Source organism: Xiphophorus couchianus, chromosome 23 (assembly GCF_001444195.1).
Source record: "Xiphophorus couchianus chromosome 23, X_couchianus-1.0, whole genome shotgun sequence".
In the NCBI taxonomy this organism is placed as follows: Eukaryota; Metazoa; Chordata; class Actinopteri; order Cyprinodontiformes; family Poeciliidae; genus Xiphophorus; species Xiphophorus couchianus.
The window spans coordinates 1-140000 of record NC_040250.1 but is presented as its reverse complement, the minus strand read 5'-3'; the positions used below and the strand labels follow the sequence as shown (position 1 = coordinate 140000).

General features: G+C 45.0%; 5 protein-coding genes and 5 long non-coding RNA genes across 22 annotated transcripts in view; 4 read left to right on the top strand and 6 right to left on the bottom strand.

Annotated features, from left to right (window-relative positions):
- tbc1d2 (TBC1 domain family, member 2) overlaps positions 1 to 895 on the bottom strand; it is a 17386-nt gene extending 16491 nt beyond the window's left edge. For 2 of the 3 annotated variants that reach the window (XM_028008627.1, XM_028008628.1), the window contains exon 1: positions 505 to 894. Coding sequence is in view for 1 of the 3 variants with exons in the window: in XM_028008626.1 (XP_027864427.1) it covers positions 505 to 555 (51 nt within the window). In the remaining 2 variants the exon portion in view is untranslated. Of the gene's footprint in view, positions 1 to 504 lie in introns of all 3 variants that reach the window. The other variant, XM_028008626.1, reaches the window with a different exon arrangement.
- Positions 896 to 50433: 49538 nt separating this feature from the next.
- On the bottom strand, positions 50434 to 52242 carry neurog1 (neurogenin 1). The gene is made up of 2 exons (XM_028008860.1): positions 51582 to 52242; positions 50434 to 51505 (listed from the first exon to the last, which is right to left on the bottom strand). The coding sequence occupies exon 2, from the start codon at positions 51481 to 51483 to the stop codon at positions 50893 to 50895; it is 591 nt and encodes a 196-aa protein (XP_027864661.1). The 5' UTR covers positions 51484 to 51505; positions 51582 to 52242; the 3' UTR covers positions 50434 to 50892.
- LOC114139154 (uncharacterized) lies at positions 51987 to 52669 on the top strand. Its single transcript, XR_003594393.1, has 2 exons — positions 51987 to 52069; positions 52236 to 52669. It is a non-coding gene; the product is annotated as an uncharacterized LOC114139154 (long non-coding RNA).
- Positions 52670 to 61149: 8480 nt separating this feature from the next.
- Positions 61150 to 63264, bottom strand: LOC114139151 (polyadenylate-binding protein-interacting protein 2). 2 transcript variants are annotated; one of them, XM_028008862.1, is made up of 4 exons: positions 63195 to 63264; positions 62793 to 63039; positions 61813 to 62007; positions 61150 to 61737 (listed from the first exon to the last, which is right to left on the bottom strand). In XM_028008862.1, the coding sequence occupies exons 2-4, from the start codon at positions 62928 to 62930 to the stop codon at positions 61672 to 61674; spliced, it is 399 nt and encodes a 132-aa protein (XP_027864663.1). In that variant the 5' UTR covers positions 62931 to 63039; positions 63195 to 63264; the 3' UTR covers positions 61150 to 61671. The 2 variants fall into 2 exon arrangements, with proteins under 2 accessions (XP_027864663.1, XP_027864662.1); XM_028008861.1 differs by having other exon boundaries at positions 62793 to 62934; positions 63101 to 63240.
- Positions 63265 to 63696: 432 nt separating this feature from the next.
- Positions 63697 to 91299, top strand: matr3l1.2 (matrin 3-like 1.2). 4 transcript variants are annotated; one of them, XM_028008856.1, is made up of 22 exons: positions 63697 to 63887; positions 66173 to 66865; positions 67260 to 67321; positions 74098 to 74124; positions 74206 to 74288; positions 74359 to 74399; positions 74471 to 74587; positions 74664 to 74789; positions 74860 to 75036; positions 78116 to 78240; positions 78307 to 78583; positions 80590 to 80715; positions 80795 to 80885; positions 80976 to 80992; positions 81081 to 81203; positions 83184 to 83312; positions 83768 to 83896; positions 83967 to 84097; positions 88101 to 88380; positions 89373 to 89478; positions 89551 to 89666; positions 91104 to 91299. In XM_028008856.1, the coding sequence occupies exons 2-22, from the start codon at positions 66233 to 66235 to the stop codon at positions 91164 to 91166; spliced, it is 2979 nt and encodes a 992-aa protein (XP_027864657.1). In that variant the 5' UTR covers positions 63697 to 63887; positions 66173 to 66232; the 3' UTR covers positions 91167 to 91299. The 4 variants fall into 4 exon arrangements, with proteins under 4 accessions (XP_027864657.1, XP_027864658.1, XP_027864659.1 ...); XM_028008857.1 differs by having other exon boundaries at positions 66170 to 66865; XM_028008858.1 differs by having other exon boundaries at positions 63750 to 63887; positions 80590 to 80706.
- On the top strand, positions 75043 to 76151 carry LOC114139153 (uncharacterized). The gene is made up of 2 exons (XR_003594392.1): positions 75043 to 75709; positions 75842 to 76151. It is a non-coding gene; the product is annotated as an uncharacterized LOC114139153 (long non-coding RNA).
- On the bottom strand, positions 76585 to 78109 carry LOC114139152 (uncharacterized). The gene is made up of 2 exons (XR_003594391.1): positions 77372 to 78109; positions 76585 to 76753 (listed from the first exon to the last, which is right to left on the bottom strand). It is a non-coding gene; the product is annotated as an uncharacterized LOC114139152 (long non-coding RNA).
- Positions 91290 to 102173, bottom strand: LOC114139147 (matrin-3-like). Of its 5 annotated transcripts, XM_028008853.1 has the most exons (20): positions 101991 to 102173; positions 100122 to 100675; positions 99133 to 100002; positions 98942 to 99003; positions 98824 to 98862; positions 97333 to 97409; positions 97229 to 97260; positions 97017 to 97139; positions 96817 to 96942; positions 95934 to 96050; positions 95703 to 95827; positions 95377 to 95630; positions 95143 to 95245; positions 94950 to 95065; positions 94840 to 94880; positions 92828 to 92894; positions 92229 to 92761; positions 91717 to 91768; positions 91471 to 91592; positions 91290 to 91397 (listed from the first exon to the last, which is right to left on the bottom strand). In XM_028008853.1, exons 2-20 carry the CDS (start codon positions 100407 to 100409, stop codon positions 91365 to 91367), a joined length of 3180 nt encoding a protein of 1059 aa, XP_027864654.1. In that variant the 5' UTR covers positions 100410 to 100675; positions 101991 to 102173; the 3' UTR covers positions 91290 to 91364. The 5 variants fall into 5 exon arrangements, with proteins under 5 accessions (XP_027864654.1, XP_027864652.1, XP_027864655.1 ...); XM_028008851.1 differs by having other exon boundaries at positions 94840 to 95065; XM_028008854.1 differs by lacking the exon at positions 94840 to 94880 and having other exon boundaries at positions 92828 to 92896; positions 94992 to 95065.
- Positions 102174 to 107224: 5051 nt separating this feature from the next.
- Positions 107225 to 108030, top strand: LOC114139738 (uncharacterized). The gene is made up of 2 exons (XR_003594499.1): positions 107225 to 107588; positions 107721 to 108030. It is a non-coding gene; the product is annotated as an uncharacterized LOC114139738 (long non-coding RNA).
- Positions 108031 to 108457: 427 nt separating this feature from the next.
- Positions 108458 to 135457, bottom strand: LOC114139737 (uncharacterized). 3 transcript variants are annotated; one of them, XR_003594496.1, is made up of 7 exons: positions 135306 to 135457; positions 134611 to 134698; positions 134385 to 134470; positions 115836 to 116026; positions 115546 to 115670; positions 109251 to 109534; positions 108458 to 108632 (listed from the first exon to the last, which is right to left on the bottom strand). It is a non-coding gene; the product is annotated as an uncharacterized LOC114139737 (long non-coding RNA). The 3 variants fall into 3 exon arrangements; XR_003594497.1 differs by lacking the exon at positions 135306 to 135457 and adding an exon at positions 134910 to 135080; XR_003594498.1 differs by lacking the exons at positions 134385 to 134470; positions 134611 to 134698; positions 135306 to 135457 and adding an exon at positions 123282 to 123406.
- Between the last annotated feature and the right edge of the window lie 4543 nt (positions 135458 to 140000).

Sequence of the window (140000 nt, the reverse complement as noted above, 5' to 3'; positions counted from 1 at the left end):
AATTAGCAATATCTAGAACTTTTTTTAAAATCTAGATTGCATTTCTAGTTCAAATATCTTGAATTAATATTCTGACTAGTCAGAGTGACGTCACAGATAAGAGGAACAATTATTCGGCCAAAACGTCACAGATTTATGTAGCATTTGAAAATTTTAATTAAAAAGATGTTTCATTTTGAGCTTGTTAGTGACCGCAGTTTTCTTTTCAAAACCATTTTTAAGTGCAATGTTTGTGTCTTGCAGAGAATAAAAAGGAAATTCTTTGTAGATTTCTGCAGCAGTTTTCACCTTCATGAAGTTCCTGTTTGTTTACATGGAGTTTTTTATTCAGATATCTAAAAATTTTATTTTGACAAGTCTTAGTGATCAGGAACGTTATTTCAGAAACCTCTAAAGAAATTTTGAACCATGCATGTAATATGTTTATTTCCTCCTGATCAGAATGTAAAAGCAGAAATCTTAAATTATTTAGGATGATCAGAATGTGGTTGAGTCCAAACTTACCTTCACATATCTTGAAGTGATCACTGTTTTTATGTTCTGACGGCCTGCCATAACCCCCTCCTGTTCAAAAACCCAGAGCGACGCAACTGCTCCAGTTATTAATATTTAACTCCAAGCCTGATGATGTTGTTGCGGAAAGCGCCTCCACTACATGCGATCAGGCCGCAGGGCTCCAATCGTGGCACCGGCAACCACCACGGGCTGAAACCGGTTCTGATCCAGTTCAGGTTCAGGTCCAGGAAGCGGCAGGAGGAGAGAGGGGGAAGCCACCAACAATCCACCGCCAAGTCCCGAACAACTCAGGATCTCGGTGAAGAACCCCACGCCCACGACGCGTGCCTGACCACACGCGATCCTGAAACAATTACTCCCCGCTTGAGGGACAGGAAGTCCGCGCCACGAAGGTCATACACACCTGGTTCCGCCCACCACTCACCTTAAAGGTGAAACTGCACCAACATGCCACATAAGTTTCTGGGTCGCGACCAAAACCTGAGTTTGGGACGAGTACACTTGGTTTTACACTTAACCAAGTGTACAAACTCTTAATCAATTAGATCTGTTAAGTGTAAAAACTGATTTTTAATGCCGAAAATCATGAAATGTTACAAGTCATACAAATGGATCAGACAGAGTTACATTCTCCGGGCCACACCTAGCAAACCTTATGGACGGAACCAAGTGAAGCAGATTGTAGCGAGTTTAGTTTTTCTTCTCCGCAATCCCAAACAGTAATTCATCAGCTTCAGTCTGAATGACTGGACAGTCACACACAACCTGTGTGTGTGCAAATAAAAGGAAAACACAAAATCCATAAAAGTTCGCACAATATGAGTAGTATGTTTATGCAATACATTATTGTCGTATCTCCTGTTTAAGGAGAATAATTCAGCGCGGACCAACTGTGTCTTGACGTTATTATCCACTTTACTGAACAGCCTTCCCAGACGTAACACGTCCAACCCCGTGATCCCCCACACACAATCCTATTGGTCTACTGTACTTTCTGTAACGTAACCTGCGTAAAGCATTAACCCTTAATGCACTGTATTCAGACACACCACATCTCCCCCTTTCTTTTTTAAAAGTCCATCTAAACCTGTGGAAGAAAGCAGGGTTAAAACGAATCCTGTTAAACACATACTTCTGGTACTCTATTACTTTCTTAACTTCTTAAATAATGTTTCCAAATACAACATTTTCAAACTTATTTTCTGTAGTACATATTTCCCCTGTAACTGGTACATTGTAAAACAACCTTTTCAGCACCTCATGAACATTAACAAAATCTCTCTTTCTTTTATTTTTATAAGTTCAGTCTAGTGGGCTGTTTAATCACTCTCCCAGACCTGTTTCTGGGAGTAGAAACCCCCGGAGAGGGCACAGGAAACCCCAAAGCAGGTGGTGCATGATCCTGCTCTAGGACCGGCAGTGGCTCCTGTTGCTGCTGTCCACCCTCGTCTTGTGCTGGAGACTGGAGTGGTATAAGATGCAGGCGGTTTCGTCTTACCACCCCAAGTGGCGCATCCACAAGGTATGATCTCGGCGAGGTGTGACTCTGGATCACTGTCCCTGATGTTTTTGTGTCAGTTATCCACACCTCCTGACCTGGTGACAGGCTACTGAGTGGCTTTGCACGATGACGCCTGTTGAAGTTTGTAGCATCTGACATCCTCTTCTCCCTTTCTTTCTGAAACAGCGAGCTGCAATCAGGCAGCGCAGGTTGTAGCTCAGAGGGATGTGTCGGCACCGTGGTGCGGAGACGTCGACCCATGAGCAACTGTGCCGGGCTGTATCCGTTCTGAAGAGGAGTGGCTCTGTATGCAAGAAGAGCCATGTACGGGTCGGTTGCCTTCTTCAGAAGACTTTTCATGGTCTGTACAGCTCGCTCAGCCTCGCCATTGCTACGTGGGAATTTGGGGCTACTGGTAAGGTGTTTGAACCCATATGCTGTGGCGAAGGAAGCGAAAGCCTGGCCGGAAAATTGAGGCCCATTGTCAGACATGAGACTCTCTGGGATACCGTGCCTGGCAAACATTGACTTTAGATGGTTAATAACATCCTTGCATTTTGTGTGTGTCAGCAGGGCAAGTTCGACATATCTGGAGAGGTAATCAACAACAAGAAGATAGGTTTTCCTCCCCAGCTCAAAGAGGTCAGCCCCCAGCTTTTGCCACGGGCACTCAGGGCAGTCTGACGGCATGAGTGGCTCACTGTGATTGCGGCGCTCTTGCAGACACGTTCTACATCTGAGCACCATCTCCATGATTTGTTGTCCGAGCCCAGGCCACCACACGGTCTGACGGGCATGTGCTTTACACTTCACGACCCCTTGATGGCCCTCGTGCAGCCTGTCCAGCACGTCATTCCGCATTGCTGCTGGAATGACCAGACGCGTGTCCTTCAGCAACAGTCCATCTTGTACTGTGAGTGTGGCCTGCTCGGGCCAAAAGTGTTTTAGGAGCGGTTCCTGCTTTGCGTGCTCTGGCCATCCGTCTGCACACATTTTCATGATGCGAGAGCATACACTGTCAGCCTCCAGCTGTGCCTTGAGTGTGTCCATAAACGTGGGACTGACAGGTAAATTGTTGACAATGCAGTCCACGTAAATGTTCGTGCTCTCCATCAGTTCAGTGTCATTTGCGGTCATTTGTTTCTGTACCGGTGACCGTGACAATGTGTCGGCAGTCCAGAGTGACTTCCCCGGAACATGCACAATGTCATAGGAGTAGCGCATGAGCCTCATTCGAAAACGCTGTATCCTTGGTGGCAACAGGTCGAGTGCTTGTGCGCCCAGTAAGCAAAGGAGTGGTTTATGGTCAGTCTCTAGGCAGAAGTGCTTTCCTAACAGGAAGTCCCGGAAGCGCTCACATGCCCAGGTTAGACCCAGGGCCTCCTTTTCGACTTGCGCGTAGCGTTGCTCGGTGGGTGAAAGTGAGCGGGATGCGTAAGCTACTGGCCTCCACTCACTGTCCCATTTCTGGAGGAGTACGCCCCCCAGTCCATACGATGCAGCGTCTGCCGATACTTTGGTGTCCCTGCTCGTGTCATACATGGCCAGGACTGGTGGAGAGGTTAGTGTCTCTTTCAGCGCCCTGAAAGCCGCCGCCTGGTCCACACCCCACAGCCAGCAGTTTTTCTTTGAGAGGAGGTCACGGAGAGCTTTGTCTTTCTCTGCCAGCTGGGGTATGAATTTTCCCACCTGGTTTACCATTCCTAGGAAGCTCCTCAACTCGCTCACGTTCATAGGCTCTTTCATGTCCCTGATAGCCTTTATCTTCTCCGGATCGGGCCTGATACCTGACGTGGTGATGACGTGCCCGAGGAAGACCACCTCACTCCTGGAGAGCTCGCACTTGTCTGTGTTCAAAGTTACCCCTGCTTGCTCGAGCTTTTTCAGCAGGGCATGTAGACGAACGTCGTGCTGATCTTGGTCTTTTCCACACACCAGCAGGTCATCGATGTGGCAGACTACCCCGTCCAGTCCGTCTATGACCTCTGCCATAACACGCTGGAAGTGCTCGGGCGCAGAGTTGATCCCAAACGGAAGACGCTGGAAATGGTACCGTCCGAAAGGTGTTATAAAAGTTGTGAGTTTCGCTGACTCCTCTGCTAAGGGAATCTGCCAGAAACCCATGTTCGCGTCTAGTTTACTGAAGACTCTGGCTCCAGCTAGCATCCCTAGACTCTGATCGACTGATGGCAGGACGTACTTCTCGCGGCACACATACTGGTTCAAGCCTGTGAAGTCCACACACAGGCGTAGTCGCTGGCTGTTCTTCTTTGGGACGACGACGATGCCAGCGCACCAATCTGTAGGCTCTTCAACGCGCCTGATGACCCCCATCTCTTCCATCCGCTGGAGCTCCTCCTTCACCTTTTCCATCAGAGGCAGAGGGATTCTCCGTGGTGTCTTTAAAGAGAATGGTATAGCATTTGGCTTGAGCTTGATATGGTAAGGTCGTTGAATGTCGCCTAGGCCCTTGCAAAGTTTTGGGTAGGTTGTTTTTAAAGAGTCCATAGTGACACTGTCGACTCGAATAAGTATGCCCAAGGCAATAATGGCTGGTAACCCGAGCAAAGGTGTGCCCAGGTTTTTGACCACATAAACCTTCTCCTCCGTCTGCTTGGCTTTGTAAGTCAGCTGCATTTTTGTATAGCCTACTACCTCCAGCTGTATCTTTCCTGGACCCAGCAAGGGTTTCTCTGGCTCATGGAGAACAGGCCTTTGTGCCCCAGGGTACAAGTCTTTCAGGTCACTTTCAGAAATGGCAGTTATATCTGCGCCAGTGTGAAGTTTGAACTTCAGCAGTTTCCCTTTTATCTCCACATCCACCTCCCACTTATTGGTTTTGGATGTCACAGAACCCAGGAAGAAACTTTTCCTCTCTTCTTCCTCAATGCACGCTACTACAGCCTTGTTTCTACAGACGCGCTGGTAGTGGCCTTTTTTTCCGCAGCCCCGGCATTTTGCGTCGTTGGCGGGGCATTCCGCTCTGGCGTGAGAAGGACCTCCACATTTGAAACACTGAGCGCTGCGCTGCATGTCTTTGTCTCTGCCTTGCGTGTGTTGGCGTGCACGTGCACCACTGTTTTTCAGGTTTGAATATTTCTGTCCCTTCTTTATCAGTCCGTCTATGGAGCTACCCTCCATCTGCATCACACTGCTAGCATCACTCCTAAGTGTGCTCTGTTGCTTTTTTACTTCTTCCGACTGTCTGGCCATATCTATGGCTTTTTGCAAAGTCAAATTTCCCTCCATCTGCAGTCGTTCGGAAAGTCTGGTGTCTGCAAGCCCCACTACAATCCTATCTCGTATGAGTTCATCATGCAAGTCCCCGTATTGACAGTGCTCTGCTAGAGCATGCAGGGCAGTGACAAATGCTTCGACAGTCTCATTTGGCTCTTGTTTTCGCATATTGAAGCATTCGCGTTCAAACACAATGTTCTTTTTCACAACAAAAAAATCCTCGAATCCTTTTTTTACTTTGTCATACTCTTCCTTGTCAGCATCACTCAGCTTTAGCCCTCTCAATACATCGTCGGCTTCATCCCCCATACAATATATCAGAGTGTTAACCTGATTCTCCTCAGAGTTCGAGGCCAAGTTGCTTGCTTGCCGAAATCTCTCGAACCTCCGGATCCATTTTGTCCATTCGAGCGGTTTGCCGAAATCGAAGGGCTCCGGTGGCTGGATGTTAAATGTAGCAGTGGGTGCGCTAGCCGCCATGCTCACTTCCCTTTGCTGCACGTTAACGTTTTCCTCACGTTGTTCTGTCATAACGTCCACCAATGTCTCTCCCTCCGTCTCTGTCGCCGTGGGCCGAGTTCTGTTTCAATTTTACTTTCCCGTCATAAACACAGCACTTCTGACACCATGTCGTATCTCCTGTTTAAGGAGAATAATTCAGCGCGGACCAACTGTGTCTTGACGTTATTATCCACTTTACTGAACAGCCTTCCCAGACGTAACACGTCCAACCCCGTGATCCCCCACACACAATCCTATTGGTCTACTGTACTTTCTGTAACGTAACCTGCGTAAAGCATTAACCCTTAATGCACTGTATTCAGACACACCACAATTATCATGTACGATATAACGTTATAACGTGATAGCGCTCTAATTTCTGTCCTTGCTGATGGAAATACACTTCTGCAGTAAATAAATTGATTTTCAATTAATTTTCCCCCACAGAGTTAAGAATATATAAACACGTTTTCACTGAGGCTCTTTAAATGTGTATATATTAGAAATTTTAAATCGACATTTGTGACTGTAGCCAAAATAGACCAGAGTGTATTTGCTTATTGTGAGGAAACGCATCAATTAAGAGGACACACAAGTCTGACACAAAAGCCGTGGCATACGTCAAAGAAGCAAGAAGTTGCCGTTAATAAGCTGCAGCAGGTCGTGGAGGCCCGTTGCTGCAGGTCGCTGGCTGGTCCGGCACCCCCTGCTGCTGGGCCGTGGTACCGCCCCAGGTGCCGGTAGCAGGTCACGGCAGCCCGTGGCAGCTTACGGCAGCTGTCACCGGAAGTGCCGAGATAGCTGCCGGTGCCACGTTTGGAGCCTGCTGTCTCTACTTGGATGAGGAGCTAGTGTGTGTATGTTGTGTGTGGTTGACAGCAGTCCTCCGGTCAGAAGGGGGCGCCACTGAGAGACGCAGAGAGTGAGTGGAGCAGCGGTAGTTCGCACAAAGTCTGCGAAGCTGTTAAATTGACCTTTGACCTCCTCAGTGCCGCCGCGGCTCATGTTCACACCGGCAAGTGAGGGAGTTCACCCCGACGTCGAGACCTGCTTCGGCCCCGGAGACTTCCGGCAAGATGGCGATGTGGGCCCACTTCTGACCTCCATCCGTTCAGCCCTCAACCAGCTACAGAAACTGGCCCTTTACTCATCACTTCATCCTCAAGGTGGACCGAACATCCACGCTCTAAAGTAAGGAGAAAAAATAAGAGTTTTATAAAAGATGTTGGCCGATAATGAGAAAGATTTCCCTAGTCTGAAGAATGCTAACGCTGCTAAGCTTAACATTTTTTTAATTAAACAAACAGTATACAAAGACTCGTTGAGGTATAAGAACATTGCAACATAGGTAGAAAAAATAAACAAAAACATGGAGCTAAGACTAAAGACAAGCACATAAACAGGCAAATGAATAATAATAGAGCAAGATTTTAAAACAAAAGAAAAGTAGAGATACTGGCAGTTACTTTTTTGCAGAAACAGATTTCAAATGTTTCAATGAGGTATAATACAATTTAAATTGGTTAAGAAAAACATCCAAACAAGGTGTAAAACCTCTGCATTTACAGCAGCTTATATAATATTTAACAAGCAAGAAGACAATATTTACCATGTCAGATATTTGACTATCAAACCATCAACATAGTATAATATGTGGGTGATGGTTATCTCTGGGATGGCTTCAGTTTTAAGGGACAACCAGTTTTTATTGTCTCTCCATAGTTTAAAAGAAAAAGGACAGAAAAAAAAGATGATTAATGATTCTTCTGGACATTCACTAAAGATATAACATGTTGAATCAAATTTAAATCTTTTGTGCAAAAATTCAGCCACTGGGTAAAAATTGTGAGATTTTGAAGTGAGTTTCTTTAACCTTTGGTGAAATCGGCCATTTTACATACTTGGAGAACAAATTCTTTATAACAGACAGATTGGTTGTTATCAAGATATTATTATTGTAATCATTAAATAATTTAGATTTGAAGGCCGTCACAAGCAGAACATTATTGTTTCTATCAGTCTCACTATATTCTCCAGTTTTCAGTTTGGGTAAAGATGAAATAACATTTGAATATCTGAAGGTGTTTTGGATGAGATGGATCAGAGCTACAGGAATAGCTTTACATACTTTTAGATATTCATTACAAGTACAGTTCAGATCAAATTTATTGGTAAAATCTCTATAATTTAACAAAACACCATTAAGTACTATCCATACTATCCAATAAGTCAGTTACAAATAAAATACCTTTTTCATACCAGTTAGTTTTAAAAATAGATTTTCTATTTATTAATATTGATCTGTTATTCCACACAACGGATCCATGTGGGGTGCTGCTAAGCTAAACATGCATAACTACGCTGCTGCTGCTGAAACACTGATGGAGACGTCAAAAACTGCTTCCGGTACAAAAACCGCAACTGAATGCAACTCCAACCAAACTCCCACCTGCTAAAAACAAGCCAGTGAGACTGAGGTCTCCTTAGCTGCCGTTTTAGCAGCCAGTAAAAGTGGATATCAGGCTGATGACTTTGGAAAACAGCTAAAAGAAAATTCTGACATGTTTGCCCGCATTACTCTCCAAGTGGAGCAGAACACACTCTGCGTCCTAAATGTAAATCTGCAGTGGAAAACCTTCAGCAGACGTTCGCTGCAATGAATAAAGAAAACGCAGCTTTGAAAGAAAAACTCCTGGAGGCTGAAAGATACAAGAACCTGAAGCTGTCGGAAAGCAAGAAGGAGAAAACCTCAGAGAAAAGACAGAACATCAGGAGCAGGCAGGAGATGTAACGATACAATCCACCGATTGGGAAGAAAAGGTCAGGTCATCCTGCAGTTCACCAGGAGGCGCCACTAGGAGGCGCCATCGAGACCCAGTCTGGAAAGTAAAGGATTCAGAGGTGTGCAAAGAACAAGGTCTGCATTTGCTCCAGATTTTATTAAGGAAGACCGGCTGGCAAGAGAAGAACTGTGGCCCAAGATTACCAAAGCCAGATCCCAGGGTCAGGTGACCTTTCACAGAGGTCACATGGCAGTGATCGACGGCAAGGTGATCAAAGCTTCATCTCCTTTCTGAGAGATAATCTGTAGTCCCTTCTGAGACTACAGATTATTCTCTGTTTATTACATCCTCATTATTATTACAGGGTTTAAAAAGTCAGCTCTGTTTTTCCTTTTAATATGGAGTTATCTCTCCAAGCTTGTCAGAGTAAAACTCTTGTCTGCGCTCCTGAGGTTATTTCTGTCTTCGCTCAAATGAAAAAGGAGCAGATTTAAGTTTAGTGAAGGCTAAATGAAGGCAGGTTGATTTCTGTAAAGGGGATTCTTAGACTTCCCAGGTTCTTGTCTTTAGTTCATTCTGTCTTAAAACTTTCAATAATAAGGTTTGTGTGTTTAAAACTGATCTTTTCTTTTGTTTTCATTTTATGTCTTTAAAATCTAATCTCAAGTTTTTGTCGCTAAATGTAAGGGGCCTGAGAGAAAATGTTAAAAGGAAGGCAACGTTTATGTTTAAGAATCCACATTTTATTCTTCTTTAGAAACTCATTCAACTGACTGATGAAACATTTTGGTCAAAAATAATGTGGGGATCAGATCATTTATCCACATGGTTCATAAAAACCAGCAGGTTTATTACTGAATAACTTTCCAGGGAAAATAATTCATACAAAACATGACGGTGAGGCCATTGGTCTCTTTCCGTATTACATATTGAGGACTCATTAATAATCCTAGATAATATTTATGGTTACTGTAACATTTCCAAAAATAAAGAGCTTCTTACAGTTATTGAAGTAAATATCGAACAACTTAAACACAGATTTAATACTTGTCGTGACTATTTGTCCAAAACTCAATTTCAAAGACCAAAAAACTTAAGACTTAAAGGTGATCAAAGCAAAGGGTGAATTTAACTCAAATAGTCACTGATGCACCGTGGATTGTGGCTTACGCAGCCAAAAGATCAAAACAGTCAAACTGCAGTTCTTGGTTTTATTCCACTGTTCAGAGAAAACAAGTCACAGGCTGGTAAAACCATCTGACCGCCACCTGCATAATGAGCCATTAAAATCTACCTGTTTATACTGTGAAACATTATAAACAGGTCCCAAACGTCCCAAACTGAAATTAATTAACTAATTAAGTGAATTACTAACCAAAGAACTTATTTTAAATAACAAATTATTTTTATTTTTTGCTTATTTTCTAGTTGATTTATAATTAGAATTTTTGTTGAGACTAAATAATCTAAATTCTAAGATTTAACTGAAAATGTAGAAATGGCTCCTACACTCCTAAATATGTTTTATTGGGTGGGATTGGAATCTGGTTATGGACGAAGCTCTTGATACCCAAACAAATTCACTAATGTCCATCCAAACCAGAGTGTCTGATTTCTGTGCCAGTTTGGGTCTTATTGACTTATGGAGAGACAAACATATTAAAATAAAACATTTTTCTTGGTTTAAATCAGACGCTTCAAGCAGATCTAGAATAGATTTTTGGTTAGGAACAGATGATATTCTCACACTAACATCAGACTGTAATATGTCTCCAACTCCTCTCACAGATCACTGCAGCAGGGTGACGAGACAAGATGGCGCCAGTGTGTACGGCAGGCCGTCTGTCCTTACCTTACCTATGTGTGTTAATGTTTGTATTAGCGCTTGTTTGCCAAAGTTTTTATACCAGCGCTCTACTGATCTATGACCGCCGAACTCTTTTGGATCTTCGATCCTCAGCAGAGACGAAATTTCTTTATGGAAATCCGAAAACTTTGCCTCCGGTTTTCATGGGAGTACCGGATTACCTCCTCTGCATACTGGCCACACCTTTCCGGAGAAAACGCCATCGCGTCCGGGGGAGACGCAGCGGTAGGCTGGTGAGGTTGAAGTTCAGCTTATCACGGACTGCCACAACTGGAACGAATCTTTTTTGGTCCCCTCTGGATTCTGCTTATACCTGGTTGGTGCCGCTGGCTGGCTCAGAAGGACGGGTTTTTCAGCAACGGCCCCGCTACCGTATTCAGAGACGCTCTAGACAGCAGGGAGTGAACTCGACGAACCTCCAGGCTCTACGTCGGGGTGTTTACAGCGCTAAAGACCAGAACCGACCGGCCCCTGTCAGGATCGGCTTGGTAAATGCCAGATCACTTTCAAATAAAACTTATATTCTTAAGGACTTCTTCACTTCAAATCGACTGGACTTCCTGTGTGTAACAGAGACTTGGCTGAGTGTTGGGGAGTCCACTGTATTCTCTGAACTTTTACCGCCAGACTGTGTTTACTTGAATTGTCCCCGAAAGTCTGGTCGTGGAGGAGGAATAGCAACCTTTTTCCGGAATGTATACAAATGTAAGCCGCTGCCCGCGTCTTTCTCCTCCCCTAACTCCAGCTTTGAATTGAGTATGTTTGAGTTAGGTCGCTCGTACCCAATGCTGTGTGCTGTTATTTACAGACCCCCTGGATATAATAAGGACTTTTTGAATGATTTTTCTGAACTGTTGGCATATGTTTTGCCTCTATATGATCAAGTTCTTATTGTTGGAGATTTTAATATTCATGTTTGCTGCCCGGACAAACAGATGGTAAAAGATTTTTTAAATTTGATTGATTCTTTTAATTTCACTCAGTGGGTATTTGAGCCCACACATGAAGGTGGTCATGTATTAGACCTTGTTCTATCTTTTGGGTTGTCAATTTCCCACTTGATGGTTGGTGATGCTGTGTTTTCAGATCATAAACCGGTGTTGTTCAATATTGATATGCCTAGTAACTTTGTAAAACCCTGTGTTTCTGCACGGTGCCATCGCGTAATAAGCCAGCAAACGGCTATTCGTTTTTCTGAGTTATTTGAATCAAAAATTTCTATGCCATCATTTAATGATGTGGAGACCCTTACCGCTTGGCTCTATTCTACATGTCAATCGGCTCTAGATGAAGTGGCTCCAATGAAACCCAGGAAATGGAGGACTAAAATGGAACCATGGCTCAATGATAGAACTCGTGCTGCTCGACATGAATGCAGAAAATTTGAGCGAAAGTGGAAAAAAGACAAGTTATAGGTGTCGTTCCAGCTGTTGAAGGATTCCTGGCATCGATATCAGCTAATAGTGAAAGACACCAAACGGGAGCACTTGTCAAATATAATTTTACTTAATCGTCACAAGCCTCGCTTATTATTTTATATTGTTGATAGCGTTTTGAATGTTCCGCATTATACGGGCTTTGAGCCATCTCTGGAGGTATGTGAGAAATTTCGCGTTTTTTTCGAGGACAAAGTGGCTGGTGTTAGGGCCAATATTATGTGTTCAGCTTCTGACCCTTCAGTTGCTGTCAAATGCTCCACTGCTTTGTCTCAGTTTGAACCTGTTACTTTGTCTTTAATACATGAGACTGTAGGTCATCTTAAGGCCTCAGGTTCTGCAGCTGACATTTTACCCCCACGACTTTTTAAAGAGGTTCTTCCTGTTTTAGGGATTTCTATTACGGCTATTATAAATAGTAGCCTGATCACTGGTGTGGTTCCAAAACCTTTTAAACAGGCATTAGTTCAACCGCTGATCAAAAAACCTGGCTTAGACCCTTTTCTGTTATCTAATTTTAGGCCTATTTCAAAGCTTCCATTTATGTCTAAAATTTTAGAGAAAGTTGTTTATAATCAATTAAAGGCCTATCTCGATGTAAATAATATTCTTGAGGATTTTCAGTCCGGTTTTAAAACTTTATACAGCACCGAATCTGCATTGTTGAGGGTGTTTAATGATATCCTTTTGGCTACTGATGCTGGAGATCCAGTGATTTTAGTTCTTTTAGATTTGACTGCAGCCTTTGACACGGTGGACCATGATGTTTTACTTTCCCGTTTAGAGCATTATGTAGGTCTCAAAGGCACAGTCTTAGTGTGGCTTAGGTCGTATTTGACGGATAGGTCTTTCTGTGTTGACATAGATGATTTTAGATCATCGTCTGCTCCTTTATTGTGTGGAGTACCGCAGGGCTCGATACTTGGACCTCTTTTGTTTTCTTTATATTTGCTTCCCCTTGGGTCAATATTTAGGAAACATAATATTGCTTTTCATTGCTATGCGGATGATACACAAATTTATGTGCCCCTCAATCGTAAGGGAGTCAATACAGTACCAATTTTAATGGAGTGCCTTGATGACATAAAAACTTGGATGGCTCTGAATTTTTTGAATTTTAATGAAAGAAAGACGGAAGTTATTATTTTTGACCCTGGTACTACCTGCAAGTCCACTCCTGTGGATTTGGGTCCGCTATCACATTACGTAAAGCCATTTGTTACAAATTTGGGCTTTGTAATGGACGCAAATTTTAAGTTGGATAAACAAATCAGTGCCGTTGTGAAAACGAGCTTTTTCCATTTGAGGCGGCTTGCTAAGATTAGGAATATTGTACCAGTGGATTATTTTGAAATATGAATCCATGCTTTTATCACAACACGACTGGATTACTGTAACTCCTTATATGTGGGTGTCAGCCAGTCTTCTTTGTCCCGTCTTCAGCTGGTCCAGAATGCGGCTGCTCGGCTCTTAACTGGATCGCGGAAGAGAGAACATGTTACCCCGATTTTATATTCTCTGCACTGGCTGCCGGTACATTTCAGAGTGCATTTTAAGATTCTTTTATTTGTATTTAAATCTTTAAATGGCCTTGCTCCCTCCTATCTCTCTGAGCTGCTACATATACACTGTCCTCCTCGAGCTCTTAGATTAGCGAGCCAAATGAACCTGGAGGTGCCGAGGACTTCCAGGAGGCAGAGAGGAGACAGGGCGTTTGCTGTTGCAGCTCCCAAACTTTGGAATTCTTTACCTATGTTGGTAAAACAGGCCCCCTCTTTAGCAATTTTTAAATCTGCTCTTAAGACTTACCTTTTTCGGTTGGCCTTTGATTCGGTTTGAGATGCTGCTTTTCTGTATTTATCTGGGTATGTTTATGTATTATATAGAGTGTTTTATGTCACTGCATTGTTGGTTTTGATGTGTTTTAATTTTGATTTTTATTTGTTTAATCTTGTGATTGTACAGCACTTTGGTCAGTGGTACTGTTTTAAAGTGCTATATAAATAAACTTGCCTTGCCATTAATTTATTAATTACTCCTATTAATTACAGTTTGAGACATGGAGGGTATTGGAAATTCAACGCAAATCTCTTAAAATATGAGATGTATTGCAGGGAAATCAAAAAACTAGTGAAAAAGATTCAATAATAACCTACACAAAAAATGGGAATACCTAAAATATAAGATACGGGCTTATTCTATCTCTTTTAGCAAAACCCTCAAAAGAAACAACGGCCTGGAAGAAGTAAGATTGGTTAAAGAGTTAAACCTATTATGTGTTAAACAAATGTCGACTGATGCTGACAAAAATAACCTCCTGACCTACAAGCTAAATTAGACTCAATCTACGAAAGAAAGGAGCTTTTATCAGATCCAGAAGAAAATGGAGAAAAAACCGGTTCATTCTTCTGCTGACTGGAAAAGAGAAAGCAAGTAAAAAACCACATTCAGTCCCTTATTATTAACATGTATGTTAATGTACAGACCAAACTCTGGTTCAGTCTCCAGTCGCAATAGGTCTATAATTATCAGAGCTGCCAATTTTATCAGCTTTGTTTTTAATCACAGAAAGTAGAAGAAAATTCATCAAGGATTCAGGAATAAAACCAGTGAAACACAAGGCAAGAAGAGGGATGACCCTTGGACTGGCAAATTTGAGATGTTCAGCTGAAATAAGATCCATAACTATAGATTTATTTACAGACAGTTCTTTAATTGCTTGATAGACCTGGTGTGTTTTGATAGTTTCTACAGTACTAACCTTGTCAACCTGGAAGGGTTCACTGTAGGTGTACACTGTAGGTGAATAACTTGCTGTAGTGGTGTTGCCAAAAATTCACAATCATCTTCACCCCAGAAACACCATCGACAGTGAAAGGGAGGGAGGATTTACTGTTATTGATAGTTTTAACCTCTTTCCAAAAGGTTTTTGTATCCTTACCTAAAAGATTTTTTGCCAAGGAATCAGCCCTCATGGTTTGCTCATTCTGTCTAATGAAGCATAATGCATATTTGTATTTTGCATTAGACAACTTTTTATGTTCAAATATAGGGCCCTGCCTTGGTTTACCTGCTAGAGGCCAAGAAGTGGAAGCTACTCGCGCTTCACTCTGGAATTTAGACACACATGTTCCAACCTTTAATCTTTACATTACTTTTATTAAAAGGCAGGCTAGCTCCCAGTAGCGCTTCAATGATGTCAGAATATAATCCAGTTACATTGGTTCTATGTTCAATATTAGAGCAGTTACAGTCTGTACAAGCAGCTGCCTCTCTTGATAAGTTAATGGTAGATAACAATTGATCAGTTGGGCAAAGTAACAGACTATTTGTTCAGTAGATAAAGAAGACCAGGCTATACGTGTCTGATTTTGAATACTGTTCACTTTTACAGTTGTGGGTACATGATCAAATCTAATCTACACCTCAAAGGGGATGTGATCAACAGTGAACACATTGTTTAAGATATTAATGTATACCAAAGCAGCATGAGCATCTGCTGTAGTGATACAACGGTCCAACCACTCTGGCAACAATGTGCATCACTTCCTGCAAACAATCCACTACAACAATCACACCCTCAAGTTGCTGCTCCCTCGTTTCTCACAGATATATCAGCTGGCTAAAGCTATCCAAGATAGCATAGCTGTAAGCAGAATCCCAGCGCCTGTGAACATGGAGATCCCATCACCTACATCGAATGGAAGGCTTCATTCGTCTCACTGCTGGACTGCAACAGTATATCTGATAAACTGCATCTACTAAAAAGATACATCACTGGTCCTGCTCTTAAATGTCTTGAGGGCGTATTTTATTGCAGTGATGAAGATGCATACAGAGATGCAATGAAGAGACTTGACCAGCACTATGGTCAGCCTTTCATTGTTCAGAAGGCATTTAGAGACAAACTGTCAAAATGGCCAAGAATTCATTCAAAGGATGCAGAAGGTTTACGAGCATTTTCTGATTTTCTCACCACCTGTCTCCAAGCAACACCACAGGGAAAGGGCTTGGAGATTTTTAGTGACTGTGAGGAAAACCAGAAGTTGCTGCAAAAGGTTCCAGAATGACTTGCAACACGGTGGAATCGCCAAGTCACAGTTGCTCTCATGGAATGTAAAGATTTTCCCTCCGTCAAGGATTTTGCTGAGTTTATGGCACTTGAGGCGGAAATAGCAGGCAATCCTGTGACTGCTTCATATGCCCTCCATTCATGCAGCTCTTCTTCAGAAAATAGATACACAAAGATAATTAAACCAAACAAATCTACGGCTCAAGTCTTAACAACACATGCTACAGTACATGCACATGAAACAACTTTAAAGGTCACAAGGTTAAAGGTCACCTGTATGTTCTGTAAAGATGAAAGGCATCAGTTGTCAAAGTGCCCAAGCTTTATGGAAATGTCATCAGATGACAAACGTTCATTTGTGAAGGAAAACAAGCTGTGCTACTAAAGGTGGACCACAATGCCAAAGACTCGTCATCGCCACACATGTGACACCCCACCTGTCTGCACAATGACCATCACAAGGCAAGTGAAATACCTGAGAGCTCCACACACATCACAGAAAGTGATTCTACAGCAGCCACAGCTCTGAGTGGCACAGAGGTGGGTCAGTCAGGAAGCACCTCCATGATTGTTCCTGTGTGGGTTTCTGCTGCCGAGAGTCCAGCTAAAGACAGTTAGTTTAGGTTTTATTGGACCAAATTACAAGCAGACCCTCAACCAGTTAATCTGAAATTAACCACAATGCTGGGAGTTCAAACAACGGTCAAAGGTCAGAGAGTAGCAGGGCTACGTGTGAGAGGTAATAAATCAGATTTTCACATTGAGCTTCTGTCCTCTTACACAAAGGATTTCATCCCATTTAATCATGACAACGTACCTACAAATGAAATGGCAAAGAAATGGAATCATAAGCCGGACATTGAGGATAAATGACCTCCTCTTATGAGTTGCAATGCTGGACTCATTGCATTTAATTGTGCCAGAGCTTTAGCTCCAAAACAGGTTCTACTGGGAAAGGAGAATGAGCCTTTTGCTATCCAGACGGATCCAAGGCGGAGCATTGTTGGTAGCCCCACATCAGAGTCAAATGAAACTGAAACAATTTTATGCCACAGAGTTATGGTAAAGGAACGGTCTTCAGTGTTAAGGATGGAAAGTTAAAGGATGAAAGAGTCTCACAAAAGGATACAAGTTTTCAGGACAAACATAAGGTAAAAACCGACCGGCGGTCAGGAAGACGGACACTGATGAGATCCTCCAACTCAGAGGCTGCAGGAAGAACCGCGATGGTCTGCAGTTCACCAACATCTGAAAACACATTGGGAATGAATTCTGACACTATTACGTTATTTGCAACACCCTGGCTAACATTAGCTCATGTATATTCGGCACTATTACAAGTTTTATAGAAGTTTAATACAAAAATCATGGTTAGCTCACCTGCACCGTCTGAACCACCTGCTTTCCTCCCTGCAAGGTGGAGATCAGCTGTCCTCCTCCTCTTCCTCCTCCTCCTCTTCCTCACCACATCACAGTTTTCCTCCCACCGCGCATTTTCTTGAAGTCCCAGAAAAATCACAATTGGCTATAAAACAATAGCTCAGCTCTCTCTTCTTCTTTTGTCCCAGAAAAACAACATCTGGCGTTAGGTCGCGTAACGAAGCACATCACATGGCGCCTGGAGGCGGAGCGCTACAACCCCCACCACCAGGGGGCGGCACCGTGCTACAGAGCCGAGCCGGCCGGTGGAAACGCGGTCACTCCGAAATAGAGCCGGTGGAAAAGGGGCCGTTAGATTTTTTTTTTTGTTAGTCCGCCCTCCTTCTGGTTGTTTGTCTCCTCTCTGCCTTTGTGGTCGCAGGCCAACAATTGTCCATTTATTTTGTTTGTTTTTGCTGCGCTTCGTCTTCGGGTCACTTCCCTCACATTCCATGTTGCTGTTAATCTTAATCTTATCTTTCTTGTAAGGTTAAATCAAATATACATTATTCTAAATATTTATACAGGTAGCAACAAGCACCGTTGCCATGGTTACTGCTCCAGGTGGCAGCAGACTTTTGGGTATTTATGCTAACTGTAATTAGTTAGCTAAATGTTTAGCTAATATGCTAATCCAATTGATGATAATGGGAAGTGGACTATCAAAATAAAAGCTGGGCTTGAGACACTAACTCAAAGTAGAAAACGATTGAAAAATGTAAAAATTTTAATTTCATGTGATTTAAAACATTTTTAACAAATACAAAAATGACAAGGCCCTGCGACAGACTGGCGACCTGTCCAGGGTGTACCCCGCCTCTCGCCCGGAACGTAGCTGGAGTTGGGCACCAGCAACCCTCCCGACCCCATTAGGGACAAGGGTGAACAGAAAATGGATGGATGGATGGATGGACAAAAATGACAAGTGTGGTGTGCAAAAGTATTCAGCCCCTTTAATGACTAGAGTCCAGCTGTGTGTAATCTGATCTAATCTGATCTAATCTGATCTAATCTCAGCAGGATCCTGCTCCTCTGATGCCTCAGAGGTTCAGCATCATCACAGCGATCAGCGTCATGAACCGCCATGTTTTCATCAGTCTGATTTAAAATCAACCTTTAAACTCTGACCTGGAGCTCTGGTTGGATTTGACCTTTGACCTAAACATCCAGAGGTTTTCCTTCCTCTAATCCTCCTCCGTGCCCCGGGCCGGCCCGACCTGCAGGGACCGGATCCAGTAGATTTAAAGCAGGGGTGTCAAACTCCAGTCCTCAAGAGCCGGTGTCCTGCAACGTTTAGATGAGCCTCTGCTGCACCACCTGAACAGAATAATTAGGTCATTAAGGCTCTGGAGACCTGATCTACACAAGGAGGAGCTAATTAAGCCGTTTCATTCCAGTGTTTTGTACCTGTGGCTCATCTAAAAACTGCAGGACAGCGACTGGAGGACTGGAGTTTGACACCTGTGATTTAAAGAATCTGCATCTCTAGAGACTCACTGGACCCGGTCCGGTCCGGTCCGATGGGAGGGTTAAAGCTCCTCAGCGCTGAGTTTCTAAACTCCTGCAGCTTGTTGGGCTCAGACCACGGTTCTGTTCAGACCCGCGGGTCTTTGGTTCTGGTTCTCCCTCCTTCCAGCCAGTAAAGTCCAGATCGCTCCTGCCATCTCATCTGCTGGAACTGCAGCAGGACGGGGAACAGAACCCAGTTTGACTTCTTCATGTTGAACGACTAAAGTTTGATGGAGGACTGATGTTGTGGAGCGGCCTAGTCAAATCCAGACCGGGTTCTGATGAATACCAGTGAGCTTAGCTGTGTGATGAGCAGCTGGACGTCCCCACGGTGTCCTCGGAGTGAGACGTCTGCAGGGACAGGACGTCTTCAGCCTGTCAGACAGGACTCTGGGACAAACACAGCGCTGATTATTCCTCCCATCTGTCCCCGTCTCACCGGCCGTCAGGACCCAGCAGCCACTGAGGGGGGAGTAACGGGGGGGTGAAGGGGCCCCGGGCCCCGATTGTGTCCCTGCAGCAAAGGACTCTTCTATAGCTTTTTGATTGGCTTTCAGTCCCCACCCGCTGACGGGGGCGGGGGGTCTAACTGTGGAGATTTACTGGGGGGGGTAAACTGGGACAGATGGGGCTGATTGTTGCTCCATACGCACATTAAGAAGGAGACATCTGCAGAGAGACAGAGACACTCTAAACCTGGACAGGAGGGACATGGGGACATCCTGTTGACTGGGTCAGAACCAGAACCTTTACACTGGGCCTGCTGGTCCTCACAATCACAGCAGCATAAAAACAGTGAGCACACACAGTCGTGTTTTTGTGTTTTCTGGGGATTTTCCGCAGCATCGCCCTAAATGGACCCCTAACCCTCCGAAGATTCATTCGTAACCCAGAAGCACCAAGAATCGTCGCTCAGCCACAGACTGTAGACATAAAAACCTGCTTCACACACACACACACACACGCCAACATCCTGCAGAAGCTGTGTTCGCATGTTTGTTACCATGGCAACAGGATGCTGCCTCCTGATTGGCTGGCATCAAGTTGTCCTTTAAACCAGCAGACTGGGGAAGTTCTGCTTGTTCCGGTCCAATTGGTCCCGGACGGTCCAATTCCAGCTCCAGGATCCCATGGAGAATTGCTTTGAGTCTTGTAGGGGTCAAAGGTCACATGAGGAATTTTGGTTCTGATGAGTCTTAACAGACGGATCAGAACTTCTGAGCTGTTTTCAGGATTTATTTTGTTTATTTTCTTCAGAATCACAGCTGGTTCTGGAGCTTCTGTCTGGGTTCTACTGGACCGAGCCGTGAAGCAAGGTTCTGTTCAGCTGGTTCTGGTAGAACCGGGCTCAGGTTGCATTCTGTGGGAGCATAGAGGCGGGCATCTTCGTTTGTCATCTGATTTCTGATCAAAGACAAGAATAATTTAGTATTAGATGGAAAATAATAAACTTCCTGCTTCCAGAAGGTATCACAGTGATGTCACAGTGATGTCACAGTGATGTCACAGCTCCATTAAAAGTGAAGGTTCTCCTAATCTTCGAACCCGAGACATTCTGCTGCTGATTTTCTTCAAAAACATCTCATTCATTGTGATTCTGAAATTATATATATATAAGCTTAGTAAAGCGTATATATATATATTTATATTTAGTTTATAAACTAAATACATTGTTTATAAACTATGTATTTAGTTTACTAGTTAAATATTTAGTTTGTAAACTAAATATTTTGTTTGGCACTAAATACTTAGTTTGATTTGAAATTGTGACATTTATAAATGAACAACTAGCACAGTGAAAATATAATTTCTATTTTGTCTCTTGAGTCAGATTAAATAACAAAATTATTGTAAATTGTTTCTCTGTGTAACTTTCCAAACAGAACCCATATGGTTCTGGTTCTGATGCTGCGGTCCGACCAGCCTTTAGAAACTTCATAAAGAATCCCATCTAGAACCAGTTAAGGTGTTCAGTAACTAGGATCAGTCAGTGGGTCCAGTTAGTGGATGGGAATCAGAACCTCTCTGGACTCCAGAACCGCACGGCGCCGACTCGGCTCTAAGGTCCACCTTTTATTTGGCGTTTGTTTACCTTCCTGAGCTGGAGATCAACAGCTCGGTCTGAATGGGCCCCACCCCCCCGAACAGCTCAGGACGGTGATTAAGAGCCCAACGGGCCACCTCAGGCTCAAAGGCACAAAGGAAGCCGCTCCACTTATCCAATAAAACCAGAATCCTGGACAATCGGAGCGGGCGGAGTCCTGCTGACATCACACTTCAGTGATCAGCTGGAGCACAAAGAGGAGCACTCAGACCCCCCATTCACAGGGGAGGGGGGCGGCTGGTTAACTCCTCAACCAGGAGGAGGAGGAGGAGATGAAGACAACGGCTCTGCTGACTGAAGAGGAGGAAGACATTCCTGAGGAAGAGGAGGAGGAGATGAAGGCCTTGAGAAACCTTTATGTCTCCTCCTGGTTCCAAACTCTGATCAGATCCACCGGAATGTTCTTCCTTTAGGTCCAACCTGACAGGAAGTGGATCAGATCATCTTCCTGTCATCACTGCAGAATATGAGTTCAGATTGTTTTCCTCCTGATGGTCCGGTCGACCCGGTTCTACTGGAACCAGAACTCCATCATCTGCTCCACCTCCAGCTGCTGTGGTTGAGTCAAACCAACCTGTTCCCCTCCTGGCCTGTGGGGGCGCTGCACCAAGAACCACTGAAGGAAACGACACAAAAACCTCTGAAGACACTGAGAGCAACTTCCTTCTTCAGCAGATGGAAACGAAAACAGAGAAGTGTCAGATTTTAGCGGTTGTAGGATTTCTTCATTGATTTTTTTTATTTTTAGTTTTTTATTATTAAACAAACAGTATACAAAGACTCGTTGAGGTATAAGAACATTGCAACATAGGTAGAAAAAATAAACAAAAACATGGAGCTAAGACTAAAGACAAGCACATAAACAGGCAAATGAATAATAATAGAGCAAGATTTTAAAACAAAAGAAAAGTAGAGATACTGGCAGTTACTTTTTTGCAGAAACAGATTTCAAATGTTTCAATGAGGTATAATACAGTTTAAACTGGTTAAGAAAAACATCCAAACAAGGTGTAAAACCTCTGCATTTACAGCAGCTTATATAATATTTAACAAGCAAGAAGACAATATTTACCATGTCAGATATTTGACTATCAAACCATCAACATAGTATAATATGTGGGTGATGGTTATCTCTGGGATGGCTTCAGTTTTAAGGGACAACCAGTTTTTATTGTCTCTCCATAGTTTAAAAGAAAAAGGACAGAAAAAAAAGATGATTAATGATTCTTCTGGACATTCACTAAAGATATAACATGTTGAATCAAATTTAAATCTTTTGTGCAAAAATTCAGCCACTGGGTAAAAATTGTGAGATTTTGAAGTGAGTTTCTTTAACCTTTGGTGAAATCGGCCATTTTACATACTTGGAGAACAAATTCTTTATAACAGACAGATTGGTTGTTATCAAGATATTATTATTGTAATCATTAAATAATTTAGATTTGAAGGCCGTCACAAGCAGAACATTATTGTTTCTATCAGTCTCACTATATTCTCCAGTTTTCAGTTTGGGTAAAGATGAAATAACATTTGAATATCTGAAGGTGTTTTGGATGAGATGGATCAGAGCTACAGGAATAGCTTTACATACTTTTAGATATTCATTACAAGTACAGTTCAGATCAAATTTGTTGGTAAAATCTCTATGATTTAACAAAACACCATTAAGTACTATCCATACTATCCAATAAGTCAGTTACAAATAAAATACCTTTTTCATACCAGTTAGTTTTAAAAATAGATTTTCTATTTATTAATATTGATCTGTTATTCCACACTATGGATCCATGTGGGGTAAAATTGTGGGTAAATATCATTTTCCTAAAATGTTTGTGAAAATTAGACAGTGCAATATTAATCTTGGTTAATTCAAAATCACATTTAAGCAAGAAATCCAAGCCACCGAGTTTATTAAATATAGATTTAGGGATATGAAACCACACTGAGTTGGAATGAGACAAATAGTTTTTCAGCCAATTTATTCTAAATGAACCAATCAGAGCCTCAAACTCCAAGGCTCTAATTCCTCCTTTATCATAATCTTTAATAAGATGAGATCGTCTTAAATAGTGAGTTTTGTTCCTCCAGATAAATTGAAAGATTATTGAATTAGCTTTCTTAATATTCTTGTCAGAGGTAAAAGCAGAATGGCATGGATAAATTAACTTGGACACTCCTTCAGCTTTGGACAGAAGAGTTGGTCCAGAACCAGTCAGATCTCTAGTGAACCAAAGACTCAAGGATCTCTTCATGCCATCCAAGCATCTTCCAATGTTTTCCTCCTCTCTTCTAATAGTATTTTTTGAAATCAGTATTCCCAGATATTTAACTTCAGACTTAACTGTAATGGAAGCAGCAGACTCTCAGAGCTGGACTGGATCGGCAGAAGTTCACATTTATCAATATTGAGACGAACCAGATTAAAATAGATTTTAGCTCAATGTCTACCATAGTTTTATCTCTTAGAAAAATTGTTGTATCATCAGCAAACTGACTTATCTTGAATTCCTTATCAAAAATTTTGATACCGTGCAAATTAGAATTGTTCATAATTAGTAAGGTAGCATTTGAGTTGTTAATATAAATAATTTAGGTGAAATTGGGCAGCCCTGCCTGATTCCTCTTGACATAGAGAAACTAGGGGTCAAACTCGTTCCCAGGGAAACTGAGCTACTTATGTCAGTATACAATAGACTAATTATGTTACAAAATTTTTCCCCAAAGCCAAAATATTTTAGTGTTTTTATTATAAAGCAGTGTTCCAGTGAGTCAAATGCCTTAAAGAAATCCAGGAATAAAATAAAACTGTCACTATCAATAAAGCTACGATAATCAATCATATCAAAAATCAGTCTAGTGTGATGATGGATATTTCTTTCTTTTAAAAACGCTGATTGGCATTCATTAATAATTGTTCCTAATCCACTGTTTAAGCGATTGGCATAAACAAGAGCTAAAATTTTATAATCTGTACATAAAAGAGTGATGGGTCTCCACTTGTTTAGTGATAAAGGATCTTTGTTTTGGGGATCAGAGTAATCAGACCTCGTTTTATGGTGGGAGAGAGATTATTGTTTGAAATGCATCCAGCAGGGCCTCAATAATAGTTTTGGTAAATCTTTCCAAAAGAAAGTATAAAATTCAGTGGTTAACCCATCGAGGCCTGGAGATTTACTCTTTGTTGCTTCATCAAGTTCTTCCATTATTAATTCATCTTCCATAAGGTCTTTAAAATCAAGATTAATTGTTTCAACAGATTCCTGAATTTCATCAGAAAAATACTGGCAATTGGATTCTGAATACTTAGAACAGTAAAGATCCCTATAAAAATGTCTCATGTATTAAATCCAGGTCTTCAGTGATGCTGCCATTAATAATTAGTTTCTGAATCTTCTTTTTGGACTGTCTCTGCTTCTCAAGATTAAAAAAATATGAAGATTTTTTTCACCATCTTCAATCCATCGAGCCCTGGAGCCAATGAAAGCCCCCCTTACTTTATCTAGAAAAACATCATCTAGTTGAGATTTAAAGCATCAGGCTGACTCAGATCTTCAGACGTCAAAACTGATTTTGAACATAGAGAATTATTAATTTGGGATTGTTTCTGTCTCCTGAGCTTTGAAGCACTTTTGCCTGCCTTTATTGCTGTTGTCCTAACATTAAATTTAAACCACTCCCACTTATTTAAGGGCAACAGATCTATTACTGAAATATCTTCAATGAGGTCCAGGACTTCTGGACAGAAAGTTTTGTTATTCAGCAGATTACTATTAAACTTCCAAGCTATGTTTGAAGGTGGTTTAGATTTATTCAGAAAGAGAAACAAGGTAACTGAACAATGATCTGTTAGAGGAGCTGCTGAGATTTCACAACTTGAAATATTATTGACCAGATTATGAGGGATTAACCAGTAATCCAGCCCAGAGCTCTGGCCGTTTCCAGAAGGGTTGAACCAGGAGTATTGTCTGATATTAGGATTTCTAATTCTCCAGCAGTCTGTCAAATTTGTAGTAGAGATTAAATTTACAAAAATACCATCATAAATATGGTGCTGCCCCCTAGAGGGCAGGCGATCAATGGATCCATCTGGAGTTACATTAAAATCTCCTCCTAAGATAACCTGATCAGTGGAATATTTTATTTTCCATTGTTTTATCTTCACTCCGAGGTCAGTAAAAAATATACTATTCATGGCTTTATTATTATATCCATATAGACCAAAATGATCTTATTTCCATCAATCTCCACTATTAGTTACCCAGTGGCCATTTGATTCACTGATATGCTCCAACAAAGAACCTGGGAATTTATAAAACATAATCATAACCCAGCTGAATGCGACGAACCATGACTAAAATTAATCTGATCACCCATTGAAGTTTCCAGAATTTGGCCTCCTCACTTGATGAGTGAGTTTCCTGCAGAAAAAAACAATTAGCCTTTTGCTCCTTGCAATAAAGAAAAGTAGCCTTACGTTTGACTTTATTTTTTAAACCCCTAGTATTAAGTGAAAGTAAAGATAACATGAAATAAACACAGTAGTTGTGCAAAAACTAAACTCAGGACCGATGAGCAGGAATGAGAGAACAGCCAATAACAGCTATATGAAATAGTGCAATAGCCCTTTAAACAAATACAGACATAATATACCATACCAGTGGGAGTAAAGGAACATGGCGGTGTAATTAGTCAGGGTCCACTCTTCGATTATCGATCAGGGCGAAACCTTCCTTCAGGTCTGCTGTTTGCCTCTCTCTGCTCCCTGAACCAGGGGCCACAGTTTGGCCCTGGGATCCTGGCTCCCTGAACCAGGGGCCACAGTTTGGCCCTGGGATCCTGGCTCCCTGAACCAGGGGCCACAGTTTGGCCCTGGGAGCCTGTCCTCCTTAGAAAAGTCCTCCTTGGAGCTGATGTGCATTTCTTTACAACCTTTAGCCTCTTTGGATTTCCTCCAGACCTCATCCCGCAGGGTTCGCATCCCGAACTGAATGATGAGGCTCTGGGTCGGTTGTTGGCCGAAGCGGCTCCAGCTTTGTTCCCCAATCTGTGAACGGTGTCGACTGTATCTCGCAGCCGATCCACGGAGACAGGAATGATCCTAGTGAGGATCCCGATGATGGATTCCCGTACGTCCTCGTCGTCTTTCTCGGGCAGTCTGGTCCGGTCCAGTCCGGTCACCCTCAGGGTCCAGCGTCTCTTGTAACGAGCCTGGTCTTCACAGGATCCTCAGCGCTGCGTTTTCTTTTTTGAGAAGGTTAACCGTAGCTTGGAGCTCTGATATGCCTTTCTTATTTACCTCAATGGCGACAGGATTAGCTTCTATGCGTTTGTCAATGCTTTTTAAAATTTCAGTCTGATTGTCCATCTTTGTGTTAAGTTCTCCTATCGCACGGAGGATGGCGTTCGCTGTGTCCTCGTTACATTCAGACTCTTGTAGCTTCATTTTCTTCTTGCTTTTGTTTTTAATAGGTGTGTGATCCCAGTTCACCTTCTGTTCTTTACCCGAAGGATCAGACGTGGCCCCGACCAACTCAATGTCTTCAATAATATCTTCGTCTCAAGCCTCTTGGAGAGCCGACCGGTTGTAGTCTGACATGCTGACCTCCGTAGATAAATTCCCAGACGGCAAAAATGAATAAGAAGGCTGAAATGGTTTCAAAACGTTGTTAAACTAAGAATAAAAAAACCTACGATGTTTTAAAACAGGGGCTAAAGCACAAAATTTGGATTAAATCTAGGCTAAACAATAACTGTATACTAGAGCCTGCAAAAACAACAGCTCTCACTCCGCCATCTTGGGACCTCCCATTTCTTCTTCTTCTTCTTCTTGGCTTTTATTGGCGGTTGGCAACAAACGTACCCTCCCATTTCTTCATTGATCTACATTACTAGTCTGGACATTGCCTGTTAGCCGCTAATGCTAGCGGCCTGTTAGCCGCTAATGCTAGCGGCGCTCCTGTCCACTAAACCAGGCTGTTCCAACGCGGGATGAGCAGGAATCACAAAATGATCTCAGCGCCTTTATTTCTTACCCGATTTCTATAAATATGGCTTAAATTAAAGCAGAGAAATTTGCTGATGTTTGTAAGTTTTCTCCCTGGATATAAATCTATAAACAGTTTGGTTTCTGTCAAGATGCAAGAGAAGACTAAGCAAATTCCTCCATCGTATTTGATTATGTTTAAACAAACGAGTTTTGTCATTTATTACAGGTTTAAAAATCACAGCAGCTGCAGAGCGCCATGGCAACGGGGCAATAAGCTGATAAAAAGTTTTAAAATAACTTAAACCATTTATATTCTGCTTTTCCTTGCTTAGTGTCGGCAAGCAAACCCGTTGATATGACAACCGACACAACATCTTCGTTAACCCGTGTAACAGTGTTTATGTTTAGGTTGTAGAATCCCACTTGCTTTATATGTATCAGTGCAATGGGGAAACAGCGCCCCCTCTCTGTGTGGCTGGCTATATGTTGCTGGCTCCTGCACTCAGTGCCAGTCTGTGAAAGCTGCACCAGAGGTGGGTTGCATTCTTCAGCACCAGTGTTGGATAGTAACGGATTACATGTAACGACGTTACGTAATTTAATTACAAAAAAAGAGTAACTGTAATTCGGTACAGTTACAATGAGAAAATATGTAATTCAGTTACAGTTACTTCCGAAAATATTAAGAATTACAAATTTAGTTACATTTTTAAAAAAATATGAACAAAAACCTTTGCGATATATGTAATGATATTTTTATTGCTTTGCGCCCTATATCGCCTTTTCCCGCTACGGCTCCTTGTCTCTATCATATTTTCCGCCGCAATGCCACTGATGGTCCATCCTGTGCTGGTGGAGCCTCCTGGAGGAACAGCAAGCAGCGGACGGTTCCATTTCAGCTCAAGCAGCGCATCAAAAATGACAGCCTTCCAGCACTGGAAATATAAGGAGCATTTCATTTACATATGTGAAAATGGCTCAAATTTAACTGTGCAGTGCAAGAAGAGTTTGCCGGCTATCAAGAACTTGTCCACGTCGAAGCAATCTATGTCAAACCTGAGGAAACATTTAGAGGTAAGTGCAACTCACTGATAGACGAAGCGTATTGTTTTACGAATATTTGACTGTTTGGTGTTGATGCATGACAAACGTTGGAATCTATTCTTTCCCATGAGACATTGTATGCAATGTGCTAGTGTTATGGTTTTCATGATGAACATAAAGTAAACTAGAAAATTCCTGAAGAAATTTAACTGGGGCCTGCCAAAGTGTGCCCGTCGGTTTGGCTCAGCCCTGACAAAAGAGATGAAATGAGAAGAAAGCTGCTGCAGGAAGCTGTTGCAGTAGAACAACAACAACAACAGGGTCCAGTTGAAATGACAAATGATGACACTGCAAGATCTGATGACTCTGATGAGTTTTTTGTGTTTGAAAATGACACATCTAGTGCATCTGACCGTACAGCTTATGATGAAGTCAGGAAGTACTTGGAGGATTCAGATAACAGCATTAAATCACTTCAAGCATTTCCCATCATTAAGCATCTTTTTATCAAGTACAATACCACATTGCCATCCAGTGCTCCAGTAGAGCGCCTCTTTAGTCTAGGTGGCAAAATTTTGACTCTATCTCGAAACAGAATGACTGATAGCCACATGGAGCAGGTCCTACTGCTCCGTTACAACAAACAGATTTCAGATTGACTTCATTCTTGACACTAAATAGTGGTGTCCCAAGTTATAATGCTGCTACACTCAGGTGTATTTTGTTTCAATTGCATTTGTTTAATTGCATTGAGTGTTTAAATGCAAATGTTAAGTGACGTAACTCTTGGCACTACGTTGTAGTGTCAAGAGTTGTTTTGCTTGTCTAACACAGTGATTGTGTGATTTTGGAAAACTATTGTTTTTCCCGTTTTGATTTTGAATGATATGTTGCAAACGCTTCTATTTTTGTCAACATTCCATTGACTGTTAAATGTTCAGTGACTAACTTGACTACCCATCGTGCATCTTAATTCTTGATGCACTGTATTGTGCCGTGTTTAATTTTACAAGCAAGGGTGTGCAAAGAAAAAATCAAGAAAAATAAAATGTGATGTAAAAGTCTTACTTTGCTTATTTATTACTAAACTAGAGCACTTCATTGTTATTGCACATGTATGAAGTAATGAAATGCAGTTTGGCATCTAATCAAGTGCAACGTGTGCAGATTGTACAGCATGCAGTATTTAGAGATAAAATGCAGTTATTCACAGCTAGGGTAAGGAAAGATGGTTGATAGATATGTGCAGCAGAATAAATAAATTACCCCTAGGGAAATGCATGTATGTGCAGAGCCACTGTAGATAGGGCTATACAGGTGCGAATTGAAGAGGAACAATGTACAAATGTTGGGATGGTACAGTAAGGTATGGATAGAGGGGAAGGAAAGACTGGTCTTTGGGAAGAGTTCAATAAGGTGACCACTGTAGGAAAGAAGTGGTTTCTGAACCTGCTTGTGTTAGTCTGCAAACTGCGTAAATGGTAGAGCCTGGGGGAGGAGCAGAAAAGAGTATGGCCCGATGAGAGGAGTCTGAGAAAATCTTACATGCCTGGTGCTGGCATCTCTTCTTGTGGACCTCCTGTGATTGCCTGTCAGCAATTCCCTCTCAGCTTAGTGCTCTTTTAAGGTTCCCATTCAGTTCTCAAAAATTAAATGTTGAACATGGGTCAATACTCATTAAAACCTCAAAGTAATCAAAAAGTAATCAAAAGTAATTAGTTACATTACTTTTTAAAAGTAATCGAAAAAGTTACACTACAATTACATTTTAAACAAGGTAACTTGTAACTGTAACAGGTTACATTTTTAAAGTAACTTACCCAACACTGTTCAGCACACAGTAGAAAAGTGTTAGCAACATAATAAGACATCATTTTTACTAACTTAGACAGATAGTATGTAATGACTATTTACTAGATGTGTGCCTGGCTCCAATTTTTGTACTTTCAGTTTTGTTAATATTATTAAACACTTCATGTGCTAAGTTAAAAGCTAACATAACGCTCTGTTGTAGTGTGCTGAGGGAAGCTGAGTTGAGCTGATTTGAACCCCGATATGTTCTCATTCAGGAAATAAACTGCCTGATCACCCAGAAACTCGTCTTCATTAAAAATCTACACAACACTGAGTCGAGGGGTTACTTGGACCGGCCTGGTGCAGTGGAGTGAAGCAGAACCCGGTTACACCTGCAGAGCAGAAAGTAATAAATGACCAGAATGTCCTGCACTGTAGCTAACTTCCTGCTTTTGAAACGGTCTCTAGTCAGGTTGCATTCAGACAGGTTTTCTACCGTTTGAGTTCCAGGACCGAGGTTTATAGGCTGATCAGAGTTCGGTTTTTAAGTCTGTTTGGAATTCAACGGATAAGAGTCTGATTCAGGAACCTAATCCTGGGTTGGTCTGAATGCAGCCTAAGATTCTGTGACATCTTCACTCTGACTTTGGCTGTTGTTTCACTGGAACACAAATCTGTCATCAGCAAAGAAATGAAAGTTCCCACCATGTTTCTGGACAACAGGGAGAAAGAAGGGAAGTCTCAACACTTAGTAAAGCGTTAAATTAAAAGGCTGTTTTACAGTTTTTAGTGGAATCTGCAGAGATTGTCTGAAGCTCAAATCTTAAAGGGATCCAGAACTAGTTGAACATGTTGGCCTAAATATGTTTTAATTTCTTATTAACTAAAAAATTGCTGTCTGTGATACGCCAAAACTCAAAAATGTACATATTTTGTTATGTTTTTCACCCATGGAGGTCGCTGTTTTTTTACCGATGGGTTGATGACGCCATCAGGTCCAATCTGTACTGGAGTCTACAGAGGAAACACAGCAAGGCTAACTTTACCCCAGCAGTTGTTAATCATATTGGGTTGGACTGCTGTCATTTTAGATAACGTCACACTGTGTCACTATCGGCTGTGATAAAAAATAAAAATTGAGGCGAATCTGGATAATTTCCCACAAGAGACAAAGGAGAGCGCAGTGCGAGAGCCGGAGTGGAACCACAACGAAGGACCTGATCTGGACCCTGGACATTTCTCCACAGCACTTTGAGCCATTTATACCAGCAGAACCAATGAAGGCTCTAACAGGTGATCGTTACCTTAACTAGCTAAAAATAAATGCCGTGCTGAGACAAACACAGCTGGACGCTCTTTGAGATGCTATCAGGAGCTATACTGCCTGGGTACTGACGTCACCGATCCGACCGGGCCCACGGAGGTCCGGGTCGGTGGTAAAGTCTGGTGTCGCTGTTACACAGCGTCTCAAACCGGACAGAGCACTACAGATGCTGGGAGAAACGTCAAAGGCAAGCAGCGCTAACGGAGCTATTACTGATGGAAATGCTAACAGAGGTATTACTACTAGAAATGCTAACGGAGCTATTACTGCTAGAAAAGCTAACAGGGCTATTACTGCTGGAAATGCTAACTGTCATGATTTGGGTGGTGAGGCAGAGGCAGCAGACCCAGGGTAAGATGAATAAGAAGGTTTAATAATGAAAACAAGTCCAGAAATCCAAAAACATACCAAGTCCAGGCAGCACAAAGGAGCGGATGCAGAAGCTCGCAGGTAGTGACAACAGGTACTGGACAAACACGACGCGACAAGCGACGAGGACCCAACAAGGAACAAAGAACACAGGTGGGGTTAAATACACAGAGGGTAATCAAAGAGACAAGAAACACCTGGAAACAATCAAGGGGAGACAGGACAACACGGAGACTCAGAGAGACAGAAACTCAAAATAAACACAGATAAGGGACAGATCCCGACACTAACTGAGCTATTACTGCTGGAAATGCTAACGGAGCTATTACTACTAGAAATGCTAAAGGAGCTATTACTACTAGAAATGCTAACTGAGCTATTACTACTAGAAATGCTAACTGAGCTATTACTACTAGAAATGCTAACGGAGCTATTACTACTAGAAATGCTAACGGAGCTATTACTACTAGAAATGCTAACAGAGCTATTACTACTAGAAATGCTAAAGGAGCTATTACTACTAGAAATGCTAACTGAGCTATTACTACTAGAAATGCTAACTGAGCTATTACTACTAGAAATGCTAACAGAGCTATTACTACTAGAAATGCTAAAGGAGCTATTACTACTAGAAATGCTAACTGAGCTATTACTACTAGAAATGCTAACTGAGCTATTACTACTAGAAATGCTAACGGAGCTATTACTACTAGAAATGCTAACTGAGCTATTACTACTAGAAATGCTAACGGAGCTATTACTACTAGAAATGCTAACTGAGCTATTACTGCTGGAAATGCTAACAGAGACTTTACTGCTGGAAATGCTAGCGGAGCCGTTACTGCTGGAAATGCTAACAGAGACTTTACTGCTGGAAATGCTAGCGGAGCCGTAACTGCTGGAAATGCTAACAGAGCTATTACTACTAGAAATGCTAACGGAGCTATTACTACTAGAAATGCTAACGAAGCTATTACTGCTAGAAATGCTAACAGAGACTTTACTGCTGGAAATGCTAGCGGAGCCGTTACTGCTGGAAATGCTAACAGAGACTTTACTGCTGGAAATGCTAGCGGAGCCGTAACTGCTGGAAATGCTAACAGAGACTTTACTGCTGGAAATGCTAGCGGAGCCGTAACTGCTGGAAATGCTAACAGAGCTATTACTACTAGAAATGCTAACGGAGCTATTACTACTAGAAATGCTAACTGAGCTATTACTACTAGAAATGCTAACTGAGCTATTACTACTAGAAATGCTAACTGAGCTATTACTACTAGAAATGCTAACGGAGCTATTACTACTAGAAATGCTAACGGAGCTATTACTGCTAGAAATGCTAACGGAGCTAGCTCACCGGTACTGAATGTGAAACCACCGTCAGTAACAGCTGTTGCTGAACCGGACACAGAGCTACAGAACCACTTACCGGACCACACAGTGACCAGGTGAGTCTCATTCATTGTTTCATTATGAACCTGAAGGCAGCAGCTGCTACGGCCAACTCTTCCTCTTCCTCTGTTTGCTCCTCATCTTCATCACCTCTTGTTATTTCTAGTTCTGATCGGTTTCGATTCGCTCCGGTTCAAATTAAAAAGACTTAACAACGTTACTCATCACTGTTTGGCTGGAGGAGCCAGGCAGTTGGACCGTTACACATCATTTACCCAGAATGCATTGCAGCGTGAACAACATGGCAACATTCCTGTGAAAATATTTTATTAAAATTTATAAAAACTAAATAACCTACAGTATTATTACTGTGTTGTTTTTACATCTAAGATAAATATTTTCCAAATAAGGCCTGTTTTGCAACTAATCTTAGATCCCTATAAATATTGACATCAACCAAGCTGGAGCCGGTCCTGGTACCAGCAAGAGGAGGAGAACCCACCAGAACCCGACTTTGTTCTGACTGAACAATGGACCTTACCAAGCTCCACCCACAACCGACCTAGAAAATCCCAGGTGGCCTCAAGTCTCCCAAACTAAGCCTGGCGGCGCGTTGTTTCTCTGTAAACATGGCGTCTTCCACTCGGACTGATTCTCTCCAGTGTATTTCTGACTCCATTAGTGCATCATTTCTACAGGAGTTTCACAATATATCAGCTGCTACAATACAGAGGAACTAACAAGTTCATGTCATCTTTTTGGATGAGATCAAGGTGTTTGAGCCTCGCGACGCCTCCAACATTGTTCATGTCACGGCAAAATGCTTTTGCTCCATGAGGAAAACGGCAGATCCACACACCCTCTACATCAGTATAGCTGTGGACAAGATCACTGATGTCTGTTGGTCTTGCCAGGCTGGGTAAGTCGGGCATTCATCGTTTTGAAACCAGTGGGTGATTCCTGTGGTTTGTTGAAATGTTTGAGTGTGCCTAGACCTGATACACTGTACTTGGTGCTAACGTGGCTAACATGAGCAACAGTTTAGTCCAAAGCCTTTTCTGCTAAAATAAAATCTTTAGTGTATGTCAGATACAGACACATTGCATATTGATATGTTTAGCTAACGTAAGACTGTGTAGCAGACAGGCTTCAAGGTGTACAAGTTGTATCAGTTCTGCCATTATGCTGTACTTGGCTAACGGGAAGCTAAGTGTGTTTGTGAGACAACTGCGCTACTACGTAGAATGGGCATCAGCCAATGAAACGCGGCCGTGTGGTAAGGTCCATGGTCCTGAAAACCCGATGATGAGCAGCTTCACATTTATCTTCTGAAGATGATCATTGTTGTTTGACTCTGTCTGAACTTTGACCTCATGCTGTTGATGAGGAGGATGAAGACTGAAGGCGTGTCCACTACCAGCTGCATGGCAGCGTGAAGCTCCGCCCCTTCCTGTTGGAGACAAAGGATGAAAGGCGGAGTCGTGCTGTGAGGCAGCAGCTCCAGGTGAGCCCAGCAACCTGACGGAGCCGCTCCCCTAACCGTCCCCTGGCCCCCAGCGAGCCCATGTGAAGCCAGGGCCCGGGGGGGGGCTCCTTTCTGTTGTTTTTAACCTGAACACTTAATCTCAGCTTTGGAGCATAAACACAATGGAGCCGGTGTGAAGGTGGCACTTCAGAGGGCGACGCTAACTAGCAGTTTGAGCTGTGTAGGATCCGGTTACATATCTGGGCTGAATGGGGTCGCCTTCATTCACTTCGAGTTTCAGGCCCAATTAGTGACGGAGGAGGAAAGCTGCAGAGGACAAAAGGACGGCTCCTGTTCTGCTCCAGGTTCAGGTTAGGGGACAACATCCAGATCCTCCATATGGACATACAGTTCCAGAGACATCAGAACCTCTAAGGCTGTTTTCCTCCTGATTATCTTGGTTCTATTAGAACCAGAACTCCATCATCTGCTCCACCTCCAGCTGCTGTGGTTCTGAGTCAAACCAACCTGTTCCCCTCCTGGCCTGTGGGGGCGCTGCACCAAGAACTACTGAAGGAAACGACACAAAAACCTCTGACGACACTGAGGACTGCAGTTGGACTGAGAAGCAGAATGAACTGTGCTGGTGGAAATGATGCAGCCTTAGACTGTAGTTTTTAGTTCTGGTTTTTCTTTCTGCTCTTAAATCCAGGTTCGTTGTTCTTCTGACCAACGCCCGGAGAACGCCTTAAGAACACCTGGAGAACGCCTTAAGAACACCTGGAGAACACCTGGAGAACGCCCGGAGAACACCTGGAGAACGCCTTAAGAACACCTGGAGAACCCCTGGAGAATGCCCGGTGAATGCCTGGAGAACGCCTTAAGAACACCTGGAGAACCCCTGGAGAATGCCTTGAGAACACCTGGAGAACACCTTAAGAACACCTGGAGAACGCCTTAAGAACACCTGGAGAACCCCTGGAGAATGCCCGGTGAATGCCTGGAGAACGCCTTAAGAACACCTGGAGAACCCTGGAGAACCCTGGAGACGTTGTCACCAGCCAACGGCTCTAATTTTTTCTGGAGATTTTTTATTAAAGCAGGTTTTAACAGAAAAATCCTAAATTCTGCCCAGAAGCCAGTTTTCACCATCAGTCCAATCTCCTCACATTCCCCCCGACCCCAGTGGCTTTCTAGCCCCGCCCTCCATCACCCCCCACCCCAACCTGCTGCCGTCACTGGATCCATAATTGCAGCCGACTTCCAGCTCCCAGTGGAACTAATGTGATAAAATCTGAGAAAGAGACACTTTGGACAAAGAGACAGAGATGTCGCCGGGGGCAGGAAGGGGCCTCAGGTTGGGGGTGGGGGGTTCTGCTGTGGGGGTGGGGTTCAGGCAAAGCAACAACTTCACTTTCTGAGCTTTGGGACCTAACAGGATTTTCCAAGGAGCTTTGCCAGATCTCCTGCCTGCTCATTCAGAGTCGGCCTTTTGGCTGCCAGGCGGCACACGTCGCCTCCCCCACGTCGGACCCACCCATCACTTAGCCGCAGCTCACAGGGCTGAGCCCCCCCACAGGTGTCAGAGGTGAGCCCCCTGGGTGACAGCAGGTCCTGATCTGAGCAGGTCTGTCCTGCAGCAGCAGGATCTACTGAGCATTGGAGAGATTTAGAGTCAGAACTGAGGCAACACCAAGACAATGAAATCAGAGGCTAAAAGATGGAGTCAGAAAGGCCACGAAGAGTTTAAGGCAGGCAGAAAACCTTCAGCTTCCCTTATGATCAACAGTTTGAGCATTTGAGAGGAAGTCTGGCTGGAAGAGGACAGGAGGAAGATGTGGACAGAGTCCAACCATGAAACCAGGAACTAGATTCATTGGACAAACCTTAGTGCAAAACAGCTAAACAGCATAATTATTAACTATTAGCATTTTTTTTTATCCCTCTACAACACTGTCTACACTTTCAAAGTTTAAGATGGCAGGAAGCTGAAGAAGACCTGCAGGCTTCTTTCGAGGCTACGGATCGGGATGCTCTGTGCCAGCCATATGGAGAGACATCAGTGCCACCTCACAGTGATGTGATTATCCTGTTTTTATCTGCAAAGCAACAGGAAATCAACTTTTCCATCCATGCCAGTGAGTCTGTTGCAGATCAATAAAGTCTTTCCTCTGTCAAGAAAACTGGCATGGGGTTGTGAGATCTTTCCAGGTACACGCAGAAAAAGGGCAAAAAGGCCTGAGAGAAATAAAGCAATCTTGTGATTTGATTAAAATAATAGTTAAGTGGAATATGTATGAATACAATCGGTATAAGGTGTATAAGTAATCACTAAATAACTTTCTAAAATGTATTCCTGAATGATGAGTTGTAATGGTAACAACAATGTAATGATTATGTTAATGATTATGATACGTACAGAATGTGATTAATTCTTAATGAATATCAAAAGCTATGATAATTTGAAAAAGTGATTCAAATGTTTTTAATACAAGTTGAATGTGTTTAATGATTTGTAACAGATGATAGTGAGTTATAGAAAAGAGAGGAAGTTATAATGTCGAAGTCAGCAGGATGGGTGAGGCCTAGGCCCTGCTGCCAGGATATGTCGCAAGTTGGGGAGAGAAGGGACTTTTTCAGTACACTCAGCAAACAGGTTGGGGGCCGGCGGGACTTTCCACCAAAGTCAGCAGTTGGTCAGGAAGTCACGTAGACCAAAGCGCTCCAGACACACATATGGGAAGGGAAAGTATAAAGGCGCACTGAAAAGAGGAAGAAGGGGTTCTTAGTCCGCGGCGTTGGAGAGGAGACTACACGGAGAAGCAGATTAAGATACAGCAGAGGTCCGCAGCTCGGAACCACGGGAAGGTCAAGACTTCGCGCCGCCAAGAAGGGACAAGACACCGATTGCCCCATCCCTGGTTCTTGATTTGACAGTCGGCCCTGCCTCCACCCAACGATCTCTAACTCTGCAACAGACTTGGAGGAAAGACAAAGGTCCCGGAGGGATAAAGAGCTGGGTTTTCGAAGGATTTGGACCCGTTCTGCTTTGCATCTATTCTAAGGAGGATTTCAGTAAATAGGTGGCTTCATAATTTCCTTTAGTGAGAGTAAATAATGACCCTGGGACTTACATCCAAGTCACTAAAATTAATCTAGCCGGTTCCAAGAGCGAGTTATATGTTAGGAAGCGAGCTACCGTTAACAGAAGTGGTTATTGGAATTATGCAGCTGTGAGGGCTACTCAGCTGATTGTTTCTTAACTGTAAAGGGTTGTAACTTCTGGATCGGAGGTAGTTAGAGCTAGACGAATCGCTTTCGCCACCAGTTTGAACAGATTATCTCTTATAGATCTCTTTTAGGGTAATACCCAGGTCTTAGAGATTTTCCGGACCTGTTAGACAGAGAACTGGTCAGTAGTCAGTCCAGGAGAAGTTGTGAGGAGTGGGTGGGGCTAGCTATTGCGTAATAACAGACACCTCCCAGCAGCAGGAGGCGCTGTGTCTCCCAATCACTGCAGAGACTTCAGCTCATGTTTCAAGCCGTGTGGCTTTTCATTCTGCTGGAGCTGGTCCAGAATCAGAACGAGGTTCAGAACCAGGACGCCTTGTGGTCGGGACAGGAAGACACAGAGGTTCTGGTTGACATGGTGTCTCTTTCTGGGTCGGGCTATGGGGGAGCCTCCTCCGGGTTTGAGTCCTCTGGTTCTGGCCCAGCTGGTCCTCTGAAGGAAAGCCGATCCTCCAGCAGTAGCTGCAGGTCAGAGAAGCGTGACTGCTGCCAGTTGTCAGGTTGACCTCTGACCCCTGAAGGGAGGAGGAGCTTCCTCTACAGTTTACGGCCAGCACTCAGAGCAGGTTTTGTTTCAGGCTCAGAGGCACTTCAGCAGTTAATGACCCGTCAGAACCGACCCGTTTACGTTACACAGTGTAAGAAACTCCTGGGGCTCCGATCCGGTTCCACAGCTGACTGACTCCGCCTCCAAAACACGCAGCGTTCAGGTACCTGAAGCCCTGACCTCTGACCTCTACAAGGGGAAATGCTTTCAAACAGCCGCCGTCTCCCTGAGGACCAGGGAGGCAACAGGGGGGGCTAACATGGAGGTCGACCTCCATGTTAGCCCCTGACCTCCACACCACTTTGTAGCTGCAGCCTTTTAAAGCAGAGAAGAAGAAAGGAGCCAGATGTGATGCTACGTGATGAGTTCACTGTCTCTGTCGACAGTGGGACGTTCCTACGTCAGCCCTGCTGGGTGGAGGCAGTGTCGACCTGGTGGAGTCGACTGGATGATGTTCTTCAGGTTTTTCCTGCTGCAACAGTTCTGCTGATCTAGAATATGAATAAATAAATTAAACTTGTTATAAATTAATTCCTGCAGCACTGATCTGAATGTTTTCAGGACTTTATTTTGAAAGGCCAGTCCTTTCTGTTTCCTCTGCAGGTGAAACTTTAATACACTTCTTTGGTAAATTTGCTTTGTTTTCAATAAATCTCATCAATTCCCAGCTGATGATGTCACTTCCTGTTTGGAGGAAGAAAGTTTCTCTGATGTTCTGGTTCTGGAAGCAGATGAACCAAAAAGATTTCTGGGTCCTAAAACCCTTCTGTTAAACTCCTGAGTGCATTAAGTCGGGACATTCTTCAGGTCCAGTTCTTAAAGGGCCGGTATGTTTTAATGTTCTGGACTAATGACCTAGCCCCGCCTTCGAGGCGCAGCTCCTCCTCCACCTAGCTCCTTCAGACTAGCCAGCAGCAATTAGCAAACAGCTGCTGAGCTCGTTACAGGAGCTGCTGCTCAGAACAACGCTGGTAAAAACCTTAAAGGGTTAAAGAGGAGCCATGTTGTGATGACTTCCTGGAGGCGGAGCTTCAGGAAGAGCAGGACGTTTTAAAGAGACAGAGGCCCGATTTCAAGATGTTAAATCAGGGGGACAGGTGTCTCTGTAGGACAGTGAGACATTCTGGTTCTGAATATGGTTAACCGAGAAAACCTGTAGAAGCGGATCAGCGACGATCTGGATCTCAGTGCTGTTCATTAATAAAGCATTAATAAAGTTTTCAGTGTCACAGAATAAATGAGATCAGAAGGTGCCCATCCCCCCACCCCCACCTCTTTCTGGCCCCGCCCCCGCATCTTTCTGGTCCCGCCCCCACCTCTTTCTGGCCCCGCCCCCGCATCTTTCTGGCCCCGCCCACATATCTTTCTGGTCCCGTCCCGCATTTTTCTGGCCCCGCCCACATATCTTTCTGGTCCCGTCCCGCATTTTTCTGGCCCCGCCCACATATCTTTCTGGCCCCGTCCCCACATCTTTCTGGTCCCGCCCCCATATCTTTCTGGCCCCGCCCACATATCTTTCTGGTCCCGTCCCGCATTTTTCTGGCCCCGCCCACATATCTTTCTGGCCCCGTCCCCACATCTTTCTGGTCCCGCCCCCGCATCTTTCTGGCCCCGCCCACATATCTTTCTGGCCCCGTCCCCACATCTTTCTGGTCCCGCCCCCATATCTTTCTGGCCCCGCCCACATATCTTTCTGGTCCCGTCCCGCATTTTTCTGGCCCCGCCCACATATCTTTCTGGCCCCGTCCCCACCTCTTTCTGGCCCCGCCCCCGCATCTTTCTGGTCCCGCCCCCACCTCTTTCTGGTCCCGCCCCGCATCTTTCTGGCCCCGCCCCCATATCTTTCTGGCCCCGCCTCCACATCTTTATGTTCAGCTGAAAACAACTTTTCCTGCCATCGCTGACCTTCTTTTGTGTTTTAGTGAATGACTCCATGTTTCCTCCAGAAACAAAGTGCTCAGGTTTCATTTTCAGGTTTCCTGATGGAGAAACGACCTGAATGATTCACTAAAGGTCAAAGGTCAATGATTTTCAGGACAGGTTCCTGTTTGATGAAGGCAGAGAAACTTTAAATCTTCAGCTTCTGTTAAAACGAGCGAGTGTTGGGACTGAGACAACCGAAACCGGAATAAATCTGGAACCAGAGCAGAGGACGGGTTCTGGACGGGTTCTGGACCAGACCAAGTTAATGATGCCACTCCCATCGTCATGGTTACCAGCTGGCGCTGATGATTGGTTCAGGAAAATCAATGAGAAGAAAAAACTCTGCGGACTGAAACTGTCGTCACACACACACACCCACACACACACCCACACCCCCTCACACCCACACACACACACACCCACACACACCCGCCCCCCCGCACACACACACACACACACATACACGTGTGTGTGTGTGTGTGTGTGTGTGTGTGGGGTATTCAGGGCTTAGGGGTCCCGACTGTGTGAGGATTAATCTCTCATCGTCTTTCAGCCTGTTGATCTGTTGTTAGCTCACGTGCACAGCATCCACAGACAGTGTGCACGTGAGCCAAACACACACACACACACACACACAGACCAGAGCTCTCCCAGGTTTCTGTTAAATATTTCAGGCCAAAACAACATTTTTAAAACCTGAAATCATCAAAAATGTTGGCGATTTTTTTTATTTACTCAGAAATAAACTGAATATGATATATTTTAATGGAACGAAAAAATGATCCGACTTTTTTTTAGGAATGTTTTAGTCATTATAGATCCAAAACATTTTCCTTCTTAAATGAATATTAAACTCGGTTATTAGCTCATTATTTCATCTTTTCTAATTACAGGATTTCTATTTTAATAAAATAAATAGTATTAGTCGACAGGTGGGCGGGTCTTAATTAGCAGGAAGTGAAAGAGAAACCAGAAGAAATGTTGCAAATAGATTTTAATTTGAGACGCAGTTTGGTCCTAATATGTTTTCAGCTTCCTAAAATAATCCCAGTCATTTTTTCAAAAAGATCAATTAGGGAACAACAATCACTTTTGGCAAAAAATAACTGAGGAAGTTATTTTAGGAAGGTGAGAATATTAAAAAGCTCTCGGTCTGCGTCCATCGCTGGCTGCTCACATGGGCCACAACTGGCCCCCAAACCGCCCTTTGAGAACCACGGACTAAATCTGAAATGACCAAAAATATTTAAAATATTTTTACACGTTAGATTTTACATGAAGGATGAAATACTGCTGACATGAAATGATCTGCAGGTCTCCATGGCAACCAAAGGAATTTGCTTGGTTGCCATGAAACAGATGGAAAATATACCAGAACCAGAGACAGAAGCAGCAGGTTCTGGTTCTGGTTCTGCATGCAGTGAGATGCAGGTAAAGCCTCTGCTCAGGAATCCTGAACCCGTCTGAGTGTCGAATCTGACTTCACCCCCCTGGTCTATCCCACTGTTGTTCCCGGTGGCGTTCCCGACGGCGTTCCAGTGACATTCCAGTGGCGTTCCTGACGGCATTCCCAACGGCGTTCCAGTGGCGTTCCCAGTGACGTTCCTGACGGCATTCCCGACAGCGTTCCCTGTGGTGTTCCCGACGGCGTTCCAGTGGCGTTCCCAGTGGCGTTCCTTGTGGCGTTTCCAGTGGTGTTCCCGGTGGCGTTCCCAGTGGCGTTCCTTGTGCCGTTCCCAGTGGCGTTCCCAGTGGCGTTCCCGACGGCGTTCCAGTGGCGTTCCTGATGGCATTCCCAACGGCGTCCCAGTGACGTTCCTGGCGGCGTTCCCGACAGCGTTCCCTGTGGTGTTCCCGACGGCGTTCCAGTGGCGTTCCCAGTGGCGTTCCCAGTGGCGTTCCCAGTGACGTTCCAGTAACGTTCCCAGTGGCGTTCCCAGTGGCGTTCCCAGTGACGTTCCAGTGGCGTTCCTGATGGCGTTCCAGCGGCCCTCTTGGAGAGCTCTCGGTCCTGAAAGGAGAAGGAAAACAGCGTTCCCGCAGTGAAAAGCCATTAAAAGAATATTTTCTCTGGGTTCTGTTCGGACCCGGCCGGCCCCCCGCTGGAGAGAGCGGCTCAATGGGCTCTAAAGGAGGGCCTAATTAATCTAAGTACGGCCCCAAAGGGCCCACTTGGAGGTTTTCTCTCCCTTTATCTGGGCGGGGGGCGGGGGGCAGATAAAGAAAGGCAGTAAGAAAGGAGCGAGGGGATCAGGCCTCCATCTTTTCTGGGTGGGGGACGTTGACCCCCCCGCTCCCCTCAGCACAAACCAGCAGCACATTTTCCCATTTTCACATGTTTCTGCAGCAGCGGGGCCCGGTGGGGGCCGGCCGGGGCCGGAGGGCCGCTGCTGTCAGGTGCAGGGGTGGCTGCGGCTCAACAATGGCAGCAGAAGGCTTTGGATGAATGCTGCGGGTGAATCAGTAATGGAGCTAAAGGCCAGGCGCCTGGGGGGAATCCGCCGGCGCATAAAGGGGCTTTAAGAGCTTCATTCATTCGCCCAAAGAGATTTGAATTGCCCCCTTCACAATCACTTGAAAGGATGAGCTCAGGGTGTTCCGAAACAAAGTGGAAATCACTCTGCCTTTCAGCGCCTCTAATAAGCTTTTAACTATTTTACATCACGCCGCTTCGCCACGCCGCCATTGTGGCCGGCCGCCCGGCTACCGCCTGATTTATACTTTACTTCACGCTGAATTTCTCCACAAGCTGAAAGAGAAATCTCTGCGAAAGCTTCATTATGACGGCCAGAGCGGTTCTGTACTCAGCAGAACCGGGCCGGGCCTGCAGAGCCCGGACGGTTCTGACCCACAGCTCCTGGTTCTGGAGGACCGGCTGGTTCTGGTCCAGAGCAGAGCAGAAGATAAATGAATGGAGAAAAATTCAAGATGGCCGCCACGGTCGTCTAGGAAAGTGTATTTTTATACTAAGCTAATGTTCATCACAGAGTAATGCTTTCAGTGTAAAATCCTTCATTACTGGACCCGTTCAAATCATATTTACTGATCATTTTTTATTTTCAAAAAGGCCACCATGGCTGTAATGGAGAATGTTTGCAGTAAAATCAGCAGTAGCACAGATAGCTAAAAAGTTAGCTTCACTACCCGCTAATTCACTAAACGAAAATCTTAGTCAGGCTAACATTAACTGCTACACAGTGACGTCAGTCTGACGTCAGGTTTTTCAGTAAGGAGTAATCTAACGCGTTACTCTTTCAAGTCCAGTAATCAGATTAAAGTTACTTATCGAAACCACTTTGCGTTACTATTTTCTGTTGTAATTTAATTTGATTTCCTCTATGAATCTTGATTAGCGACCGCCGTTTCCGTGCGACAGTATCCGCAGCGACACAAACAAACGATGGAGAGAGATGCACATTTTGTTGCTGGAAAAACAGGAACTATTTTGAGTTTCTGTCGCCAAGTCCGATTATTATAAGCACCTTTGGGCTTGTTTTTTCTAAAGTCGCTTGCTAATTTAATGAGTCGCGGTTTTGGGCTTGGAAATAAGCAGACAGAAACCCCAGAATGTGTCCGACGTCCAGGTAGTTTTAGTCCGACTCTCCTTGTCCATCATTTCCCAGATGATCCGTCCCGCTGCATCTTTGTTAATGTCAAGTTAATATATAGCCTGTGAACGACGTCGCGCTTCGCTCCAGAAAACATGGAGACTAAGATGAGCAGCGCAATAAACGTGAGAACAGCCACGAATGATCGAGTCCGTAATGCTGTGCAACTAAACGCCATTATAATCATTAATATTAAGATAAGTGTCACAAATCTGTGCAGGAGCCATCTGAGTTGTGGAGTCGTGGGAGGTTCGCTGCGCTGCGACAGCAAACACAGGGCCGTAACGCAGAACCTGGAGGCTGGGGCAGGGAGGGGGGAAATCAAATCCTACTTAGTTTTCCAGATAATAGTGCAACACAGAAAAACAGGCTAAAATGACTAAAGTTGTTTTGTACTGTTGTAACCGTTAAACAGGCTCCCCTTCAGTTCAACCTTAGAAATGGAGACATTGTTGATGTTACTGTTATGAAATAACTTGAAACTAAATATTGGCAAAGCTCAACGTCATTTTCACAGCGTTGTTGTTAGCAGCTGCTGAAAGTAACTAAAAAAGTTACTTTTAGTGTAACTGAGTTACTTTCCAAATCAAGTAATCCGCGGACAAGAAGGCGCTCCAGAGGGTTGTTAGGGCAGCAGAGAGAACCATAGGCTGCCCCCTCCCCACTATGGAACAGATTTACACTTCCAGGCTCCACAAGAAAGTTTTGGACATTTTAAATGACTCTTCACACCCTGGCCATGGTCTCTTCCAGCTGCTGCCATCAGGCAAGAGATACAGAGCAATAAAAACCAGGACAAATCGCCTAAAACACAGTTTTTACCCGATGGCAACCATGGCACTAAATTCAAAGGCATAAGAACTTCTGCTCTTGACACCACTTTGTTAGACTTAGACTGACTTTATTGTCGTTTTGCATGCAGGGTGAATACAGAGCGAAATTTGGTTGCATACGGCTCAGGACAATATTTTGAGGTTCCAATGTTGTGAGGTTACTCCAGAATAAAATAAAAGACAGTATAAAATATGAATATAAATATGAATATAAAATATAAAGTGCAGGACTGACAGTAAAATGAAAGTTACTTAGTTATGTACATGTTAAAAATGTCAATTCTGTTGCGACACCTCTAGGCGCTGCAACCATCTTCTGATGTCTATTTATTCTCATTTTGTACTATTTATTTCTTTATCTTTGTATATTATGTATATACACATAACCTGCATCTTAACTCGAGTCGAGCAAATCTCAATCTGGTTGTAATCTGTTGATGACAATGACAAATAAATCTTATCTTATCTTATCTTATCTAAGTTACTTTTTCAAGGAGTAATCAGTAATCCGATTAAAGTTACTTTTCAAAGTAACTATGTCATCACTGCTGCTAAACATGTGAAAACATTAGCATAAGCTAATGCTAACCATGAATTCATTTGTCTCTTCTTCTCCTTTCTGCTCTGAGACTCGCTAACAGTAAAATCCCAACTTTCTGATTTTGCTGCATTTTATCACTTTAAAATCAAATCAAATCTAATTTTATTTGTACAGCAGAAAAACATTTCAAAGAGCTTTACATCAAAAAACACAGAAATATAAAGTCATCAATGTTTCAACAGCAGCGCCTCCCAGTCTGGATTTAATAACTCAGGGTTTCAGCAGTTTTGCAGTTTTCTGAAACTTTATTCCAGATTTGTGGAGCATAGAAGCTGAAAGCTGCTTCTCCCTGTGGATCCACAGCAGGGTTGGTTTCCATGGCAACGTGCTGCTCTGCAAACACCGGGCAGGGATGGGAGGAAATTCTGGTACTGCTGGTTCTGAGTGGCCCAACAGAACCTGGAGGAATGTCTTGGGGGAGGTTTTGTTTTGGTTCTGGTTTTGGTTCTAGTTTTGGTTCTGATTCTGGTTTTGGTTCTGGTTTTGGTTCTGGTTTTGGTTCTGGTTTTGGTTTTGTTTTGGTTCTGGATCTGTTTCTAGTTCTAGTTCTGGTTCTGGTTTTGGTTTTGGTTCTGGTCCTGGTCCTTGTTCTTCACAGCATTGGATCACATTATGTGTGCCGTGGCTCTTGTCGTCATGGAGACGGTTTATTGCTCTTGAAATTGCTCCAGTCTTTTCGGAGCGGCCTAGGTCAGAGGTCGACCCGGGACACGGCGGGCTGACCCTAACCCTGAAGCCGTGCAGCAGCGGGTTGGGGAGGGGCAGCCAGAAGCCCCTCGGCCTCCGGATGACTCGGCGCTGCAACGAGGACAGTAATGGTGGAAGACTGGGGGGTTGAAAGGCAGCGTTGACCTCTGACCCCGATAACAACCCTTCATCCTCCTCCTCCTACCTCGGTGAGGAGGAGGAAGAGGATGAAGCAACAAAGTCCTCAGATCAGAGAATCCTCAGCTGATGGATTTCAATGGCACCTCATTATTGCCGTACAGGTTATCCCCGACCAATCCAAGTCCACCTCTCTGCAGCAAACAGGAAGGGCGGGACGGACCTCTGTCAGTCTCAGACCTTATTTAGAAATGGGACCATTGCACTCCAGAAGTGAAGGGGGCGCTATTTCCTATATTATCCACGGTCTCCCGTTTTTATTTTCTTTAAAATCTGTGATATATTTTCACCTTTAGGAAGGATTTTCACTCTCAGCATTTATTTGAACTTTTCTCTTTTATTTACTTCAGTGCAGCTCACAGATTTTAACAGATTCTGTAGCTTTCTGTGAACTTCTAAATCTGCTCCTTAGTGGCATCTTTTCGGGCCTGATACTGCCTCTAGTGGCGTGGGGTGGTAACACAGCTAATATAATTACATTACTAAATCAGAATAGCACAAAATCTTTATTATTTATTATTAATATCAACATTACTGGAACCGTAAAAGATAAATAATATTCTAAAACATTATATTTTTCCATTTTCTTAAGGAAGTAGAGCTAATTAAATGACATAAACAAAACTTTTATACATTATAAATAATATCTATATTTCTCCATCAATTATAGGAGGAACAAAAGAAATAATAAGACATGAAAAACAACATGATCAACTATAATAAAAATACCATTTACAATATATACATAAGAAATTTAACTGAGCAAAAGTCAATAACAAACAAATGAATTAGGTGTAACAGAAGAATAACCAGGATTGTTAAACAGATACAAGCAATAATTCACAGTTTTATTTTTACGGTGCCATGTATATTATTCTGAGACTTTTTGTTGGTAGAGTTTTATATTTAGGAAAAAATCTGGTTAAACTATTTAGTCTTCCAAGGTGGAAATTTTTCCTTGACTCTAAAACGATAAAATAAAACTCTTTCATAGAATCACAATATCAACAATTTTGCATCAAGTAAAACACTTAGCAGGCTACAGGTAAATGTTATCATTTAGTTTGGCTAAGAATAATTATTGCTCTGTCAATAAATGATTTCTAATCGATGTTCTTAGTTACCAGTTAACTAAGAATTGATGTTCTTAGTTAATTGATCTCAAACATCAATTAACTTTAGACTCTAAGGAATATTTAACACTTCAAGACATAAAACACCAATCAAAGCAAGACAATGAATGAATGAATGAATTCTCTGGAGATAAAGCTAAAGTTAAAAAAAATAATCCGCTGAATGAGACTGAAAACTTTTAACTTCCAGGTTTTGGTAGAAAGAGAAAAACGATAAATTAAAAAATGGAAATTATTGATCTGATTTTCATTTATCATTAATTTATTTGTCGATTATGCAGATTTTGTTAGCGGTGACCCATCAACCCATGGTACCAGAACCAGAACCAGTCTGAACTGCAGGACTCAGTAGGACCAGCTTACAGGTGCACCATGAACAGAGGAGTGGGGGTCAAAGGTTATCTGGAGGAGCAGGACCTCCATCTGTTTACCTGAACAGCAGCAGGTTCAGGTTCCTGATCTGTATCTGGGGGTCGTTAGCATCGTTAGCATCGTTAGCATCACTGGAGCTGCTCGGTCATGGCTGCTGATGCTCTTCCTCCATATTGGGCCCGTGATGCCTTCAGGGTCCATCATTGAGCTGCTGATGACATCATCATCATCATCAGCTGTATTGATCAGGCTTAGCTCCGCTGAGCCCAGGTTGGGATGAGATCGTGAGCGGATGGATGGAAACCGACTGTCCTCTGTTGGTCTGACTGGTTCCACTGGTTTTGGACCAGTTTACCAACAGAGTCACAGAGGTGAATTTATTGGGCCTGACGGTTCTGTTTGCAGTTTGAACATAAATGATTCATCATGATTGCCATTTATTAGACAGTATTACAAATATAAAGAAAGACTTTAGTCTCAAACTGGATGATCCCATCAGCAAAGTTACACAATAAAAAACTGACAAGAATAATTTGGCTGTTTATTTTTAGTCCTAATTTTACCAAGTTATTTATTCATTTATAAATGTGACTGTTCAAAACTAAGCTTCAAATTCATACTTAGGTCCCAACTAAATGTTTAAACATAAGTTAAATATTTAGACGTACAAGTTAGGAAGTTAGCATGCTAACTAAATATTTAGCTTGCTATCTAAAACTGAAACTCAGATTAAGCTAAAAACTTCCCGTTTCCTGACAGATTACTGAACTTTAACATGTCAGATTATCACCAATAACTGAGATCACATCGTTTCTGTTTGAATAAAATACAGCAGTACTGACCTTCATCCCTGATCAGAGCCATGTCGAAGCTGTGTGTGTGTGTGTGTGTGTGTGTGTGTGTGTGTGTGTGTGTGTGTGTTGCTTCATTGCTCTCCTGATTGACACTTTCCTGTGATTTTCTGTTCTGCCCCTGTGGCCTCTTAAACTACCCCCCTTTGCCCCAGGCATGACAATGTTGCCCCCTCTGCTCCTCTTCATCTCCTCTTCATCTCCTCTTCTACCTGTCATGAGGCGTTCAGGCAGCGTCAGAAATTCCTGCGGATCTTTGGGCCCTGAGCTCTGACAGCAGTGTCCCAAAGTGAGAAATGGTCATGATGCGTTCACTGACCTGCTGATCTGTAAATCTTCTCTTATTAGTTTTGGTTTTATGAATTATGAGCTGGACTTCCTGCAGCTTCATCTGGAGCGTTTTGGTTCTGAAACGTGGAAAGTTTCCTTTAATAAACATCAGGAAGTTTCTTTTCAATCTGTTTTATTTGTTGCTTTCAGGTTTTTCTGTCACTAATTATTATTCTCAGTTCTTCTCCTCTTCAGGAGAAATGAAGTGATGAAGAATCCCAGCGACTCTTCATCATGGAGGTCGGCCAGCGCTCCTCCTCTCTTCACCTCTTTCATGTTTTTTTTCAGTTTTCTTCGTTTCTTCTCCTTAGATCTGTTGAATCCTCCTCCTCTTCCTCTTCCTCCTCCTCCTCTTCTTCCTCCTTGGCAGAATCAGTTCACACAAAAACGTCCCAATGATCTCAGAAACAGAACCATCAGAACCAATTTCGTCTGGAGTTAATCTGAACAGAACCCTAAGCATCATCCCGCCACCATCGTGCTTCACTCCTGCTGGCTCCAGTTAGAAAGGGGGACTGGTTATACTGGAGCAGGTTCTGGATGTTCAGGAAGAGGAAGAGGAAGAGGAAGAGGAGCACTCTGTCTTTCAGTAACGTGGCCAAACAAACTGAGAAGAGTGAGGAGGAATCTGACTGGAAACCATCGGACTGCTACTGGTTCTGGTTCTGATTCTGGTTCTGTTCTGATTCTGGTTCTGATTCTGGTTCTGGTTCTGGTTCTGTTCTGGTTCTGTTCTGGTTCAGGTTCTGGACGGTTTCCTTCGGGAATCAAAGTCCAACCAAAAAGTGAAGCTTTAATTTGAAACTTTTTTCTGTTTTCCTGGCTAAAAGTGACGTCACAGCCTCCCGGCCACGTGACCTCAGCTTGGCGTGTGTCCGGCAGCCAATCAGCGCGCAGCAGCAGGTCTGGCTTCATCCTCCACAAAGGAAGTCTAATTAAAACTCGTCATGAGCTGCAGGTGCTTAATCCCGCTCAATTAGCGCACGCTCCCGCGCACAACAACAATGCGGGGCGCGGGCATCGGGGGCGCGCCGGGATGAAACAATAATCATCATAAACTTTTAACATTTGAGCAAATTTCTGTTTAAACCGGAGATGAAGTAAAGCCTGGAGAGAAGATGAAGATGAGGATGATGATGACAATAATAATAATAATAACACAGAAGAGTCTGCGAGGCTCGATAGGATCTTCAGCTGATTAATAAATGAGTAAATTGAAAAATAAAACTTTAAAAATTTGCTTTTTAATATTATTCTGATGTAATTAATTTTTAATAATCTACAAAAACAGAAAATCTGCAGAAACCAAGTTTGCTGTTCATCTCAGCCCATTTTTAACGGTTTGAATTATTAATCAGCGTTTTCTGATAATAACTGATATTTTAATGTTTTGGTTTTTTGTGATTTTCTGCAGTAAATCAAAATTTGTTTTATTTGGTTGGATTAATTATTCAAACATTTTCATTTGGACTCAGATTAATAATGAAAACAGAATGATAAGAAGTTATTGGAAAATTTAATTTGTTTTAAAAAGTTCTTACTTACACTATTAAAAAGATCTTTTTTATTTTAGACCAAACATTTATTTATAATATTAATAAATCGGTAGAATTTTCCATTAACAGTAAAACCTCTTTGCCGTTATCTCATTAATACTAATTATCATAAAATGCTGGTGAACGCGCGTGCACGTCCGTAGGCCTGTGATTGGCTATAAAAACAGAAACACGTGACTTTTTAATAGAAACGTTAAAACTTTATTCATTCAGTAGAAAAACCACAAACAGTTCCAGTAAATAGAATAAAAATCTGTTTATGTACAAAATACAAGTTTTGATGTGACGAAAGCAAATAAATAGAAACAACAGGTGGGGGAGGGGCAGGTCCTTTCAGCTTTTGTCAGAGCGAAGAAACTGGATTTCCACGCTCAGTTTTCTGCTTCAGCGCTTTACTAATTATAAAGTTGACTCTTCACCTCGAGGAGGAGGAGGAGGAGGAGGAGGAGGAGGAGGAGGAGGAGGAGGAGGAGGCCTGACTGCTGAGGGGTTAAGGGGGGAAAGTGCAAAGATATTTAGAGTAAAACACAAACTGAGACACAAATAAATGAGGAAGAACGTTCTTCTCATCCAGTTCAGTTCAGTAAGGCAAACTGCGGTTCCGCTGCGGGACAGGTCTGTCTCCAGGTGTGTCCAGGTGTCCTCAGTAGATGCCCGTAGCGAAGCTACGGAAGCCGAACAGCGCGTCCCGCGGCAGCAGGTCATCCGGCGCGACGGGGCTGCCCGGGCTGGAGGCGCAGTAGGCCGGGGAGGAGGAGGACGAGGAGCCGCCGGAGCTCCAGCAGCGGCCGGCGCTGCCGTCGCTGGCCGGGCTGGGGGCGGGCCGCAGCGGGGGCGGCTCCCCGCCGCGGCCCGCCTGCAGGTCCGCGATGCGGATGGTTTCGGACAGAGCCCAGATGTAGTTGTGCGCAAAGCGCAGAGTCTCGATCTTGGTGAGTTTGGTCTCGTCAGGGAATGCGGGCAGGACGCCCCGCAGCGCGTCCAGCGCGTCGTTCAGGTTGTGCATGCGGTTCCGCTCCCGGTCGTTGGCCTTCAGCCGCCGGCTCTTCTTCACCACCTGCGCGCTGGCGTCGCTGCGGCCGCGGCCGCGCCGCCGCTTCTTCTGCTGCTGCGGCGGCGGCTGGTCGGGCGGCGGGGACGCGCCGCGCATGCTGCCGCCCCGCACGCTGTCCTCATCGTCAGTGTGCGGGAACAGGTCGCAGCTGGTGTCGGTGTCGGAGAACACGGAGTCCATCTCGGTTCGGTTCGGTTCGGTTCTGGGGAGAGACAGCAGAGTTAGAGGCCGGGTCCTGGCCCTGCGGGTGCAACAGGAGAGCGCGTGCGCCGACTCACCTGGCGGGATGAGGAAATGTTGGTTCCGACCCAGCAGAACCGGGTCTGGATCAGGACTGCTGGCACGCGCCTCTGCTGCTCTGGATCAGCTCGTGAGCCTGGCACACGCCCGGCCTCAGCCCGCTTATATACCGGGCCGGACAATGACCACCCCCCCCAGGTTTCCCCCCAGCGGCAGGTCGGCCCCGTGCCAACCGCCTCATCTGCATAATGACGCCGCAGCGCCCCGCACGGAGAAGCGTGCCGCCGGACAGCGGCAGCCAATCAGAGGAGGAGCAGAGCCACGCGAGCGACACGCACAGACCCGCTCCTGCCCGCAACCCCCCGCCACAGACACACACACACACACACACACACACACACACACACACACACTATAACTTAACCTGCTTTAAGAGAGAAGAAGAAAAACTGAAGCCTCCAAAATCCTGGACTAATTGAAGACCAGAACCTTTCAGAAGAACCAGAACAGAACCAGCTGATCTGAGGTGAGGATCGACTATAAAATAGATCATCTGATCAAAATAAAGTTCATTTTAATTGGTTTATTAAGTTTATTGATGTTTTGATGACGTTTCAATAAACTGATTGATTGATTGATTCAGTTCTGAAATTAAAGAAATGTAAATAAAGTTTGACAAACATTTTCTAAAGTTGGAGCAGCAAGTTGGTTCTGATTGGACCTTCTGCCTGTCTGGACATCCTGAGTACCGCCAGCTGGACCGGTACCGGCTCGGAACCATCTGGTGGATCAGTGCCTTGCTCAGGATCAACCTTCAACATGACGGAGGAAGCAGGAATCTAACCCACAACCTTCCGCTGATCCAACAGGCGGTTTCCTGGTCCTCCAGAACCATCTCAATCTGGACACACGGCCTCGTTAGCTGAACATTTTTATTTGTAGAAGCTGAAATATTTTTTTCTCTTATTGTTTCAGATTCAAATTTAGAAAGAAAAAAAAACAAAAACATAAATTGATTATTTCTGAATCTTTCTACTGGGAACCGAACCGTTCGGAACCGGACCGTTCTGGTCCGGTTCCGGTTCCTCTGAATCAGCTCCACGTGTTTCTGCTTCAGGTAGAAAAAAAAAATCAAAACAAGAAAAAAATACTTAAAAAAAAATCATAATTAAATCCTCTGAGAACCAACAGAACTGGATCCGGTTTATCTGATCTGGACTGAACGAACATCACGCACACACACGCACTCGCGCGCGCGCGTTCCTCTAAAGGTTTTGTGAAGACATCTTTATGAGACTTTTCCATTAATTATTCCATTTAGATTCGCGGCGCAGCAGAAACCTGCAGAGTCTTTCTGCAGCTTTATCCGGGGGGCTCATTTATAAATAATTACACAATGTTTAGAGTCTTCAGGCATGTATAATATATCAAAGCGATTATGAGGTGAATTGTTCCATTGTGGCTCTGCGCCTCTTTTCACCGCGCTCCGCTCGTCCCGCTCCAGATTCGCCTCTTTGTGCCGCTTTCTTTCTGCCTGCGCTTCTCTATTGGGCTTTTCTTATTCTAATGGCCCAGCGGGACAAAACAGAGCCGGGCTGCACACAAAACCAGAGCCGGCCGCACACAAATCATCTTCGGCCGCCCGGCAGGCCGCAGGGCCGGCACAAGCCCCGTGGGGCCCCGGGCAGTGACCCGTATGACCTGAAATCCAACATTTCAAGAAAAACAAACAAAAAAATATTTCACATTTTAATGCATAAAATTTAAATGTTTAAAATTGCAAATCGTGTTTGATCTTATTTACATTTCATTTTCAAAAATCTGACAGCCACAGAGGACGGTGGCCTTGAATGTGTGTTCTCCACTTTTCTGATTCTTTTCAGTTTTTTCAAAGTGTAGAAGAAGAGCCGCTGCTGCTTGTTGTGTCTGTGGAGCGCATCACTGCCCCCTATCAGAGAGATACGGTACTTTCTGCATCACTGCACATCTATGATCAGAGATTCAATATCTCACACATGTATTCAATATATCAGACTGTGTAGAACATGTGTAGTTAAACAAACATATTGTTTAATTACAATAAACAATATACTTTATCTGACTTATTTCATGTATTTGCACAAGTAATGTGTAAATTCAGCCATTTTGAATATAAATGTTAACGATAATAAACAAATTTAAAGAAAATTTAAAGTAGACTCTCCCTTATTGTTATCAGCATCCATTTTATTTCTCATGTACATTTATAATCGTAATAAAATCCAACCCGGTCCGAGGTTCTGCAACACAGAAAGCTCCTGGTTTCCAGTCTAGAAATGTTCCTCAGGGTTTCAGTGTGTGTGTGTGTGTATGTGTGTGTGAGAGAGCAGAGGAGATGTGAGCGCTGAGCGAATCGCCCTCTGATTGGTGAAAGCTGCGGCTGTTCTCCTCCTGACCTCCAGGTGGCGCTGTGGAGCCTCAGACAGTAAGATGTTTGACCTGATCTGGACTCATCAGACTCTGAGTCCAAGCTTTGGGCTGGTTCTGGACTCTACTGGACCAGAAGCAGCATGGAGATGAAGGACATCGTTTCTGAAGCATCCTAGGGTTTCCATAGCAACCACGAGTTTCCGTAGAAACCATCAGACTCTACATCCCAGCTGGTTGTTCCAGAGAAACCCTCGTCTGTACTGCCGTCACAAACAGAACCAGTACTAGAACTTTAACTGAGCCAAACCCAGACTGGATCTGTTCTCTGTTAGCACAGTAGACGATGCGTGGTGCTGTGGGCCTGTTTCTCTTCTGAAGGTCCTGGTTCAGCTGTAAAAGAACTGGCTCGGTATTGGTTCATGATCGAGAACATCGGGTTTCTTTTAGCTTTAGCTCTCAGGTTCTGAAGCAGAAACTCAAACTTGTTCTGGAACCAGGCCCAGAGAATCCATCCTAATCCTCCAGGTGCAGCCCTCTCTTGCTCCAGGTTTTACCTGCAGCCACCTTTATTATATCCATCCATCCATCCATCCATCCATCCATCCATCTATCTATCTATCTTCTTACTTTTATCCGGGGTCGGGTCACGAGGGTAGCAGCTTCAGAAGGGAGGCCTAGTCTTCCCTCTCCAGCCTCTTGTTCCAGCTCTTCCGGGGGAATCCCCAGGCGTTCCCAGGCCAGTAGAGGAACATCGTCCCTCCAGCGTGTCCTGGGTTTTCCCCTCCTCCTGGTGGGATGTGCCTGGAACTCCTCACCAGGGAGGCGTCTAGGAGGCATCCTGACCAGATGCCCCTCAACTGGCTCCTCTCGATGTGAAGGAGCAGCGGCTCTACTCTGAGTCCCTCCCGGATGACTGAGCTTCTCACCCTATCTCTAAGGGAGAGCCCAGCCACCCTACGGAGAAAACCCATTTCGGCCGCTTGTATCCTCAATCTCGTTCTTTCGGTCATGACCCAAAGCTCATGACCATAGATGAGGGTGGGAACGTAGATCGACCGGTAAATCGAGAGCTTCGCTTTTTGGCTCAGCTCTCTCTTCACCACGACGGACCGGTACAACGCCCGCTTAACGGCAGACACTGCACCAATCCGTCTGTTGATCTCCCGCTCCCCTCTTCCCCCATTCGTGAACAAGATCCCGAGATACTTGAACTCCTCCACTTGGGGCAGGACACCCCCCCTGACCCGGAGAAGGCACTCTACCCTTTTCCGGCTCAAGACCATGGCCTCGGATTTGGAGGCACTGATCCCCATCCCGGCCGCTTCACACTCGGCTGTGAGCTGCAGATCACGATCTGATGAAGCCAAAAGGACCACATTGTCTGCAAAAACAGAAATGAGATCCTAAGGCCACCAAATCGGATCCCCTCAACACCTTGGCTGCGCCTAGAAATTCTGTCCATGAAAGTGATGAACAGAATCGGTGACAAAGGGCAGCCCTGGCGGAGTCCAACTCTCACCGGAAACGAGCCCGACTTACTGCCGGCAATGCGGACCAGACTCTGACACCGGTCATACAGGGACCTGACAGCCCGTATCAAAGGGCCCGGTACCCCATACTCCCGGAGAACCCCCCACAGGGCTCCCCGAGGGACACGATCGAACGCCTTCTCCAAGTCCACAAAACACATGTAGACTGGTTGGGCGAACTCCCATGCACCCTCCAGGACCCTGCCGAGGGTGTAGAGCTGGTCCAGTGTTCCACGACCAGGACGAAAACCACACTGCTCTTCCTGAATCCGAGGTTCGACTATCCGACGGACCCTCCTCTCCAGGACCCTTGAATAGACCTTGCCAGGGAGGCTTAAGAGTGTGACCCCTCTATAATTGGAGCACACTCTCCGGTCCCCCTTTTTGAACAGGGGGACCACCACCCCAGTCTGCCAGTCCAGGGGAACTGCCCCCGATGTCCATGCGTCAGCCAACACAACACCCCCGGAGCCTTGTCCAACTTTATATATATATATATATATATGTATATATATATATATATATATATATATATATATATATATATATATATATATATTTTATATATATAAATATATATATATGTCAGACACATATATATTTCTGTGTGTGTAGAGAGGGAGGGAGATGTGTGTTTCTGTTCAGGCTGTTTCTCTGACGGGATTAAAAACTCAACACGAGATGTGACTGAATTTTAATGAAGTGAAACATGTGAGAAAATAAGTTGAACACACACACACACACACACACACACACACACACACACACACACACACACACACACACACACACCAGGCTGCTGGTGGAGGGTGATCTGATCTGAAGGAAGAAGTTTAATCTGCTTAGCCTCTGATTAACAGCCTGGTAATCCTGCAGCCCAACAATCTGACCCCCCCTCACCAAGATGGCAGGTGATGAAGACGAGGATGATGATGGTTCCATCATCAGTTCCTGATCCAGTCCAGGATTCTTCTTCTCACTCCGTCTGGTTCTCCAGGTTTTCCTTCCAGCATCTTCAGTTCTTTAGGATCCAGAGTCTCATTTCTCTGTCCTGGTTCTGGTTCTGTCCCACATTAGAGACGTTAGACCAGAACTGGAACCAGAATCAGAACCAGAACTGTGGATCTGATCCGTCATCAAACTTAAACCATATTGTTGAAAAAAAAAAAAAAGTTTTAATGCGACAAATAAAGTTTTTTAGAGTTTTAACAATCAAAAAAATTTATGAGAAAATAAAAAATAAAAAACAGCCGACTGAAGTTAATTTATAAAAATGAAAACAAATATTAGCTGGCTAAGCTAATGGAGCCGATTTTATGAACAAAGTCAGAACTTTCATCTGCATGATAGTAACTAGATGGAAATATTCAAACTGATTCATTTTCACTCAAACTTCTCAGATTGTTTAGTTTAATCCGTTTGTGATGAACAGATTACAAATAAATGAATCATTTTAAAATGATTTTGGAAACAAATGTGTCAGTGTCTGCAAAACTTGAATAAAATATTAACATGAGAAATGATAAAACATAAGAGCAGTTTGTGTTCATTGTTTATCCAGGTGCAAACATAAAATCAGAATCTGAGACAGAAGTATTGATCTGTATCGATATTATCAATAATTTGATTGACTTCCAGTTTCTCCATGAGAAACGCCTGAAACAGTCACAATGAACCGACGGTTCTGATCGGAAGAACCGGATCTGAGCGGAAGAACCGGTTCTTTCCTTCCTCTGAAAGCATCGTTTTAATCTTTTCCTCTAAAGTGAAAACATCCGGCCCGGCTCCGGCTCCGGCTCCGGCTCCAGGACGGGTCTGTCCGATTCGGTTCCGGCTCCTTTCTGGCCGTGGCGTTGCCATGGCGCCGGGCGGCTGCAGATAAATGGCGGCCGGGCCTTTGTGGCGCTAATGTCGGGTAAACTGGAGGTAAATTACGAGGCTGAGCAAACAGCCGCAGACAGAGAAAGGAAGACGGATGGAGGCCGCCGCCGCCGCCGTTCCGTTACATTAAAACCTTCCTGAAGCGGCAGAAGGAAAGATATCGATAACAGCCGACAGACGGGACAATAAACTGTATTTGATCCTGCTTGGGTCTGTGTGCACAGAGGTGATGAAGGAGCGGAGGGAGGAAGAGGAGGAGGAGCGTTTGCTGGTTCCTCACTTTGTTTTAAAATGGACAGAAGAAGAAGAAGACAAAGGTCTTCAGATCCGGATGCTTCTGCTGTTCGTCATGTTGAAAACGTTCAGGACACAAAACAAACTAGAAAATTAGCATTTCCTGTGAAAACGCAGTGCGAATCCTGGACGCGGAACGTTTCCGTGAAAATTACAGAAAACTTTCAGCAATACGCAGAAGGACGTGGGCGATGTTGGCGGAAATTAATACTAGTGTGTGTGTGTGTGTGTGTGTGTGTGTGATTTACTCGTGTCACAGTTTGACTCGTTGCGGAGGGAGTCAGTAGCGATACAGCTAACTGAGTTATTAGTTATTAAATTAAAATGTTGCGGACTCAATCACACAACCGTTACATTCAGAAGCAGCAGAAAATCTTGAAGAGTACCGAACTCTTCCAGTCAACGAATAAATCATCATCATCAAATGAGCTATAAGCTAAAGCTAGCTGAAATACTAATGGTCTAAATACTAATTAGCCAGCATGCTAAGGATAGCATGCTGGCTAGCATTAGCATGTTGCCCTCCTTTAACTTGCAGTGTGAAAAAAAGCCTCGTAGACGAAGGACGCTGATAGGAAGCTAACAGCTAACAGCAGCGGCCTTTTAGCGGAGCACTGACTGCGGCTTCTGACCCGGTTCTGTTCGGTTGTGGACTCGAAACCAGGAGTACACGCTGTTCACATGAAGCAACATAAAGCCCCATCAGCCAATCACAGACGAGTCAGATGAAAACAAACCAATCACAACCAACAAGTCCAAATACTGGTGTTGCATTTCAGAAAAACTTTAGAGAAGAAAATGAAACAGCTGAACTCTGGAGCCTGAATCAAACATTTCTGCTTTCTACAGTTTCATGTGATTCTTCCCAGGCTGATCACCTGGCCGAACCTGAGGAACCGGGACCAGGTCGGAAGGAGCGACCTCTGACCCTTAGGGGAGCAGGACGCCCCTGGTCACATGACCCTGGCCGTCTCCAGGCTGAGGACGGAGACGCGTCCTGCAGCAGAGGAGGCCATATGGTCTGCACTGCAGTAACTGGGATCTGCTGCAACAAAAGAGCGATTCAGACTCACACAAGGAGTGAGAGTCTTGACTCGACAAAGCTGTGAAAACTCTCTTCTTTCAGCCTAATGAAGCTGTCGTCTGGGGGAGTGGTGGAGGCTGGGGGGGACTGGGAGGAGGCCGAGCCGTCCGGGACGTGATTTGTCATACAATCTGAATCTTTAGGAGGGCAGCAGCAGAGACACCTCCTCTCCATATGTCTGCTTCGTTAGCATCTGAAAGCTGCAGGAGGAAGAGGAGAAGAAAGAGGAGGAGGAGGAGGAGGAGGAGAAGGAGGAGGACCTTCCTGAAGCTGCACATCTCTTATTTAGCTACAGTTTGTGCTTTAAACGTCTTCAGGACAGAAAACAAACCCATTATTCGTGATGCGTTACTGATCAGACTTTCTTTCCTACAAATTTCCAAAATAAAAGCATGTGATGCTGAGCTCTGGTTTCCTGTTCACTGAGGTGAATGTTTGGGAGTTTCAGCAGCAAGTTTCAGATTCTGTTCATATGATCTGAACATGGTCAGTTATGTTATGAGCTTTTATTTTGTCGTCATTTGAAGGAACAGCATCCAAGAATTACCAACAGGAAACTGAGAGGAAACATGAACTTTGACTCTGATGTCCAACCACAGCGTCTGTAAGCATGGAGCTGAGCTGCAACGTTCTGCAGACGTTCTGCAGACGTTCTGCAGAACGTTCAGGGTTCGCCACAGTGACTTCCTCACATTCAGTGTCTGAACGTGAGGAAAACTTTCTCACCTTGTGGTCAGAAAATCCTCTGGGTTTCTACTGAATCTGAGGGTTAAAACAATGTGAATACCAGCTAATGTTACAGCTAGCATCATGAAAATGATTTCAATACATGAGCTCTTAAATGCCACAGAATCTGGTGTTAGCATAACTTTAGCAAGGCTAACAGTAGCATGTTAACTTCTGCTGCTTGCTTGCTGTTGTCTCAGGCAGTAATGCATTATGGTCCATTTAAAACTGGCTTGTTTAAAGTCTGTTATGTTTTCAAGTGAGTTGTTGAAATCGTTTTCCATTTCTCTGTGAAGAAGGTTTCAGGTCGGCTGCAGGCGTTGTTAGATCCAGTGGCTCAGTCAAAGGACGGTTGGCTAACCTGTCAACGGTGGTAAACAAGGTACAGGCGACGTTGATGTTTTTGCTTATGATTCACCCAAAAAACGTTTGGTTTCATAATAAATATGAAGTTCAGTTTTACATCATTTCCATTCAGCCTTCAAGGCTCCAATCACTTCTTACCAGTGGAGTATTTCTCCACAGAGATTTCTTCCTTCCACACAATCTTCACTACAATGGAACCAATGGTATCTGACATGTATATTGAAAATGATCTACCAGCTCATCTCCTGGCTTACAGCACAGAGAGATTTAAAGTTTCTGCTGAGTTTTCCATGAAATAATGTTTTGTAATAAACACTTTGCTTTGTAATTCAGCAGAGATTGAACTTTCAGAGTTAACAGAGAAATGATGCGACAGAACGACATCAACAGAGATATTAATAATATTCCCAGCCTGACTGGTGATCAGCTCCAGCGTCTCCTCATGTGTTTCCTGCCCAGCATGTTGAGTCGAACCGAAGCTAGCAGCAATAGCTCAGCTTTTTGCCCCCTCTGTCAGGGACCCTCTGGGTCAGAGTCATGACCTGCCGTTTCTTTCCAGACATCTGCAGCAAATTCTCCAACATCTCCCTCTGACCAATCAGCTGCCTGCAGAGCCCCAGAGGTCCCGCCCCCTCATTAGCATGCGGCTGCTGGCCTGCAGCTGAAAAATGCAAGTCCACCTCTCTGCAGCAAACAGGAAGGGCAGGACGGACCTCTGTCAGTCTCAGACCTTATTTAGAAATGGGACCATTGCACTCCGGAAGTGAAGAGGGCGCTATTTCCTATATTATCCACGGTCTCCCGTTTTTATTTTCTTTAAAATCTGTGATATATTTTCACCTTTAGGAAGGATTTTCACTCTCAGCATTTATTTGAACTTTTCTCTTTTATTTACTTCAGTGCAGCTCACAGTTTTTAACAGATTCTGTAGCTTTCTGTGAACTTCTAAATCTGCTCCTTAGTGGCATCTTTTCGGGCCTGATACTGCCTCTAGTGGCGTGGAGGTGGTAACACAGCTAATATAATTACATTACTAAATCAGAATAGCACAAAGTCTTTGTCTCTGATCTCACTGAGACCCGATGAACCTGAGTTGGTTCGGAAGGTCCAGGTCCATCCGCAGCTTCCTGTGGAGAATCATCCAGAGCGAAGACAATGTGAGGAAACCACAGACAACAGCGCCCTCTGCTGGACAGCACTGAAAGCTGCACTCATCATTTTCCCCAAATAACTGATGTTTAGGGTGAAAATATGTCAACATCTAATCATTTTGGGTTCTGGACAGAACCGGCGGACAGAACCAGACCCAGCCTCTTCTCCTCAATAAACATTTATTTTCATCACTACTTTAAGAAAAAATAGATTTTTTTTTACATCTTTTTCTTTATCAGACTTTTTTTTACAGAACATTAGAAAAAGTTTAAAGACGTCAGGAAATAAAGCAGCAGAGCGACGCAAAGGATTCTGGGAAAAAACGAGAGGAAACAATGACAGAACCGGGTCGGGTGGGACTCTGATTGGACCAGACTCCATCACACCTGGTCAGGTGAGGAGAGTCAGGACAGAACCTGGAGGTCGGTCTTGAGTGGGTTCCAAAGGTTCAGGGGAGAACAGGTGACAGAAACATGAAGGATCTGGTTTACATTCAGAGAGTTTCAGACAGACTGGTGACCCCAGGTGACCCCAGGGGAGGCAGCAGACGTGGTGAGGAGATGTGAGGCGACAGCAGAACTTTGGCAACACGTGAGGCTGAAGGTCCGAACGGCGGCTGGAGAACGGCGGACTTCCTGCTGATGATGTCACAGAGCAGGCTGGGGAGGAAGGGGCGGGGCTAAGGGGTCACAGGTTGTGCTTCTGGATCCCCGGAGTGAATTCCTTGGCGTTTGGATTCAGGCTGCTCCTCACCTGCAGGAGGAAGAGGAGTCAGGGACAGGAGACGGGCCCCCGAGGCGTTCCCAGCTCCCGATTGGCTCAACTCACCACCACTTCCAAGTCGGAGGCGTCGGGGTGAACGTCCGGGTCCAGAACCAGCAGGCTGATCTGGTCCTGCAGCTGAGCCACGCCGCCGGGGGGGAGGTCTCTGGACGGGATGAACCACTCCCACTGCTCCTCTTCATCCAGCATCTGCTGGAAGCAGCGCTCCATGAACTCCTCCTCCCACAGCTCCTCCTCCACCTGGGCCAGGACCAGTCAGAACCGATCAGAACCAGGCAGGCAGAGAGACCGTGTTCAGAGCGTCTGGTTTCTATTCTTCAGCTTCCATAACTGTAAAATATCCCCACCCTGAACCCACTAACTGCACACTAAACAAACTAAAATATTGAGTTAATTAGTCCAACCAGGTTTATCCCACTTTTTTTATTAGGTTTTTCAAGTTGTCAAGTTAAACAAACATAAATAAAGTAAGTTTGACTTCATTTACTTCAGGGTCTTTAACCAGAACCAGAACCGGGTCTTTAAATGGAACTGGGTCAGTTCTCTTCCAATGCTTCATGATGCATCAATTATCTTCAAATGAAAGTGATGATGATGCAGCAAAGGATTGTGGGAGACAGATCTGGCACACAAAATATCAGCCATAACAGCAATATAAATATCAGTATCGTTCGGTTTTTCACATCGGTGCATTTCTACAGAACCCTACCATCGTGACTGGGTTGGGTTCTGGATGTGGATCGAATCCGTTAGTTTCATCAAGAACATTGAGGAAAAACTAGAAACCTCTGGAGTCCAGGAGGTTCTAGCAGGACCCGGCTTAAGCCCGACCCAGAGGTTTGACAGCCGGTCCAACTTGGTTAGGAAAGGGACCAGAACCCAAGACTCTAGTCTAGACGGTTCTGGATCAGATTTAACATGGAGAAGACTGCTGGCGCCACCAAATTCCTTCAGAACCTGAACCAGCTGACTGTACCGAGTCGGAACCGGCACCGCGGGTCTAAACGCCGGCTCCAGTTACTCACCTGTCTGTTGAACTCCTCCTCGTTCTCCATCCACATGTATTCCGCAAACGGATCCTCCTCGGAACCGAACTGGCTGCTGAGGACGACCTCTCCGGTACCGGTGGGGGTGGATGTGGTTCCGATGGTCGGGTCCTTCATGTCTCTGCGGACGGGGTGAAGGAGGTGGCCGTTAGTCAGGCCTCTCTGGGCGGCCAGGCTGGCCGTGAGGGCCGCTGACTCACCAGGAGCAGCGGAGCCACACAGCTAGCTTGAGAACACAGAACCACAACCAGAACCAGGTCAGAACCGCCACTAACTCCGCTTCTTACCTTTTAACACCCAGCGAACTAATTTATTCGACGCTAAAATTCTCAAACGCCCAAAGAGCAGAAAAACTCCTCCGGAACCGAAATGGCTGCTTACCTTCTGTTTGTTTACATCTACTGCGTCACTGATGGTTGCCTTCTGATTGGCTGGAGGAGCATGCTGCCTTCACGGTCCGTTTGGTCTGTTATGAAATAGAACGTGGAGTTCCTGATAATAAGTTAGAAGAGAACATTTTAATATTTATCGACCAGATCAAATCTTCTAGATTTGTTAAAATATATCTGAGGCTGTTTCAGTGATGCATGAGGAAGAACACTGTGGGATGAATGAGCCTACGACCTCAGATTCAAACCCTAACTGGTGCTGGCAAACGCCACGCCAGAAGTAGGTTAACACAACGGCTCCGCACTATTTCACCTCCGGAGAGACAAATGGTGCGGCGGGTGGGCGTGATTGGCACATCGTTTCAAACAGCGCAACAGCCGGGACCCTTGAAGAACCGGTCAGATCCACCAGGGGAACCATGATGTGACCGATGTAAAAAGAACCGCTGGGCCTAACCCAATGTTAACGGTCTCAGATCAAGAATAAAGCCAGTCCAGGGACGGGTTTAGACTGTTTTAAGGGTGTCCCAGCATCCGTAAAGTAGAAAGGAGAAAAGTCTGTTGAGGGAAGACTCCAGCAGGGGCGCTAACCGGAAGTGGTGTAACGCCAAAGACGAAGAAGAAGAAGAAGAAGAAGAAGTAGCATCAGCCGCGGCTAATCCGCGTCTTGTCTGGAAAATTTGTGGTAAGTTAATAAATCCATAAAGCGCATGCATTTACCGTGTATCTGCTATAATGATAATGAAGCAGCATTGAAACGGAACCATTGCGTTCAGATTCGGGTTTTTAGAAAGGATTTTTTTGCCCAAAAGCGGGAAATAATGCCTCGTGTTAGCGTCCAAAGCTAACATTAGCTTCTGTTATTAAAGCTAAACTTTGAAACCAGTTTTATTATTGAGTTTTTAAAAATTTTGTTCCACTGTTCGCTGAAGTGTTTAGATGTTATGTAATGTAAGGAGAAATGACTCGATGACTTATAAATTGTTTTTTTTGCTGTTATATTTCCGGACATTATCTTAGCAAGAAGCTAACGGTCAGCTTAAACCGAACAGATTTGCTTTCTACCGCTGATTTATGGAAATATTTCAGACTTTAGTCACCTTAAAATGAACATATCTGGATTCTAGAGTTGATTTATGGAAACGGTTTTATCCACCGATTATTCAAAGTACGTTTCTATATTTGTTGTTGCTCGGCCCTGGTGAATAAGTTGCCATTAAATATTAGGCAAGCGGCTTCTGTTGCTGTTTTTGTCTCTTAATTTTTTTTCAGTGGCTTTTCACGCAATGCGAGTTTCTATTTTATAAATTTGTATTCTTTTTAGTACGTTGTATTTTGTTGTGCGTTTTTATCTGCTTCTACTGTATAGCACTTTGGGTAAACATACTGGTTTTTAAAAATATGCTTTATGGATTGGATTGTGGTTTCCTCACTCCAGTATTAATATCAGCAGGGTGAGTCACCTTGGTTACAGGCTGGAGTATTTATTTTTATCTCTAGTTATTTATTTTCATTTAAATGGTGAGTATTAACAGAGAGGATATTCAAAGGTTTCTAGCCATGGAGAACTGGCAGCAAATAGGTCAAAGGGTCAGATTGACTTGAAGACTTTTGGTTGAAGTCTAGTTACAAATCCTCAGCCAGAACCAAGCCAGTTCTGTTAGAGCTCAATAATAATAATAATAGCAGCTTTATGTCTCAACCTGTGATCCTGACTGGATCATCAGGAATTTAACTCACATTTTCCTCCTTCAAAACGCTGCTGGAGATGTTCCAGAGTCAGAAAGTTACCAGGTTTAGTTTCTCTAAAAACCTTTTTCCACCAGCAGGTCGTCCTCTAACCGGTTAATGTCTGGTCCGGTTCGGTCTGGTTCTACCCCAGGTAACGAGCAGGCCGTGAGCAGCGTCAGCTGGGGTCGGCTCTCTCTTCTCTCAGGAATGAAGAACCTTCTGGTTCTGGTTGACCCAAATAAATCCAGATATTTTATTTTATCTTGTAGAAATGCATTTCTGGCCCAAACATAATGATAAGACCCGGATCAGCTGATTATTTCATTATACATATAAATGTAATTACTTTCTGCCACTTTATTTCTTAATGTACAACCTTTTGGATTTAGGTAATGTGGTCAAATGATGTAAACCAATAGCCACGCATTAACTTTATTTTATTTTTTTAATCAATGGAAAATTAAAATTGACATCACAAGTTAATAATACAGGAAGCTGAGCAGCTTCAGCGTTTCTCTCTTCTCCATTGCTGTCTGTTCTTCAGAGCGGCTAGCTGCTAGCAGCGCTGCTAATTCATTCTGCTGCTAAACTTACCTCCGTAGCAGACGGCAGCATGTCCCCACAGCTAAATGCTGCAGTTTGCAGTGACATAAATCACGAGCCAATCAGTGAATGCGGCCAGCAGCCTATCAAATTGCCTCGGTGCTGTACCTGGCTAGGTGCTGCTGGTGCTACCCCTGAAGTGGGAACCACGGTCTGTGAACAGCCAGGCAGAACCGCACCGGATCTGCTAATGGGAAGTGAATCTGGCCAGGACCAAACTGGTACAGAACCGGTTAGAGGGGCCCTGAGTCAGGGTCAGTGGACCAGCTGGGGTTATTCCTCCTGCTTGCTTGTTTTTCTGTGACTTTAGGATTACGACATGTTTAGATTCTCAGTTTGAATTTCTTGACGTTTTCTCGTCTGTCTTGAATCTCTGAGCTATAACTGTGGTTCTGTATAGCCGGGTCAGGTGATCCAGGAACTGCCAACTTTGAGCAGGAGTTTTCAGTGTTCTAGTCGTTTCCAGCTGGTTAGCGCTGAGTTGATGCTGAAGACGCGCCGATCGGCACTGCAGCGGCTGTCTGCAGGGTTTGTCCTTGTCTCTGGTTGACTCTTGACCTTGGCGCCGGAGCGTCGGCCCCCAGCCGGTCTCTGGGTCTTTCTGAAGGTTGTCTCTGCTTCGTTGTGTCTCAGCAGAACGCCGAGCTTCTTCCGGAGAAGAGGAGTTTCAGCCTTTCGGCCGCTTGGCTTGAGGTCATGGCTCAGCAGGCCGACGGAGCCCAGACCCCGTTCTCTGTAGGGCGGGGGCTCAACTTTAACATGGCCGAGCAGGCTCCCGGCCGCCAGATGGGGGGCGGGGCCTCGGGCGTTGGGATGGGCGGGATGGAGGGCCTGGATGGCGGCGGCGGCGGCCAGATGACCCGGCGCAGCGGCGGCGATGGGCCTCTTGGGCGCCACATGAAGCTGTTCTCCAGTCTGGGCCTGTCGCCCTCTGACCTGGATGCTCTGGCCCAGATCCCGGACGAGGACATCACCATGGAAACGCTGCCCCGCATCCTGATGCAGCTGAAGAGCCGCAAGGGGGCGACAGGAGAGCGCGGGGCGGCAGCCTCAGAAGCAGCTTTCCGTGGAGGACGGGACGGCTGGGACCCGTCTCCGGGTCCGGCTCGGAACCAGTCCTCCGGAGACTTTGGCTTCGGCTCCATGCGGGACGGCTACGGCTCTGGGTCGGGGTCCGGCTACGGCATGGGGGCGTCGTCAGACCCCTTGTTCATGCAGAGGAGGATGGGCGCGCCTTCCAGCGGGAAGATCCAGGACTTCCTGGGGGTCGCGCCCCCCCTGTTCCCCCACGTGTGCTCTCTTTGTGACTTTGACGTTCATTCCTCCATGGTGAGTACGCCCGCTGCTTCTCTAACTGTTAATGTGTGAGCCTGTCAGCTGCCGCGGGGTCTCCCCCCCATGTTCCCAGGGGCTGCAGCTCCAGGTAACTTCATCCGCTCTGGGCTCCTTCATCCCAGTTAGTGCTGGTCGCTCCAGGTTCTGGTCCGGCCCGGTCAGCGTGGCAGCTTCGCCTCAGCCTCTTGTTCCACTGGGATCCGGACCGACGGGACCACGATCGGCTTTTCCTCCAGAACCCGGAGCAGAACCCGGCCGATTGGGCCTTTACCAGCCACAGCAGAACCGTCCTGCTGCTCTGGGTTTCTTCTCATGACCCGGTTCTGTTCAGAGGTTCTGGACCGACTGATCTGGGTTCTGCTGCTAACCACGCTCTCTCTGCCTGCAGGAGTGGAACCATCACACATCCGGCCTGCGCCATGCGGAGAACCGACGCCGCCTGCTGGACATGTGAGTCAGAACCGGGTCCGGGCTCAGAACCAGAACCGGTCCGGTTCCTCCAGGATGTTGGGATCTTTTGCTTCACTTTTTAAATAAAGTTGTGACTTTTTTTTGAAGTTTTATTTTCCGGTAATTCGTTCTAAAAAGTTAAATCTACAGATTGTGGCGTTAATCTGTAAATCAGTTTCTAGTTCTAACCCTTGCAGCCAGCAGAGCTTTGGAACCGACGTCGCTGCGTTGGACGTTTACGTCTCGCCATCTTTAAAGGTCACAGACTAAAACAAACTTTATTCCTCTGTTTTCATTGTGTTACCCACCGCAGTGAGGTTAGTTTCAAGTTGGATATTGGATATTAGCGCTCCGCGGAGTAAGGAGTGTTTAGTTCAAGGTCAATCCGATTTCTGAACGTTAATGTCAGCCAGCTGTTCTCTAGCGCTCCCTCCTCAGGCGCTCAGAGGTTCAATTTCCAACCAAACACTCCTGTAAATAAAAGCCATGATCAACTGATACAAAAAGTGATCATTCATGCTATTAAACGAGGCACGCTATCCTCTATTAAAATGTTAAGTCATATTCAATATTTTAAATAATTTTAATATTAAATGTTTTCTTCAGTAGTCTCCAAACCGTTAACACTAATCTTTATTACATTTTGACCCTTTTTATTTTTAAACAATTTTTATATTTAAAAAATAATTTAAAAAATTTTTCATAAACTGTATTACATCAGATGATCATCACGTTTGTTACCTGTAAAGTTCAATTACATAAAATTCTAGCTCAGGATCTATTTCCTTACATGTTCACTTCTTACCTGAAATATGTTAAATACAACAAATATTTACTTACAGTGTGATTTATTTCATAACTTGTCACCTTTTATTGTTTACCCTGAAATGTTTAATTACACATTAAATGTTTAAAGATGGGCTCTTTCATCTAGTTTACATTAAATGTTTACTGCAAAATGTCTGATTATATAATTGTTTACTTTAATCACATAAAATGTTTATTTAAAAATATAATATTTCATTACATGTATGTTTATTACCTGAAATATTTAAAATATAATTGTTTTTCATTTCATTGCCTGTTTACATGCAATCAAACGTTTCATGAATTTTTCCCACATTAAATTATTGAATGAGAGAAAATAGACACTTAAAACTGAACACAAAATAATGAGGGGAACAAATACAATTTTCTATTTTACTATCTACAGTTTACATCAAACAGTGCTAACCGTACAAATATTTCAAAATGAGCACAGAAAATCTTTTTCCAATCTGCATTTTAATTAATAGTGCAACATTGCAGTTGCATATTAATATGCGTAGGTTTTATTTGCATTATGTTTTACAACCACACTAGAACACATGCTCACTAAGCTGCAGCACACACACAATCTTGTCAAGAAGTGTCACCTCTTCACATGGAAGCAGCAACTACTTGGTTCTGTGAAACATTTAGTATTTGTTCCTCATGCAACCGATCTCTTTCCACATGAATTGCAGCTGCAGCTCGTGTGTCTTTAGCATCGTTAGCATCCAGTTGACCTCTCCCTTGACCTCAGCACACATCATTCCTACACTGTCAGTCTCTGTCTGCTAACACAAGTAATAAACTGGACAGAAGGCCACAGTTTTCTGTTATGTGCTTGTCTGATGCACGTCCGCCTCACCCCTTAGAAATAAAAGAAATCCACCCATGTGGTTTTACACCAGTAAGGAAGGAGGATAAGGATCGTGCGCGTTCTTTTAAATTTGAGGGTCTTTCTGTGCCTAATTCAAAACGGTCAACAATAATTGCTACATGTTTTCCAAATGTTTCCAAAAGCTGAGGAGGCGGGTTAGTGTTGCCCTTCCCCTGGGCTTAAGGCGAACATACGACACATCGAGGGTGTCCAAAGGCTTTACACAGTTTTATGTGACACATTAAAAAGATGGCAAAGAAGCTGAACAGGTAGATCGAGTCTTAGATTAATGTAAGTAAAACCATTTGAAAGTGTGAAAGTTTTTTGATGCTGGCAGAAAAGGCCCAACAGTGTTAAACAGTGATAACAAGATGACAAAGCAAGAAAGTCCTGTTGAATATTTGACTTTCTTGTGTCATTCATCTTTAAGAAAACCTGTGACCAGCTGCTTTTATTCAGCTCTGACCTGAGCTCCCTGTTCTCCTGTAACTGATTTATTTCTCTTCTCTGTTCACATAAGTGACATTTTATTATGAATAGAATAGAATTACTTTATTCATCCCAGCTGGGAAATTATTTCGCAGTTACAGCATAGAGACAAGACACAATAACAACCACCACTGAGTAGTAGTTGTAGATAAAATAAATAAGAATAAAATATAAAATGCTGTCAATATAAAAAGCAGCTTAGAGCAGTCGTTGCAAGGATTCAAAATGCAGATACAGTATGTATATGTAAATATATGTACAGCAGTGTGCCACAGTGCAGTTGTGCAAAATCAGACTGATTAGTGCAGAACAATGATTTAGCTTTTATTGTACAGTGAGATGGCATGTGGCAGGAAGGATTTCCTGTATCTGTCCCTACGACAGCAGAGCTGGAGCAGCCTATGTGAGAAGGAGCTCCGCTGTCTGGGGGGGGGGGGGGGGGGGCTGAAGGAGAGGTGGTGTGCAGGAGAATGCCGGTAGGTGGGTTGAACGACTTGGGACAGTGTGGATGTGTGGGGGGGATGGGAGTAGCAGGAGGTGAGCTGAACCTGTTGAAAAACTGGTTGAACTGGTTTGCTCTATCCAGGCTCCCAGATGTCTGTGTGTCCTTCCCCTTCATTCCTTCTCACACTGTTCTGCTCGAGTTTGGACTCAAGCTTCCTCCTGTAGTTGTCCTTGCATGTCCTCAGTGTCTCTCTGAGTTCACGCTGGACTCTCCTCTGCTCCTCCTTATCTCCAGACCTGAAAGCCATCTTCTTTTTGTTTAGAAGTGCCTTCAGGTCGCTGGTAATCCAGGGTTTGTTGTTGGAGAAGCAGTGCACGATCCGGGCTGGCATGACAGTGTCCTCACAGAATCTGATGTATTCCGGATTTGTTGCCTTTTTGCTGCTGGTTCATGTTCCTCTTCAGAGTCTGCAGCCTTGCTGAGCTTCTCCTCTCCTGGTTCCTCCTCAGCCTCTCCAACTCGCTCCTCTTCTACAGCCTCCACTGTGTTTTATTTACCTCTTCTGGGGTAAATCATGACAACAGTCTCTGTAACTTGTTGATCCATCATGGTTTTGCTGCATCGTCTCTTTAATTGTCGAGCATGTTGGTCCGATGTCGTGGCGTTTACCTCGCAGTGACCCAGATTCAGTCTGGATTGATCTGATCCATTTCATACGTCGGTTTACCTTGAAGAGGAAATAATATCAGAACACATCAGTATTAATACTGTAAACTTGATAACACCAGTAAAATAGTTTACTTCACAATAATGGAATAACCTCGATGTCCACTGACAAAACTCGGACTATGCTACATAATAAATAGAAGCCCGACCTAAACAAGGTTGGCCCATTTTAATGAACTCAATGTAACTGAACCTGAGTCACCAGGACAAAATCATAGCAAAACATTATGACACAACAGCAACAAAACGAATTTAGACACTCAGGAGATTGGAAATGTCTGGAGCAAACTGGTAGATAACTTGGGATGTTGGAGAACGTAATATCAGGACGTCTCACCGCTGATACCCGGGACATTCGTCTCCTTTTCGTTAGCTTTGATAGCTTAGCTCCGATAGCTTAGCTCCGACAGTTTAGCTCCGATAGCATAGCTCCGACAGTTTAGCTCCGATAGCTTAGCTTCCTCCTGTTGTTTCCAAGCAGGAAAACAGTGAAACTAAAGTCCGTTTTCCATCTTTTTACTATTTCGGTCGTGTGATCGGACATTACATCCAATAACGCAGCAAGTTCGCACCATTGCTAAATAATTTTTTAGTAACTTGGATTCAAAATATCTGAGACAGTCGTTTTTATCAGTTATGTTTATGGCACCTGAAGATGGCGCTCATATCCCTTCATATCCTTCGTCGCAGAGTACGTCTACAGCAGCGACGTCACGTTCCAAAGCTCTATTACATCCAAACAGCAACTCCATATATGGAGGGAAAACAGAGTTTGGCCACTAATTGTTCTCCCAGCTGATCAGATGAGCGCCTGAAGACCAGCAGCATGAGACACAAGATGAGAAAACAGATCTAGAAAATCACGTTGTCTGATTTCTTTAGAGAATTTATTTGCAAACACTTTAGGTTTAATATTGACCTAAACGTACTTCACCAAAGATCTGTGCATAAACGCCAGAGACCCAAACCCAGCAGGCCGGGCCGGCTGAACGGAGCGGCTGAGCAACGATGAGAGAATGGAAGACAGATGTGGATCCTGTGGCAGTGACCGACCTGCAGAGGGCGCAACGCCACGGCTGCTGCCAGCGACGCCTCCAGGGATCCTGCCCGGCACTCGGCCCGACTGCAGCACTCCGGTGATCCAGGAGGGAGAATGTCGGGTTCTCAGATGGAACCAAAGTAGAACCGTTTGGTAGAAACACAACGCGTTGTGATTGGAGGAGAGTGAATGCCAGTGACACCATGGGGGTGGCAGCATCATGCTTGGGGCTGTTCCTCTGCAACGGGACCAAGACGACTGATCCATGACAGAACAACCTGGGAGACGACCCGGACCGCGACCGCCAACCCCAGTTGACGGTCCGTGTTGCCCAGCTCCAGAGGAGCAACGGGCAATGCACCAGCAGCAGGGTGAAGACTTCCAGAAAAAGGAAATGTAACAAAGTACTGAGAAGAACTTTTGTTATTCAACAAATACTTGGTTTCCACCATAATTTGATCAAATAAAATAATGTTGGGGTCTACCAATGACCTGCGGCTCTGAAATTTCCCACACTCCTTGAAGGCAGCACCGACTAAAGCAGCGTGAAATATGTGAAGCTGGCGCTGCAGTGTTTGTGTGTCCAGGAGGACAGACTGACCTCCGCAGGTCTGTGACTTCCTGTCGGCTGCTTTATTTCACCTCGGTGCATTTTGCTCCAGGAGGGGATTGTGGAAGATTGTGGAGGATTGTGGCGCAGAGTGAAGCAGGATAAGCTGCTGCTGCGCAAATAATAACCAGAAGTGAACACATGTCAGTTTGTGCTGCAGGTTCTGGTACCGCTAAGGGGAAAAGCAAACCGGTTCTGATCACATGAACAGAACCGGTGCTGTGCACATCGCGGTGAGTGGCAGGTTCATGGATTTCAGATATGAAGCGATTTTTAAACGGCAGGAAAAACAACGAACCAGACTCGTGTGAGAGTTTACATTAATATTTATTACGGAGTATCAGGCCTGCTGATTAACCTGTGAAGGTTTCATTTAGTGCTCATGTTCAAAATATTTAAAGATGTTACAGGTTTATATTAAATTAAGACTATTGAGCAGGAAGTTGTACAGAGGGCTGAATGGGAACCGGTGATGATCTTGGGGTGTTATAAAAAATCATGTTTAAAGTATAAATGTTGATGAATATGCAAATATGCAAATGTTAGAAGTTACCACCTCGAATACATACAAATCTGAGCCATGCCAGTAAATTACCAACATGCTTCAAAAATGTTCTGTGAGAGACAATTTCCACGAATCTCCAAAGTTTTCTGTGAGTTTTTAATCGCTGTCCTGTCTTCACTCATGTGAAAAAGTTTCTTGGAGTAACAAACCGAACCTAAAGGCGTCCCACTGACACAGGGAATAACTTTCAGCAGTAATGCCATATGAAGCTATTCTTGAAATTGCTGTGTGGCTCTTTATGGTGACGATGAGCTGAATTTGGCTCTTGATGCTGAACTGGTTCGTGACCTCTGACCTGCGATGTCAGCTTCAGCCTCTCGTCTTTTTACCTGGGAGAACTTGCACAGCTGGTGGCCCTAAATACTGTTTCCCCTCTGTGTGCTGATTCTAGTTTAGGTGAACTCGCAACTTCCTGGAGTAATTGATTAATAACAGGCAGAGCTTTAGCATTGATGCTAATGCTAGGGCGATATGAAGGTCAAATTGTTGTTTATAAAGGGCCGGTGTCACGTAAAACCAACTTTTTGATCTTTCCATCATGTTTTTTTCTGCAGTGTTGCTCTGATTCTTTCATGCTTGAGATATCCTTTAATCTCCCTGGCAATAATTCAGCTGCTAAACGCCTGGATGGACCTAGCCCCGCCTTCGAGGCGTAGCTCCTCCCCCACTTAGCTCCCTCAGACTAGCCAGCAGCAATTAGCAAACAGCTGCTGAGCTCATTATAGGAGCTGCTGCTCAGAGTAAAAACCTTAAAGGGTTAATAGAGGAGCCATGTTGGATGACTTCCTAGAGGTGGAGCTTCTGAAAGAGCAGGAGTTTTTAAAGAGACAGAGGAACAAATTCAATATGTTAAATCAGGAAGTCAAATTCTTTTAAAATCATATTTGATATATAACATTTTATAACAACTGAAGGTGACAGTTACTGGATTATGATATAATTTGACACTATGTAGCAGGGAAATCCATCGTACTGGCCCTTTAAGACTCTGCTGTTAACAATGACTTCATTCATAATGTCCTTCATATCTCCTATTGATTGGTGCATGAGTAGATTAGAAACGTCCTCTATTGGCCTCAGCAGAGCAGCAGCGACTCACAAACAGAAAGCATTAATTACAGTGATACTGTTGCCATGGTGATGCCTAGAGCAGTCTGACTGGTTCAGAGGGGGAACTGGGAGCTGTGGTGGTCTCTGATGGCTGTTGTGTTGTTTCAGGTATCCAGACTGGGAGCCTGGCAGGAGGTAGGTCACACACACACACAGACTCCAGTCTCCCAGTGTCCTAGTCCAAGTCGGTAACGTCCGGCTGTCGTTGGGTCGCAGGGACGGCCCCAACCTGTCTGCGGGCCTGCTGGGACCGCCGCCCATGTCCTCCGGACCACTAGGCGGGATGTCCTCCGGCTGGGGTGAGACGTCCTGACGGGAAGCTGGTCTGGTTCCGTCTCCTCGGTTCTGACCGGTTCTGTTTGTCTGCAGGAGGCCGCGGCCGCTCCGAACTCCCCATGGGCCAGAACACGGTGAGTCGGACCCCTGGCCGCCGACCCGGTTCTGCTCCCGCTTCGTCTGACGGTTCTGGTGTCGTCCTCAGCTCCGCAGCAGGGTGGTGGTGGTGAAGTACGACAGGAAGCCTCTGAGCAACAAGACGCTGTTCGCCTTCACCGAGACGTTCGGCCGCCTGCGGGAGCACCTCATCCTGTCCAACAAGGTACAGCACAGGCTCCGCGTCCGGCCCGGTCCCACTCGGTTCGACCCGGTTGGCAGAGCTGCGTTTCGTCCCTCAGGCTTTCCTGGAGATGGAGAGCCACGAAGCGGCGGCCAACATGGTGGCCTTCTACAAGCAGCATCCCACCAAGCTGTACGGGAAACCTGTCACCTTCTACCTGTCCCAGAGGCTTATGGTCATCGAGGTAACGCTGCCGCCCGGCAGGTGGACCGCAGGAACCGCTGGAACCAAACTCACGCCTGTTCTGTGTGCAGAAGTCCCACCGGGGCGCGGACCCAGCGGCGGACCGGCCCTCCAGGGACGTGGTCGGCCACGGCAGCAAGGTGGTGTTCTTCGCCAACCTGCCCAAAGACGACGAGCAGAAGAAGGAGCTGCTAACCATCGCCAGACGCTTCGGCACCGTGGACAAGCACCTGTTCCTCACTGACCAGGTAAACCCATCAGAACCGCCTCGGAACTGGACCGGGACAAAAGAGGGGCGGAGCTTCAGCTGAGGTCCAGGTGTTCCTCCTGAAACTGTCGGCTTTTATTCAACGCCTCTGATTGTATTGTGTGGAAAAGAACTTTAATGATAAAAACAAAAAAATGTCAGTGGCTGAAAAAATTCAAGATGGCTGCCATGGTTATCAAGGACAATTTTATTTTTGCACTAAGTTTGCCAGTATTTATTGTTGATGAATACAAATATAACTTCTCTTGTAGAAATCATGTTTAGGCACAGCTAACCAAAAGTTATGCCCCTTTTCCACCGGCTCTACTTCAGCAGCTCGGCTCTATTTCGGAGTGACCGCGTTTCCACCGGCCGGCTCGGCTCTGTAGCACGGTGCCGCCCCCTGGTGGTGGGGGTTGTAGCGCTCCGCCTCCAGGCGCCATGTGATGTGCTTCGTTACGCGACCTAACGCCAGATGTTGTTTTTCTGGGACAAAAGAAGAAGAGAGAGCTGAGCTATTGTTTTATAGCCAATTGTGATTTTTCTGGGACTTCAAGAAAATGCGCGGTGGGAGGAAAACTGTGATGTGGTGAGGAAGAGGAGGAGGAGGAAGAGGAGGAGGACAGCTGATCTCCACCTTGCAGGGAGGAAAGCAGGTGGTTCAGACGGTGCAGGTGAGCTAACCATGATTTTTGTATTAAACTTCTATAAAACTTGTAATAGTGCCGAATATACATGAGCTAATGTTAGCCAGGGTGTTGCAAATAACGTAATAGTGTCAGAATTCATTCCCAATGTGTTTTCAGATGTTGGTGAACTGCAGACCATCGCGGTTCTTCCTGCAGCCTCTGAGTTGGAGGATCTCATCAGTGTCCGTCTTCCTGACCGCCGGTCGGTTTTTACCTCCAGGATGTCCAGAGACCTTCAGCTTCTGGAGCAGGAACCACATGAGCTCCATGTGCTGATGAAACATTTCTAATTTCAAATGTGTCTGATGTTCTTAGAGTTGAAGTGCATTAACAATCTGTTGTTTTTCACTTCAATATGTTTAATTATGATTCATCTGACGTCCAAGTTACACTGAGAACAAATAAAACTGTTTTCCTTCTAATCTGACTGGTTCTAGTTTTAATCAAACCTTCATGTTTCCACTTTTTAGTCTCTAAGAATTAAAAGTTTAAACTCTTAGTCTTATTTATCACTAATTAAGGTTCCAGGTTTTGGACACATTTTCTCTCTTTCTTACGTTGAAGATTCTCCAGGCAGACAGATAAACAGAGTGGATAGAAAGATGATGTAGAAAGTAGAAATGAACATGACTTGTATTTTGGGTTTTTGTTAATAGCAGCCCTGATAATAATGTGAAAATGTTTGGTTTGCTGAATAATGTATTAATAATGTGTCAATGACATATTTCTACAACATAATGTTATTTTCACTCTGTCTAAAGCTCCTCTCGTTTTGGGAGGATCATATTAGGACCTTGATGCCAAACAAACTACAGTTTGTACAATAATGTGAGGAGAGATTATAAAAAAGAGACTTTGTTTACTGAGAGAAAACAGCATTTATTTTCTTCTTTTCTTTGCCTCGGCTCTTCGTGGAGCTCTGCCATCTCTGCTGGTAGCTGCTTCCTCCTGAAGGAGATCCAGTTGTTGTTCTGACGGTTCTCCTCATCGTTCTCCATCATGTCAGCCATGTTCCTCCTCTTCTGTTCTCTGGGAAAAGTAATCAGATGTTAGAGCTTGCAGCACATAAATGTAGATAAATAACAGAGTTACTAATGTGGGAGTTACAAACACAGAAGGAATTATTTAAAACAGACATGTTACTTTATATATATGCAAATACTTTTTTTTACCATCCAGACCTGAACAATTATAAATAACTGCAATAGTTGCATTAATTAAAGACAAAACGTAATTAGTTGTAAGTTTTTTACCTATGCAGACATACAGCATAGGTATAAAATACTGCTATCGTTTTCTTTAGGTTTATTGGTTTTATGTCCTCTACAATTAATAATTCATAACCATTTAATAACTGAATATCATATAACATGTTTTATTATCACAATGGGGGAAACTCCGATGCAATAACAGCAAAATGAGAAACAATCGAAGCTCATAGATTCAAGATAAAACAATAAAACCAAATGAAGGCAAAATGCTGAACAATATTGACATTATTTAGAAGTGAGGAATGTGAAACTGAGTATCTTCAGAAAATGTGTTTGAGCAATAAAAATACTTTGTGTTTCAAATGTCTTCCATGACTGTATGTAGGCAACTTTAAATATATTAAAAAGCAGACAGATATATCTACAAACTGCTCACCTGGCTGGAGAGCAGCGGCGGCGGCGTTAGCTGCATCTGGGTCGGTGTTTGTATCTTCATCACTTCCGTGTTGCAGCGAGTTGAAACGTTGCGCCTCGTTTTTCTTCTCTTTGCTGCTCCGTCTGACCGCGCCCTCAGCCAATCAGTGACCTGGAGCGAAGCTTGCGTCACTGGCTGGGCTGGGCCTGCTCCGAAAAGAAGCCGGTAGAAAAGTTCGGAAAGCGAGCCGGGTCGGGTCGGGCTGTGGAAAAGGGGCATTAGCTTCACTTATAACTAATTTGCTAAACAAGAATCTTAGCTCTGCTAATACTAAACCCATAACCACATAAAATGATCAGAAGCTAAAGCTAAGCCGCTAAACACACAAAAAAATGAGCAGAAGCTAACGCTAACCATTAACACTTGCTAACAATAAAGTCCTCAGTTTCTGATTCCGCGCACTTTAAAGTTTTACGTACATAATGACCAAAGAAGAAAACATGAGACGAAAAGTTCATTAAAAGATGGGGAACATTTTATGACAATAATTCATTTAAAAGGCCCAAAAATGGTGGCTATTTTGTAAAATGGCTCTTATCCAGAAATTCCTGTGACAGGAAATATGAAAACCGTCTGACCTGAGGGGTTAGCATGCTAATATTATTGTAGTAAAGGTTTTTAAAGTAAATGATCTGTGTGTAAGTGGTGCCGGTCCACAATCGGTTCAGGTCATGTGACTCCACTGAGCCGCCATGTTGCTTTCAGGCGTTCGTCCAGCTGGGGACCATGGAGGACGCAGAGATGCTGGTCAAGTACTACAGCATGAACCCGCTCATCATCAAAGGACGGCTGATCCGCCTCAACATCTGCACCAAGTACAAAACCCTCAAGTGAGTAAAACAGGCCAACCTCCCGTCCTGAAGGTGGCGCTGCTGTATCCTGACTCTGTTTGTCAGTGTGAGCCACAGGCAGGAGGAGAAAGATGCTCCGAGTCGGAGGATCATCCGGTCGGACGCCTCTAGGACCTCCAGGGAGACCTCCTCCAGGAGCAGAGAGGAGAAGAAGAAGAAGGACGACAAGGAGAAATCTGCAGCGGCAGAGAGCAATGAAGAAGATCCAGCAGAGAAGAAGAGAGGCGAAGAAGAGGAGGGAGCAGGAAGAGTCTCAGATCAGGAGGAGGCAGACAGAGTAGAGCCTGAGAAGGAAGAGCAGGAGGAGCGACATCAGGAGGAGGTGAGGAAGACAACATGCTAACAGTCAGGGAGGGGTTAAAGGTCAACTAAAAAATTTCTGAAGAAATTTAAATGGGGCCTGCCAAAGTGTGCCCGTCTGTTGGGACCCAGCGTTCTGATGCTAGACATTAGCATTATAGCTAATGCTATGCTTAGCTATTATAATATTACTAGCATGTGGAGAATCACAAGAATGCTGACTAACATGAACGTACTCCATTCAATATGTTAAAACTAGTGTGTAAGCTAAAATTGGCCAAAATGCTAAAGTTAGCCTAAATGCTGTCAGTAGCATGTGGGGCATCACTAGCAGGTTGTCTTACATTAACTTTCTCCATTCAGTCTGCTAAATATGGCTAATAAGAAAAATAGCTAAAAGTTTATTTTATTGATAATGCTATTGAAAGAAAGAGAAACAAAATAGCTAAATATAAATATTAGTTCATTGCCTAAATCTGCTTTTATTTTGAAATTTTCAGTAAGCTTAATTTTAAAAGGCTAATCCCATGTGTAACAGTGGATGGGTTTAACCAGTTATATAGTTCCCAAAACACCAATTACCTGCTGTGAAAAGTGTAAAGGCTTTAATTTTGTAGGGTATGTGTTGCTCTTATTTTGACAGTCCAAAGTGATTGTCAGGTTAGGACCAAGTAGCCAAGGTAGTGTCTTTGTAGTTCTGCCAGCTCAGCCCTCCTGTGGTACCTGACCTTCAGCCATCATTGTAGTTCTGACCTTCAGCCATCATTGTAGTCCTGACCTTCAGCCATCATTGTAGTCCTGACCTTGTAATTTTGACCTTGTAGTCCTGACCTTCAGCCATCATTGTAGTTCTGACCTTGTAATTTTGACCTTGTAGTCCTGACCTTCAGCCATCATTGCAGTCCTGACCTTGTAGTCCTGACCTTCAGCCATCATTGTAGTCCTGACCTTGTAATTTTGACCTTGTAGTCCTGACCTTCAGCCATCATTGCAGTCCTGACCTTGTAGTTCTGACCTTCAGCCATCATTGTAGTCCTGACCTTGTAGTCCTGACCTTCAGCCATCATTGTAGTCCTGACCTTGTAGTCCTGACCTTCAGCCATCATTGTAGTCCTGACCTTGTAGTCCTGACCTTCAGCCATCATTGTAGTCCTGACCTTGTAGTTCTGACCTTCAGCCATCATTGTAGTTCTGACCTTGTAATTTTGACCTTGTAGTCCTGACCTTCAGCCATCTGTCATGTGTGTGTGAGACAGAGAGGTTAGAAAGAATTCTATCTTTGTGAGACACCAAGTCAGTTTTTCTGAAAAAAGAAGAATGAAATGGTACCTGTTAGCCGCTGCAGCTGGTAGCTGCCAAAACAGAGAAAATAATGCAGAAAAACAAATCAAAACCACTCAAATTGTGTTTTACTCGCTCTGTGTCGTCGTAAGCTACCTGCACTGCTGTTGCCATGTCAGCCGACTGACAACACCTCCGCTAGCCTGCAGAGCTACAGCATCAGGAACAACAACCCCAATTTTTATTTTACAGACGAACCAAAAAATCAATTTCATATCATCCCTGTCGCCACTAATGGGTGGCGAAGCGCATGGTGTTGTTTCATACCTGGTAGATGTTTCTGAGAGACGAATGCAGGAGTCAAATCCCGTCGCTAACATGAACACAAAGCTATAAATGTTTGGGCAAGGTCAGAGTTCATCTAGTAAACTGACTGAAGATGAATACAGAAATAATTTCAGATTTTTGTTTAATGTTTCTTCAGGTTAACTTACAAAGTGAGCTGTTATTGTTACAGGTTAATTTTCTAAACTGCAGAAAAGTTATTGTTAGGGAAGCTCAAATGTGAAAAATTGGACTGATGTTGAAATGTGGTAGTAAAACTGCTGTTATGTTAGATTTAGCAATGTTTTTTTTTCATCTTTTTTTATCCGATTACTGGATTAATCGTAAGAATAATCGATAGATTACTCAATTTCTAAAATATTTGTTTACAACAGACCTAAATTATGTGATTGCTCTGACCAGGATTCTAGTGATGATGACATCACAGAGGGCGGGGCTAAGAAGTACGCTGGAGTTTCTGCAGAGGATTCAGAAACCAAAGAAGAAGAGAGCACTGAAGTACCAGACGATGGAGAGGAGGTGAGCCGGGTATGGAGGTTCTGTTGGGTCTGACCAGTCGATTCTGATCCCGACCAGCCAGTTCTGATCCGGATCCTTGTGGTTCCAGTTCGACCAGAGCTTCCTGGAGAACATGGAGGACTTTGTGACCCTGGACGAGTTGGACGAAGACGACGGCGACGAGGGCGACGACGGCATCGGTTGGTGATCAGGTCACTGAGGCGTTTCAGCAGCCAATCAGAGTAGAGCTGATGCTTGGCTTTTTTTCTTCTCCTCCTTCTTTTCTGCAGACAACACGAGGAAAGGAGTACGTCTGGTTCGAACTCTTGCTGCCCCACTTGACCCCACAGCGCCCCCTTCCTGTCTGAGGTCAACTGTTTCCTGTTTCCCTCCAGGGCATGAGGGTGGTCAACATCCTGGGCTTCAGGCGCGGCTACAACTACCGCAACGAGATGCTGGCGCTGGCCAAGCCGTTCGGGAAGGTGGTCAAACATCTGGTTCTGGATCTGAGACCCGAGGTAAGGACGCCCAGCTGGTTCGCGCTGCGCTCCGGGATCGGAATCCGCTCCGGGTTTTCTGCTGTGCTCAGGGCCTGTGCAGCAGTTTGTGCTGAATAAGCGTCTCTGACAGGATAAATAAGCCGTTTCCATGGTGATGAAGGTGTGAAACGGCACAGCTTCAAGCAGACTGTCGCCGGGTAAAGAGCTGATCTGCTGTAAATGATATCAACCTGACTAAGTAGTTTAGTTGGTGTTTCCCTTCGTTCTTTTCCTTTCTATTCGTAGCCGCAGTACAACCGTTAACCAATCAGGGTTTCCCCCAGTGTATTATAAGCCTGGCGGCCCGCCATGCTTTACTATCCCCCCGCCAGGCTAAGTGTTACTTGTTTTTGATTTTAGGAAAATAATAATAATTTTAAAAAGGCTTAATTTTTAATTTTTTTCTTTATTTTTAAGCCGGGTTGCTCTGAGAGTTTCACTGGTGGAGCAGATTTGCTCCAAAACGATGAGTTTATAGTTGATGCATCTAAAGCCGGCAGAGCGGACCAACCACACCGCTGGTGCCTCAGCGCTTTGCCTCGCGCTGCAGCAGCTGGATGTCTGAAGTTTACCTCAGTGCGGATCAGGCGCCTCCTTCCACTCAAACTGGACACAAGGTGACCTGTATGGATATTTACATCAACCCCTGTGTGGAATTACGTCTCTTTGGCAAACTTAAACTCTTACACATCAAGGTAAGAGTTTAAACCTGCCGCGTTAGCTCTGGTTGCGCAGCTCTATGTGAACTGCAGGAATAACTTGCAATACATTGGGGCGAATCAGCTGCTAGGCATCGTTAGCTAGCAGCTTTTTGGCCTCCAGCAGGAAGTCGAGGGTGAGATCCACGGCATGACGCGGCGGTGCAACGGGTCCATGTGAACAAGGTTAAAACATAGAAATATTACTCAGTTATTAGAAGTAGAAAAATCGAACTGAAGATGTGAAAATGTGAGGAATGATCGCCATGAACAGAACATTCATATGTTGGAATACAGGTTCTTTAAAGTAGCTGGAATGTATGAATTAAAGATGAATGATTATTATTATATTCATAGATATTTATCAGCATTCAGTGATTTGGATGTTCAGCTCCAACTCTTCACCATCTAAATGTTGGAGTCATCGTAGCTTCCTGAACTTTATGGATAAGTAAATAATAAATGTATCTGCAGTCGCTCAGTAGAAGCAGCTTCTCCTCTTCATCACTCCTTCCTCCTAATCTGCAGGTAAATCGATCAAAACTTCTCTGAAACTCTCCCATCTTCAGCCTCAGTCATTTCCGGTTTGACTTATGTTGATCGCGCCACCAGATGGCGCCGGCGTCACAGCAGCACTGCATCTATAGGATCTGACAAATATTTACTAAAAGCTTAATGATGGAATGAAAGCAGCAGTTTACCTTTTTAAATTATTGTAGCGGTTTGATGGTGAGGGTTTGCTGTGGTGCTGATTCATTTCTTCTTCCTTCATTTAAACGACTCAGAATGAGCAGCTAAAAGTTTTACATTCATAATGACCAGAACAACAAGAACCTGACTGTTACATTAGAGTCAGGATAAACGACTAATGTAACATAGCAACATGTTGGCCTAACATAAGCTTAGCTCATGCTAGTTAGCTTATTGCATAACAATCAAAGCTCCCACAGTATTCAGGTTTTTCCTAAACTAATTCAAATAAACATAAATTCAGTTGGCAAAAGTCACTTTTTCTCACACATGTAAACATAAAGACTCTTTCTGACGTATAAACTGCTCCTTACAGAATGCAGCGGCCATGATGGACATGTCTGTTAGCCGCTGCTAGCAAACCTGCTGCTTAATAAAAGCACAGCAGTTCCCTAAAGCTGCAGTAGGTGGCAGCAACGCTCCATGTAAAATCATATTCAAATGCCTGAAGGAGAGGGCAAAGTCAGCAACTTTAAATGGTTCTGCTCCTCTTCCTCCTCCTCTTCCTCAGGCCTACATCCAGTTTGAGACGGAGGCAGAAGCCGTCAACATGGCTAAGTTCTACAACGGCAACGTGACGGCGACGGTTTGCGGCCGGCCTGTCAGGATCACTCACTCCCTGAGCTACCCCACCATCCAGGTCAGTCCTCCAGCTCTTCTTCTGTGGTTTCCTGGCCCCTCTGTGTATTAAAGTTGCTTCTGGATGTTTCCATCAGGTCTCAGTTTGTCATTTTGACCCTTTAGAAGAAACGTGACGTTTCAATAAAACTTCATATGTGAGGTTCTGTTCTCCAGGGGGCGGAGCCTCTGCAGCTGCCCTGCTGGGTTGGTCTGTGTTGCAGCGTATCAGAATCCAGCCCTGACCAAAGACTGAGTCAGTGCAGTGAGGATGCTCGGGTTTTCTGCCTTCATCCCTGAGACAAAAAACGTCATGTTTTACTTTGTCTGCTGTTGCTATGGTTACACACCAAACATGATTAAAACTAAACAAACGAGAGAGAGGAGCCGCCACGTCGGACAGGCTGTGGATCCGACCGAGTCTCCGTTTCAGAACCTGACGATGGTGATGATGATGGTGATCTTCCTCCCCCTCAGTGCGGATCCGGCAGAGTCGTCTACATCGGCCAGATTCCCAACATCCGCTTCTCCGACGAGGAGATCCTGACGCTGGCCGAGCCGTACGGAAAGATCCGGAAGTACTTTCTGCACCGGATCAAGAGAGAGGTACCGGCCTGGTTCTGGTTCCGGTTCTGGTCCTGGTTCCGGCTACTGACCGGTGTGGTTCTGCTTGCAGTGCTTCATAGAGATGGAGAAACCCGAAGCTGCAGAGAAAATGGCCGAAGCCTGCAAAGGGAAGCAGCTCAAGTTCCACGGCAAGCGGCTGACCGTCTACGTGAGCCGCAAGTACAAGCAGCTGAAGCACGGGTGAGAGGCCGGCCTGCGCCGAGTTCCTGGGGCCCCGAGTCCCAGGGGCTCCAAGTCCCAGGGGCTCCAAGTCCCAGGGGCTCCCTGTTTACATGACAATGATGCAACAAAAATGGAAGTTTTGTCCCATTTCTGTTCACACATTTACATGAAGACATTCTGACTCCAATCTTTGTTTACACAGTAAAGGTAAACATCAAAAGGTGTGATGCTCTGCTAATATCAATCAATCAATCAAATTTTATTTGTATAGCACATTTCAGCAGCAAGACATTTCAAAGTGCTTACATAATGTGTAATGCATAAGTTTAGCATTTCTCAACGGGGCGTTCAGAGGACAGCAGAGGGCGCTGGGATTCCTCTGGGGGTCCTGGGATTCCTCTGGGGGTCCTGGGATTCCTCTGGGGGCCGTTTGCTCCAAGGTAAACTTTACACTTTAAATGCACAACAATACCAGTTCAGACTTTGAGCAACTTGCTGAAACTGTATTGTGTAACATTAAAACATGCAGCGCATCGATGGCAGCTCTTCTTCTCTTCAGTGTCTGTTAGCTTCTCCTGCTAATGTAGCTTCACCATCAGTTCAGCGTCACACCGGCTGATGATGCTGTGATTCACTTGTCTGGTCATTTTATAGAGTTAACATCGGTGCTGAAAGTGATCCGGTATGAAACGGCACCACAGAACCTTTGAATTTTAATCATCAGAATACCTGAGCTAAAAGGTTTAGGTATCGATGCTTTTCTCCATCGATACTCTTCCCGACCGCTCCGCACCGCAGGGGGTAAAGAAGAAAAAGACGACGCTCACGTTGAGCAAAACTCTGAAACAGGAGAACCAGGATGTAGAACGGAGCAACGAACTGGATGTGAATCAGGATCAGAGAATCCTGAAGAGTGAAAAATCAATCTGAGGCAAATCAGGTGAAACTCAGGATGAGGCGGCGCAGCAGGTGATGAGTGAAGATTACTGGAGGCGAGCGTCAATAAAAACGATCAAATAAAACTAACAACAGAAAAGAAACTAAAGAGGACACAATAAACCAAGAGAGGATAAAACTAATCACAGAAAACTAAATGGAAATGAATGAAGAACAAAATGTAAGAATAAACTAAGAAACTATGTTAAATACAGAGGAATAAACTAGTATGGCAAGACCTTTCGAACAATAATTAACACAGATACGGCAAGAATAAACAGTCATTGTTTTCAGATGAAAGGTAAAATAATATTGTTAAAGTGCCATGGGTTTGTTGGGACCACAGCTAACAATAAGAAGAAATATATTTTACAGATGATAACAGTAATAAGGAACTTATCACTTATTTATGTTTTTAATTAGATTTTATTTTATATATTTATTTCATATTATTTTTCATGTCATGATGCTGTTCAGTGACTCCATGACTCTTTCAGTCTGACTCATTAAGATTTGACTAAGAACCAGCTTTGTTTTGTTTAATTTCTGTCCAGTAAAACTATTAATCTATAAATCAATACACATTGATTTATAGAATATTAATCTATAAATCAATAGTCTGTCAATCAATCAATCAAATGTTATTTTTATAGCACATTTCAGCAGCAGGCATTTCAAAGAGCTTTACATCATATCAAACACAGAAACACAAAGCAATATAGAATCAATAATCAAAACACAGCATTAAGTCAAGTTCCATCAATAAATTTGTAATTGATTACATTTCAAATACAATCCTAAACAGGAGGGTTTTCAGTCGAGATTTAAAAGAAGTCAGTGTTTCAGCTGTTTTACAGTTTTCTGGAAGTTTGTTCCAGATTTGTGGTGCATAGATGCTGAAAGCTGCTTCTCCTCGTTTGGTTCTGGTTCTGGGGATGCAGAGCAGAACCAGAACCAGAACCTGAGAGGTCTGGAAGGTTGATACAACAACAGCAGATCTTTAATGTATTGTGGTGCTAAGCCGTTCAGTGATTTATAAACTAACATCAGTATTTTAAAGTCTATTCTTTGAGCTACAGGGAGCCAGTGGAGGGACTTTAAAACTGGTGTTATGGTCTCTATCTTCCTGGTTTTAGTCAGAACGCCAGCAGCAGCATTCTGGATCAGCTGCAGCTGTTTGATTGATTTGTTGGACAGACCTGTGAAGACGCTGTTGCAATAATCAATACGACTTTTTTGTTCTCTGGGAAATTATTTTTCATGATAAATACATGAACCATAAAAATCAAAACACCAACAATAGTGATAGTAATTGTGACGGACGTGTACATTGATGGCTAGTCGCCCCCTCACTGACTATGTGCTCCGGTCAGAGAACAGCTGCGACTTTAGGTGATGTTATGGGATTTATTGATAAACATATGTGTATGTGTGTGTGTGTGTGTGTGTGTGGTCTCTGCAAGATAAACATATACAGAAAGAGTAATTAGAATATTGTACATCTAAATTCCACGTATGCATATACAAATTCTAACGTATGCAGAATATTCGATTTCAGGTAGAATCAAATATACATCCAGTTACATTAACAATATATATAATTGTAATTCAGTAACACTTCAGTAACATTAATGTAACAAGGAAGAGAATTACTGCAAGTAACAAGTAATAACAGGATAATATAGGTGAGAACTAGGCACTCAGAGTGTTAATAACAGAGCATATAGATGCAGTACACTTAATGACCACAGGGTGGCGCATAAAGACCACGAATGGTAGAAGCAGTTCTTCCCGCCACAACATCGAGAAAATGTTTATCCACTCGAACATACCGGCTCCATAAGCGCTCGATGCTACATTTGGAAGCTAGTTTACCGTCCTGAACATCTTCAGAACAGTAGAAATAACACTACAATTCAGAGTACTGCCAGACAACTCTCAAACTGAACTATTCTTGTAACGTTAAACCAAGAAATGAGCGTTTAGCCAGGCATTTACGAAATAGGCATTTCCTCATCAAAATACGTTGGAGCTCGCGGTAACCAAGGTTACACGGTTGCCGAACTAAACAGCGTGTAAGAAACACGAGCGGATGAAATGAATTATGTACTTACATTGTCATCAACGCACACGTACACACAAAGGATTTAACATTTTAGTGAGGTGCTGGAACAGAACTGCATGTGTCTGCTAGCGAAGCACACTGAAAGTCAAGAGTCATGAATACGCGCAGGCGCGTGGTACATCCCCAATAATGTCTCTGACGTCATGACGCTGGCTCCAGCAGGGAGTTTTCCACAGTAATATTAATAATAAAATAATATTCAGTGCAAAGTAGCCTACGTCTTCTTTGGAGGACCTGGATGATGGATAGGGGGCGCTGTCCCAACAAGGTTGAGAAACACGCCACTAGTTGGTGCTAGGTTCTTTGAAACTAAGTGTGCATGTATTGAAAAGAAAAGTTCTACTTTAAAGCACTTCGATTCCCGTTCCCCCATCGGGTCCCGTTCCCCCAGATATTGGGGGAACCACACTGTGTGTGTCTGATTAGGGTGCAGTTTGTAAAAAAGTGGGCTAACTTCTCTGAAACCCGTTGTTTGAGTTTTCATGGTGTTTGTAGTTCTCTAGATAAGAGCTGAACAAGCAGGCGTGTATTTTGCCGCCTTGGTGATGCGGAGCGATGAAGAGACGCTGAGGGAACCGGACCTGATGGGGGAACATGAACTGTAGCAACAGCAGCATTGTCAGCAGTTTCTTCTTCTTCTGTGGATGGTAGGAAGCAGCTGTTTTGCGTCATGCTATGCATTAGCTAGAGATTCTCTGAGAGAAAGATCCATTTATTCTGTTTACAAGACAACGGTACCGGTACCGGACACGGTACGTTTCAGAACCACTGCACTCTGGAACCCATTTTCAATCTGTCCTGTTTCAGAGGAAACATTCGGTGGTTTTATGTAAATGTAAAGAACAAACCCAACAAAACTTCCATTTTCACCAGAAACAGTTTTTCACCTGTAAACAGGGACTCGGGGGCCCAGGTCCCCAAGTCCCAGGTTCCCGAGTCACTGCAGCTCGTCTCTTCCAGCCATCAGTACCCGGCGCCGTCCAAGAGGGACAAGAGTCCGGAGCGGAGCGGCCGCGGTGCCGAGGAGCCGCCGGCCAAGAAGCAGAAACAGGAGGAAGAGGAGGACCGCGAGGAAGAGGAGGAGGAAGAGGAGGAGAAGGAGGCCAAGGCCGGGGAGACGGAGGAGGAAGAGGAGGAGGAGCAGGAGGCGGGGCCAAGCTGTGACATCACTGAAGGCGCCGCTGTGGAGAAAGACTCTGCAGAGAAACTTCCAGAAAGTTCAGACGATACGAAACCAGAGGTGAGTCCAGGTTCTGACCCGGTAACAAACCAGAACCGGCTATCCGTGTTCTGGCCTTGTTTCTGTTGGTCACTCTGAGGTCCTGGATGTTCTCCAGCTGGTTCTGACCCGGTATCATGTTGGACCCGGGTTCTGACTGGGGATGTGAACAATTAATGGACGTCCAATCAATGATCGATCAAAAGTTCATTAGGTCAAAACGAGGTTCTATTAACTAATGACGTCCCTTAGATCAGTCGTCCCGGCCTGCGGACCGGTACCGGGCCGCACAAGAAATAATTGAATATTTCTGTTTTATGTATTATCTGAGTGTGGTGGGTCTTTTATTTTGAAAATCCTTTAACTGGATTCCTGGCCAACATTGAGCCACAAGCAGCAAAATGAGTAAGAAGCGGATCAGAGGTCTTTGGATCTTCTGGAACCGACCAGAAGGGAGACAGGAGGACGGATTGATCCCGGACCAGCAGGCGCCGTGCGTCAGGCTCCCATTGGTTTCTTTATCGAGAGTTAAAATGTTCGTTTTGTGGCGAATCTGTAGCTTACGGCGCTTCTTATTTTGAAGGTATAAACGTTACCATAGCGACCAGAGTCAGCGAGCATTAGGGACGAGAGGACTGGAGCTCGTGAGTCTTCAGTCTGGTTCACACAAACTTCTGTGACCATAAAAGTTCTACTGGTCGGATCCGAGCAACGCGCCGCAACAACCCAGAGGAAAATCTAAAACCTCCAACACCAGTTTACGGTAAACACGGAGGACGAGGTAGAAGCTTCTCAGTTGATGTTAATCCATCAAAAACTTGTTACTCTGCTACTGGCATCCCTGGTTCTGACCCGTTGGGTTCTGGAGGAACCCAGTCCAGTTAAAGGACTGTCTGCGGTCTCCATAGAGACTCCTGAATGGACCAATCAGAAGCTGTTGTACTGGAGCTTTGGATCATCTGGAACCGACCAGAACCTCCGACCCGTTTCACCAGCTTCACTTTGTTCTGCAGGAGGAGATGGAGACGTCGACCAATCAGAACGGTCAGACGGAGGCCCCGCCCCCTGCTGAGCCCAGCGTGGCGGCTCTCCCGCCCTACGACCCCGACACCCCCATGGGTAAGTGCCCTGAAGCTGTTGCCATGGCTACAGACATGTGGTTAGAATGCTGCGCTGTGATTGGCTGTGCAGGTGTGGAGCATGTGAAGATGGGATACTACTGCCGCCTCTGCTTCCTGTTTTACTCCAACGAGGAAAAGGCCAAGAAGGCGCACTGCAGCAGCCAGGCGCACTACGACAAGCTGCAGGTGAGCCGGCCCCGCCCACAGGTAGCCCGGTTCAGCCCAAAGAACCCAGACCCACTTCTATTTTATTACAATTATGGGAGTTATATATTATACCAGATGGATCGTATGTAACGCATATCTAAAGGTTTTGTTTTTATAATAGCGCCACCCACTGGCACGGCTCTGACTTGTGACGTATTCATGTCACATTGGGAATATTCGGTGATATCAAGAATTTTCTTGATACAAACTTAACTTTTTATTTGCAGGATCTTTTTCAGTTTTACAACCTTCAAAATGTTTCCTACAAACTAATGAAATGTGACTTCAAATGGAGCCCAGGATAAGAACCTGAAAAGGTTTCTAAAGCTGCACATCATCATTCAGTCCCAAGTGGGATCTTCTTCCAGTTGCCGTGGTAACAAACAGATCCTGCTGAGATGCAGGAGCAGGTCTGTGACCTGCAGAGGGCCGTCCCTATGCTGCCATGTTGAGTGAATCGGGTCCTCCAGTACTTCTCCTTCACAAGTCAATTTGACAAATCTGATCTATCAATGAAATGTAGAGACTCCAATAAGACGTGAAATCTAATTTGTGATGTTTTATCTTCCACTACCAGACACTTTGCGTCATGTTGCAATATTCTAAATCTCCTGACATTTGGCCGGTCAGATTCTGTATTTCTTCCACTGTGGTATTAACATTTCTCTGTCCAACTGTTTGAGGTAAACTGTCTCTAATACCTGGTTGGATTATGGGTCCCATCAGGAGATGTTCTCTAAGAGCATTTGAGGGTTTTAAAAATTTACTTTCTCCAGGAAAATGTTTGGCCTGAATGTGGTTCCGTAGCTAAATCACTGAATCAGATCTGAATTTCTAGACCCTCTTGGTTCTTCTTTGACCCGTTTGTTGGGCTATTTGGGCTCGGCTGTCCAGTGACGAACTCCACGGCCTCTTCAACACTAAACTGTTGGGATTTTGACCTAAATGAAAAGTGACTCGCACAAAGCTAACGTAAAGCTTCATCATGTATTTGTGTAATTTCATAAGTTTTCATGCTTACATTTTTTAAAATGAAAGAGTATATTAATCTAAAATAATTGAATAAGCAGTTTTAGAAAAGGAGTCCAGGTTGGAAGATGAGAAACTCACCTGTTTCCTGGTGAGTTAGCTGCCTTCGTTACCCAGAATCCCTCACTAGTCACAGGACTGAACCAGGATGTCTGTGCTAAAAGTCAACATTAAACTTTAAAAATGAACTTGTCTTATTTTGAAGGGCCATGTCCTGTTTCATCAGTTCTTGGTTCCAGATGTTGCTCTAATTACTTCTGATGTTTTTGTGTCCAAGTGCTGAACCTGTCTCTCCTCCAGGTTCTGGTCCCGTCCTACCAGAACCGGGTCACGGTGGTTCTGTAAGGTTCTGTGATGGTGACTGTGGTCGTTTCTCTGTTCATCCAGAAACATCTGGAGAAGGAACGGGCCAAAGCACAGAAGAAGAAGCTGAAGAAGACGGCGGCCTGAAAACACCTGAAGAAGAGTTTCATGTTTTTTGCTTTTATGTTTTAGATGTTTGTCAGAACGAACCGGGTCGGAACCCGTCTGGATGTGGATCTGCTGTTCAGAACATTTTACACAATAAACTGGTTCCTCAGAATCAAACTTGCTTTATTTCAAACTAACATTTACAGCAGCAGGAAGCGAACGGTTCTGATCCGTAACTCAGCTCATCCACGGATCTTTGCCAGTTTTCTCCTGAAACAAACAGAGGACAGGTTAGCGAGCCGCAAACAGAACCGCTAATTGGGCTGCTGGTTTCCATGGCGACCTGGTACTTCCTGTAGTGGGCCGGCGTGGCGCAGTGCTGCAGCTTGGCTTCGTCTTCATCGATGAAGATCAGCTGACAGAGGTTGCAGAAGTAACCGACGACGGGACGAACGAACTCAGCTCCTGAAACACAGAACGCCGAGGGGTCAGTGAACGCACCGCGGCATCACGGTTCTGATCGGTCCACTCAAATGCTTCTGATTGGACTTGAAGTAAACTGAGGAATCAGTTCAGGTGTGACTCTTACCGACAGGTTTCTGCGGCTCAGCGGCGCCCTCTGCTGGTGGCGCTCCAGACTCCTGGAAACAGAGGCGGTCAGTGATTGGTCCAAACTTTCTAATAATCAGCAGAACTGGAATATTGATCCCTGATCTGAAAACAATTTGACTGCATTGAGTGAAACGTCTAAACGTGTCACTTCCTGTCTGCAGTTTTCCTCGCCAGCAGAATTAAAATCCGTTCAGTCGTTGAACAGCCACTTCCTGTTTTCAGCAGGACTTCCTGTCCGTCACGCGACGCTGACGTGAGCAAAGAAATAAACGAACCTCCAAACTGATCCGGTTCTGCTCCGAGCAGAACGTCGACCCGGTTGGGTTTCCTCTGCTCTGATGACCCGGTCATCAGAGCAGGGCAGCTTGGCTTCAGAACCCGACCCGAGTCAGGAACGGTAGGTCCGGTTTTGACCAGAAACTCGATACAGAAGGACCCGAGCAGAACCCTGAGGACGGGTCGGAGACCGGACCTGCTCGGCGGTCCTACCTGTTCACGTGGTTCTGGTTCGGCTGGGTTCTGCTCGTCTGTCTTTATTTGCTGCTTTTTCTCTTCATCAGCCTCTGGTTCCGCCGTGCTCAGGTTCTGACCCGGTTCTGGTCCGTTCTCCCTCTTGAGCGTCTTCAGAGGAACGTCGTCGTTCTCAGGAGTTGCTTTTCGTTTTTCAGGACCGGGTTCTGGAGCGGTTCTGGAGGCGGTCTTTCTTTGATCGGGTTCCTCGTCGGAACCGGTTCTGGAACCGTCGTCTCCCGATGACTTCCTGGACCGGGTCTTGGCCCGTCGTGTCTCCAGAACTTTCTGGGATCCGGTCTGGCTCTCTGGCTCCGGACCGGTTCTGTCTGGTTCTGGCTCCAGAGTCTCAGTGGACCTCGTCTGATCTGACGGTTCTGGATCCTCCTGGGTTCTGGAGACGGAACCAGAACTTTCATGGTCTGGAGTCGGTCCAGTCGGCTCCGGACCGGGTTCTCCAGAACCCGTCTTCCCGACATCCTCGCAGCGACAGTCGGCAGGCGGAGCTTCATCTGGAACGGACCAGAACATCGTCAGGGACCCAAACAGAACCGGGTTGTCCTGAAGGTTCTGCTTACCTTCATCGTCCGTCTTCACCTCGTCCAGAGTGATGCAGCTCTCCAGATCCACCGGGAATTCTACTTCCTGTTTGGGAAGAAGGAGAACGTCAAGCTGGGTCGGAACCAGAACCAGCTAAACGGGTCGAGTTCAGCAACGATTTGGCTCCAACATAAAAACAGACCATAGTAATCAATGTTCCAGTTATTGGTGATCAGCTGAAGATTAAAACTGATTTACGGTGTTAGAGATTTTTTGGTATTATCATTCTATTCTTACTCTAGTTCACATTAAGTCTATAGATCTTTGTGATTTTCTGTTTAAAGTGTTCTCTTCTTTAAATGACCTGGAGGTCACTACTGTCTGTTCAACTTTACGGGAAATAGATAACACTAAGTTTAACACCTCCTAATTTAGTAACCACCTGTGAACAGTCGTATTTTGTTTTCTTGACAGTACTGACCGAGATTTGAACCGGGCTCAGACCTTTGATCAGATATCACATCTGGAGCTGGGTTGTTAGATGTTTGGGTTAGAAGCTTTACGACCTCTGTTGTTTTTCCTGACTGCCCCCTTGCCTGTCCTTCTTTGACAATAAAAACAGGAGCCGTTGTAAGGGAGCCCAGAATGCTCTGTGGATTCCTCGGAGAAAAGGTTCTCAGAGCCTTCTCCTTTTGCAAAAGCTCTACATAAAATTCATATACGTTGTCTGTGGTTCTTTCTTTTATTTAGGTTCGAAAGGAAAATACCTATCATACGGTATTGATCAGATATTGATGCCACTAGAGAAACGCCTGGACGAGTTTCTCTGATCTGAGACATTAGAAGGTAGAATCCCCACTGGAACGTCTCCCATGTGGCTCTGAAGGGTCAGAGGTCAGAGGTCATCCTCTGGTTTACAGCTGGAAGAACTGAAGCTGTTCTGATTCTGGATCTATAACTAGATGTAGAGCTGTAGATGTAGAGCTGTAGATCAGTGGTGTCAAACTCCAGCCCTGCAGCTTCTAGATGAGCCTCTGCTGCACCTGGACAGAATAATCAGGTCATTCAGGCTCTGAGACCTGATCCACACCAGGAGGTCATGAAGCCGTTTCATTCCAGGGTTTTGTACCTGTGGCTCATCTAAAACCTGCAGGACAGAGACTGGAGGACTGGAGTTTGACACCTGAGCTGTAGATCTACAGTTCTATAGATCTAGAGCTCTACATCTAAAGCTCTATAGATCTACAGCCCTAGATGTAGAGCCGTCGGTCCCCCGTCCTCCTGCTGTCGTCCATTTGTGAAAACTCTGGGTGTGATTGTTGATCCTGTGTTAGAGTTGATTAGCATGTTAGCGCTGCTATCAAGGCCAGTTTCTTCCAGCTGAGGATCTTTGCTAAGATCAAATCTGATCTTCCTCTGCCTGATTTTGATCCAATCATTCATCACGTTTAGATTATTTAACTCTTTGTACTCAGGGTTGGAGCAGAGCAAACAAAATGCTGCAGCTGGTCTGCTGACCAAAACCAGGAGGTGAATCTGTGGCCCCGGTTTTACAAACCCTTCTCTGGCTCCCTGCTGCTTTAGGATCAAATTTAAGGTCTTATTGATAGTTTTTAAGTCTTTTGGGTCCTCGGTACTGAAGTGAGCTCCAGCAGCCTGCAGCCCACCAGAACCCTGAGCTTTTACCGTCGGTCCCTAAAGCCAGGATGGAAGCAGACAGAGAATCTGTGGATCGTCTCCCTCTGGCTGAAACTCGGCTAAAGAGAAAAGGAGCTAAAACTCCATATTGTTTGGTTTTTATTCAAATCAGCTTTTGGAATCTGACAGTTTAATATTTGTCTTATTATTTTTACTAAACTTAATTTAATTTCTACTTTTTCATTTATCTACATGTGATGATGTTTGTTGTGAAGCGTTTTGGTGGCCGAGGCTGGAAATGAGCTACAGACATAGACTGACTCCACTCAACTCTAGATCTAGAAATCTAGACTTTAACCAACTGGTTCTGTGGGTTCTGGTCCAACAGAACCAGAACCAGCAGGTGTTTTACCTCCTCTTCCTCAGCTCCGGTCTTCTCCAGCTCTCCTCCATCTGGAAAATCATTTCCTGATCTCAGTTTTTCCCTCCAGAGAACTTTTCCTGCGGCGGTCCAGGTCCGACCTGCTCCAGGTGGTTCTGGTTTCTGCTCTTCCTCCTCCTCTTCCTCCTCCTCTTCCTCGTCCAGGTTCTGTCCGTCCTCGGCGATGACCTCCATGCCCTCGATGTCGCTGTCGGACCTGGAGATGGCAGGACTTTGGGTCAGCAGACGCTCGACGGTCCGGCCGAGTTCTGCTGCCGATCAGACCCGACTCACTGATCTTCATCAGCCAGCTGGTCCTCCTCTTCCCCAGCCGCTGGCTGGGCTTTATCATCATCATCATCACCTTCATCTCTCTGAGGTTCAGCCGATCTGGACTCTGGGCAGAGAGACCAGAACCGATCAGAACCCAATCCTGAAGGACCGGTTCTGTCCTCTTTTTGAGCCTTCATCCTGGTTGCTAAGGTAACCAGGATGAAGGCCCGGTCGTTGCTGGTTCTGGTTGCTTACCTGGGTTCTGTGGTTCTTTGGGCTTCCCCTCCGTCTGGTTCTGGTTCTGCCCGGGAGAACTGGTTCCATACCGTTCTCTGGACCTGGACCGGGTTCTGGTCTCTGGTCTCTTCCTGTCTCCAGAACCGCTCCGTCTCCGCCGCCCTCCCCTGGACCGGTCTCTGGACCCGGACCGGCTCCTGGCCCGTCGGGTTCTGTTGGGCTCCTTGGTCTCGGCCGGCTCGTCTTCGTACTTCTGGGCCGACGGAACCCGCCTGTGGACCAGAACCAGACGGTCGGCGAGGGCGAGCCGGTACCAGAACTGGCCATGGGCGGGTTCTACTCACAACAGGGTCCGGTACTCGGAGGAGAAGGCCACCTGGATGGTGGCGCCGTTGATCCGCAGGGCGCTGGCCGAGTAGTAGTCCACCAGCTTCTGGGCCTCAGCCGACAGCTTCATCTCCACAAAGGCCTGGACCAGAACCAGAACTCGTCAGAACCGGGCCCTGTCGCCGGTCTGGACGGAAAGGCTCAGAACCCGGGTCTTCAGAACCCGGACCCGGTGGGCCAGAACTCACCTTGGAGGGCAGGAAGAGCGTGTAGAGCGGCTCCCCGAAGCGCTTGGCGATGCTGAGCAGATCGGACCGGCCGTCCTCGCCGCTCGGCGCTGGAGTGAAGCTCACCACCTGGGAGCTCTGAGGAGACACAGAACCATCAGAACCAGCTGGCCCAAACCACTCAGACCTCTACAGCTCCTCCCAGTCCAACAGGAGGTTCTGGTTCCTGAACTGAGGAACTTTGACCCACCTAACCTTCAGCTGACATGCTAAAGGTCATAGGTCGCTAGCTACCAGGTTTAATAAAGTTAAGTTGCTCCATCTAGCGTGCTAGCAGCAGTAGATAAGCTACAATAAGTTAAGGAGCTAAAGCTAGCTAAAGCACTAATGATAGCATGTAGGCTAGCAGTAGTGTGTTTATTAACATTAGCAAAGCCATCAAATGTGTTCATTTAAGCTTTAAGGTTAAAATTAGCTAAAATGTAGCAATGTTACCTGTCACTGACTTACTCCATTTAGGCTAAAATTAGCTTAAAGGCTAATGTTAGCCAACAGGTTAAATGTAGCATGTTGACTAACATGAATTTACTCCATTCCGTGTGTTAGCTTTAGCTATTAGGTTAGGATGATGATGTAGATGATCAATCCACTCATTACGCAAATGAGAGGATTGATGTCATGCAACAGCTAAAATTAGCTAAATTGCTAATGTTCACTAAACACTATCAACAGCATGTTGACCAACATTAACTTCCTCCATTAAGTTTAGCTTTAACATCAAATTTAGATGACATGCTAGTTGTTGCTAATGCTAACATTAGCATTTACACAATAAAAAGATTCCAAATCTGGGGTTCTGTTTAACTCTGGGTCAGAACCCGGTCGGTGGGTCCAGGTGTTGTACCTGCAGGAAGCTGAAGGCGTTGGAGATGTTGAACTCCACCTTCACCTTCCTGGCTTCTGGGTCAGAACTGCTGTAGAACTTGACCAGGTCCTTGGCCTGATCGGAGGAACCCATCTCTACGAAGGCCTGAGGAAGCACAGCGGCCGTTAGGTCCCCACCGGTGCTGGCTGTGCGTGTGTGTGTGTGAGATGAAGACTCACCAGAGACGGAAACATGAGGATTTTTCCGACCTTTCCAAACGGCTCGATGAGTTTCCTCAGAGACGCCTCGTCCACAGCCTGAGGAGGGAACTTGGCACACACCACCTTCCCTTTATCTGATGCCTGACACACACACACACGCCCGCACACGCACACACACAGTGAGGCCCAGCGGCAGCAGCCTCCTGATGACCTGAGCAGAACCTTCTCACCTTCTGCTGCTTCTTGGACGTCTGTAGATCTGCTGAACACAATCGACCCGTTAGAACCTTCGTCACGGACCAGAACAAGAGTCATCTCCGCTGTGAGGACTTACCTCGGTTCTGATTGGGTCTGGGGGGCGGCGGGGCGGGATTTGCTCCATCTCTCCTGTGGTTTGATTGGTTCTCGTCCCTTTGGCAACAGAAATCATCAGGTTAGCAGGTTCTGATGCGACCTGACCCGGTACAGATTCAAGCCCACACTGATCACACTGTGATGCATTCAGATGATCTGACCTCTGACCCTGGATGGTGGACCCTCTGCAAGCGTTTATCAAGTACAGAGGACTCCAAAGCTCTTCACCCTCTGATGGTGAGCTGCTGGATAGTAGCGACGGCCGCACGACCCAGGCTGCCGTGCGCCAGCGCCACCCGCTGGACGCTTTGACCGCAACTAGCAGGCAAGCTGAGTGAAGTGTCTTGTCTTGCCCCAGGACACAACAGAAGTGGACATCTATGGTCATCAACCCCGCACCGACTGCAGGACAAACTCCTACTACCGTCGCCACAGCAGCGTCAGCGCTCAATACGGCAGGAAGTCGGGCTCGTTTCCGGTGAGAGTTGGACTCCGCCAGGGCTGCCCTTTGTCACCGATTCTGTTCATCACTTTCATGGACAGAATCTCTAGACCAGCCAAGGTGTTGAGGGGATCCGGTTTGGTGGCCTTAGGATCTCATCTCTGCTTTTTGCGGATGATGTGGTCCTATTGACTTCATCAGGTCGTGACCTGCAGCTCTCAGCCGAGTGTGAAGCAGCCGGGATGGGGATCAGTGCCTCCAAATCTGAGGGTCTTCAGCTAGGAAAAGGCAGAGTGCCTTCTCTGGGTCGGGGAAAAGGTCCTGCCCCAAGTGGAGAAGATTAAGTATCTCTGGGTTCATGAATGAGGGAAGAAGGAAGCGGGAGATCGGCAGACGGATCGGCGCTGTGCCGGTCCGTCGTGGTGAAGAGAGAGCCAAGCCAAAAAGCAAAGCTCTCGATTTACCGGTCGATCTACGTTCCCACCCTCATCTATGGTCATGAGCTTTGGGTCATGACTGAAAGAACGAGATCACGGATACAAGCGGCCGGAATGGGTTTTCTCCTCAGGGTCTCTGGACTCTCCCTTAGAGAGAGAGAAGCTCGGCAATCATGGAGGGACTCAGTAGAGCCGGTTAAATGGCGGATGGCTTGTACTCATATAGTGCCTTATCAAGGCCAGAGTACCCAAAATGATTCTCACCCTATTCAGTCATTCACATGCTGATGTTGGCAAGCTACTGTATAGTAGCCACATCTGCCCTGGGGCAGTCTGACAGGCAAAGCTGCCATGCACCTTTTGGGTCCTCTGACCAGAACCAGCGGGCGGTTAAAGGGTCTCGCCCAGGAATTCACCTGGAGGAGTTGGACCAGAGGGGAGGGAGGTGTGGGCCCCCTGACCCGAACCTGACCCCGAGTGGTGGATGTTCAAGGTTCTGTTCTGTAAGCCCAACTAACAGATACTGAATCCCTGGGAAGGAAACTCAGGACCGGATCAGGAGAACGGATCTGGACCTGGTAACGTCACTGACCTTCCAGCGCTTTCCAGGCGACAGTCCCACCGTGGAAACCTGCAGAGGAGACCAAGGGACGGCTTCAGAGTAAGACCAGGTGTGTGTGACCAGGTGAGACCAGGTGTGTGTTCCTCACCGCTGCAGCAGGTTGAGCTGCCCGTCTGCGTGTCCAGTCGTGTTGACGTGCTGAATCCAAACCTGAAGCACAAACAGGAAGTGAGGTCACTGGCCATCTCGCAGTTGCCCCGACTCTTCCCATGATCCTCCAGTGACCCCGCCGCCCCACTCACCTGCTGTCCCGGCCTGCAGGAAGACAGGTGAACTTACCTTCTCTGACAGAACGGCGATGTCACACAGCGAGCACGAGTACGGGAACGCCGGCGGTGACGTTCCGTGGAAGTCCAGAGCTTGTTTCTTAGAGGGCATGGCGCCGGAGGCCGGGTCGCGGGCCCGGTTCAGGTTCGGAACCCGGTCCGGGACACGGCTGCTGAAGGACGGCCTGGAGTCGCGGCGGCGCTCATCAAGAGGAGGAGCCGTCCTGAAATCACCTGACCCGGAGAAACGGGAAGGACGGGTTCTGCCCGCTGACCCGCTGAAGGAGGAACCGTCCTTACCGTAGACGGGGGGGCGTGGCCTGAGGTCCTGGTCTACGGCCCGCCTGGTCGACGAAGAGGATGGCGGGGGGGGGGACCTGCCTGACCCGGCGGCCTGCTGACCTGGCCAGCGGTCCGGCCGGGACTCGGCAGAGAGCAGGTGCAGCGGGTACTGGACCGGCTGGCGGCGGAGCCGCTCCCAGTCCCTGGGGGCGGAGCTAAAGGCCTTGAATGAGGAGGAAGGGGGCGGCGGAGAGGGCGGCCTGGCAGGTAAAGGCTTGGCGGTCCCCAGGTGGAACGGCTCCTCCGGCCGGGGGGGGAACGCCGGGGGCGGAGCTTTCTGGCCTTTGATCTGCTTGAGGATCTGAGGAAGAGACTCGACGGTCAGGATGTCCTCAGGAAGCTTGGCCAGCACCGACAGGTCCTCCGGCTCCAGGCCGCAGCTGCTCAGCAGGCTCAGGACGCCGTCCTGGGGGGCGGGGCCCGGCGACAAAGACTCCTGGGGGGGGCGGAAAAAGTCCCGCTCCGCTCCAGAGCCGTAGCGCCGAGGGTCAGGCCGCAGGTCCGAGTCGGATGGCTGTCGGAACGGGAACATGGCGGGCGCCTGTGGAGAGACCAGGTCAGGAGACAGAGAGAGAGAGTGAAGCTGGGGGCGAGCGAGCTGAGAGAGACAACACAGCGGGGGGTTGGGGGGGGCGGTCCAGACAGGCCCTCTACCTTTACCTGCAGACAGAACCAAAACACTTCCTGCTCCTCCTGAAACACAGGAAGGAAAACCTGAAAGCTGACAGAAGCTCCTCCCATCGGGCCCGACACCATCACAGGTGCATGCTGGGAAGGGAGGCACAGTGTGGCCAAGATCTGATGAAGCATGAGAGGACCAACCAAGCTTCGGTCCGGGTGCTGCTGGTTCTGGTCCTGTTCTCCACAGTCCAAAGTCACTCTTACCTCCAGAACCGCGTCAGTTCGGGTTCTGATCGTCTGGGTTCTGTGGCTCCCGTGGGTAGTCATCTTGTAATCATAAAGTTGTAGGTTCGAGTCCAGCTTCCTGTCGCATGTCGACGCGTCCCGGGGCAAGGCACTGTACCCCAACCGAACCGGCAACTCTGGTGTTCGGTCCGTTTACCGATCCAGAACCTCAGCCTGAGACAACAAGCCTGTTGGACGCACCTGTCCCCAGAGACAGCTGGACGTGCTTTTCAAGGACAAAGGGAAGAGCTGGAGTAAAGCAGAAGATCTTCGTCCCAGTCTTCATCAAACCGCAGCAATGCTTCCTTCTGTCCCCAGAAACAAAGATGGCTGAACGACAGATTTTATGAGCATTTCAGAGCTTTAGTATTTATATGAAAGTCCAGAAAAGTCTCCCAAGATGACCTTGGTTGTGAAGTTTGAATATCCCCGACCACACGGTGAAAGTTCTGCTGCTGAACAAGAATCATTTCCAGTTTTCAGCCTGAAGAGTTTTTGTTAAATACCCAGAAATGAAGAAACTTCAAACTGCGTTCCCTCACTATAATGAACTGGTCAGTTCATGTGGCATCACTGAATACTGAAAGTCTTCCAGAAAGTTTCTCCTGGTTGTGAGATATCTGGAGGTTTTTATCTTTAGGACAGAAATGCGTCACAAGCCAAACAGGCCAAAGGTTTTCCTGTTTCCGTCCCGTCTAAGATAAAAACAGAGACTTCCAGTAAGAAGAAACTTAATACAATATAGACCAGGGTGTATTTGTTAGTTTATTGAAAGGGAACACTAAATAAATGTTTCCCCCTCCCTGCAGGACACTAGAGGCACCGTGTGTCAAATGTTACTAATCCTAAAACTTCTAACGCTCTAGAAATAAAATTAAGCATTTAAAAACATTCACATTTCTGTGTAACTGTATGTTTATAAACCTGATATAAACCTGTTAAATTATCATAAATTTGAAATTCCACAAAATATGTTTTTTAATGTTAAAATATTTTTTTAAATATGTTTACATTTTTGGTGAATTGAAACTTAAATTGACAAAAGAATTATTTAAACTATATAAAAAAATCACAGTATTCAGTTGAAAAAATATTTTAAAATAATTATTTCTACAAATTAAGCTAAAAATTAATTCTTACTTTTTCCATAAAATTCTGGTTGATGGATAAACTGGATTTCTGGTTCAGCTGAGCAGAACCAGAATCTAATTCCGTAGAAATGTCTACTTTTGATATAAAAATGTTTCTGAAAATTAAATGAAAACCGACATTAATTCAGTGGAATATTGGTCCAAATACAGTTCTGTAGGGGAACTAAGGGAACAAAACCATAAACTCTGATTTAACTAAAGTTCTCATTTTTCTCTCTTCGGGTTAGCTTGAACCGAGCCATGTCCAACCGAACCGGAACCATTTAGCCTTTATGCTGTCTGTCTAAAGTTGTAACACAGACAGCTTTAATATGATCATTTCTGTTAAATATCAGACAGAAGCGGGTTAATAGAGACACAGAACAGAACCAGCTCAGAACCGTAAGTTGAGTGTGACGTTCAGCCAGTTAGCTTCTAGCACCAGCAGTTAGCTCCATAGCTAACAGCGGACAGGAATAATCCACAAACTCACCTGAGATAAACTGGAGACACTTTCAGATGGAACACCGGCCTATCTGTCAGTAAAACTCTCACTTTAATACAAAAATATCAGTTAATAACGGAAAAAGCCGAAGAACAGAAGAGCCGACTGGGAGACGTTAGCACAGGATCTTTTTCTAGTGATGGTTAATGGACAGTTATAAACTGCCCTATGGCGCATTACCGCCACCTGCTGAAAGAAATAATCACTACAAGAAGGGCTATGGCACCAAACGCGGCGGTTTCTCGTTCACAAGACAGATGCCTAAAGAAACTGCTGAATTATCAAAAAATAAAAAAAATACGGCAGTCTTATTGGTTGTTATGCAGGATTCTTAGTGTCAAAAGGAAAATGATCCATAATTTTTTTAATAATCAACCAGATTTATTGGCCCAGATTGTGAAACAAAGTAAGAATTTTGACTTTTTGAAGTGCTCAGGTAATTTGGTTCTGGGTTTTTGTTTGTTCTGGTTCTGGTTCGTCTGGCATGTCTCTGTTCATCTTTCCCTCCATCCTGTCTCGTCTGCCACGTCCTGCTGCTACACACCCCATAGCATGCTGCTGCCACCACTGTGCTTCACTCTAAGGATGGTGTTGTCATGGTGATGAGGCAGGTTGCATCCACAGCAGAGTTTGATCTGTTTCAGATTCATAGCAAAGTTGTGAATATGATTCCTTGGTTTTTTATTTTTAATATTCTGCAAAACGTTTTCCACATCATAGCAAGATATTAATGTGCTTATAATTAAAGAAAAGAATTTAATCTGGAAAAAGACTATAAATGATTAAATAATAATAAAATTCACAGGTGTATTAAAAAACTCAAACAAAATAATGCTATTTTTATTCTTATTAATGTTTTTAATATTGGCAGAAACAAACTTTTCATTTTGCTTCTGCCGTTTTCCAGCTCCAATCATCCATAAAATGAAGTTGAGTTAATCTCTTTAATACAATAAAATGCAAATGTATTCACCCCCCATGAGCCTGCATAAAAAAACCTGCCACACTTTTCAGATTTTATTGGTGAAACGTTTCATCCTTCCCAAACAGAAGCCTAAATGGGAAAGTTGAACACTCAGCTAATCAGCAACAGCAACGACATTAATGTCCTTTCTCTTTGCTTTATGGATGCTGACACATAAAGCAGCTTTTCTCACCAGCAGGTGGCGCTGTGGGATCGCTCCGTGATTTTCTTTGTTCTGTGTTGACTGGAAATGTCAGGAAGTGAAAAAAATGCCTCAAATAAGGATCAAAATGTGATTTATATCAGAAAATCTGATGCAATTAACCACAAACCTTTTCTTTTGATATTTTGTTTGTATTTCCTCTAATTCATGTAAAGAACTTCGAATTGCCCCGTTGCTGAAAATGGGCTAAATAAATAAAGATTCATCTGCAAAAATGGAACAAAATGGAAATCGATTAGGTGGAGAAGATAATTATATCTACTGATTTTACAGATTAAATTTAATACAAAAAACCCCAAAATCGTTAGAAATCTGGAAGAAGTTAAATTAATGTTGGAATTAAAATATAAGATTTTAAAATCCTTTAAAACACGTAAACACAGAAAATTCAGATGAAGTTTTTAAAGCTGACTGTAAAATGAATCGGTGAACGAAAATGATCAGAAAACCTGCAGAAACAATTTCAGAAAGAAACTCAAATTCTTTAAAAATAATCGGTTAAAAAGGAAATAAAGTATATTTGGGTAAAATATATTTAGATAAAAGAGCATAAAATAATCTGTTTACAACCAGCCAGTTTCTTCGTTTCCGTGTAAATATTTGTATTTTCATGCTTTTTTAACAACAGCCTCCAAATGGACTCAAAATTTCAGCATAAAATATTTTCTAACTTCCAAACATTTAGGTCAAAACTCTATTCATCTAATAAATATTTTACAGTATTGACATTTTCAGCCGATTCCTGTCTGTTGGAAATAAATGAATAACGGCCCAGGTAAATACAGGCAGCGTGCAGCAGGGGGCGCTACAGCCCACTGTAAAACGTAACTGATAGAAAACTGTTAAGTTTGTTTTGATAATGATTATCTAACGGATTGTTTTTCTGTAAGTTGGTAAAAAAGCAGAAATCAATCTCACCTTCTTCAGGTCAATGAAGTGAAACAGAAATTTCAGTTTTTAAAACGTCAGCAGTCGCAGAAAAACACATTTCTGAGGAAACTCAACATTTCTGCAGCAGAAACATTCATATCCAGTGAAAACATTTCATCACTCCTGCTTTAATTGGAATAAATTGAACTTTGTATTTTCCCCTTTACAGCAGAAATTAAAAATAAATTTTACACATAAAGAAAGCTGAACTGGAATTGCTAAATCCTTGTAGCGTTTATAGTTTAACCTGAAGTCTTCCTGCTGAGGGTTTGTCTATCGTTTTCATTAATGGTCCTTAAATGAAGTCTGTCTGCGTTGTTGTTGCTCCCCTCATGTGAAATCATCAGGACTTTTCTTCATTTCCTTCATCACATCTGAGAAATGATGGATTGATTATTGGATCATATCTACTCTGGTGTTTCTGCAGAACATCTGTTTCCCGTTTTGTCCAGAAAATGACTGAATGACGAGTTCAGATGAAGGAAAATGTTTCTTTGTTTGTCCCTGAGTGATCAGACTGCCTCTGTTGTGGTTCCTGGTAGCTCTGACACGTTATTATTGCTGCGCTGAAACGTCCTGCGGAGCTTTACGGCTTTACATCACGTCTGATGGTGTTAGAAAATAACTGCTCATGTTCTCCCTGAATGTTTCTCCTGTGATTTAATCAAGTTTCGCCATGAAATATAATTATTATTATTGTTATGATCACACTGTGATTTATTTTCGCTACATGTTTTATTTTAGTAAAGAGGCTTATTGGATATTAAAACATGTTTTATTCTTTTACAGATACTAAATTGTTATCACAGAGAAACTAATAGTAACTTTAATAAACCGTGTTGTGAATCATCACTGCAGCTCAGCTGCTTTTAAAGGTTTATTCCTGTTTTAAAATGTATTAATGCTGTCATATGGAGGAGCGTCCAGGATGTGTGTGGTCAGCACAAAGCCGCATAGCTTGGTATTCTGGCTGTTTTATCTTCATGCTAACATTTCATTAGCCACTCCCAGATTTATCTTACAGAAAACGTCATTAGAGTCTTTATTATCATATTGAATAAGAATCACAAGAAAAATATTTATTAATAAATCTGTTTGCTCAGTTAAATTTTAGGAGCCATGTTGATAAAATCAGCAAAACCGTCAAATAGAAACTGCTATAAAATTATTAGAAATTGTTTAACTCTCCACTGTGCAGAGACGTTTTGAACTCCATGATGGTCTCAGACCATCAGCAGGTCTCTATAATCGGTTTTATATTAGTTTTATATTACAAGGTTTTATATCAGAAGCCAATCAGATTCCATCATTGTCACATTTTGGCTAAATTTGGCATTTTGAACTTTCCTACTTTTATAAATTATAATCTTTTAAAATGGACTTTTAGGTGTTTAAACGGATTTGCACTACACCATGAAGTGATTGCATTCAGAGCCTGCAGCAGATACTAAATGTGGTTCAGTTCTCAGTCTGAGGATCTGACCTCACTTCCTGTTGGTCTGAAACAGTTTTAATATGTTCAAAAAACAAATGTAATGTAATGTCAGAAACAGAACTGTATCCATTTTTAATGTTTTGTGTTTGTAGATGTTGTCAACATTATGTTGTGCGATTTGAAATGATTTTCACTTCAATGTTTTAGAGTTAATGTTTAAAAGTCCATCCAGGGACAAGCGCTGCGAATCAGCAGCTGCTGCTTCACTGTGACGCAAACATTTCTGCTCACTTTGTCTGTCCCTATCAAATAAACTTAATAATAATAATAATAATAACTGAAGTATTTTATTTTATCAACAGAGTTGATTTTACTCCCAATCTGATTTAAATCGTTTGAGATGTTAATCTATTTATTAAGAATATTCATTTTTTTTATCTACATGTGTTTTAGCTAACAGTTAATTATCCTGCTTAAACATTTTCTCTAATTTATTTCACTACAGCTGGTTTAAAACAATTAATATTCATTTAATCATAAATAAAATACATAAACATTGTGACGTTGCAGTGACTGCAGTTTTTCTAGAAGCAGCTAAAAACTGTTAGCTCCATGCTAAACGATAGCTTTATCTCAGATTAGCTGTTTAGCTTCTAAACTTTGTAAATTGATTTTAAGAACAATGAAGCTGTTCAGAACATTCATTTTATTCATCTTCAAAATATTTCAGATTTTATTAAACTAATAATTTTAATGTTCACATTTCTGAAATATCTGTTTTTATAGTAATATATTTTGTAGAGTTATAGAATAAATGCTACAACCTCAGCTTTGTGATGTTGGCTTCCTGCAGTTAACATTCAAACTTCTTTCATATTTATATAAATATGATTACATGTTTAGTCTGTCCCGACTGCAGGAGTTATGAACACATGAATCAGACAGTGTTTGATTCATGTTCTCACTGCACGTCTCTGTTGCCTTTTTCTGGTTCAGCAGGAATAAAATCGGATTTCATTTCAGACTGAAGTATTTTGGTGGAAGCTGCAGAGAAACTGAAACGATGTTTAAAATATTTCTGCAGATTTTTATTCTAAAAACCGGAGCAGGATTACAGTTGGAAATGTTCATAACTTATTTTACTTTAACCTGAACATTCCCTGGGTTTCTGGGTTTCTGACGTATTTTATCACGCAGAGCAGAAAGTGAACATGATGTCGGATTTTAAAAACGTCTTTCTGGACGTCCCATCTGTCCCTCACTGGACAAATTTCATTTCAGATCAGAAAATAATCATCCAGAATCAGCCGGGAATTTCCTCAGCGAGGCCGGAATGCCATGTTGTTTTAATTTAAATCGTTTTACTTTAACTGGACCGTTTCTTCTTCAATGAGGACAGAAAGACAATAATTATACTAATAATCCTGTTTACTAAATTATCTTTCTATTTTTATCTTTATGCTATAATAAACTGCAGGATGAATGAGAAATGATTTTATTTTAAATGTATCTTAGAGTCGTGATCTCATGTGTGAAGGTCCAACGGGTCAGCGGCATCGACCGGCCGGTTCCAAATGTGGCTGAGTTGGTAACACAGCTGTCCTGCAGACAGAACCGGGTGGGCGGGGCTAAGCGAGTGGGCGGGGCTAAGAGTCTAACCTCTATTGCCCCTTTTCCACCGGCTCTACTTCAGCAGCTCGGCTCTATTTCGGAGTGACCGCGTTTCCACCGGCCGGCTCGGCTCTGTAGCACGGTGCCGCCCCCTGGTGGTGGGGGTTGTAGCGCTCCGCCTCCAGGCGCCATGTGATGTGCTTCGTTACGCGACCTAACGCCAGATGTTGTTTTTCTGGGACAAAAGAAGAAGAGAGAGCTGAGCTATTGTTTTATAGCCAATTGTGATTTTTCTGGGACTTCAAGAAAATGCGCGGTGGGAGGAAAACTGTGATGTGGTGAGGAAGAGGAGGAGGAGGAAGAGGAGGAGGACAGCTGATCTCCACCTTGCAGGGAGGAAAGCAGGTGGTTCAGACGGTGCAGGTGAGCTAACCATGATTTTTGTATTAAACTTCTATAAAACTTGTAATAGTGCCGAATATACATGAGCTAATGTTAGCCAGGGTGTTGCAAATAACGTAATAGTGTCAGAATTCATTCCCAATGTGTTTTCAGATGTTGGTGAACTGCAGACCATCGCGGTTCTTCCTGCAGCCTCTGAGTTGGAGGATCTCATCAGTGTCCGTCTTCCTGACCGCCGGTCGGTTTTTACCTCCAGGATGTCCAGAGACCTTCAGCTTCTGGAGCAGGAACCACATGAGCTCCATGTGCTGATGAAACATTTCTAATTTCAAATGTGTCTGATGTTCTTAGAGTTGAAGTGCATTAACAATCTGTTGTTTTTCACTTCAATATGTTTAATTATGATTCATCTGACGTCCAAGTTACACTGAGAACAAATAAAACTGTTTTCCTTCTAATCTGACTGGTTCTAGTTTTAATCAAACCTTCATGTTTCCACTTTTTAGTCTCTAAGAATTAAAAGTTTAAACTCTTAGTCTTATTTATCACTAATTAAGGTTCCAGGTTTTGGACACATTTTCTCTCTTTCTTACGTTGAAGATTCTCCAGGCAGACAGATAAACAGAGTGGATAGAAAGATGATGTAGAAAGTAGAAATGAACATGACTTGTATTTTGGGTTTTTGTTAATAGCAGCCCTGATAATAATGTGAAAATGTTTGGTTTGCTGAATAATGTATTAATAATGTGTCAATGACATATTTCTACAACATAATGTTATTTTCACTCTGTCTAAAGCTCCTCTCGTTTTGGGAGGATCATATTAGGACCTTGATGCCAAACAAACTACAGTTTGTACAATAATGTGAGGAGAGATTATAAAAAAGAGACTTTGTTTACTGAGAGAAAACAGCATTTATTTTCTTCTTTTCTTTGCCTCGGCTCTTCGTGGAGCTCTGCCATCTCTGCTGGTAGCTGCTTCCTCCTGAAGGAGATCCAGTTGTTGTTCTGACGGTTCTCCTCATCGTTCTCCATCATGTCAGCCATGTTCCTCCTCTTCTGTTCTCTGGGAAAAGTAATCAGATGTTAGAGCTTGCAGCACATAAATGTAGATAAATAACAGAGTTACTAATGTGGGAGTTACAAACACAGAAGGAATTATTTAAAACAGACATGTTACTTTATATATATGCAAATACTTTTTTTTACCATCCAGACCTGAACAATTATAAATAACTGCAATAGTTGCATTAATTAAAGACAAAACGTAATTAGTTGTAAGTTTTTTACCTATGCAGACATACAGCATAGGTATAAAATACTGCTATCGTTTTCTTTAGGTTTATTGGTTTTATGTCCTCTACAATTAATAATTCATAACCATTTAATAACTGAATATCATATAACATGTTTTATTATCACAATGGGGGAAACTCCGATGCAATAACAGCAAAATGAGAAACAATCGAAGCTCATAGATTCAAGATAAAACAATAAAACCAAATGAAGGCAAAATGCTGAACAATATTGACATTATTTAGAAGTGAGGAATGTGAAACTGAGTATCTTCAGAAAATGTGTTTGAGCAATAAAAATACTTTGTGTTTCAAATGTCTTCCATGACTGTATGTAGGCAACTTTAAATATATTAAAAAGCAGACAGATATATCTACAAACTGCTCACCTGGCTGGAGAGCAGCGGCGGCGGCGTTAGCTGCATCTGGGTCGGTGTTTGTATCTTCATCACTTCCGTGTTGCAGCGAGTTGAAACGTTGCGCCTCGTTTTTCTTCTCTTTGCTGCTCCGTCTGACCGCGCCCTCAGCCAATCAGTGACCTGGAGCGAAGCTTGCGTCACTGGCTGGGCTGGGCCTGCTCCGAAAAGAAGCCGGTAGAAAAGTTCGGAAAGCGAGCCGGGTCGGGTCGGGCTGCCTGCCCGGCAACCTCCAGTTGCTGATCTGTAGACTTTTGCTGAGGAAGAGAAATTTTTCTTCACATGAAAATATCGGCTGATCATTGATCTTCCAAAACTAAGGAAAGGAGAATCGAACAACCGATAACCGACCGGCCAATTCCCCCTGGTCTCTGGTTCTGATGGAATTGTGACATTAGTTTGGACCAGAACCGGCGGTCGGGTTCTGTCTCTGCAGGTTCAAGTTGATCCTTGGGGTCAGTGCTGGAACAATAATTCGTCTTGCTGTGAATCCGGAGGGAGGAGTCATGCTGCGGGCCGCATGTTTTCAGCTGGTTATCCTGAGGGGATAAAGGGACCAGGCGGCTCTTAAAGGGCCAGACCGAGAAAACGCCACGATGATGATGATGGCGGCTCTTCCTCCTCTGATGATGTCAGTCCAACATGGCGGATCCTGCATAATGGATGCATGTTTTGTCGCAGCATTCCGCCTCATTTCCTCCTCATCAAACTTTAACTTCCTGTTTCAGCCTGAAATATTCATACAGACGCAAAGCTGAACATCGGACCAGAACCAAAATAAGAAAAGGAACCTGAACAAGGACCAGAACCGAAACCTGAACCAGGACCTGAACCAGAACCGGAACCTGAACCAGGACAGGAACCAGAACCGGAACCTGAACCAGGACAGGAACCAGGAGCAGGACCAGGACCGAAACCTGAACCAGGACCAGAACCGGAACCAGGACCAGGACCTGAACCAGAACCGGAACCTGAACCAGGACAGGAACCAGGAGCAGAAGCAGGTGATTGCGCGGAGCAAAGCATGCTGGGACAGCGCCAGCACCAAAACCAGTTCTGACCCAACATAACCGGTTCTGTTTCTGCCGTAGCATTCAGTCAGGCTGGGCTCCAGACTTTGACTAGGCCACTCAGCACCTCCACTCTTCTAGTTTTCAGCCATTCTCCTGCTGAGTTATAAACCCGGTTCTGATGGACCCACAACAGAACCGGTTTCATCCATCTTGGTCCTGCCTGACCCAGTCCAACAACGGCGGCCATCATAGTTCTATACAGCCGGTGGGTCATCAGAACCTTGCTGCGCAGAACCAGTGAAGCCGGTCCAGCCGAGGCCCGGTACTGATCCGATAGCAACCCGGTTCTGTGATGGCTACTAACCCGCTCCGACGGCGCTCAGTGAGTGTGTGTGTTGGTGTGTGTGTGTCGGAGCAGAAACAGGCAGCAGCTTCTTTTATTTATCAGGTTTCAACAAAACAGCTTTTACAGCAGATGTTTCAGAGGGACACACACTGTAACACACACTGTAACACACACACACACACTGTAACACACACTGTAACACACACACACACACTGTAACACACACTGTAACATACACACTGTAACACACACTGTAACACACACACACACACACTGTAACACACACTGTAACACACACACACACACACACACACTGTAACACACACTGTAACACACACTGTAACACACACACACACACACTGTAACACACACACACTGTAACACACACTGTAACATACACACACTGTAACACACACACACACACTGTAACACACACTGTAACACACACACACACACTGTAACACACACTGTAACACACACACACTGTAACACACACTGTAACACACACACACTGTAACACACACACACACACTGTAACACACACACACACACTGTAACACACACACACTGTAACACACACACACTGTAACACACACACACTGTAACACACACACACTGTAACATACACACACACACTGTAACACACACACACACACTGTAACACACACACACACTGTAACACACACTGTAACACACACACACACACTGTAACACACACACACTGTAACGCACACACACTGTAACACACACACACTGTAACACACACACACACACACACACACTGTAACACACACACACGCACCGTAACACACACTGTAACACACACTGTAACACACACACACACTGTAACACGCACACACACTGTAACACACACACACTGTAACACACACACACACACACACTGTAACACACACTGTAACACACACACACACTGTAACACACACACACGCACCGTAACACACACTGTAACACACACACACTGTAACACACACTGTAACACACACACACTGTAACACACACTGTAACACACACACACTGTAACATACACACACACACACACACTGTAACACACACACACTGTAACACACACACACACACACTGTAACACACACTGTAACACACACTGTAACGCACACACACTGTAACACACACACACTGTAACACACACTGTAACACACACACACACACACACACTGTAACACACACACACTGTAACACACACTGTAACGCACACACACCGTAACACACACACACTGTAACACACACTGTAACACACACACTGTAACACACACACACACACACTGTAACACACACTGTAACACACACTGTAACGCACACACACTGTAACACACACACACTGTAACACACACTGTAACACACACACACACACACACACTGTAACACACACACACTGTAACACACACTGTAACGCACACACACCGTAACACACACACACTGTAACACACACTGTAACACACACACTGTAACACACACACACACACACTGTAACACACACTGTAACACACACTGTAACGCACACACACTGTAACACACACACACTGTAACACACACTGTAACACACACACACACACACACACACTGTAACACACACACACTGTAACATACACACACACACACACTGTAACACACACACACACACTGTAACACACACTGTAACACACACTGTAACGCACACACACTGTAACACACACTGTAACACACACTGTAACACACACACACACACTGTAACACACACACACACACACACACTGTAACATACACACACACACACACTGTAACACACACACACTGTAACACACACTGTAACACACACACACACACACTGTAACACACACACACTGTAACACACACACACTGTAACACACTGTAACACACACACACTGTAACACACACTGTAACACACACACACTGTAACACACACACACTGTAACATACACACACTGTAACACACACACACTGTAACACACACTGTAACACACACACACACACACACTGTAACACACACACACTGTAACATACACACACACACACACACTGTAACACACACACACACTGTAACACACACTGTAACGCACACACACTGTAACACACACTGTAACACACACACACACACTGTAACACACACACACACACACACACACTGTAACATACACACACACACACACACTGTAACACACACACACTGTAACACACACACACACTGTAACACGCACACACACTGTAACACACACACACACACACACACTGTAACACACACTGTAACACACACACACTGTAACACACACACACGCACCGTAACACACACTGTAACACACACACACTGTAACACACACTGTAACACACACACACTGTAACACACACACACTGTAACACACACTGTAACACACACTGTAACACACACACACTGTAACACACACTGTAACACACACTGTAACGCACACACACTGTAACACACACTGTAACACACACACACACACACACACACACTGTAACACACACACACTGTAACACACACACACACACACACACTGTAACACACACACACACTGTAACACACACTGTAACACACACTGTAACGCACACACACTGTAACACACACTGTAACACACACTGTAACACACACACACACACACACTGTAACACACACACACACACACTGTAACATACACACACACACACACACTGTAACACACACACACACTGTAACACACACTGTAACACACACACACTGTAACACACACACACTGTAACACACACACACTGTAACACACTGTAACACACACACACTGTAACACACACTGTAACACACACACACTGTAACACACACACACTGTAACATACACACACACTGTAACACACACACACACTGTAACACACACACACACTGTAACACACACTGTAACACACACACACACTGTAACACACACACACACACTGTAACACACACTGTAACGCACACACACTGTAACACACACACACTGTAACACACACACACTGTAACACACACTGTAACACACACACACACACACACACACACACACTGTAACACACACACACTGTAACACACACACACTGTAACACACACTGTAACACACACACACACACACACACACACACACTGTAACACGCACACACACTGTAACACACACACACTGTAACACACACACACACACTGTAACACACACTGTAACACACACACACTGTAACACACACTGTAACACACACACACACACACTGTAACACACACACACTGTAACACACACTGTAACGCACACACACTGTAACACACACACACTGTAACACACACACTGTAACACACACACACTGTAACACACACTGTAACACACACTGTAACACACACTGTAACGCACACACACTGTAACACACACACACTGTAACACACACTGTAACACACACACACACACACTGTAACACACACACACACACACACTGTAACATACACACACACACACACTGTAACACACACACACTGTAACACACACTGTAACACACACTGTAACACACACTGTAACGCACACACACTGTAACACACACACACTGTAACACACACTGTAACACACACACACACACACACACACTGTAACACACACACACACACACACTGTAACATACACACACACACACACTGTAACACACACACACTGTAACACACACTGTAACACACACACACACACACACACTGTAACACACACACACACTGTAACACACACTGTAACGCACACACACTGTAACACACACACTGTAACACACACACACACTGTAACACACACACCACCGTAACACACCTGTAACACACACACACACTGTAACACACACACACACACACACACACACTGTAACACACACTGTAACACACACACACACTGTAACACACACACACACACACACACTGTAACACACACACTGTAACACACACACTGTAACACACACTGTAACACACAGGTTTGCGTTTCTATCTTTGTGGGGACTTTCCATTGACTTCCATTCATTTCTACATCCTAACCAAAACTCAATTCACACTTTAGTCCTAAATCTGACCCCTGACCCAAAAACAGCGTTTCCCTTGTGGGGCCCAGGTTTCGGTCCCACAAGGAGCAGCGGGTCCCCACAACGTATTACAAACAAACGTGCACACACACACCCACACACCCCTGGAAGCCATTTTGTATCGACTCTACTGCGTCTCCTACTCCTACTGCGGAGGAGAAACAGGAAGGTGAATTCTGGCGTCCCGTTGAGCCGTTCTCCGTCCGTCTGTGCGTCGGCCTCGGCCGGGTTCTGCAGAACCAGAGACCAGCAGAAGGTTCACCTCTGATGGACTCAGAAGAACAAAGCCAAGGTTTTTGGAGTGGCCTAGTCCAAGTTCAGAGCTGTTTTTTTTTCTTCAAATTGATCAGTTTGAGTTTAACTGATTCGGACTGAATAGCAGGAATGTTTCTATTTTGACCTCGGATGTTCCTGAAGGCACCACCAGGCAGCTGCCCTGATGTTCCTGAAGGCACCACGCGATGGAAGCGGTTTCTGCCTCCTCTCTGTGACTCGAACAGCATCGGCAGCCAGGGACTGAACTCTGCTGCTCATAACAGAAGAGCTTTCATAATATTCCCAGAGCTTTTAATGGAAAACATCCAGCAGCCCAGGTTTCCTGTGAGAGCGCCGCTCCGAACAACGAGGACGCTTTGTTCTGGATCTCTGGACGGCGTGGGCGAGGAGAGAAACAACAAGCGGAGAAAAAAGGAAACGGCAGATTGATGAAAAGCCAAACTGGTCCCAGGACGCCATGTTCTTCTTCTGCACATATTAAAAACTCCCACACGTTTCAGGAGAATTAGCCGCGCAAGCTAGCTTAACGACTCATTAGTTTCACCTGATGGAGGCTCTGTGGGCGGCGGGCCGGACCAGAACTTCAGCAGAATCGGACCAGAACTGGAGAAGAACTGGTCCAGAACCGGTAGGAGAGCTAGTTCTGATGAGGTTCTGCAGAGGTGGAAACTGTACAAACATAATGTACTTGAGTAAAAGTTACTCTGATAACATTTTACTCGTAGTAAACTGTTGAAGTAAAAAGTACCTCATTAAAATGTAACTAAAAGGTAATTAGTTAATGAGCAGAAAGTTTTGAATTAAACAGCATCTTAATAAATAAAAATTCAACACCAAGTGAATCTTGTCGGCCATCACGAAGATCTGGGATGTTTTCTGTCTATTTTTAATGAGACATAAATTTCTCCAGTCTGCAGCTTCCCTCCTCTTCCTCAGAACCTGGCAGGCTTCATCTTCATCCTCTGTCCAACATGTCCGCTGTCCCTCCTGTCTGACAGTTTTAAGTCACTGACTCCATGAAGAGCCTGCAGATAAAGCCAATATTATTTAAGTTTCTTTTAAATATTAATTTAATGTGGAACATAAATGAAGCCAGGTCTTTATAAAAACCAATATCTCTGCCACAATGTCTTAAAAATATCACACACACAGAATCGATATCAGAAAAGATTTCATCTCCATGAACTTGAATAAATCCACCACTGAACATGCCGACCCATAGGGGGCAGTGTAGCACTGAGCTAAAGCCTGTCAGCTAATCAGATTGCTTAAAAACAAGCACAACTTTCTGTTAGGAATCAAGCATGGCGTCAGGAGTTTGGTGTGTAGGTTGAACTGTTTTTAAGAGGCACATTAGAATATGAAGCTAAGAAACGAGATGGGAAATATCGCCGCATTATTTGTTGCAGGCTTTAATACACAGGACCAAAATCACAAAACACAAATACAGAGTTTTCTCAAATTTCCATTTTGGTGGGAGTTTTTATAAATAATTGTTTGTGGAGAAATTAAACAGAGTTTTGTGTGAATGAAACGTTTCTGTTTTACGGCCGTGGCTTTTTCCTCCTCATGGTCAGACTTCAGCCTCTGCGTTTCCTCTGATTCATCACCAGGGGGCCCCGCAGACGGACCAACGCAGTTTTCCTACCGTTTCATTTTCTGTTTTACTCATTAATGGATATGCTTTCAAATAAGAATTGAGTGAAATAATCAAAACCAACTCCAGTAAAAGTTCAGCTTTTGTAAACAACTTCAGAAAGTACAGAAGGCCAGGCACTGCTGGATCAGAACCAGAACCAGAACAGAGACTCCATTAAAACCTTCAGGAAAACTTTGAGTGGAAAGATGTGTGTTTTCCACATCGCTACTCATTTCTCTGCTTCTTGGAGGGCTGTGAGCTCTTAGTCGTCCTCGGCTGTTTGGTCAACATGTGTTGTTTTGAAAATGCTCATAAATAAATTTGAATTTGACTGAAAAGCGGTGCTATCAGTGGAGTCTCAGTTCATGAAAGATTCATGGCTGTGGAGGTTCTGACAGAAGCTCCTTCAGGCTTTATGGGCTATTTTCTTAAAAACAACAATAATTTGAATTTTACCTCAGCTAGAAAACGTTTTCATGGAGCTGAACAGAGTCGCCCTCATTTCAAAGGACTAACGAGCCGTAAAGCCACGCTGACGTTTGGTATCAAATTTAAACTTTCACCAACATCTTTAAAAGAAAATAAGCATGTAAAGAAGCAAAAACACCCTAGAGTACGCTAGGTCGTCCCTTCGTTTATTGCGTACGCTAGGTCGTCCCTTCGTTTATCGCAGCGTACGGCAAGTCGTCTCTTCGTTTATCGCAGCGTACGGCAAGTCGTCTCCATTTATCGCAGCGTACGGCAAGTCGTCTCTTCGTTTATCGCAGCGTACGGCAAGTCGTCCCTTCGTTTATCGCAGCGTACGGCAGGTCGTCCCTTCGTTTATCGCGTACGCTAGGTCGTCCCTTCGTTTATCGCAGCGTACGGCAAGTCGTCTCCGTTTATCACAGTGTACGGCAAGTCGTCCCTTCGTTTATCGCAGCGTACGGCAGGTCGTCCCTTCGTTTATCGCGTACGCTAGGTTGTCCCTTCGTTTATCGCAGCGTACGGCAGGTCGTCCCTTCGTTTATCGCGTACGCTAGGTTGTCCCTTCGTTTATCGCAGCGTACGGCAGGTCGTCCCTTCGTTTATCGTGTACGCTAGGTCGTCCCTTCGTTTATCGCAGCGTACGGCAAGTCGTCCCTTCGTTTATCGCGTACGCTAGGTTGTCCCTTCGTTTATCGCAGCGTACGGCAAGTCGTCCCTTCGTTTATCGCGTACGCTAGGTTGTCCCTTCGTTTATCGCAGCGTACGGCAAGTCGTCCCTTCGTTTATCGCAGCGTACGGCAAGTCGTCTCCGTTTATCACAGTGTACGGCAAGTCGTCCCTTCGTTTATCGCAGCGTACGGCAGGTCGTCCCTTCGTTTATCGCAGCGTACGGCAGGTCGTCCCTTCGTTTATCGCAGCGTACGGCAGGTCGTCCCTTCGTTTATCGCGTACGCTAGGTCGTCCCTTCGTTTATCGCGTACGCTAGGTCGTCCCTTCGTTTATCGCGTACGCTAGGTCGTCCCTTCGTTTATCGCAGCGTACGGCAAGTCGTCTCCATTTATCGCAGCGTACGGCAAGTCGTCCCTTCGTTTATCGCAGCGTACGGCAGGTCGTCCCTTCGTTTATCGCGTACGCTAGGTCGTCCCTTCGTTTATCGCAGCGTATGGCAAGTCGTCTCCGTTTATCACAGTGTACGGCAAGTCGTCTCTTCGTTTATCGCAGCGTACGGCAGGTCGTCCCTTCGTTTATTGCGTACGCTAGGTCGTCCCTTCGTTTATCGCGTACGCTAGGTCGTCCCTTCGTTTATCGCAGCGTACGGCAAGTCGTCTCCATTTATCGCAGCGTACGGCAAGTCGTCTCTTCGTTTATCGCAGCGTACGGCAAGTCGTCCCTTCATTTATCGCAGCGTACGGCAGGTCGTCCCTTCGTTTATCGCGTACGCTAGGTCGTCCCTTCGTTTATCGCAGCGTACGGCAAGTCGTCTCCGTTTATCGCAGCGTACGGCAGGTCGTCCCTTCGTTTATCGCGTACGCTAGGTTGTCCCTTCATTTATCGCAGCGTACGGCAAGTCGTCTCCATTTATCGCAGCGTACGGCAAGTCGTCTCCGTTTATCACAGTGTACGGCAAGTCGTCCCTTCGTTTATCGCAGCGTACGGCAGGTCGTCCCTTCGTTTATCGCGTACGCTAGGTTGTCCCTTCGTTTATCGCAGCGTACGGCAAGTCGTCCCTTCGTTTATCGCAGCGTACGGCAGGTCGTCCCTTCGTTTATCGCGTACGCTAGGTCGTCCCTTCGTTTATCGCAGCGTACGGCAAGTCGTCTCCGTTTATCACAGTGTACGGCAAGTCGTCCCTTCGTTTATCGCAGCGTACGGCAGGTCGTCCCTTCGTTTATCGCGTACGCTAGGTCGTCCCTTCGTTTATCGCAGCGTACGGCAAGTCGTCTCCGTTTATCACAGTGTACGGCAAGTCGTCTCTTCGTTTATCGCAGCGTACGGCAGGTCGTCCCTTCGTTTATCGCGTACGCTAGGTCGTCCCTTCGTTTATCGCAGCGTACGGCAAGTCGTCTCCATTTATCGCAGCGTACGGCAAGTCGTCTCTTCGTTTATCGCAGCGTACGGCAAGTCGTCCCTTCATTTATCGCAGCGTACGGCAGGTCGTCCCTTCGTTTATCGCGTACGCTAGGTCGTCCCTTCGTTTATCGCGTACGCTAGGTCGTCCCTTCGTTTATCGCGTACGCTAGGTCGTCCCTTCGTTTATCGCAGCGTACGGCAGGTCGTCCCTTCGTTTATCGCGTACGCTAGGTTGTCCCTTCGTTTATCGCAGCGTACGGCAAGTCGTCCCTTCGTTTATCGCAGCGTACGGCAGATCGTCCCTTCGTTTATCGCAGCGTACGGCAGGTCGTCCCTTCGTTTATCGCAGCGTACGGCAAGTCGTCTCCATTTATCGCAGCGTACGGCAAGTCGTCTCTTCGTTTATCGCAGCGTACGGCAAGTCGTCTCTTCGTTTATCGCAGCGTACGGCAAGTCGTCTCTTCGTTTATCGCAGCGTACGGTAGGTCGTAACGTGTCTCTAGGAGCCCTAAGGAATTGAACATTGAAATGTGAGAGAAACGGATCATCATCACGGATCATCATGGTGTGAATTGAACCAAAGTCTTGGTTTATTTCATGTGTTTTTCCAAAGACATTTATTCATCACAGCAAATTACCATATTAATGTTCATTAACGTTTTAAATCTAATCATCCATTTAGGAAACATGTTCAGCTGCCTACAGGAAGAAACAAACCTTTCATTTCAAAATATTCCTGCTCCCTCAGTTCTCTTCATCCTCCACTTCACCTGTGGGCATGACAGGGACTGTGGGAGGAGTACCCAGAGAAAACCCACGCAGGCAGGAGACAGCATGCAGGCTCCCCACTGATGGACCCGGCCATATTTTCTAGTTTTATTAAATTGAAGAACTCATCACTGGAGGGAAAAGCTGCTTTTAGTCTAATTGTTTTAAATTTCTTTTTGCAGTTTTGGTGGAGTAGCAGAATTTGGTTGAAGCTCCTGGGACGAATAATCTCCAGGTGTTTGGAGGAGCGGCCATCTTTAAATCAGAGCCTGGAAAACAGATTCTGGATCTTCATTGTTAAAAACATTGTAACCTACAGAGGTTGTGGGTTTGATTCCCGACCAGCCTCTGCTCATTCACCACCAAATATGGACCGACCGGGCCTTTGCCGCTCCACCACGGTTTCAGGTCTGAGTCTAGCTGAAACGGGCGGTTTCTGGAAGACGGGCGGGTCCGCCGTATCAGAACCGGATCCCCTCCGGGTTTCCCCTCCCGTTTAATTAATTGTCTCTGCAGTAGCAGCTGTCGTCTCTGGAGTCCTACCGGTTCTGCTGCGATCTGGCGGCAGCGCGTTTAATGATGAAGCATCTGGACGCTGGCGCCGCAGAAGAAGCACATCCATCCTGAGCCTTGAAGAGCTGCACTTCACACAGTCTGAAGACTCAACATCTGGGTCATCTTCACGTTTCAGGCCGAACCTGACCGAGCAGCTGCAGCTGCAAGCGATGCTTAACCAGCTGTACGGCTTTATTACATGAAACAGCGAGGCATCAAAGCAGCTGCTGGTCTGCCGTTAGCAAGGTGAACGTTCACCAAGAGGTTAACGTTCAACGCGGATCCGTTTAACGCGGATCACACTCCTCCTTTCACACAGCTAAACTGGACGCAGGCTGACCTGTATGGATATTTACATCAACCCCCTGTGAGGAATCATGTTTCTTTGGCGAACTCCACATCAAGGTCAGAGTCTAAAACCCGCTGTGTTAGCTCTGGTTGTGCAGCTCTATGTGAACCACAGGAATAACTTGTAGTGGCTTTCAGAGGAACGTTGAGGAGCGGTGAGAATGATTTATATTTGTGAACAAAGAATGATGTGGCGTTTACATCTCAACAAGCTGCCCAGCGTGTGGCGCTGTTTTTCCTGTGAAGTTCATGTCTGTGTTCCGGGTTGGCCGGAGCGTTAGCGGTTAACGAACCAGCGCTAACCTCATCATGCAGGTTCAGCCGCTGGTTTTATATTATTTTATGATTATTTTTAGTATTATTTTTCCGGCAACATGATGCTCCAAACCATACCAAATGTTTTGTCCACTTAGTCAGCCAGAGTTAATGCGCGCAGCTGTGTGGAGATCTGAGAATCTCGTCCCTTAAAACTCCAGCAACCAAAACAGTTTCTGTGTCTCTTATTAAAACTCAACAGACAGAAATGTTAGAGCTGCTAAAGCCACATTAGCAGCATTGAATTAAATCTCCGTTTGTTGCTCATCATCAGTGCAGCAGATTGAACTCATCCTGCAGGGCCGGTCCAAGGCTGCATGAGGCCTGGGGCAGAATCTGACCTAGGGGCCCCTCTTGCTGCTAAAACCATCAGCACCTCTAACAGCTTCTGGGTTGGATTTAATCTGGGAGAGAGAGAGTAGATTAACTGGCCAACCTGAAAACAATCAGTTATAATTACAGTTCATTCATTTGTATTTATGAACAAACAGCTCAAAGTCAAAGATTAAACTCACAGCATCAGATTGTTGCTATGGTAACAAAACAATCCAACGATGAAGATTGTTCTTTGAACTTTTACAAAGTAAACTTGCCAGCTTCTTAAAATCTTACATATAAATGTTAATTTAAAATCTTTTAATTTATGTTGAAACCACTAAATCAAATTTAGCAGCATTGATCATCTCAATAATCAAATATTACATTTATATATCTGTGTTAAAATATGAGCATTTATGGCCCCTGAAGCCCTGGGGGCCTCATGGAGCCACTGACTTCATTTGGATTAAACAGAAGTGAAAATAATTGATACTAATTCTAATTGTGTTTTTGATCTGTTGTTTTTAAGACTAGTTTTGGGTTTAAATATAGTTTCACTGGAGATGTTTTCCTGTAACATTTAATCACCCAGAAATATTTTTTACATTTTCTGTCAACTTAACATCTTTAAATACAAAAACATGGTGGACCGACCGCCGGGCTGAGCAGGTTTACTGGGAGAAACTCTGAAATTAATATTTCCTTTTATAAGTTAGTTAGTTAGTTAGATGGTGAGCCACACATCATCATAAGTTGCTTTTCGCTTTAGTTTGCTTTGCAGTTATTTAAGTATTCCTTGTTATGTTATTTTCTAACACCTTACAATGTTTATATGGAGTGCACACATTAACACTGCAAGGTCAAAATTCAGTTCTGTTGTATTGATATTATTTCTTCGTTTGAGTTAGCTGGAGTTTGGCTCCTCCTCAAAGGGCCGAGGTTCCTGAAGTGCCGCTGATGGCCTCATAGTTGAACCACATGCTTCATGCTGGGGGTGTTTAGGGATTTATTTCATTGGTTTGGGTTAGTTTTCAGGTGGCAGCCATTTTGTTTTCCCCTATTGTGTCAACATGGTTTAGCGAAGGCAGGATTTAAATGCCCTTATGTGTCATTTCAGGTGAGGTCAGTCTGTCTTTGAGCTCAGTATGTTGCGTTGACTCTTTTATTACTGTTGTGTGAATCGTTGCTCAGACTTGTGTTCTGCCTTCTGTACTTTTGGTCCCTGACACCCTAAACTACTGCAGTTGTGTTGTGACTGTAACTTTATCCTCTGAGCATCAATAATACATTTAAATAAATGATCCGTCCTTCACCAGGAAGTTCAGATGGCGAACACTCATTACTAATCCTGATTTTATTCCACAGTTCTGGTAAAGGCCCGGTCCAAACTCAGTCACATTTTCTGTCCTTTGAACCCAAAGTTCAAAGTGGCAACACGTGGAAAAGTTCATTTGGTTCATTTGCAGTTGAATCAAAGTTTGTGAGACAATCAGGGTAAGATAAACGCTGCAGCCCAAAGGTTCTGACGGTTCCGACCCGAGTAGCCATTCTTCCTGCTGGTCAGTTAAATCCAGCTGAAACCCAACATGGTGAATATGAATTTCACACTTTAATCTGATTCTCAGGCAGATCTGCTGCTTTGGTTGCAACTCCGACCACCTCAGCATGCCGAGTGCTTGAACTGCACCGCTATGTTATTTACTGAACTTTGACCCCCAGATGGTCTGTGCAGACACTGACATCAGCACGCCGTGTCCAAGACGAGCAAAGAAAAGTTTCTATTTATCTCTGAGTTGTACCTGAACTGAGGGATGAAGAGCCTCCTCCTCTTCCTCCCGCTGGGTGACTTCCTGGGCTCGCCATGTTTGCTCCGTTCCCCTCCAGCGAACATCAGATGTAACCGAACCGCAGGACAAAACCAGAGCATTACTTTTTAAAGAAGCGGGACGGTGATGCGTGCTGACAGCGGCTGCTAATTGGAGTAAATTAATTTACCTCGGGCGCTGCTGTTCTCACAACGCGCCGCTCGCTGCCTGAATAAGAGATGATGAGCGGCGGCCGCGGCAGCCCTGGCTTTCTGAATCATTTAGCGCCGCAATCTGCTAATTAGCGGGGAGAAAAGCCGGCTTTCAGCCACAATTAAGACGGGCCTCTGTCAGTCAGGGGGGAGGAGCGCTTCATTTATTCATCCTCTGAGCAGATGCTGAGTGCTGGGCGGGTGGGACGGAGAGCTGGGGGAGCCCAGAGCTCAACTTTTACTCTTCCTCCTCCTCCTCTTCCTCCTCCGAGGAGCCGAGGAGGGGGGGGGCAGAAACAAAGCTCAACAAAAGAGCAGGAACACACACACACACACACACACACACCCACCCTCTGGAGGGGTGTTCATGTCTGACACACTGAGTGTTAACTGGTTGTACAGCCCAAGGTCAGACCACCACACACACACACTAAACACACACACACACACACACTCAGTCCCAGCAGCCTGGCATGCAGCCATGAAACCGCACTCAGGATGCATCCCAGCTGAGCGACCGCACACACACACAATAAAACACACACACTCACTAACACACACACGTCTCTGCAGCAGAGTTATTGAGGTGACCGAGCTTTTCTCCTGCTGGGAGATTTAAACTAAACTTTCTCAGTTTAACTTGATGAAAGGTCACCTGCAGGAGGTCAAAGTTCACCACCTTCCTGCCAGCTGATTGGTGGAGCCAGCCGTCAGTCAGACCATCTGTGACGTAACAAAACGAGGCTTCAGCTTCTGATACCTTCAATTCAGGAAGGACCTCAGGCGCTCTGCGGGAGGAAACGGGAAGCTGACGGCATCAGCTCTGGAACGAGAGCCGAGTCCGGGTCCAGAACCCGGGTCCAGAATAAACGTTTCAATCTGACTGCGGCTCAACAGGAAGCTACAGAGACAACAGAACTGCCATGGTCTAGTCAAAGTCCAGGCCTCAGCCATGAGCATAACCTCAAGGAACCGAAGCAGCGACAGAGAGTAGTTGGACCAGAACCACAGCTGATTCTGGTTCTGCAGGTTTTCAGGTGAATATTTCAGATGTTTTCCTTCCTGCTGAACTGGAACTTGGACGTCCTGCTCTCTGAAGGTTTGGCAACATGGCCGCCCCCCGCCCCTCCCCAACTGGTTTCCTTTGATCTGAAAGTCTTTGCCGCCTCATTGACTGTAATGAGATCTGGAGAATCCGTGAGGACGGCGGGGATTTGACGCCGAGCCGAAAAACTCCAGCCGGGGAATCGGCGGCGGGCACAAACAAAATCGAAAAGAGGAGAAGGGAGGAGGAAGATCTCAGATGGCTTGGCAGCGTTCCCCCCCATCCTCCGTCCCAGCATTAATTTCCCCAACGTCTGAGGCTCCTGCAAGGGGGGGGGCGGTTGGCACGGCGATGCTGGATGTTTCTCTTTACAGCGGCGTCCCTCGACGAGGAGACGACGCTGCTTTAATCTCACCAGCTGACTGCCGTCCAGTCCACTAATCAGCCCGGTGGGTGGCGGGGGGTTCTGGGTCAAGGAGACAACACTGTCACCTTCCTCACACTACAACTTTGCTTTCGGGTCCCTGAACGCAACACAACGTCTCCGCTGATCAGAGATGTTTCCAATCAGCTCCTCCACCAATCGGCAGCCAATCAGGAGGCAGCGGGCTTCAACTCCAGAGCTGCACCGTCTCTTTAACTTCCTGTAATTTGTAATGTGTTTAGCCGTTTAGGATTAGCAAAGCTAATGTTTTGGTTTGAGTTTCAATCAATTTTTTATCTCATTTTTAGCGGTTTAGCTTTAGCATCGCTAAGATTCTTATAATGAATGAAGCTAACGTTTTAGCTAGCATCTGAAACCAGGTTTAAACATCTGGCTGATTGAGCTCCAGGGTTGTGCAACATGAGTATGATGAAGTAAGTCCGGCTGGTACCGGGTCATTTGGACCCTCTGGTTCCGGTTGTTCTGAAATCGACTCATGTTGTGAAATGGATGCGTCTGGATTTATTAATGATTATTAATTAGAATCAGATTTTTACTGAAACGTTGGAACAGAACTGATTCCTCGGATCTCTGTCATTTCCCAGAGCCGCACAGAACCCGGTTCTGAAGCCAGTTCTGGAGGGGCAGAGCGGCTTTAGTTAAACTGCGGTGGAGACCGGGCCAGTACTGTGTGGTGGAACCGGGCCGGTCCAGTTTGTGCAGAGCAAGCTGAGGTCGGCCTGATCTGCTGCAAACATGGACCAGAACCTCCTGTTCGACCTGGTTCTGGCTCTGCAGAGAACACTGTGGTGTGGCTTCCAGAGGTCAGAGTCAGGGTCACGCTCCCGCGCGCTGCAGCATCCATCTTTAATACTAAAACATTTCTCAGAACCGCGGCGGGTCCCGCAGCGCCGGCCCGGCTGTCATTAGCCGGAGTCATAATTTTTTGATAAGCTGCGCCGCAGCGCCGCATGTCATTAGCATCATGCTAATGCGGCTGCAGCTGCAGGTCAGGCCCTCACCGTTATTCTGATGAGCCGCCGGTCCAACAGGTCGGAACCGTCTCCTCTGATCCGACTCTTTAGGTTTAGTCCCAGAAATGATTAATCGCCCTTTGCGGTGCAGAAAACAGGAAGGTTCTGATCCAACTGGACCAGAACCAGTTTGTCCCAGAGCATGATGCTGCTGCAGGCTGAGGTTCTGCAGGGTTCTGGTGTGGCCCGGTTTGGCCCAGAATCGTGGATCTGCAGAAAATGATTATTCATCTTCAACATGTAGAAATAAAAATCTGAAAAGTGTGGTGTGCTTTTACATTATGACTCTGTGAAGCTGAAGGGTAAACAACAACCAGAATGAAGTTAATTATTAACAATATTTATTGTTACATAAATAAGAGAGTTTCTCGTTAACTTTATCCATTTGTTGTCAATCCGTTAATGTTCAACTCGAATTTAAAAACCACTTCAGGCGGACAAACCCGCATAAACCACTGCAATGTTCACTGCAAACTGAAGATTCACTGGATTCACTGCAGAATGATCACATGCAATCCAAACTGGAGATCACACCAACAGAATCGGGTCTCAGATATTTTAGATCAGCAGCCACATGAAACCTGAGTATTCAGGAAGTGACCCAAAGACAGACAGAGGACAAAACAATAAATGTTAGGTTGTCAGTCTGACCACAAACACTGAGAGGACACAAACAACCCAAACTGGACGCACTAACAAGAAAATCAAACTCTAAAAGGAAGCATTGATAAAACTGTAAAAACAAAAATTACTAAATGCTTATTAAATCATTTTAATCAAGTTGATCTAAAACATTAAAACACTGAATACCTGCATCACATTAACCAGACCTCTGAGATCAAACTAGATGTAGCAGATCTGCTGCAGCCCTACCAGATAAAAAATATAAAAAACATCCAATTCAGTCTGATTAAAAGAGACTAATGTATCAACCTACCTGTGGCGTCACGCCCAGGTGACACTGCGCTGCGTCATTAATAAAGCAGCTTTGTATAAAAACACACATCAGCACAAACTAATTAAGAGAATCGATTTAAAACAATTTTCCTCCAAACCCACATCCAGCAAACAGCGTGGGCCCGACACGCACCTGGTCTCACACAGCGTGGGCCCGACACGCACCTGGTCTCACACAGCGTGGGCCCGACACGCACCTGGCCTCGCACAGCGTGGGCCCGACACGCACCTGGTCTCGCACAGTGTGGGCCTGACACGCACCTGGTCTCGCACAGCGTGGGCCCGACACGCACCTGGCCTCGCACAGCGTGGGCCCGACACGCACCTGGTCTCACACAGCGTGGGCCCGACACGCACCTGGTCTCGCACAGTGTGGGCCCGACACGCACCTGGTCTCGCACAGTGTGGGCCTGACACGCACCTGGTCTCCAGCCTCCACCTTCCCTTTTATAGAAGCTCAGGCTGTGGAGGGAGCGCCACCTGGTGGTGACGAATGTTACAAGACGTTTCCGAGTCAGAACTCTGACTGAAGGTTCTGATCAGGAAAACGCGGCTCTGGAGTTTCCTGTAAACAAACAGGAAGTGCCAGTGAATGCACCACGGTGGCCCGTTCCCTCCTCTTCCTCCTCTGATGAAGACGAGGCAGCTGCTCAGAATACACGATGAGCGTCTGACGCCCGGCGTCCCATTAAACGGGGCCGGCGCTCCCCCCGGTTCCGGCCCGGTTCGGCCCGGCTCTTTAGGGCCTTAAGGGGAGCGGCGAGCCGCAGCGCAGCGGGCCAGCTGGCTGCTTTTATGGACGAGCCGCTGTTTACGGCCAGATGTTGGAGCCGGCGGCGCCGCGGGATGGAGAACCGGCGGCGCCGCGCTTCATTCAGGAGGAGCGCTGTGTGTGTGTGTCTGTGTGTGTGGGGGGGGGAGGAGGGCATGGGGAAGAGGAGAAAGAGGAAGATGCAGCCGCCAGCAGCAGAGGACCGAGCTCTCCTCCCGGCGGCGCTGCCTGGCTCCAGGGCACGGCGGCAGCGGCTCCTCATCCATGATGGGAGACCGAACCGGACTGGGTTCTGGTTCTTTGGGTTTAATCAGGACCCACCAGAACCAATCTTAGCTTCACCAATGCTAAGCTGCTAAACACAAATGAAATTAGCAGAACCTAAAGCAATACAAATCAGTGAAATATAATGCTAAACAAAACCTAGCGGGGGGGCGTGGCGGAGGGGTTAGCGCGACCCACATTCAGAGGCAACGTGGCCTCGACGCGGCCGTCGCGGGTTCGACTCCCGGCCCAGACGACGTTTACTGCATGTTTTCCCCCTTTCCTTCAGCCTACTTTCATATAAGGGACACTAGAGCCACAAAACGACCCCCTGTGGGACGATAAAAAAAACTAATATAAATAAAACCTAGTGGGAGTTATGCTAAACCAAAAACGTTTGTGGAACTTAACGCTAATCCTCAGCAGAAGCTAATGCTAAAGAAAACAATAATGGAAGCTAATGTTGAAAGGCTAAACAGGGAAACTATTGCTAAACTGTTAAGCACAAAAAATAGTGTAAGTTAATGCTAACATAAAAATTAGCAGTAGCTAACACTAACAATAAATTTGCAGAAGCATTGCTAAACAAAAATACTGTTAGCCAACACTAAACCGCTAAGCTAAAGAAAAATAGCACAAGCTAACCTAAAATTTATTGATACATTAAAATAGACTGACGTTTACCTGACAGCAGCCTAGGATAAATGTATCCATGGCAACATCTTTGATTGACTCCTCCTGGTGGTGCCAGTGAACCCAGCGAGCGGTTCTGATACATCACCGAGCCGGTCCAACAGAACCGAGCCACATCTGCAGATTAACCATCAGCCTTAATGTCTTGGATCTGAGCGGCTCCACCTCCTCGGCTTATTTCCCTCCGGTTCCTCTTCCTCCCGTGGCCCCTGCAGCTCCATCAGAACCTCATCAGAACATCTTCGGCTCAGCGGGGGTTTGATTAAAAAAGGCTAAAGTTAATAAAATCATTTCCCTCCATCTGCTCCAATGAAGCTGCGGCGCCCATAAACGCATCCTCTCACTCGGCGGTGCCGCATTAACGACGCCGCGTCACAGAACGCTGCTCAACATGAGGCCTGGGGCCAGCGGGGGCCCTGACAGGCCACCAGCTGGACCACAGCGCCACAATCAGAAACAACTCCACTTTGTTCAGCCAAGGATTCGAAACCTCAAGAGGAAAACATCGACCCAGAAAGATTCAAGCCTGGAAGAACCTGGAGTCGGATCCAGAACCAGATTGGGATTCGCTTCATCTCTGGCACAGAGCGTACCTGTACAGACCTGAATCCAAACATGTGTGTGTGTGTGTACTTGTATTACTACATAGTGGGGATCACATTCACCATTTTCACCCGCAAAGCGAGGTCCTTGAGGAAAGCGAGGACATTTTCCTGGTCATCACTTTCCTCAGTCCTACTGCGCTCTGCTAGTTAGACTATTGGTCCGGTGTGAATTAAGTACTGGTTTGGGTAGGACTGGTACTATGAGGACAAACAGCCACGTGTGTGTGTGTGTGTGTGCGTGTGTGTGTGTGTGTGGGCGTGTGTGAACACATGAATTTCAGCTGCTGCAGTTCAGGTAGTTGAGTATTGAACTGGGTGTCGGTGAGCAGCCGGGTCGTCTTTATGACACAGAACCAGAGTGTTAATGGTTTAATTGGGCCAGGTAATGGTCCTTACTCTGGGACAACTAGGGGGAAGAAGGTTGGGTCCAGCGACCTTCACAGTCGCTCATCTGGACTGAAAAACATTAAAAGAGCTGTGGAAAGGAGGAAATGAGCCTTTTAATGGCAACTTTAATGATGGAGCAGAAGAAGAAGAGCACTGAGTGATGAAGTCAGACAAGTTCTTCATCATTTCTGCTCTTCATAAACCAGAACCTGGACGACCCGCTCAGGCAGCAGATTCTGTAGGGAAAGCACCTGCCCCTCCCCCACCTGGTCCTGACTGAGTTTCTGGACTGAAAGTAACGTGTTAAATTCCCGGGCCTATTTTAGTCAAAACAAATAATCTGGTTGCTGGTTCTCTAAACTTTAGTCATATTGGTGAACATTGAACTGGGTTGATTTGAACCTCTAATTTATTTTCTGTCCAGAACTGTTCAGCTGGCCCACTGGGTTCACTTTGGATCTCTGGTTCCATCCCGTTTCGACGGCCGGGTCTGGTTCAGAGGCCGAAGCTTCACCTGGAGCTTCTTTACCTGCCGCACAGGGAGGCGGCGCCTAACACGGCCCCGCCCCGCAGCGTCCTCAGGGCCCGGTTCGGGCCGGCCGGGCTCCCCGCGCCGCTGCAGCATTAATGAGGCGACAGCTCTGCCCGGTTCTGGACTCATTAAGCATCTGCAGCGCCAGATGCGACGAGCCGCCACTAGACGCATAAAAACCACTTCCCATCTGGAGGAGAGGGGAAGAGAGGCTGGCTGCTCCCTGTTCACAGCACAACACACACCGAGACACACACACACACACCGAGATACAGAGACACACACAGAAGAGAGAGAGATGCACACCAAAACACAGAGAGACTGGCTGCTCCCTGTTCACAGCACAACACACTGAGACACACCAGGCAGAGAGAGAGCGCCACATTGAGGGATGAGCAGCAGAAACCTGAGAGAGTTTCTCTGAGATTAGAGGGTTGTTTGGAAGGTCAGAAAAGGTTCTGGTCCTGTTGATCTCCTGAAGAACTTCCTGGGCCCGCCCCAGTTGAGACGTCCTGCAGGTTCTGGATATTTACTGACCCGGATAGCATCCAGAACCAAACCGCTTTCATTAGTGATCCATTCAGATTGGAACATTGAAAAAAATACAGCCATCTGTCGTCATGGTAACGACATCTGTTCAATATCTACATGGAGTGATTTCAAGAAATTTAAACCCCCTTTAGAACTGAGTAACCAGCTAAACCAACAACCAACTAACCAACAACCAGTTAAACCAACAACCAGCCAAACCAACACCCAGCTAATCTAACCACAAATTAACCAACAACCAGCTAAACCAACCACCAATTAACCAGCGAGCATCTAAACCAACGACCAGTTATACAACAACTAGTTAAACCAACTAACTAAACCAACCACCAGCTAACCAACGACCATCTAAACCAGGGGTCCCCAAAGTCGGTCCCCGAGGGCCGGCATCCTGCATGTTTTAGTTCCTCCCTGGTGGCACCAACAACCCTTTCAGCAGGTCAATGTTCTTCTTAGGCCTTTTAATGAGCCGTCATTTGATCCAGGTGTGTTAAACCAGGGAGAGAACTAAAACATGCAGGAGGCCGGCCCTCGAGGACTGGCTTTGGGGACCCCTGACTAAACCAACCAGTTAAACCAACCACCAACTAAGCAAAAACAGGTTAAACCAACAACCAGCTAAAATGACCAGCTAAACCAACCACCAACAAACAGTTAAACCAATAACCAGTCAAAACAACGACCAGCCAAACCAAGACCCAGCTAAACTAACCACAAACTAACCAACAACCAGCTAACCCTAACTAATGCAGTAACCAATAAGAACTGCTGCTCCTGAAAATCTAACCACCAAACTACTAACTAATCAATATAAGATAACTAGAACCAACATTTGTTGCTTCAGCAAACAACAACAAAAAACTACCAGAAACCTGATCAACCAACTTACCCACCAGCTGATTGATTAGCTGATCAACCCAAACTCAGCTCCTCGCTGCTCAACAGAACCCAACTACAGCAGAAGCCCCAAGGCTCCTCACTGTTGCCATGGTGACTACAAGCTGTGCAGCCGACAGCAGGTATCATCATCATCATCATCATCATCATCAGAGAGGATCTGAACCAATTTGCAGTGAATTGATGAGCTGAAGCTGATAAGCTGTGTTCCACCTGCAGCAGGTCTGTCACGTCAGGCTGCAGCTCGTTAACACGGCAACACGTGATGCAGCAGCAGCAGCAGCAGCAGGCGGCCCAGACGCTGGTTCTGATGATATTTTATTGATATTGTGGATTAGGACTGAAACGATTCCTCGAGTGATTCGAGTACCTCAATTATTACAATTCCTCCAGGAAAATGTATCTGCCTCGAAGCCTCCTTGCATTATATTTTATTATTTAGCGCACCGTGTTCCGGCCGGGACTTTATTTAAGCCCTCACTTCCTCCTGAGTTGTTGACGAAAGCTAAGTGTTCGCAGCATAACGTCCAATTTTCAAGTTCATCCCGTGAAGATTTCACTGATTCATGATAATGTCCGGGTTTTTGTCGATTTTCGGAGGACCAATAAACATCTTTAAAATGACTGGCGCCATGCCTGGAGTACGGCAGCTTTTCTCCTCCGGAGCTGCTGGTTCAGAGCGAACGGCAGGAAGAGCTGCAGGATTATTTATGCAGGTCAGCGGATAGACAGAACGCTGCAGGCTGCTGTGCTTTAGATGCGTAGCTTTCATCAAAATACCGGAAAATAAATTTCATATCATCCCGGTCGCAACAAGTGGGTGGCGAAGCGCATGGTGTTGTTTCATACCTGGTAGATGTTTCTGAGTGACGAATGCAGGAGTCAAATCCTGTCGCTAACAAAGCTATAAATGTTTGGGCAAGGTCAGAGTTCATCTAGTAAACTGACTGAAGATGAATACAGAAACCAAAACCTGGAGTATAGACATTTTTTTATAATAGCCTGCCTCTTTATTATTAAACTGAATATAATAATTTCAGATTTTTAACGTTTCTTCAGATTAACTTAGAAAGTGAGCTATTATTGTTACTAGTTCATTTTCTAGATTACAGAAAAGTAACTTAGGGAAGCTCAAATGTGAAAGATTGTACTGATGTTAAAATATGATAGTAATACTGCTGTTATGTTAGATTTAGCAATGTTTTATTTGATCTTTTTTTATCCGATTAATCATAAGAATAATCGATAGATTACTTGATAACTAAAATATTCGTTTACAACAGCCCTTTTTGTGGATATTTTATGAAGTGCAGCAGCAGAAGGAAAGCCTCTGATCTGCCGTCCGGGTCGGTTCAGACTCAGAGGTCAGAGGTCAGTCTGGGTTATCCTGGTTGAGTTAGCCAGCTAGCCGTTAGCCTGAAGCAACATGAGCGGCAGTGGGGTTGCTGGTGCAAATGCTGAGTCTGTCCCACAGGAGGGACCAGTTACCCCATCATTTACAGATTTATATATTTCATGAGTAATTTATCCCAGAAAAGTTTCAGCTCGTCGCTCAAATGACGACCAGAACGGATTTTTTGTCTTCCTGTCAACAGCAAGCAGAGCTCCAGATCCGTTACCAGACCGGTTCTGATCCAGTTCAGTTTCAGTTTTTAAACTGTTTCCACATCCAGCTGCATCGCTGCAGGTCATCCCCACCGCCAGAGGGCGCTCTCCAAGTCAAGCGTCTGGCTGAAGGCCCCTCAGGGTTCTGCTGGTTCTGTGCTGCAGCTGAGTCCACAGAACCATGAAGCTGGTTCTGTTTGTCGGACCGGTCCAGGACTCTCCAGCTGAGCGACTCTGCCTGCAGCCCAGCGCTGATGGAGAGCTGAGCTCTGAGTTCTGCTGGTCCTGCTGAGCAGGTCGGATTGGACCCGTCCTGTGAGGAAGTCCAGCTCCCAGATTCAGTTCTTGGATCTGAAGATGAATGTTTTCCTGACTCCTACGCCAGAGCGGACTGGGTCGGGCCGGAGCGCCACACAATGCTCTGGTTTGTGGCTGAGTCTGAGTGGGCCGGTGTGGATCCGGTCCGGCCCGGCCCAGTCCCACGGGCCGATGAAGTGGAGCAGCTGCTCTTCAGACTCAGAACAAAGAGCCTCCAGAACCCGGGCTGCCTCCTTGGTTCTGGTTCTAGTCAGATACAGATCAGAACCAGTTCTGCTGCATCATTAAGGGGGTAAATATCTGCCGCTGTGCTGATGATCCTCAGATTTCTCTATAATCCATATTAATCCAATCTGTCACCAGATTACAGGATATTAAAACCTAGATGACTCCAAACTTTCTGCTTTAAATTCTGACCGGACATATCTTGTTTGTTTTTGGACCAGAACCTGATCAGCCGATCACTGATCTGAATGAGATTAAATGATTCTCCAGTAATAAAGTAAAGAACCTCTGTGTTATTTTAACCATCATGTGTCTTTAAATCCCAAGTAAACTTCATAACCCTTTTGTTTTGATTAGTGCCACTTTTTCTAATAAAGGTTTTACCAGACAGACAGATGGATGCCAAGAAAACGCCACATTCAGCAAAACAAATCCTAAACTCTTCAGTGAGACGAGGGGAAACAGACCAGTTGGGATAATTTCAGAGGTTTGAACAAAGATAAGTTCTTAAGCATGTCAGAACTGCTGATGAGGTGCTCACATTATACACAGATGTAATATTAATTATTAAAACTCACTGTCCAGGTTCTGAAACCTCCTCCAGCAGAAATACAGGAAGGTCGAGGGAAACGCTGGTTCATCTGGTGTGAACGTCCTCGAACTCCTCGTTAGATCAAAACAAAGTTGCATCTTCTGTTAGGATAACTGGACTGAACGAACAGTTCAATCACAATATATCCACAAATGAAATCTACATATTTAAGGTAACAAGACAAACTGCAAAGTTTAATCTTTGAAATTTACCTTTTCAATGTGAATGTTTAGAATGACACCAAAACAATCAGCAAAGAGTTGGCCCGGTTCTGGTTCTGGTTCCTAACGCTGTGGGAGTCTGAATGGACCATTTAAAAACAGCCGAAGGACAAGAAAGCAGCATCAATCTGACACTTCACACAGAGGCAAAACTAGAAAATCACGGCACTTTGCGCCAAAACAGACAAACTACATAGGAACACATGAAGCAGGAAGGATTAAGCTTCTTCTTATCGCCAAAAACACACAACCGCCATTTCTGCTTAACCAAACCAGCAGTTTTCAATTACCTGATAATGTCTGACGTGCTTAAACTCCCAACATTTAAGGTGCTATGCTCAAATATATCGATAAATACGTTTGGATTAATTGAACCGGAAGGTAACAAGTGACTTCCGGTTGAGTGTAACGGGGGCTAAATGAAGCTACAGCAGAAAAAGACGAAAATATAATTTGAGTCTTGTTTTATTCTCAATGTCTTCCAATCAAAACAAAACAGAATGAAGTAAAACCGTTGGTGTTTTCTCACCTGACCTTCTCCCCTTCACAATAAAAGTATACATTCGGGTGTGAAATATTGTATACGCCACACTACCGTCATTGAAGCACAGCGGTCTGAGTTCTCTATGCTAAACCAAAATGTTTCAGAAAAAGCTCAGTGATTACATATGATTTTAAATACACACCATGTGTCCGATGAGCTGCGGAAATGAATCACGAAGGTTTCTTTACTGCAGCGACGAGAAACGGATGAAATGTACCTTGATATTCTTCTATGTGGCTTATTTGAGTAGCGTATTAGACCGCTTACCGCCCCCTTCTGACTCGGAGGGTAAAGCAGAGCTTATGCAACATCACAAATACTTTGGGAACTCCTGGATACTCGGCGTTTAAGCGGAATTAGCAATTCATAAATTTCACAAATAAAATAGTACATATAAAGATACATTCTTGTTCAATGATTATAGAATAGTCTCACGAAAAACTTAAAATTCCATCAAACAGTAATGTTGGCCATCTTGATAATTACCATTATAATTCTTGAAGTTATAATACTATAACTATACTAATTTTTAAATACAGGTACTATTAAATACAGGTATATTAATAACTATAATTATTAATATGTCATCCATCCATCCATCCATCCATCCCGGTTTCTCTTGTCATGAATATTCATGTTCCTCCCTGGAAACTGTGTTGTGCTGCTGCAGCATAATTACAGTCTTATTGTGAAATGTATCTTTGAGCAGCAGCTTTTAAGTGAGGAGTTTGGGCCAGATGTGATGGAGCTCATTTGCATGACATTCCCAGGGAGGAAGTGGCTGTGGGGAGCTGGAGGCATTTCCTGTCTGCCTGTGAGAGGCCCCGCCTCCACTAATTAGCTGTGGAGCTCGTAATTGGGCAGAATCTGTCTCTCTAAGTGATTTCCTGACTGTCAAACAAACCAAATTACTGAGAGTGATACTTTTCATTTGGTGAGCATCAAACAGCCTCTCCACTCATCCTCCATATGGACGCCTGATGCAGGCTCACCATTAACCTACCTGGTCCAGATGTTCCCTGCAGCCGCCGCCATGGCTGCTCATTTATTCATTAAGAGCTTTAATTGTGTCACTGATTGACATGAGGTGCAGCTGATGGAGAATTGTTATTAAGCTAATAATCTATTTGTCCCATTAACTCCACATGCCACCAGTACGGCTGGCAACATTTATGGGGAGAGACCAGTAATGTTGCAGCACAGCAGACCCCTGAAATCTGAAGCAGACACTAGCTCTGCAGAGGACGCCACCTAGAGGCCACAACCTGCAGTTTAGCTTTGCCAGTCCAACCAGTCTCTGCAGATCTTCATGTGTTAAACATGCAGATCATTAAACTGAACTGGACGTCCATCAGAAGACATGGAGCTAATTGTTGTGACGGTGTCACTGCAAGAGGCTCACATTAGGTCAACAGGTCAGTTTTTATTATTAAATACCATAAAACTGAAACATCTGGAGATAATAAAACATGTCAACTGTGTCCTATTGATAATTTCATGCTGTTAGCATTAGCTGCGCCAGCATTAGCTTCGATAACACCAGTTTTAGCTTCATGGTTGGACAAGGTTCTGGTACTGTTTATGACCCAGAACCAGAACCTCTGTATTTATCTACTAATAGATACTTCTTAAATCAAAATAAATGATCTTTACTTGTTTTTCTTGGGGTCTGTCTTCTTCTGTTTTGAACCTGGCAGTGTCAACGAAGAGTTTAATAACTGCAGCTCTGAAGGTGGTTCTGTTATTTTTTCTGCCTTCTTTAAGCTACGCTATGTTTTATACAGAAACTTTTATGTAGACTTCAGAGTCACCCAGAACCTCTGTGGCGCCACCACCTGACATTGTTTATTTTCACATTTCAATTTAGTCATGGAGAGTGGAGCAGGTCATGTGACATCATAGAAAGAACAAAGGATGGAACCTGTGACGTTGTCACTGTGACATCACGGAGACTTTGTCTTATTGACAAACACAACTTCTAGTCAGTATGTCCAGTTAACCTGAGCAGAGAGCAGAGCAGATATTTTTCAGTGGATTTTTACCAACCTAGCTTAACAATGGCAGAAAATGGTCAACAGATCACAGAAGATGGTCAACAGACTGCAGAAGATGGTCAACAGACCACAGTAGACCATCAACAAACCATAGAAGACGATCAACAGGCCACAGTAGATGGTCAACAGACTGCAGAAGATGATCAACAGACCACAGTAGACCATCAACAAACCATAGAAGATGGTCAACAGATCACAGAAGATGGTCAACAGACTGCAGAAGATGGTCAACAGACCACAGTAGACCATCAACAAACCATAGAAGATGGTCAACAGACTGCAGAAGATGGTCAACAGACCGCAGTAGACCATCAACAAACCATAGAAGATGGTCAACAGACTGCAGAAGATGGTCAACAGACCACAGTAGACCATCAACAAACCATAGAAGACGATCAACAGGCCACAGTAGATGGTCAACAGACTGCAGAAGATGATCAACAGACCACAGTAGACCATCAACAAACCATAGAAGATGGTCAACAGACTGCAGAAGATGGTCAACAGACCGCAGAAGACAATCAACAAACCATAGAAGATGGTCAACAGACCGCAGAAGACAATCAACAAACCATAGAAGATGGTCAACAGACTGCAGAAGATGGTCAACAGACCGCAGAAGACAATCAACAAACCATAGAAGACGGTCAACAGACCGCAGAAGACAATAAACAAACCATAGAAGACGATCAACAGACCGCAGAAGACGATCAACAGACCGCAGAAACCTGTCAACAGGTGTCAGATGTCAACCATTACCTCCTGGAGCAGGGCAGAAACGCTGAATCTGTTAGACCTCCAGAACAGGTAGAACTGGATAAACTGGTGCAATATATGGACGACTTTGCAAAAGGCAGAAAGCTTAAATTCAAACAGTACTGGAGGAGTGAGTGGCAAATGCAGTACGAAGAAGACGAGGTGTTCTGGAAAAAGGAAAATCTTTCACTGGAAATCAAAATTGATGAGCTTAAAAACAAAAATGCAACACTTCAAATGAAATATGAAGAATCTCTTAAGAAAAATGAGGCATTAAAGGTTCAGTTTAAGGAGCAGTTGGCAGCCAAAGACTCGGAGATTGCTGCACTATGTAGGGAGCATGAGACTGAAAACAAAAGGCTGTTAAAACTGTACAGTACTGAAGCCAAAACCTTTGAAGCCTTCAGGAATAACGTGGTGTCCAAAGACGAACATGTTTTCAAATTACAAAATGAAATCAAAAACTACAAACAAACCATTTTGGACAAAACCAAAAAGTTGGAAGCATCTTTGGCTCAGAAGGACGCAGAGGTCAAGAAGATAAAAAAGGACATTACACAGCAGTCTATAATTTATGAGATTAAATTGCAGGCAGAGAAATCAGCATCAAAGAAGGCAAGGTTGGCCAAGGAGAAAGTTGACGAAAATATCCAAATTCTCAAAACTGAAATTTCTAAAAATAGAGAGAAACATAAAGACTACAAGTCAAAGATATCTGAGCTCGAGTCCAAAGTCCAAGATGAGAAGAAGAAGCTGAAAGACACAAAAATATTAAACAAAAGAAACATTGAGGAAATATACCAGATTGTTGAAAATCGGAACCGTCGCATCGATGATCTCCGTATAAAAGCTGAAGCCAGAGACAAAGTTTTAGCTAAACTGCAGATGAAAAACAAGGAGCTTCAAGGAACCATAACATGTTTGGGACAGGAAATCACCGGTCTGAAACGAGAGAGAGAGAAACTTTTCAAAGAAATTGAAAATGAAAAGTCTAAAAGCGGAACGCTGAAAGTCAGTCTGAGCGAAAGAGAGGAAATGAATAGGAAGTTGGAGGCTGAGTTGGAGGAGGAAAAGGAAAAGCATGACAAACACAAGAAGACAGTTCAATCAAAAACCCTTGAGCTCCAACTTCTCAGCGAGAAGCACAACACCCTGAAGGCCAGCCATCGCGGCATCAAGCCAGAGGTCAATAAATGCCACCGTCGCATCAAACAACTGGAGAACAAGATCATCTCTATGCAGTGTGACATCCAGAGCTGTGTCGATGTGTTTCATTACCCCAAACAGTTTTTACCCTTCTTCGTTCGGCTGAAGGAAAGACATCTGGACAACAGCGCCGTCATGGAGGCCGACAGCCACTTTACCGAATTTCATCACTACATCAGGAAGCTCACACGTACATTCGAGGGAACCATCGCCAGTCAGAAGAGAGACAGGGACAATCTGTCCAAGATGCTCTATAAGTTGGAACGCACCCCTGTAGAATTGGCAAGAGCCAACTTGGCTACTGAAAAATACAACAAATTAGAGGATGAAAAGCACGAGCTGGAGCTGAAGCTGAGAAACGCAGAGAAGGAGCTTCACGCGCTAAAATTTCCTCCCAGGCCCAAGGTCGACTGCTGGCTCAACAAGTTTGTCAAACGAAGGAACAAGGTCCACCCAGCAGCAGACTGCAGCCAGGGAGAGGAGCTGCCCCCGGCCAGGCCGCCCCCTGCATTTGAGACGCCCCAGAAGGTTTCCGCAGAGCCAGCCGGGACTGAAGAAGATTCACACAAAGCCGTCTCCGACAGCCGCTGCCTTCCGACGCCTGAACCCTCTTCGCCGACTCCCATCCCAGACTTCATCAACCATCTTACAGACGACATTTAGATGTGCGGCTGGTTCAGAGGAAGTAACCCTTTAACTGCCATGATGGCGTCTTCATACCTGACTCAGAGTTTGGAGGCTGGAAGTTAAGGGGTTAAATAATACCAGCAATTTTATTTTTGTCATGTCACATTTAGAAAATGTGTTTTTCACCGTGCAAG

Coding starts and splice junctions, on each gene's coding strand:
- neurog1 (XM_028008860.1), bottom strand. CDS start 51,483: ATGGACTCCGTGTTCTCCGACACCGACACCAGCTGCGACCTGTTCCCG.
- matr3l1.2 (XM_028008856.1), top strand. CDS start 66,233: ATGGCTCAGCAGGCCGACGGAGCCCAGACCCCGTTCTCTGTAGGGCGG. Junction 67,322..74,097: donor CGACGCCGCCTGCTGGACAT/GTGAGTCAGAAC, acceptor GTGTTGTTTCAG/GTATCCAGACTGGGAGCCTG. Junction 78,584..80,589: donor AGGAGCGACATCAGGAGGAG/GTGAGGAAGACA, acceptor TGCTCTGACCAG/GATTCTAGTGATGATGACAT.
- LOC114139151 (XM_028008862.1), bottom strand. CDS start 62,930: ATGAAGGACCCGACCATCGGAACCACATCCACCCCCACCGGTACCGGA. Junction 62,008..62,792: donor AGGAGGAGTTCAACAGACAG/GTGAGTAACTGG, acceptor GTCCTGGCCCAG/GTGGAGGAGGAGCTGTGGGA. Junction 61,738..61,812: donor CCTCCGACTTGGAAGTGGTG/GTGAGTTGAGCC, acceptor TTCCTCCTGCAG/GTGAGGAGCAGCCTGAATCC.
- LOC114139147 (XM_028008851.1), bottom strand. CDS start 100,409: ATGACTACCCACGGGAGCCACAGAACCCAGACGATCAGAACCCGAACT. Junction 95,631..95,702: donor TCCGAGTACCGGACCCTGTT/GTGAGTAGAACC, acceptor TCTGGTCCACAG/GCGGGTTCCGTCGGCCCAGA. Junction 91,398..91,470: donor CCCACTACAGGAAGTACCAG/GTCGCCATGGAA, acceptor TGTTTGTTTCAG/GAGAAAACTGGCAAAGATCC.